General features: G+C 45.4%; 3 protein-coding genes across 3 annotated transcripts in view; all 3 read left to right on the top strand.

The window, feature by feature from the left end:
• Positions 1–4,091: 4,091 nt before the first annotated feature.
• AFAP1L1 (actin filament associated protein 1 like 1) lies at positions 4,092–83,548 on the top strand. Its single transcript, XM_049785178.1, has 19 exons — positions 4,092–4,159; positions 46,799–46,927; positions 47,408–47,491; positions 48,037–48,134; positions 51,197–51,305; positions 54,338–54,436; positions 54,921–55,132; positions 56,473–56,652; positions 58,173–58,265; positions 65,392–65,473; positions 65,648–65,800; positions 67,811–68,022; positions 69,741–69,886; positions 70,498–70,570; positions 71,695–71,803; positions 75,583–75,747; positions 79,304–79,482; positions 80,179–80,307; positions 83,230–83,548. Exons 1-19 carry the CDS (start codon positions 4,144–4,146, stop codon positions 83,251–83,253), a joined length of 2,292 nt encoding a protein of 763 aa, XP_049641135.1. The 5' UTR covers positions 4,092–4,143; the 3' UTR covers positions 83,254–83,548.
• A 4,384-nt stretch (positions 83,549–87,932) lies between these two features.
• On the top strand, positions 87,933–98,238 carry GRPEL2 (GrpE like 2, mitochondrial). Its single transcript, XM_049785225.1, has 4 exons — positions 87,933–88,023; positions 92,069–92,222; positions 94,220–94,301; positions 97,793–98,238. Exons 1-4 carry the CDS (start codon positions 87,944–87,946, stop codon positions 98,155–98,157), a joined length of 681 nt encoding a protein of 226 aa, XP_049641182.1. The 5' UTR covers positions 87,933–87,943; the 3' UTR covers positions 98,158–98,238.
• Positions 98,239–107,470: 9,232 nt separating this feature from the next.
• Positions 107,471–115,077, top strand: part of PCYOX1L (prenylcysteine oxidase 1 like) — an 11,021-nt gene continuing 3,414 nt past the window's right edge. Inside the window, exons 1-3 of the mRNA XM_049785183.1 lie at positions 107,471–107,561; positions 112,809–113,015; positions 114,232–114,406. Coding sequence (XP_049641140.1) covers positions 107,471–107,561; positions 112,809–113,015; positions 114,232–114,406 — 473 coding nt within the window. The remainder of the gene's footprint in view (positions 107,562–112,808; positions 113,016–114,231; positions 114,407–115,077) is intronic.

Genomic DNA, 115,077 nt, shown 5'->3' with positions numbered 1-115,077 from the left:
AAACTACAAAACAAAAAACAAGAAGAAGCTAAACACTGCGTGAGAATCTAGGGAGATAGCAATGAGCGAGACACTGCCGCCTGTATAGTGCTAGAATCTAAAGGACCAGGGATTCGATAAAACAAAAAATAAGTAGGAGGGGCCAGAGTGGTAGCACAGCGGTAGGAAAGTATGCCTTAGCATGTGGCTGGCCCCAGGATAGATGCAGGTTCAATCCCCAGCAACCCATATGTTCCCCGAGCCAGGAGGTGATTTCTGAATGCAGAGCCAGGAGTAACCCCTGAGTGCCTCTGGTTGTGGCAAAAAAAAGACAAAATAATAATTAATAATAATAATAATAATAAAATGTATAAAAAATAAGTATGAAAGCTCAAACTAAAGAGCAAATGGAAAACCTGAGGCTCAGAGTTAGTCAGCTGAAGAAGCTGGGTTGAACCCCATCTTTGGTTCCCCAGTCTCTTCCCAGGACACTAGAGATTGCTGATTTCCTACTCTGAGACATCCAGTCCATGGAGAAGGCTCCCTGAGCACTAAAGATGTGAACCAGGGGGCTGGAGAGATAGCATGGAGGTAAGGTGTTTGCCTTTCATGCAGGAGGTCATCGTTCGAATCCCCGGCGTCCCATATTGGTCCCCGTGCCTGCCAGGAGCAATTTCTGAGCATGGAACCAGGAATAACCCCTGAGCGCTGCCAGGTGTGAACCCCCCCAAAACACACACACACACACACACACACACACACACACACAAACTATAAAAAAAGATGTGAACCAGACTTGAGCTGAGAGCGAAGGGGTGCCCCCACATGTTAGAGGGGTTTAGTAACAGTAAATATGTCAGCAAGCCAGAGATCAGGCAAGAAGCCAGACCAGGCTCCTCTTCCAGCCAAAGAAACTTCCAGTTCCTCATTTCCCTTCCCAGACTGTTTCAGTCCTGCCTGAGAAGCTAAGAAGAAGACGAGGGAGTGTCATTTGTTTTCTCAAGACTGGGAAATGAGAGAGCTGGAAACTTTCTTCCTGGTATTGTTCCTTGTGACCAAATATGCGATCTTCTGTGGAGAGCTGGACCACTCCAAAGGAAAGTATTTAGATAAGCCCCAGGCCGACCAATACCCAAGGCTTGGTATTGAGCAAGTGAAAAGGGAACTTCTGAGGCGGTTTCTAAAATTCCTTTCCAAATGTTTACTCCTGTAAGGAAAAGGAAATGGGGGGAAGCCAGCCATCCCACCTGGTTGCCTCCCCCACCCCACCCCCACCCCCATCCCAGCCCAATGTTTTCCACTGCCCACAAGCCTGGGGGTACACTGAATGCCCCTGACTTTGCTTTCACTCTATTCTTTGCCTGTCCTGATATTTCCCATCAGGATCAACTCCACAATCAGATACCAATTCTGTCTGTCTTGATAAACTCTGTGAGCACTTAATCTGACCTCTGGTACTTTTTGCATAATAGTTTGTAACTACATAGCATTATGCATATTTTTCTCTTCTGTTGAAGATTCGCCCTCTTAACATGAACTTGCACAAGAATAAGTATTCTTAAGAGAGCTAACAAAAAAGTGACTGGAGCTATTTGGTGAGTAAAGAGACCTTGTTTAAGGAAATGTGCAGTTGTCCTTGTCCAAAAGCCACAAATAGTGGCTTTCTTCTCAATCTCACTTGAATTCACAGCAACCAAGCTGTAGTCAATTTAGTCAACAGTGCCATCTAGCGACATTATCTAAACCAGAAGTACCATATTTTACACTGCAGATTTGGGGAGAGGAGGCACACTGGATAGTGCTGATCTGCCTTGATCTGCACTCAGAGATCACTCCTGGCAGGCTCAGGATACCATATAGGGTGCTCAGGATAAATCATGAGTCAGCTGCATGCAAGGCAAGCAATTTGCTTGCTATACTGTCTCTCCAGCCCCATTCCCCCTTATCTATCATTCTTTATATATATTAATATATTATTTTGGGGCCACATCCGGCAGCGCTCAGGGATTACTCCTGGCTCTGCACTCAGAAATCACTCCTGGCAGGCTCAGGGGACCATGTGGGATGCTGGGAATCAAACCCGCATCCATCTTGAGTCAGCCACGTGCAAGGTAAATGGCATGCTACTACTTGCTACCACTACAGCCCCCGTATCTATCATTCTTCATTAACATTAGAACTTGGCAGGCCATGGTCCAGTGAATACATCAGTCTATAGTAGACATATGTACATTTCCCAGAGCTGTTCTGATGTTTCTGTTCCATTTCTCTGCATGTATCTCCAAATCCCTTGAGTTTCTGAAAGTGCTCTTTTAAAACATGCACATGCCTTTATCTATTTCTGCAGTTGCTCATATCTTATACCTTTATATTTTAAATGAAATGTTATGCTTTTAAAAGAATTAGCAGGCGAGTCTAAGAACTTAATCACAGTTGATAGCCTTGTTTCCAAGTGTTCAGGAGGTCCAAGCAATGGATTTTTGGAACTTATAATCCCCTTAGAAATTGTTAGTTGTCCTCTTTAGAGTTTAAACTGACCTTTTCAAATTGGAGTGGGCAGAAACAAAAAAGAACTTGGAAAATAATAAGTCCCCACATGTTCAAGCTATTTCTGGTTTATAAAGTGGGTTTGTATCATCATTTTATTTGTCCTCTCAATAGCCTCTGAGGTCAGTATGAGGTTTCCCAACGCTGAGCAAGCAAGTATGACAGACTCCAAGTTATACACTTAGCAAGAAATGGAGCAAGACTCGCAAAGTTTTTCAAATCAGATCTGATTTTCACTATTCCACATTTTTTCCTGAATGCTCACACTATACAAAGTGCCCTGACAGTCATCCAAGGCAACTTTAATTTCGACCTCTAAAAGCAAGGGACAAATGTGCCCCCTCCTTGTTTGCTTCCATATCTTTAGTCCCATTGTTCCCCAGCCCAGAAGTTCTGAGTGAGGCAGGCGTCTGGAAACATGATTGAGCGTGAACTTCATTGTATCTAGACGGTCTGAAGGGAGGAGACAGTTCTGTGGGGCCCCTATCCGACTGGTGGCCAAATGCAACCCAGGGAACGGGGAGAGGAAGGATGGAGAAAGAGGGAATGGGGGTGGGGGTGAGGGGAGGATAAGATGCCCCCAAAACAGCAGTTTTTGTTAAGCCTTCCGACCCCAACGTGGGAGAGCATGGCTTATCTTGAACTAGTTCCCTCTAGGTGGGTCTTTGGCATGTAAAGAGGATGGGGGAAGGGATAGAAGCCAGCTGTGTTTTGGGTAAAAACAAGTTGTAAACCAACAAACACAGTTCTTTGATGCCTAAGTCTGGGTTCGTCCTATTATTTCCAGAGATCCCAAAATGATTTGAAACATTTCATTTTTATTGGAAATAAACATTGGCATTCTTCCAGCCACCTTCAATGTAAATGGGCCACATTTAAAAGTGGCTGAAGCCGTATCTACCTCCCATAAATTGGGGGGAATAACCACATATTGTGCTTCCATTTTATTTGCCCAAGGTGTCCGTCTTCACCCATGTCTCTCCTTCTTAATTTCATAGTTAACGCATAAAGGAATTCCACCTGTAGACGTTTGTTCCTCGCCTTTAGAGGTCGAAATTAATGTTGCCTTGGACAATTGTAAGGACACTTTGTATAGTGTGGATATGTGTGAGTGCTAGGAAGAAGAAAAAAAAAGTGGAATAGCCCGTCTCCATTTCTCCCTTTCTGGGTGATTTTCTTTGTGAAGATTGTTGTTGATTGTTGCTTTGTTGCTTTGCTTTGCTGCTGCTGCTGCTGCTGCTGCTGCTGCTGCTGCTGCTGCTGCTGCTGCTGCTGCTGCTGCTGCTGCTGCTGCTGCTGCTGCTGTCCACTCCTTTTTCACACCCACCAGCAGAGCACCTGCTCTGCCGTCTGCCTCTGGAAGACAGCTCCCTGGGGATCAGCCCCCTGGCCAGGAAACAGGGTGGCAGCGGCCGCAGGAGTCCGACGCAGCGGGAGCGAAGTAGCTGCTCACGAAAGAACGTGCGGGCGCTGCCCGGGCCCTGCGGGTCTATTCCGGGCGCGGCGCGGAGGGCGGGCGCTGGGCGAGCATCCTGCCGGGGGAGGGCCGAGCCGGGCGCCTGGGCTGCTCCGCCCCGCGGAGCCTCCGGAGCTGGTTCCCTCGCCCTCGCCGGCGCCATGGACCGAGGCCGGGGTAAGCGGGCTCAGGCGGGTGGGCCGGGACGGGAGCGGAGCCTGGCGCGCAGGGTAGAGGGGAGGCGGGCTGGGAAGGGGGAGCTGCCCCAGCTGGGTGCAGGTGCCTGGGGGCGGTGGCCACTCGGCCCCCGGGTGAGTGGCCGGGGGCTACCGCTGGAGTTTGCACCCACCGTGGTGGTCCTGAGGCCCAGGAAGGCCAGGGAACCTTATTCCTGGGCAGGCCAGCGCCTTGCACTCGAGGCCTTCTGGAAGGGTAGGAAGAGGCCACACACACACACACACACACACACACACACACACACACACACACACACACCCCTCTCCACTCCTCCAACATGGGCAAAACTCCTACACACACACACACACACACACACACACACACACCCCTCTCCACTCCTCCAACATGGGCAAAACTCCTACCTACTGTGTGCCAGACGACTGTGCAAACCAGGTCCTTCCACTCACTGCCCTCTAGAATGGTAGGAAGGGGCCAACTGTGTTAAACACACACACACACACACACACACACACACCTCCACTACTTCTTCCTGGGCAAAACTCCTACTGTGTTGTGTGCCAGGCAAGAAGCCCTGGGCCACCGAAGTTTGATTTGGGAAAGGAAAGAATGATCTCACGCATGCTTGTGTGCTACTGTGTGTATGTGTGTGTGCATGTGTGCGCTGTCTGCCCCACTTGGGCTTGACGATTTGTGTGATCTTAGACCAGTCCCTGCTCTTCTCCGGGCCAGCAACCATATTAGACCAGAGGCTGTCGCTGCCCCTTTCTGCGTGGATTCTTAAAGAGGAGATGAAAGTATTGATGAGTGGTTCACAGAATTGGAGGGTAGGGGTGAATATGGGGCTGGGGCGAGGAGTCACAGAGGCAGGTGGAAAAGAGCAACACAAGGGTGTTGTTTGTGTCAAGGCCCAGATTATCCGCTTGAAATTCTGTCTGTCAAGAAGTGGCCTGCATCAACCTGGGGGCAGGCTGGGAATGAAAAACCCAGGATACTACGCCCCCCCCCCCCACCTCTGGGATCCCAAAGGATCAAAGTGTTGATGCACTTGGAAAATTGATGAGAGGTGTGTCAAAATAAGTAGCATTCTTTTTGGTGTTGTTTTGGGGCCACGCCCACAGTGCTGGCTCTGCACTAAGGAATCACTCTTGGTCTCAGGGGACACGGGATGCCGGGGATCAAACCTGGGTTGTCCCTGTGCAAGACAAGTGCCCTACCTACTGCGTTATTGTAATGATTCACATTTTCGTTCTTATTGTTGTTATTCATGGAAAATCCTTCCTTGTCCATAACCTTACAGTCTTTCTCCATCTACTTGCTTTGAAAAGGGGAACGGCATGACCAAGGGTGTGGAAGCTAGGAGAGTCATGGGACAGAGTTTCCTCTCCTATACTCCCTATGTGGATAAAGACAGGTTTGATGAGCTAAGAGAACCAAAGGGAGCTCCTAACTTCAGTTCAAGATGACGGGAAGTTCCCAGAGGCTGGGAACTTTGTGCGGACACCCTGGGCTCAATCACCAACATGGTTTGGGTCGCAGAACACCTCCAGTTGTGTCCCCCCTCATAAAAGCTTCCCCCAACCATCCCAAAACAAGTTTGAATTCCTTTGCACTCTAGAAACTAAGACTATCATATGCTGAAGCAGCCACACCTGTTTACTGAACCCTAGACACTGAGCCAGGAAAAGAAACATGAGAAAATGCATCAAAGTCCCTCAGTCCCTCTTTCCTGCCTCCAACTTCCTTCAGAAGAAGGAAACAGAGAGCACCACCCCACTCACCATAAAGTTTGCCAAAACTTCCCGCTGGTCCCCAGTCCAAAAACCCATGCCTAGTATAACCATAATCATGGGAAACAGACTGCTCTTTGTCCAGTTCAAAAATAACTCATTCTCTTTGCTTAGAAAACTGAATAACCAGTGCCTTGGTGCATGAGTCTGCAGCAAAGGCTGTCAGAATGCAGAATGTTCTAGAATTCTGGTCATCTTTGCTACAGGCTTTTCTAGCCTATGTTTCTATGTCCCTTGTGCCAAGGTGCCATTACATGATTTAGTTGTCTGGCTGGCTATTGGTGTCTAACTGCCCTGCCCACACTGACCTGAAGGTTAGATGCTTGAGTTTGACGTTGCAGTGATGCTCTGGGCTAGTGGTGCTGAGGGGCTACCGGGTGTTTCTCTAGGGGCATGTAGTGCCAGGAGTCAAACCCTAGGCCTCCAACCCTTTGAGTTATTTCCTCAATTCCCAATTATTTCTTCACAATATAGTGAGTTTTTCTATCAATCTTCATGAGAGGAAAAATTGAATTTTGATTTTTTTTTTAAAGACTACAACTAGGGACCAGAGCAATAGCACAGCAGTAGAGCATTTGTCTTGCATGTGGCCGACCCGGGACAGACCCAGGTTCAATCCCAGCATCTTGTATGGTCCCCCGAGACTGCCAGAAAAGATTTCTGATTGAAGAGCCAGGAGTAACCTCTGAGCGCTGCATGGTGTGCCCCTCCCTCAAAAAGAAAAAGAATTCAACTAACTTCTCACATAGGACAGTTGTTTGGGTTTCAGAGGCCTTCTCAAAATTTGTGTAAAGAGGTCAACACTCTAGATCTGCTTAGCTCTTTCTGTTCCTTCCTGAAGGACAAGGGTGAGGCAGGGCCTCCTCCTGTGTGAATACCCCCCTCCTAGGAAATAGGCTTGGCAGTGATTTCCTTGACAAAGCAGGCTGCCATTACAGAATGTCACAGATTGGCTGGTCAAAAGAGCACACACGTTTTCTCACAGTTCAGGATCAAAGTGTCATCCAGGTGCTGCTTCTCTTCTGGGCTAGCAGATGGTCGGTCCACTTCTGGCTTGGCCCCACTTGGCCTCTTCTCTCCCTGGCATCTTTTCCTCTTCTTGTTGTGAACTTCAATCCAATCAGATTCAATTTGATCACAATTAAGTGTGACTTTAATCGATCCCCCTAAATCCCTATTCCTAATTCCATGTGGGGTTAGGAGTTTGGCTTCCGAGTCAGGGGTTGTCCAAGGTAGTCCCTGCAACAGTTTAGGTGACGGACATTAACATGTGTAGTTGGTCCCCAATCAAGAAACAGCTGAACCTGGAACAGAGTCCATGCTGTTCACTCTCTCCAGTGTAGATGGCCAGCCTAACTCTATGGCAGCACCTAGACACCAGCTCTGGACACCTCCACTTGCCTTTGCTGCTGTCTCGGCCTCTTCAACAGCATTTTAGTTACGACCTAAAATCAGAATCCAAACAATAGAGAGTGGAATCTTCCCTGGGATGGAATTTTTCTTCTGGGATCTGTGTCTTCCCTAGAGTAAAGCAGCATTCATGAGCAGCAATAACTGATAGAGAATTCTTATATTCGGATGAAATTTTTTTCAATAAGACTTTCCAGATCATGAATGCCCTACAGAGACAATCTTTGTTTAAAAACTTTATTTATTGATTGATTATATATTGATTCATTGATTGATTGATTGGTTTCTGGAACACAGCAGAGCTCAGGGGTCACCCCTGGCTCTGCACTCAGAAATCGCCCCTAGCAGGCTGGAGGACCATATTGGATGCCGAGAACTGGATCAGTCCCTAATTGGCCACATGCAAAGCAAACACTCTATGGCTGTGTTATCTTTCCGGCCCTACAGAATCTATCTTTACCATAGATAGACACCACATCTGCAGGATAGGTTCTTAACTTTCAATCTTTGGATAAAGATAAAAATGTCTACTAGTAAGGCCATTTTTTAGGGGGCTTATAAATTAAATAAATGAAAAGTACTGCAGAAAGCACCTAGCACATAAGGTCCACTCAAATATAGATTTTGGCCAAATAGCAAAATTTTCTATCAGGTTGAACATAAGATAACAAATTGCTTTATAGAATAATACTTAGTCCTTCCACAAGCTATATTGATTCTAGTGACACTTTGAGTCTCTGCTGCTTTGAATATTAGAACCAGAGAGCGTAATGAACAACTCAGACTCTGGGTCCATCCTGTTCGTGGGCTCCTTCTTGTGGTTGACCTTTAGAATCCCATCTCAAAATCACTGTCAATTAACCTGAGAAGCTTCTACACCTCAAAGGAGATAGTGCCCAGAATACAAGAGCCACCCACTAAGTGGGAGAAACTATTCACCCAATACCCATCAGATAAGGGGCTAATATCCAAAATATACAGGGCACTGACAGAACTTTACAAGAAAAAAAAATCTAACCCCATCAAAAAATGGGGAGAAGAAATGAATAGACACTTTGTAAAAGAAGAAAACAAATGGCCAAAAGGCACATAAAAGATGCTCCACATCACTAATCATCGGGGAGATGCAAATCAAAACAACTATGAGGTACCATCTCACTCCATTGAGATTGGTGCACATCACAAAGAAGGAAAACAAGCAGTGCTAGTGGGAATGTGGAGAGAAAGGAACTCTTTTTCACTGCTGGTGGGAATGCTGTCTAGCATAACCTTTATGGAAAGCGATATGGAGATTCCTCCAAAACCTGGAAATTGAGCTCCCATATAATCCAGCTATACCACTCCTAGGGATATACCCTACGGAACACAAAAATACAATACAAAAATCCCTTCCTCACACCTAAATTCATTACAGCACTATTTACAATAGCCAGACTCTGGAAACAACCAAGATGCCCTTCAACAGATGAATGAAGAAACTGTGGTACATATACACAATGGAATATTTTGCAGCCATCAGGAGAGATGAAGTCATGAAATTTTCCTATACATGGATGTACATGGAATCTATTATGCTGAGTGAAATAAGTCAGAGGGAGAGAGATAGATGCAGAATAGTCTCATTCATCTATGGGTTTTAAGAAAAATGAAAGACATTTTTGCAATAATTCTCAGAGACAAAAGAGAGGAGGGCTGGAAGGTACAGCTCATGACATGAAGCTCACCACAAAGAGTAATGAGTGCTGTTAGAGAAATAACTACATTGAGAACTATCCTAACAATATGAATGAATGAGGGAAGAAGAAAGCCTGTCTTGAGTACAGGCAGGGAGGAGGTGGGGAGGAGGGAGATTTGGGACATTGGTGGTGGTAATGTTGCAATCGTGAAGTTCTTTACATGATTGAAGTCATACAACTACAATTATATTTGTAATCATGGTGTTTAAATAAAGATAAAAAAGTCACTGTCAAACTGACTTCTGAGTGACTGATCAAATACTAATACCTCTCTGGACCAATTTGTTCATTTTCTTCTATTTGTTCATATTTCTTCTATTTATTCTAGTCTGCTTACTTGTTCCTAATGTTGTGTCTTCACCATTTTGTTTTTATGATTTTTTTAGTCGAGTGCCCATATTTTCACTGATTTTAAAACATACCTTCATAATGTTCATTATTTTTTTTAATTTTTTAAATTTTATTTTATTGAAACATTATGATTTACAGTCTTTCAAAGTCGGGTTTTAGACATACAATGAATCAGGCCAGTCCCACCACCAGTATTCACCTTATTCTACCAATGTTCCAAAAGTGTATCCCATTCTACCCTTCTGCCCCCTAGCCTGCCAATATAAAAGCCCATTTTAAGTTCAGATTGTTAAATCTATTGTTGCCTGTGGCTTGGATATTTAGTTCTGTCCTCTTTTTTAACACTATCAATGCACCTGATAGCACTTGGTTCCGGGACCCCATCCTATCATAGTTGTGTTTCTCCTATTCCACTCAGTTTTTTCCCTTCCATGGGAAGGGACTACTGGTGTTCAAGACAACTCCCATTTAGACCATTGTATTTCTTTCTTTTTTTTTTATTTAACCAACTTTATTACATACATGATTGTATTTGAGTTTCAGTCCTGTAAAGAACACCACCCATCACCAGTGCAACATTCCCATCACCAATGTCCCAAATCTCCCTCCTCCCCACCCGACCCCCGCCTGTACTCTAGACAGGCTTTCTATTTCCCTCATACATTCTCATTATTAGGATAGTTCAAAACATAGTTATTTCTCTAACTAAACTCATCCCTGTTTGCGGTGAGCTTCATGAGATGAGCTTTAACTTCCAGCTTTTTTCTCTTTTGTGCCTGAAAATTATTATTGAAAAATGTCTTCATTTTTCTTAAAACCCATAGATGAGTGAGACCATTTTGCGTCTTTCTCTCTCTCTCTGACTTATTTCACTCAGCATAATAGATTCCATGTACATCCATGTATAGGAAAATTTCATGACTTCATCTCTCCTGACAGCTGCATAATATTCCATTGTGTATATGTACCACTGTTCCGTTAGCCATTCATCTGTTGAAGGGTATCTTGGCTGTTTCCATAGTCTTGCTAGAGTAAATAGTGCTGCAATGAATATAGGTGTAAGGAAGGGATTTTATATTGTATTTTTCTGTTCCTAGGGTATATTCCTAGGAGTGGTATAGCTGGATCGTATGGGAGCTCGATTTCCAGTTTTTGGAGGAATCTCCATATTGCTTTCCAAAAAAGTTGAACTAGATGGCATTCCCACCAGCAGTGGATAAGAGTTCCTTTCTCTCCACATCCCCGCCAACACTGCTTGTTCTCATTCTTTGTGATGTGTGCCAATCTCTGAAGTGTGAGGTGGTACCTCATAGTTGTTTTGATTTGTATCTCCCTGATGATTAGTGATGTGGAGCATTTTTTCATGTGTCTTTTGGCCATATGTATTTCTTCTTTGTCAAAGTGTCTGTCCATTTCTTCTCCCCATTTTTTGATGGTATTAAATGTTTTTTTCTTGTAAAGTCTGTCAGTGCCTTGTATATTTTGGAGATTAGCCCCTTATCTGATGGGTATTGGGTGAATAGTTTCTCCCACTCAGTAGGGAGCTCTTGTATCCTGGGCGCTATTTTGTTTGAGGTATGCAGAAGCTTCTAAGTTTAATATATTCCCATCTGTTAATTTCTGCTTTCACTTGCTTGGAGAGTGCAGTTTCCTCCTTGAAGATGCCTTTAGTCTCAATCCTGGAGTGTTTTACCTACGTGTTGTTCTATATATCTTATGGTTTCAGGTCTGATATCGAGGTCTTTCATCCATGTGGATTTAACCTTCGTACATGATGTTAGCTGGGGGTCTAAGTTCAATTTTTTGCAAGTGGCTAGCCAGTTGTGCCAACACCACTTGTTGAAGAGGCTTTCTTTGCTCCATTTAGGATTTCTTGCTCCTTTATCAAAAATTAGGTGATTGTATGTCTGGGGAACATTCTCTGAGTATTCAAGCCTATTCCACTGATCTGAGGGCCTGTCTTCATTCCAATACCATGCTGTTTTGATAACTATTGCTTTGTAGTACAGTTTAAAGTTGGGGAAAGTAATGATTGCTTTAGCTATTCGAGGGTGTTTATTGTTCCAAATGAATTTCAAAAGTGCCTGATTCACTTCTTTGAAGAATGCCATGGGTATCTTTAGAGGGATCACATTAAATCTGTACAATGCTTTGGAGAGTATTGCCATTTTAATGATGTGAATTCTGCCAATACATGAGCAGGGTATGTGCTTCCATTTCCACGTGTCCTCTCTTATTTCTTGCAGCAGAGTTTTATAGTTTTCTTTGTATAGGTCCTTCACATTTTTAGTCAAGTTGATTCCAAGGTATTTGAGTTTGTGTGGCACTATTGTGAATGGGGTTGTTTTCTTTTTTTTTTTTTTTAAGCAGATTTTATTGTTTAGTTTAAATTCTATTTTTTTTTTGTTTTTTTTTTGTTTTTGGGCCACATCTGGCGGTGCTCAGGGGTTACTCCTGGCTGTCTGCTCAGAAATAGCTCCTGGCAGGCACGGGGGACCATATGGGACACCTGGATTCAAACAAACCACCTTTGGTCCTGGATCGGATGTTTGCAAGGCAAACGCCGCTGTGCTATCTCTCCAGGCCCGGGGTTGTTTTCTTAATGTCCATTTCTTCCTTATTACTATTGGTGTATAGAAAGGCCATTGATTTTTGTGTGTTAATTTTGTAGCCTGCCACCTTGCATATGAGTCTATTGTTTCTAGAAGCTTTTCTGTAGAGACTTTAGGGTTTTCTAAGTAGAGTATCATGTCATCTGCAAACAATGAGAGCTTGACTTCTTCCTTTCCTATCCTGGATTCCCTTGATATCTTTTTCTTGCCTAATTGCTATAGCGAGTACTTCCAGTGCTATGTTGAATAGGAGTGGTGAGAGAGGACAGCCTTGTCTTATGCCAGAATTTAGAGGGAAGGCTTTTAGTTTTTCTCCATTGAGGATAATATTTGCCACTGGCTTGTGGTAGATGGCCTTAACTATATTGAGAAAGGTTCCTTCTATTCCCATCTTGCTGAGAGTTTTGATCAAGAATGGGTGTTGGACCTTATCAAATGCTTTCTCTGCATCTATTGATATGATCATGTGATTTTTATTTTTCTTGTTGTTGATGTTGTGTATGATGTTGATAGATTTACGGATGTTAAACCAGCCTTGCATTCCTGGGATGAAACCTACTTGATCGTAGTGGATGATCTTCTTTATATTTATTTATTTATTTATTTATTTTGGTTTTTGGGCCACACCCGGCAGTGCTCAGGGGTTACTCCTGGCTATCTGCTCAGAAATAGCTCCTGGCAGGCATGGGGGACCATATGGGACACCGGGATTCGAACCAACCACCTGAGGTTTTGGATCGGCTGCTTGCAAGGCAAACACCGCTGTGCTAGTGGATGATCTTCTTAATGAGGCATTCAATCCTATTTGCCAGGATTTTGTTGAGGATCTTTGCATCTGTATTCATCAGCAATATTGGTCTGTAATGTTCTTTTTTGGTAGCATCTCTGTCTGGTTTAGGTATCAAGGTGATGTTGGCTTCATAAAAGCTATTTGGAAGTTTTCCTGTTTTTTTGATTTCATGGAAGAGTCTTGCCAGGATTGGTAGTAGTTCCTCTTGAAAGGTTTGAAAGAATTCATTAGTAAATCCATCTGGGCCTGGGCTTTTGTTTTTGGGCAGACATTTGATTACTGTCTTAATTTCCTCAATAGTGATGGGTGTGTTTAGATATGCTACATCCTCTTCATTCAACCGTGGAAGATTATAAGAGTCCAAGAATTTATCCATTTCTTCCAAGTTTTCAATTTTAGTGGCATAGAGTTTCCCAAAGTAGTTTCTGATTACCCTTTGAATCTCTACCATATCAGTAGTGATCTCTCCTTTTTCATTCCTAATACAAGTTATCAAGTTTCTCTCTCTCTCTCTTTCTTTGTTAGTTTTGCCAGTCAGTGGTCTATCAATCTTGTTTATTTTTTCAAAGAACCAACTTCTGCTTTTGTTGATCTTTTGGATTGTTTTTTGGGTTTCCACTTCATTGATTTCTGCTCTCAGCTTTGTTGTTTCCTTCTGCCTCCCTATTTTTGGGTCCTTTTGTTGAGCACTTTCTAATTCTATGAGCTGTGTCATTAAGCTCTTCAGGTATGCCCCTTCTTCTTTCCTGATGTGTGCTTGCAAAGCTATAAATTTTCCTCTCAGTACTGCTTTTGCTGTGTCCCATAGGTTCTGATAGTTTGTGTCTCCATTGTCATTTGTTTTCAGGAAGGTTTTGATTTCCTCTTTGATTTCATCTCGGACCCACTGGTTATTCAGTATTAGGCTGTTTAACTTCCAGGTATTAAAGTTTTTCTTCTGTGTCCTTTTGTAGTTCACATATAATTTCAGGGCTTTGTGGTCAGCAAAGGTAGCCTGCAAAATTTCTATCCTCTTGATATTATGGAAGTATGTTTTATGTGCTAGCATGTAGTCTATTCTGGAGAATGTCCCATGTACATTAGAGAAAAATGTGTATCCAGTCTTCTGGGGGTGGAGTGTCCTGTATATATCTACTAGGCCTCTTTCTTCCATTTCTCTGTTCAGGTCTAGTATATTCTTGTTGGGTTTCATTCTGGTTGACCTATCAAGTGTTGACAATGCTGTGTTGAGGTCTCCCACAATTATTGTGTTGTTATTGATATTATTTTTCAGATGTGTCAACAGTTGTATTAAATATTTTGCTGGCCCCTCATTCGGTGTGTATATGTTTAGGAGAGTGATTTCTTCCTGCTGTACGTATCCCTTGATTAATACAAAATGTCCATCTTTATCCCTTACAACATTCCTAAGTATAAAGTTTGCATCATCTGATATTAGTATGGCCACTCCACTTTTTTATGGGTGTTGTTTGCTTGGATGATTTTCCTCCAGCCTTTTATTTTGAGTCTATGTTTGTTCTGACTATTCAGATGCATTTCTTGTAGGCAGCAGAAGGTTGGATCGAGTTTTTTGATCCCTTTAGCCACTCTGTGTCTCTTAACTGGTGCATTTAGTCCATTGACATTGAGAGAAATAATTGTCCTGGGAGTTAGTGCCATCTTTATATCGAAGTTTGGTTTGTCTGTTGGTCAGTCTTGTCTTAAAGTATGCCGTTCAGTTATTCTTTTAAGAATGGTTTTGAGTCTGTAAAGTTTCTGAGCTGTTGTTTGTCTGTGAAACAATGTATTGTTCCTTCAAACCTGAAAGTGAGTTTTTCTGGGTGCAGTATTCTTGGTGAAGCATTTATTTCATTGATTTTTGTCACTATGTCCCACCACTGCCTTCTGGCCTTGAGTGTTTCCAGTGACAGGTCTGCAGTAAATCTCAAGGATGTCCCCTTGAATGTAATTTCTCTTTTCGATCTTGCTGCTTTTAGAATTCTGTCTCTATCTGTGGGATTCGTCATTGTGACTAGTATGTGTCTTGGGGTGTTTTTTCTGTGGTCTCTTTTAGTTGGTACTCTTCGGGCATGCAGGATTTGATTGCATGTATTCATTAGCTCTGGTAGTTTCTCTTTAATGATGTTCTTTTTTTTTTTTTTTTTTGGTTTTTGGGCCACACCCTGTGACGCTCAGGGGTTACTCCTGGCTATGCGCTCAGAAGTTGCTCCTGGCTTCTTGGGGGACCATATGGGACGCCAGGGGATCGAACCGCAGTCCGCCCTAGGCTAGCGCAGGCAAGGCAGGCACCTTACCTCCAGCGCCACCGCCCGGCCCCTTAATGATGTTCTTGACTGTTGATTCTTCCCGGAGATTTTCTTCCTGGGTCTCTGGGACTCCAATGATTAAGTTGTTTCTGTTGAGCTTATCATAGACTTCTATTTTCATCTGTTCCCATTCTTTGAGTAATTTTTCCATTGTTTGATCATTTGCTTTGAGGCTTTTTTCCAATTTCTTCTGCTGTATGGAATTGTTATTCATCTCATCTTCCAGTATACTAATTCTATCCTCAACTGCTGTTAATCCATGGGAAAGCTCAACCATGTTTTTCTTCAATTCATCTACTGAGTTTTTCAGACCTGTTATTTGACCTGAAATTTCAGTTTGGAGTTTTCTGATTTCTATCTTCATATTCTCTTGATTCTTATTATTGTTCTCTTCTATACTTTGCTCGAGTTCTTTGAACATCTTCCATATTGCTAACTCTAAACTCCTTATCTGAGAGACTGACTAGTTGGTTGGTCATGTTCAAGTCATCAGAGTTGCCATCTTCATTCTCTATGTCTGGCGTTGGCCTGGGTTGTTTCCCCCATTGTCACACTTGTATTGTGGGTTTTTCTACGTGTTGTGGTTGTATTCATTGGCTAAATGATGTGCACGGTCGCGAAGGGAAGCGGCGGGGCCGTGCTCCTCTGGCTCCTCCCTTTCTGGGCGTGTCGAGTCACCTCCAGGGAAGGCTCACGGGAAGGCAGGTCCGCAGATGAGCCACACACAGGATGAAATCAGGCCGAAAATGCAGCACAGCACAGAAGAGAGGCAGATAGGGGTGCTGGCATCTGAGATCCAGCAGAGTTCAGTGGCTCCTCCCTTTCTGGGCGTGTCGACTCACCTCCAGGGAAGGTTCACGGGAAGGCAGGCTGTCTGCAGATGAGCCACACACAGGATGAAATCAGGCCGATAATGTAGCATAGCACAGAAGAGAGGCAGATAGGGGTGCTGGCATCTGAGATCCAGCAGAGTTCAGTCTCATGGTTATATTCTATCTGCTGACTCCCATGAAGGAAGTCTTCTTCAGATCTAGTCCTAGGTGATCTTCTCCCTACTTTACAACTAATTCTTTTTGCAACCTGGAAGTTAATTCTGCGAGTATATTCTTTGGGAGATCATCTTGTCTACTGATCCAAAAAAATCTGAAGCTCTGCTTTTCATTAAATGATTTTTTTTTTTTATTTTTCAAAGTGATCCATGCCTCTGTAACAGCCTTTAGAACCTTAACAGGGAGAACACATCTTCTCTGGCTGTGGCTTCCCTTTGCCAAGTGGCCTTCAGCTGCTGTTTGCATATTGTGGAGGCTAAACCTGTCATTTTCTTCTGTTTCCAGAGATGTAAATCCCATGCGTCTTCTCTGCCATTCAAGTTCATTTTTTATTCCTTCTCTCAGTGATTGCCCTTCTGTAAGAAACACTTCTATCTATTTTTCCCCCAAACATGTTCCCTAAAGTCTTTTTTTGTTATCCTGGAGACTCAATGGAGCTGAGGAGTTCAAAGAATAGAGAAACTATGAACTAGGTCTTGACAACTTTCTGGCTGGATGATTTTGTATGAACCAACATAAATACTCTGAATTTTAGTGTCTTTAGCTGGTATACCATGGGAATAGGTGGTACCTGGAGGCTGGCACTAAGAGACTTTTCTCAATGAAAGGTCATACTTACCAGAAAGGATGAGGAGGGTTTCAGCTCTACATTGCACTGGCTATATGTGGTCACAAAAGACAATGGGACGGGCCCGAAGAGATAGCACAGCGGTGTTTGCCTTGCAAGCAGCCGATCCAGGACCAAAGGTGGTTGGTTCAAATCCCGGTGTCCCATGTGGTTTCCTGTGCCTGCCAAGAGCTATTTCTGAGCAGACAGCCAGGAGTGACCCCTGAGCACTGCCGGGTGTGGCCCAAAAACCAAAAAAAAAAAAAAAAAAAAGACAATGGGAGCACACCTCACTCTTCCCAGCAGAGACTTCTCAGATCCCAGTCCCAGGCATTGCCTCCATCTCGGTGTCCCCTGAGGCCTCTCTGGTGTTCAACCTTTCCACTGGAGTCAGAACACTTTTCTGCCTCATTCTCAGTATCTATTTCAATTCCCAGTTTTCACAGGGGTGAGACCCTGCCAAGTTGCCTCTCAACTGGCCTTTGTCATGAGGCATCTCATTAGTCAACAGAACACTACTCTCTGGTTCAAGAAAACAATCCTGATTTGCAGTTTCTCATTCCCTCTTACCCTTAAAAAGAGCTTGCAGCTGAAAGTGTGAAGTACACACTTTTATATTTTTATAGCAATCCACACCGATGCGCACTCCCACTCACTCGCTCATACATACAACAAACTGTATTCTCCCCCTTTTCTTCTTTTTTTTTTTTGTTTTGGGTCACACCCGGCCGAAGAGATAGCATGGAGGTAAGGCATTTGCCTTTCATGCAGAAGGTCATCGGTTCGAATCCCCCTTCCCTTCTTAGCCAGTCTTAAGCGAGTAGTGTGCATGCGCAGCCTTCAGTGTTACTGCCAGCTGTTCTGCAAACAGCCCCTCTTCTTCGAGTGCCAACAGAACCCATACGTCTATTCTTTCCCTCTTCCAAGTACCATCTCCTGGACTTTTACAGGTCTACTAATCTTTCTATATGTTTTCTCTGTGGCTTCCTTGACTTGTCTAAATGTTTTCTCCTACAGTATTTTTCAACAATGGAAAAAACATGGATTTGGGGATTAAGTAGGTCTAGTATAGTTGACCACCACCACTCTTTAAAAAAAGGCTTTCCTGCCATTTCTCCAGTTTCCAGTCCCACTCATCTCATAGTCATTGGTCTGTTTGTCATAAAACAAGCTACCCAGATAAGGCTTATTCCTCAGTCTGTAACAGTAGATAAAAGATACCCAGAATTGGAAGGCAGAAATGGGGTTACACTTTGTCCAGCTCACTCGCTAGCTTTTTGTTCTTTGACACTTTCTTGCTCCTCTCTCCTGATCTTCCCACCACACTCATTCCCTGGAAAGTAGGTAACACTCAGACACTAAATCCATCGTTGTCCATGGGTAGGTGCCTCTCTCACCTCATCTGCTATCTGGTACATTTCCATTCACAGATGAACCAGCTTCTAAATGACCCAACTGTGAACTCATCCTGTTCACCACCAAATCAGATGATCCTTCCTGTTTCTCTTTTTCTGTGAGCAGCACAACCATGTGAGAAGCTATTGAAGGAAATAGGGTTGTTTTGTGAACTATTAACCCAATTTTAAAGATTTGATTGAAAGGGACACCTGGCGGATCATTTCTCAAACTAGCTCTCCAATAGAAGTAGTTCAAGAAAAAGTCTCCAGAATGCTCTAAAAGATTCTAAACAGCGGCCAGTTTGAGCCTCATCCAGTGTTCCCCAAATTGGACAATCGGGGTGGGATAGGGTGTAGTGGGGATGCATCAACCTCAGTACAATTGGTTGGAGCCTTTTTATTTGGGGGACTCACCTGGTGATGTTCAGGGTTTATACCTGCCTCTGTACTCAGGAATCACTTCTGGCTATCCTCAGGGAACTATATCAAATGCCAGGGATTAACCTGGGTTGGCACATTCAAGGCAAGCATCCTTCCCACTGCACCTACCTGGAGCTTTCAATTTGCTCACTTAGAGAAGACAATTTTCTAGGGGAATGCTGAGTACTTTTTGTTACAGATGAAAAGAGTAGGCCCTTCCTGTCCAGGGATCCAGTGAGCCAGAGATTAAATTTCCCCCGCCAAATTAGGCAGCCCCAAAATGATTCCTATGTGACCAAAGTTAGATGTAGGTTAAGAACACCTCCTTGATATTTAGGTTTCCTTCATAGACTCTGGAGAACAGGATTTTGGGGGGAGGAGGCCACACTTGTGATGCTCAGGGTTTACTCCTGACTATGCACTTAGAAATCTCTCCTGGCTTGGGGGATCAGATGGGATGCCAGGGATCGAACCAAGCTTTGTCCTGGGTTAGCCGCGTGCAAGGCAAGTGCCCTACTGCTGCACTACTGCTCCAGCCCTGGGAGAACAGGATCTTTAGGACATTTTACTTTAACCTATATTGGGGGTGGGGGTATCATACCTATAATGTTTAAGGTTTCTTTTTCTATGCTTAGGGATCACTTGAGCAAAGGGGACTCAAAGGGGATATAGCTGATGCTGGGAAATTGATTCTAGGTCAGTAGTGTACAAGGCAAGCACTCTACCCACTATACTAACTCTCTGACCCCAATATTCTGCTTTTATTTAAATGTACTCTATATCCTAATTTTTAATGGGGCATTTGAACAATATATAATTGAAGATAGAATTTGGAAAAAAGAGGACCATAAACAATTAGCTATTTAAACAATATATATCTTATAAATGTATATAAAGATATAGTTTTATTTTATACACATTTTATCATTTATAATCACAGTTATTATGAAATATGCCATCACATAGTCTATATTACCTTCTATTTATGCTTTACATAAATGTGTGTTTATGTTTATTATTTATGCTTTTATTTAAAATAGAGACAACATATCAAAACATTTTGCTTAAGTCCTTCAGTGCTATCTTGTCCTGAATATGAAAGCCACAATATGGGGCCGGGCGGTGGCGCTAAAGGTAAGGTGCCTGCCGTGCCTGCGCTAACCTTGGACGGACCGCGGTTCGATCCCCCGGTGTCCCATATGGTCCCCCAAGCCAGGAGCAACTTCTGAGCACATAGCCAGGAGTAACCCCTGAGCATTATCGGGTGTGGCCCAAAAAAAAAAAAAAAACCAAAAAAAAAAAAAGAAAGCCACAATATACAAAGGTCCTCAGGCCCGGCTCTGTCTGTCTCCAGCTGCCGTTAGATCCCTATGACTTCTTGCTCTGGACCTTCATATTAACCTCCACGGGTTAATGCCTGCTTTACTCTTGACTCTTGGATACTTCCTCCCACTCCATCCCCTATCTGGATGCCCAACGCAAACTGGACTTCAGCTAACTGGACTCCAGCCGACTGCCTTTCCATTGATCTGGGTACTTGTGGGATTCAATCACAGTCAAGTAATAGGGCAGCCTCCTTCTGACTTCATCCACTGCTCTTCTGTGAGCATTTTGTGTCATGCTTCTCATCTAGGAAGTACTCAAAATGTGTATTAAGATGATGGACAAAAGAAAAACACACACACAATTCAGAGTAAATGCTAGATGCTTCTTTCTCCTGAGAGAGAGTCTCCATATCAATGATTCTCCTTTTAGGAACAGGAACAGAGCTATCATCTTCATACCTGTGGCCTGTCCTTAACACAGTCAAGACCACATGAATCCTGGGCCCGGAGAGAAAGCACAGCAGATTGGGCACTACCTTATATTGACAGAGATTATATTCCCAATATCCCATATGGTCCCTGAGCATACCAGTAATGGTTCTTGAGCCAAGAGTAGTCCCTGAGCACCTCCAGGTATGGCCCCGAAACAAACAAACAAAAAGATCCTAAATTTAGCCAGCTGTTGAGAAAAACTATCTTGGGTGTCTTCTCCTATGTCCTACCATTTTTATTAGGTGCTTTCTAGGTTTGCTCTCACTTTTTCCAGCCTGCCTAAACCCTGGGATGTCTAGCCAGCACCAGCTCTCAACTCCAACAAGGGCTCAGAATCATCCCCTGTGGAAACTGCTGGAGATGAGATGGGCTGGGATAGGTGGTGACGTTGGTGAGCAGGAGTGGTGCGAGAGTGGGAATGTGTCCTTAGGTGAAGCTGCACTCGTGCCTCACTTTTCCATGCCCTTGGCCCTGCTCAGGCACCTTCAGGACTGTGCTTGCACTGCCTCTCTCCATTTTCAATCAATTGGGATGCTAGGGCCTCCTCGGTCTGCTACTCAGTGTAGTGTTATGAAAGCTGAAAGTGTTTTGTTTTAGCCTTAAAAAAATAAAGGGAAGAAAATAACGCCAAAGAGATAATCCACAGGCTAAGGTGGTTGCCTTGCTTGTGTCTGTGGCCACGTCAGTGGTTCACATCCACACCCCACATGATCCACACCATGATGTGCCCCTCCCCCCAAAATGTTCAGCAAAGTATCTGTTATATGGTCTGTAGTAGTTCTGAACACACTCTCTCACCCCCAAAAAATATGTCCGTGGATCACAGAGATGGTGCACTGTGCTTCTTTGAGGTCCTTCCCAGTGCCTGTCTCCACCATGATTCCTCCAACTTATGTTCACACTATGTCCATCACATCATGCTGGAGTGGGACAGATAGACACAGGGTGGAAGACACACACCCCCCCCCCCCCAGAGTCCAACTTGGCACAGCCATGGCTTCTATAAGATGAGGGCAGTATCTCTTAAAGCTTCTTTTACAAGCATTTCACACTCACGAGGTGTCTCCATTTCAGGGGTGCTAAGCATGGCCAAGTGCCTCAGCATTTCCTTGGGAGCCTGGTCATGGGCACACTTGTAATGCCACACTCCTTTCTGGGAGCACTGACTACAGGCAGGGAGGAGAAGGGGTTTTGTAGGAGGGTTCCTCAGAAAGTGACCGAAGAAACGCTTCCTCCATGGCCCTTCCAGCCTTGATTGCCACTTCTGGCTTTTCAACTCTGTGGAAGGGAAAACTGAGACCTGTTCCCTACAGGACAGATAAGGAAACTGAGGTTCAAAAAGAGGGCTTCGTGCTTACTTGTCCTGAAAGAACTGCCTTTGCAAAGGACAAGCCCTGCCATGTTCTCCCTCAGCCAGTCCTCATCAGCTCTTTCAGATGCTTTTGCTACCCTAAGTACCTCCTCTGTATTTAGAGGAGTTCTTGGGTCAGAATCCCTCTTTTTTTCTCCCTGCTTTACATTTGAAATTATCTACCACATAGCAAAATAGCCAAGGAAGCCATCCCCCTGCCATAGCAGTATGTCAGAGTGACCCGCCACTTAATCCTTGTGCAGGCACTAACCTGTCACATCCTACCTCCCTGTGTATCCGATATGCCACAACTCACACTAGTGCTAAGCACCCACTCACAAATGGTGTCTGCAGCTGTGAGTGAAGAGCATCTCTAAACTAGGTAACTTTTGCTCTCTTAACTCAGATAGGATACGCAGATGAATTATAAATATGTATATGGTAGATGTTTTATAATTTATTGTGGGTTACTTGTAGGCTCGTGAGTACCTTCCCCAGGGAAGGGGTGTTGATAGGCCCAACCATGTGGCACAAAGACAATAAAAGAAATTCATTTTTTATTTATTTGCATTTTAGTTATCCTATCATTTATTTTCAGTGCATAAATAAGAATTTGTTCCAGGACTTGAGGGAAAATACAGGAATTAGGGCTCACGCCTTGCATGCAGTCTGGTTTCATCCCTGGTACTGCATCATTCCCTGAGCACTGCCAGGTATAACTCTGGAGGCCCCAAGCACTAATGGGTTTCTTAGGCAATCCCCAGCACTGCAGGTCCAACCAACACTGCATTCTGGGACCCTAGAACTTGACCCTATTAGCCAAGAATAGCCAGGAGTGTCTCCTAAGCACCAGTTGGGAGCCCCCCTTAAGAAAAGAATTACATCTATATGTGTTTAATCTCTATATTTTATATATAGGTATATATAAAATGTTTTTATAGATACAAAAATGCAGGTGTCAAATATATGTTCAATTATTTTCCTTTTACAGACAATAAATGAGGCTTGGAAAGGCCAGTTTATTTGCCTAGCCCTCCCTCCAATCCTGAGTTCTTTATCAAATGCTAGAGTCACCCCCAGGTCAGATATTTAATAAGAACTTACTAGGTCAAGAGATCAGGGCATTGGCAGGAGAGGTGTAGATATCTGAGCAGTTGCAGGAGACACACTCCACAGTGGACGGTACGGCCAGGCAGCTGGTCTGAGCCTGTGTGGCCTCAAGTTTCTCATGATCAAAATTCAAGAACCTGTCATCCTAGAATTCACAAAGAAACAGCCCCAAAGGGGCCAGAGGGGGTTGTCTCCCACCTAAAATTCCATCCTGCAAATCTCCTTTCGGCCCAGTGAGGGTGGAGATATGAAGTCTGTTCCCTGGTACAGCTGTTGGTTGTAGGGGAGGAATGTGGCACCACAATGTTGTCATTCTTCTCCTGATCCAGAGGGGTAAGCTCCAGGGCTTTTAATAGCCTTCTGAGAATCACTGGGGAAACTGATCTCATGACTGAGAGAATTGGGCTGTATCTTTTTAGGCACCTCTTCTCACTGAAGAGTCAGATTGGGCCACTGGTCGCAGCTGAGAGCCATGTGGAGTCGCAAAGCGTGGTCCCTGTCCCACAGGTGCCACTCAAGCTGTCCCTGGGCTCAGGCATCAGCACAGCTCAGCCCATGTCCTGGCACCCGCTTTGATCATGGCACAGCCATGTTCTTCTTCATATATTGTCTGTGGCTGTTTTCTTTTTTTTTTTTTTTTTTTTTTTGGTTTTTGGGCCACACCCGGCGGTGCTCAGAGGTTACTCCTGGCTGTCTGCTCAGAAATAGCTCCTGGCAGGCACGGGGGACCATATGGGACACCGGGATTTGAACCAACCACCTTTGGTCCTGGATCGGTTGCTTGCAAGGCAGACACCACAGTGCTATCTCTCCGAGCCCGTCTGTGGCTGTTTTCTTGGCTCAAGTGCTGCAGGGTTATTGCAGCAGAGGCCAAATGTAGCTTGCAGTGTAGCTGGCCTTCTGTAGAAAAGGCTTGTCTTGCATGTGCCTGACAGGGGTTCCATTCCCCAGCATTGCGCCAGGAAGAAGGCTTGAACACTGAGGGTATATTTGGTATGATTCTGTGGGTGTGTCCTGGCTGTCACAACAGTATTCAAAGGCAATGTTGAAGCACCCCAGAAAGCCATTAACCGTTTGTTTGTTTGTTTGTTTGGGGACCACACCCAGCATTGCTCAAGGGTTACTCCTAGCTTTGAGCTTCAAACTCAGAAATCACTCCTGGTGGACTAGGGACACCATATGGGATTATGGGATGCTGGGGATTGAACCAGGGTCAGCCTCATGCAAGGCAAATGCCCTCCCTGCTGTACTCTCCCTCTGGCTCCCATTAACTAGTTTTATCTTGAACTACTGAAAGTTCTAGAAACCTTTGCAAACATAATCTTAAGCAATAGAATTTAATATTTGCTTAAGCTCTTGGATGAAGTAGGACTGAGTACAGTTCTATTCCTCCCACATTCACAGCTGCCCCTCTGGAAACCTTGAAGACCTACAGCTCCCTCGGAAGAGTGTTTGGAAACCCATTAGCTAGTCAGTTTGCATCTGGGGAAGCTGGGAGCCAATGGCAGACTTTGCCTAAGGTTACATGACCAACTTTCTGTGAACTCTCTGGAAGCCCCTCAGACGTCCTACAGTCTTGCTATTGTCAAGGCATAGAACATTTGCTGACTTTGGGGTCCTCAGGGACCCACACCATGTGTGGGAGGTTGTGGCAGGCCCTGGCTGGCCCTGTAATGGCCCCAGTGCAAAGACTTGGGCAGGACATGATGATGTCAAGACTTATGAGCCTGTTTTGTTTTTTGGGGGGAATGTTGTTTGTTTGTTTATGTTTGGGCCACACCTATTGATGCTCAGGGGTTACTCCTGACTCTGCACTTAGAAATCACTCCTGGCTTGGGGGACAATATGGGATGCCTGGGGATCGAACAGCACTAGTGCTTGCAAAGCAGACACCTTACAGCTTGTGCCACTGCTCCAGCCCCTGTTTTTGTTTTTGTGTCACATCTAATGGTCCTCAGATTTACACATGTCTCTGCTCTCAAGGACCACAACTGGCTTGGTGGATCATATGGACGTGGAGAAGCCACATATAAAGCAAGTGGCCAATCCACTATACTATCTCTCTAGCTTTTTCTTTATGAGATTCTCTTTAGCCTTTATATAGCCTTTACTTAGGGGGCTGTCCGATCCAAAAGAAAAATAAATAAATAAATAAATAAAAATTGACTAGGACCATGTTTTGTTTTATTTGAAAGAATGTTTTTCTTTCTTCTAAAACACACTTTTAGAAAATCAAAACATAGCCAACTATCAGTATGTTGATTTGTTCACTTTTTCATTTCTCTTTTCCCAAAAGTTGTCATTTAGTTGATAAAACATCTTGAAAGTAGTAACCTCTTACAATGGAGAGATTATGGTAATTTATACCAAAACTTTCTTTTGAAGATAGTATCAGATTCATTCATTTATAGAATAAATATTTATTCTTCCTGCCCATTCTTGTTGAAAAGTTTGCTGAGCACAGATCCCACTGATAGGGGCCCAATTCACTGAATTAAGAAGAAAATTGATCTGGGAGTGTGCTGGAAATTCTGGAAGACAGGTCTAGTTTCCTCCCCTTTATTCAGCAGCCAGGCACACACCCTAAATAAATAAAGGAGATCCCAAGTCAAAAGCCGGGGTCCTTGCACCATGTGTCCTAGTAAGGTAGTAAGGCAAAAAAAGTTCAGGTTTGGTCACCAGCATCTGTAATGTGAGGTCCTATCTGGACAGAGTCCATCAGAGAATACATAAGGGGTCAGAAAGTTAGGGACACTTTCAGGCCAGGAGCTTCTAACACAGGGAGCAGGGAGGGAATCGGGAGCACTGTGGCGGGGAACGTACACAAAATGAGTACGCAAGCCCGAGGTCAAGTGGGGTTCCACACCCTTCCTTTGAGCATGACTTTCTCCTGCACTGCCTCCTAGACTGGGTGCGTGCCAGCCCCTGAGAGGCTCTCTGCAGTGATTTGTAGCTAATAATAGAGGTGGCGTGCAGCAGAAGGAGCCAGTACACAGGGCACAGTAGGGATCAGATTGCAGGAGTTTGAACTCGGCTCCTGGCCAGCCACTTAATTCCTTCGGCCAGTATCTTCAACTAAAATTGGAGATAACTGTCTGCCCACAACCAGAGGCAAGGGAACCACTCACTACCTGTGGATCTATACAAGAGCCACACTCAACTCTAGAAATTAAATGTTTAAAAAACTTTAAAAATTCAGTTAAAAATAAATTTTTAAAGGGAAGTCTTCAAGCACAGGTTTATAAACAACCTGGTGTTCATGAATTCCAGAGAACTCCAACCCCCTCAGGCTTCTTTGCTGTGTGTGCACTGAAGGGATAGAATTATAGAGGAACTGGGGGAAGAAGCCTGGGAGCATTTCATCCTGAGGGCCACAAAGGAACAAACCCTAAGGAACCGCAGCCGAGGGTGGACAAGAGGGAGAGCATCCTACATGTGGTGCAAGTGAGAGAATATTGGTGGGGGGAGTTCTTCGATCTATTTTTATAATGTGTTTCATTTGATCACCATGAGGTAAGTCACAAAGTTGTTTGTGATTGAGTTTCAGTCCTACAATGTACAACACCCTCCACCAGTACACACACAGGTCCCACACCAATGTCTTGTTTTCCTCCCGCCCTTGCTCCCTGGCCTCCTCCCTGCCTGTCTCTATGGCAGACATTTTCTTCTCTCTCTCTCTCTCTCTCTCTCTCTCTCTCTCTCTCTCTCTCTCTCTCTCTCTCTCTCTCTCTCTCTTGCTCTCTCTCCCTCTCTCTAGCTCTCTCGCTCTCGCATAAGGTTGTTACTGAGGGGTATCATGCATATCACTTTATCTCTTTTGAGTTCTTGTCCAGTGTGACCTTTCCCAGCTATCATTCTATCATTGTCATACTGATATCCTCTCTGCCCTAACTGTAGAAGATGAATCCTTCATGGATAAGGCTTAAAAAACTAAAAATCCAAAGTGTCCACCTGCAAAGAGTCCACAGTGATCATTTTTAGTCAAATGAAGGAGCAGAGGAGACATTTGGAGGCAAGAAATGATCCCTCAGGGGAAGGCACCAGTGACAGTGCTGGGATGACGGCTTTCTGTGTGCAGGAACCAAATCCAGGTGTTAGGAGGTGTTGATTTAATATAAAATATAAAGTCTAAAGTCATATGGGGTGAGGCCTTTCTTGGCACAGCCTGGCACCTTTTGGCCCTTTTAGCAGAAGGGCCTGATGACAGAGGATAACAATGGAGAAATAATCACTAGCAGTCAAAGTTTCCTCCAAGTCAGCCTGCTTTATTCCAAGGCCCTATCCGCCATATGCTTTTCCTCACATGGCTTCTGTGCTCAGCTTATTCCAAGTAGTTTCTTCTCTGCTGCTCTCCTTCAGCTGTCTGCCACTTTCTCTCTGGAGCTCTGTCTTCCTTTCAGCTGCTCTCCATGCTTCCTTGCTTTTTTTTTTCCTCCCCAAAGCCAGCACCTTTTATTCCTATTCCAAACTGCAGGCCCTTCCCAGGTGTGGGTGGGTTCATATAGGGCAGGGGTCTCAAACTCAATTTACCTGGGGGCCGCAGGAGGCAAAGTCGGGGTGAGGCAGGGCCGCATAAGGGATTTCACTTACCAAATATTCGCAATAAAAAATCGCATTAGTAAGAAAAAAATCGCAAAAAATTGCATTAAACATTTGCATACCCCGAACGGAACTGCTCGGGGTATGCGAACGTTTAATGCGATTTTTTCTTACTAATGCGATTTTTATTGCGATTATTCAGTAAGCGAATAATCGCGAATACTGCGATATTTGAAGGCCAGCCGCGGGCCACAAAATGTTGTATGGAGGGCCTCAAACGGCCACGGCTCCGAGTCTGAGACCCCCGATATAAGGCATTGGGGGAGTGGTTTCTTACAGAAAAGAAGGCTGGTAGGAAAGGAGGGAGGACCATCCTACCTGTTTAGCCTAGCCCTGTGGCAGTGCCTGAATCCCACGATGGCTCACAATAGCAGTAACTGCCAACCCTCATAAACTGGAGGGCTGGCAGATGGCAAAGTGCCCAGGGCCTCTCCTGCATCTCCTCTTCTCCCAGGTGGGTGCTGAAGCTCTCAGATGTGAGGCATACCCATGTGGGGGTCCGGGTGTGTTCTTTCCACTGCACTCCCCACCTTCCTACCTCAGGACTGTCCCACCTGGGCTCAGTCAGTCCTTTGTCTCTGCTGAGCAAATGTCTAGGAAGATCTTCCACAGACAAACTGAATATTAAGATCATGCTCTGCTGGACTGCCATTAAGTATCAGCTGACTGCGCCCAGCACAGCCAGGTTACAAGGCCCTTTCACCTCGCTCCCTCCTGCCCACCCTTCAGGAATGAGAGCCCCGCCTGTGTGCTATAGCACCCCCCATCTGCACCCTGTTACTGTGTACTTATGTGGCAACGGTAGTGGCAGGTATGAAATCAGAAACACTCTCTACTCTCACAGGGGTCACGGTTTAACATTTGAGCGAGTCATCTGTTCTGGTGAACATAACAGGATGTCCTCATCTACCCTGAGAGGCAGGATGGACTTCCTGGAGGAAGTGGCATCTGAGCCATCTCTCAAAAGAGGAGCGGGCACCACCTGGGAACATGGGAAATAGTCTGTTTGGCATGTGTCAGAAACTACATTCCATAGAACACCAAGCTGAATCCATGTGTGATACCTCAGCCCTTGAATATCTGTGATTCCCTTCTGTAGAAGAGGGGACTAGAGATGTCAATACAGTTTCCTAAGGTCACACAGCTTATAGTGGGAAGCTTTTGAAGAGGAACAAGCCTTTGATTGCAGATGGAGTGGGGTCTTAAGAAATGAAGATAGCTAAGAAAAAGTAAAGAATAACTTTGAGGGGCCAGAGAGATGGCATGGAGGTAAGGCGTTTGCCTTTCATGCAGGAGGTCATCGGTTCGAATCCCGGCGCCCCATATGGTCCCCTGTGCCTGCCAGGAGCAATTTCTGAGCCTGGAGCCAGGAATAACCCCTGAGCACTGCCAGGTGTGACCCAAAAACCAAAAAAAAAAAAAAAAAAAAAAAAAAAAAGAATAACTTTGAAACTCTATTGAGAGGCTGAGGGGTGAAAGTGTTTGTCTTGCATGCAGCAGACCCCACTCCAAATCCTAGCACCACAAAGTGTTCCCTGAGCACAGAGCCAGGAGTAACCAACCCATGAGCCCTGCTGGGTTTGGCTCCAAATCCAACCAAAGAAAACACTAAGTGCAGGGGACGAGCGCTACAGGGGGTGGGGTGCACACCTTGCCTATATCTGCCCTGGGTTTGATCCCTTCACCACTTGGCCTCCTGAACAGCTGCCAGGGGAAATCTAGTGGTTCCTAGCACTGCACATTGTCCTCAGTCCCCATATTGAAATGCTAGCAGTTGGCCAAATATCGCCAGCCCTCAGGCCCCTTGAACACCATTTAGGTAGTCCTACCTCAACAACTCTCTCCCCAAAACCCACTTCTCTGAATAGAAAAATGATCAGTATGAACTACCTTCTTGGTACAGTGCAAAGCACCAAGGGTCTTCAAACTACGGTCCATGGGCCACATATTGTATTTATTCCCATTTTGTTTCTTCACTTCTAAATAAGATATATGCAGTGTACATAGAAATTTGTTCATAATTTTTGTTTTTACTATAATCTGGCCCTCCAACAGTCTGAAGGACAGTGAACTGGCCCCCTGTTTAAAAAGTTTGAGGACCCCTGGCAGTGGCTTTCTGGCTCCAGTGAGGATTCTAGGCTGTTTTTTTCCACAAGGGATGATCTGAAGCCTCGCTTTTCAAAGCTTATGAGCAGATGGCACCTCCCTTTTATTCCCAAATAACCAAATTACAAAACCTCCCATTGCAGGGTCTCACCTTCTCCTGGTGCTTCAGGTTTGAGACCTATGTCAGTATAAGGTGGTAGTACTCAACCTCACTTGCATGATGAGAAAATGAAGGCTCAGAGGCAGGAGCCAGTTGGCCCCAGGTCACTCAGCAAGTAACTGTGGATCTGGGGCTCGGGGCCCAGGTTTCTGGCTCCACTACTTGTCTACACTAAACCAAAACACAGTGTACAGTTTGAGGCTAGAGAGATTTGAAGCTAGCAGCAAGTTTCAGCACTTCTCAAAAACTCGGTTTCCTCTGTGTGACTGAAAATGAAGAGCTCTTTTTATTTAGAGGTGCTGCAAAAATTCAGTGAGATGCTGAATGGAGTTAAGATAAGCAATATTTCTATGCTGAGCTACCATAAAGTTTATGCTCATTATCAAATCCCAAGGTCTTTTTATGGTGCCAGGAAACATTCTGCTCAGTTGTGGATGACAAAATCATTCCTCTTTAATTAGAGATCTTGGTATTTGCACAGGTCATAGATGAAGTCTAGGATAGAGTCTTTCTTTATGGTTCTAGAAGTTCTGCTCTGTCACAGTTGTTGTAGTCTTCTGCAATTAGTAATCTTGGTTTTTGTACAGATCTTAGGACGAAGCTTAGGATAGAGTCTTTCCTTATGGTTCCAGAAGTTCTGTTCCGTAGCGATGAGTGATGATTTTTAAGTAGCAAAGGAAAAGTCACAAAACATTACCTATTAATTATACCTTTTATTTTCTCTTTTAGGAAGGAGAGATGGAGGAAGGATTGGAAGGAGGAAGGAAGGAGGGAGTAAGGAAGGGAAGGAAAAGGGGGAAAGGATGAGAGCTCATTATACCTTTTTAATAAAATTTAAAGCAGCTAACTTTTAAATAAAAGTATGTCTCATGGGCATATCCAAGTGAGGGTATATCCTAGAGAAAGCAAGGTGCACCCCATGGCATGCAGGTGGGGACACAATGGTACATGATCATGATTAAGTAGAAGATATCTAGATCCTGGCTTTTAAACTCAAAATAGATGTGGGTACTTCCCTGATTAGCAAAAGTAACTAACTGAACAAATAAGTAAATATGTTGATAGAAATAACAAAGCAAAGATTAGGATTGACCTAACTTTCCCCTGAAATCTGTATAAAGGAAAGAAGGGCAGGAGACTAGCTCAAAGGAGTGAAGCACAGACATTGCCTAAAGGAGGTCCTGAGTCTGATTAGCCAGCATTGCTCAGCCCAGCACCAACTCTGTGGCCTCGGTGTGCCACCAGGGTCTGAGCATTACTGCAACCTCAGCCCTAATGTTGGCTTTTTTGTTTGTTTGGTTAGTTGGTTGGTTTTTGGGCCACACCCGGTGATGCTCAGGGCTCAGGGGTTACTCCTGGCTATGTGCTCAGAAATCGTTCCTGGCTTAGGGGACGTTCCATACGAGACGCTGAGGGATCGAACCACGGTCCGTCCTAGGCCAGCGCCGGCAAGGCAGACTCCTTACCACTCCGTGCCACTGCTCTGGCCCCTCAGCCCTAATGTTTAAGAAAAAAAAAAAGAAAAGAAAGTTATAGGTCATAGAAATAGTATAACATTTGCATTTGCTTTACATGAGACCAACATTGGTTCCATTCCTGGCACCCCAGACAGTCCCCTAACCCTTGCCAGGAGTGATCTCCCTAGTTCAGAGCCAGAAATAAACCCTAAGTACCACTGGGAGTGGCTGCGAAACAAAACAACAACAACAACAAAGTATTAGACATTCTCAGAATGTCAGAAGTGCCAATATTCATTGTCATTCTTGGGCCTCTTGATTTTTATTCGCTTTATCAGCATTATCCATATGCTCTAACCCACAGCTTTCGTTGACTGCCCCAGGGACCTCACACTCAAGTTTCTCAGCAACAGAAAACCCAGCTCCATGCAGATGCCCAGGCTATGAATGCACAGCCATGCAGGCTGGTCATGAGATTCTCCTTGCTGATTCCAAGCAACTTTGCAAGTAGAGGAATAGACGACCCCCTCCATTTTCAGTCACTATATGTCAGAGAGAATTCACTCCAGACTTGAATCTTGGTTCTGCTTAGCTTTTGTGCCTTAGTCACTGTGCCTCGTTTGGTCAGGTGAAAAGCCTCAGAGTGTAAAATAGGACCTACTTCATGGGTCAGTATGAGAAGTAAATGATATCATCTATGCAAAATACTTAACCTAACATCTGGGACATCACTTAAGAGCTCAAAAATATAACATGCTTTTATCACCAGGTTTCCTCCCTGTCTTTGGGGAAGGAGATGGCAGATGGCACAAATTGTTCAAAAAGGAAGCAGCTGCCATCTTGAGGGAGATGGCGATGGGGGGCTTTATGTCACTGTTTCCACTTCCTCCTGGAACCATTTCCTTTGTGAGCTAAACAGGGAGGAATTTGTAGACAAAGAAACAATTCTGGGAGAGCCCAGTCCTACCAGCCAGATGTTATTTTCTCGGAGAGTGCCTTGCCAACCCCTCCTGAGAGACAGAACACCAGGCAGGTTTAGAAAGGGCTCTCCTGAGACATGGTGACAGTTTCCTTGGCAAGGGCTGGAAGGAGGGTTCTCTGGTAGCTGATGCACTGAGCAGACTGTGCTGAAGAAAGATTGTTTAGATATAGGCTTTCTGGAGCCTCTTGCCCTCACCTGTCACCCAGGAATTACCCCATGACCTGTTTCCCTACTAACCTGAAACCTCCCTGACCTCTTAGTTCCCAACTTCCTGAAATAGCAGCAGATAAAGACTTGTGTTCTCTTGCCACCCCTAAAGGTAACCACCAAGTTACTAAACTTCCTTCTATAGAAAAGGAAAAGGAATATGATCCTAGGAACTGAAGGATTACCCCAAGTCTCATTTGAGTGATGGGAAATGTTGGAACACCCCAAGGCAGATCCCCTCATCCCAGATCTCCCTACTCCCCTCTGAGGATTCTGTTTTCTTCCATGGAGTCTGGCTTCTACTATTCTCTTCAGCGAAAAAGATATTCCATTTCCTGCCCTTGCTGTAATTAATATACAGAAAAGCCTTCCAAGGTCACCTGGCCAGCCCTGACCACTCCTGACACCAGGCTATATTTAAACCTGGAAAGCAGTCAACATTCAGGCTGGGTTTGGGGACTGGGATTTCTTTGCTGCTGCTTTTCCATTCTTTTCCAGCCTGCCTCACCATGGTCTTCCCTACGTGCTGTGAGACAACAGGAAGTGTTTGTTTTAGCAACCAACAATGCAATTCCGATTCCTCAGCATCTGAACTCAGGGTTTGACTTCACTAAGACTCAAAAATGCCTGTAAATTCAGAGGGAGGAAGGAAGATGACCCCAGAGCTACAGACAAGCAAATTTGCAACAACTTGGAAGAGGCCTCCTTGGGCAAGGAGAGGAGAGATTTCAATTCTGCAAGTGAAGGGCAGGTGTACAGGCTGGTAACCTCAGTTTATATGATGGAGGCTTCCAGAAGGAGCACTAGTAGTCTTCACTCTATCTTTGCATGCTTCTACTTAGTAATCCCTAGTCTCACATTTAGGAGGCAAGCCCCTCCAGTTTGTAATAAGAAGGAGATTATATGGATAATCTCTGTAAATCTCTTAAAGCAGGCTTGGCACCTAGCCAGAAGGAAGGAGGCAGAAAATGGCCAACACTTACTTAGTACTTCCTGGTTCTAGCACATTCACTGTGTTTGAGTTCATCCCACAGGCATGGATACATTGCTTGGAGCAACAATTTCTATCATCAAGACTAGAAATGGGGAACTTGAACTTTAGTGTTTTGAATTTATGTCAGTAATTATTTCCCAATGTATATGTTAGAAGGATTAAAACCCACCAGCTTCAAAAGGTAGCCCTACTAAGTAATCTGGCAATAAGAGCTCAGGTAACAAGCACCACCAAACAGGGTTTGGACAATTTAGCCTGGTGAGAAAAGAGGCTTCCACTCTCTTTAACCTGGGGCTTTTTGTTATTTGCTTTTTTTTCTTTCATTTTCTTTTCTTTTCAATTAAGCATTTTGGGGCCACACCCAAACACTCCTAGGTTACTTCTGGCTCTACACTCAGAAATCACTCCTGGTGTTGCTGGGGAGACCATATGGGATGCCAGGGATCTAACCCAGGCCTGCCACGAGCAAGGCAAGCATCCTCCCTGTTGTGCTATCACTATGTACCACCCAAGCATTTTTTTAGTAGACTGAACCTCTGTGGTGACAGCTGTTTCTTTATTAACTCTAAGAAAAGAGAGAGATAGCATGGAGGTAGGGCGTTTGCCTTGCATAGAGAAGGACTGTGGTTTGAAGTCCGGCATCCCACGTGGTCCCCCGAGCCTGCCAGGAGTGATTTCTGAGCGGTAGAGCCAGAAGTAACCCCTGAGCGCTGCCAGGTGTGACCAAAAACCAAAAAAAAAAAAAAAAAAAAAAAAGTTTGCAGGGGCCAGAGAGAATACATATTCCACCTGTATGTAAATATATCAAACATTAGCACTATTTCCACCCTCAGGGCATCATCAGTGGAAGATCCTGACATAAATCAAAGAAATATATAAATATAGCATTTCACTATGGCAGTTACCCCAGGGAGACTGATGCCAATAGAAGGGTGTTGGGTAGGAGAAATGCATGTGGTCAAAAGGACAGGCAAGTTTACTTAAGATGCCTTGGAGGATCTGAGAGGGGCTGTGGGCAGAAATCTGACAGGCAGAGGCAGCCTAGAAGGCAAGCGACTCTGCTTTAGAGGCAGAGGAACAAAGTCTGAAAGGAGACAGCTGGACGGCCCACAAGGTGGAACCAAAGCAAAGTCTCTTCTTCCTTTTCCCACTCTCATCTTTATACTGAAAACACATTTTCTAAGTGTCTCACTCTTCTTCAAACAGCTATTCATGTCTCTCCCTCTGTGAAGTCATCACATGCTTTCCAACAAGGCTACATTCTGAGCAACACTGGGTGATCCCATTGCTGTGCAAAACTCAAAAGATAAGAACATACATCAGCATGGCACCGCAGAGTACATATTCTTAGGTAGCCTGGTATAGACAATTGGTACCACTCTGCCACATGCAGTGAGTCAAGCAAAAAGTCATTGAGGAATGCATGACTATAATGAATTAGATCCCTTGAATGTAATAGCTTGTTAAAATACCAAGTCATAGCTATAATCATTGTCAAAACTTTTTAGGAAAAATGCCTTTTTTTTTATCCAGGAGAGGAAACTGTTGAGATGGGACTCGAGTTATTTTGCTGCATAGAAATGAGAAAAGAAAAGGCTGAAGCCATAATACAGTGTGTAGGTTATTTGTCTTGCACACAACTGGCCCAGCTTAGGTCCCTGGCATCCCAGAAGGTTTTCCTGAGCCTGCCAGGAGTGATCCCTGAGCACAGAGCCAGAAATAAGCCTGAGCATTTCTGGGTGTGATAAAGCCACAGTTTGAAAGCACTTGCTTCTCTTTTTTATATACATATTTTTAAATTTTAAACACAAGAAGGGACTTGTTGACTTTGTTCTCAACATCTTGTCAAATTGAGACATTGGGAAAAGAGCAATTATACTTTCAGAATTCTACACATGAAGTTGTAACTTGCACGTTGTTCCAAACATTTTTGTAAATTCTGGGAAGACTGTGGGTGAATCCATGTTGGTTCAATTTGCTACATCACATCTGGTCCTCCAGCACTGCCAACCATGGCTCCTGAGCATTGCTGGATGTGGCCCCAAAACAAACCAACAATTCTGAACAGGCTGAAAATAGCCAGGAATGAGATCATAAGTCAGAGACCCTGCTGGGTCCATCAGGTCGAAGCCAAGGAAGGGTGGTGGTTTTTGTGGTTTGCTGGAGCTCCTTTATCTGCTTTTCTGTCATGGGATTTAAGCTTGTAACACTTGAGAGGTCCATGTCAATTGCCCCTCACTACACTGGTCCCAGGCTGGCTATGATGAAGTCCTTTTAGAAATAAATAAATAAATAAATAAATAAATAAATAAATAAATAAATAAAGCACAGTGACTTACAAAGTTATTCAAGATTTTTTTGATGGAGTTTCAGGCCCCAATATCAACCCCATCACCAGTGTCAACTTCCTTCTCCCATGTTCCCAGTTTCCTTCTTCTGCCTTCTATCCTCCTGTCTCTATAACAGGCATTTTTAAAATAATATATTACTTTACTTAAAAATTATGTGTTACATAATTGATCATAATATGTTTGCTTCCAGGTAAATGGGAGTGAATTATAGAAAGGAAGGAAGGAAGGAAGGAAGGAAGGAAGGAAGGAAGGAAGGAAGGAAGGAAGGAAGGAAGGAAGGAAGGAAGGAAGGAAGGAAGGAAGGAAGAGAAGGCAAGGAAGGAAAAGAAAACAGGGCCAGAGTGATATCACAGTGGCAAGGCATTTGCCTTGCATGCGGACAAACTGGGATGGACCCAGGTTCAATTCCCTGGGATCACATGTGATCCCCCAGGAGTGATTTCTGAGCACAGAGCCAGAAGTAAGCCCTGAGCACCACCAGGCATGGCTCAAACACCAGAGAAAATAAAAAGAAAAGAGAGGAAGGAAGGGGGGAAAGGAAAAAAGGAAGGAAGGAAGGAAGGAAGGAAGGAAGGAAGGAAGGAAGGAAGGAAGGAAGGAAGGAAGGAAGGAAGGAAGGGAAGGAAGGAAGGAAGGAAGGGAGGGAGGGAGGGAGGGAGGGGAGGGAGGGAGGGAGGGGAGGGAGGGAGGGAAGTATACAGCAACACAGCAATAAGAAAATTTGTGAAAATTATTGCATCTTGCAATGAGGTCATTAAGTCATTGTCAGGTTTAGTAAACTCCTATTACTAGATGATCTTTCTGTTAGTTACTTCTTTTGTCTCTGAACATTAGGTGTCTTCACATACATGTTGGCCTCCAAAATGTATATGTTCCTATTGGGATGACAGTATTAAAAGATTTGGAATTGTTATGCAGCCACATATGCAACAGCATGAACCAGGCATTCTGAGAACTGTGACTGATACTGTGGTTTTCATCGGGCATGTTTTCAGCATCCAGGCCTTCTGGAAGTAGGAGGAAGCAAGGGGTAGGTGTCCCCACTCACTCCAAAGTTCTGGTGATATCAGCCTAGATATTGGCATACCTGGAACTTGTTCAAATGAGTGCTAAATCTGGGCCATTGGTGAAATAGTGTTGTGGGAGGTGATTGTGGGTGGTGGGTACAGCTGGCATAGCACCGGGAGCGCAGGGTTCTGTTCCTCCTTCTCCTCCCAAAACTAGCAGCTTTTAGCTGCGTGGCCAGTGTTCCTACAATTTTTCACAGCTTAGCTTCCATCTTGTCAAGAATAAAGAGTCCAGCTAGCTGGATACAGACATAGTGATTGCATTTGGGGGGGGGGGGGCTGGCATGGTTTAGGCTGCTATGACAGGCACTTCCAAAAATGGCTCACTATTATGGTTTTATGCATGACACTTTCAGCTCCATACCCACCCCCAGAGTGACAAAGACCCTCCTCTCGTCTCAATGTCCCCCTCCCTGACTTGTACTACCCTTCCCTCCCCTGTGGTCTTCATCCAACAGATGTGGCCAGTTATCAGTTTGTTATCTTTTGCCTTTTGTTCCTCTTACTATATTATTGTTATATCCCACATATGAACGATAAATGCTTTTTGTTTGAAGGTTCCATTCAAGTCACATGTGGGGCTAGACTGGGGACACAGTTACTGGAGCAGGTGGCGTTCCTTTTGCCCGACTGACTTTTCTTCATCTCATTTTCATTTTAGTTAGGTGGAGAGGGTGGTGCAGAAGGGAGAAGTAGATCGTAGTCTCAGTTGGACATTCATAAAAAAAAATCAGAAGCACTAAGTCACCTGCCATGTCCTAGATATATTTTACAGTAGGTTTCCAGGTGTATTTGGCAAACTTGTTTACATCTCAGAGAAGAGATTTATCTCTTGGCTTCTGAGCTGGTCTGCCCCATTTATTGAAATATTGGAGACTTATGTAATTCAATAACTTCTTTTTCTTCTCATTCTTTCCTCCTCCTCCTCTTCTTCTTTCTTCTCTCCTTTCTTTTTTCTTCTCCTTATTTCTTCTCCCTTTTTCCCCTCTCCTCCCTCTTTCTCTTCCTCCTTCACCTCCTCCACCTGTTTCCTCCTCTTTTCCTCCTTCCTTCTTCACTCTCCTTCTCACCTCTCTCCCTCATCTTCTCCTCTTCCTCCTCTTTTCTTCCTATTCTTTTTCTTCTCCTCCTCCATCCTTCCTCATCCACCCACCCACCCAGGGTCCAACTAGATCAAACAAAATTAATAGCATTTGGTTGTGATTCTGAATAACCCTTACACATGTAAAAACAGTGTCAATGCCCTGTGTGCACTGGGAGGACAAATTAGGAAATGGTGATAGGGTTGCTTCCCAGATAGAGAAGAGAGGGACAGGATTTCTCTGCCAACCTCTGCCCTCTCCAGTTAAAAGACATATGATATGGATGGTGGAGAGAGTCCTGGGGCAGAACACCCTAAGAGAAGAGCTCCACCACCTCCTGCTGCAGAAACTCACCAAGCGAAGTCTTGGGTCCAGAACTGCTAGGGGTCCATTAGGTGGGACTTTGCCACCATATCCTCTTGTTTTTGGATCCCATCCCCTGTACAATAGGGAAGGAAGCTAAACTCTTCTCAGGCTGGAAAAGAAGCAAATTGACACGAAAGAGGAAAAGGCAAAGTTTAACTCAGTGCACATAGAATATATCTAGTCCATACGAAGTTAATGCGACCTGTATGCAATCTGTCACTTGGTAATTCCTTGAGGTTATCTATGAGGACAAGCCATATAGGTGGGAGAACAGCAAAGAACTTGCAGTTTGAAGAAAGGGGAATTTTACAGTATTTCACTGTCTTCATGGAAAACAGGCTGGTTTCCACCACCTGAGCCACCAGTTTCCTGTGTTTAGGGTACAAAAGATTAGGCAAAACATCCCCCTCAGATCTTCTAATTGGTTTGCCCCTTAGGCATTCCTGTGGCAGCAAATCTTAGACTCCAGACTTGCCTACCTAAGGTCACATAAGAATGGAGCCCATGTGTGTGCCAAGTGCTGTCACTATCTTCCCTTTGAGAAGCAGCTCCTCTTACTGCCCCTGTCAGCACATGGTAAATTGGCAGGTCAGAATGGTTAGGAAATGTCTCAGGGGTCCACAGCCAGAAGTGCACAGTTGCAGGAATGCCACACTGCACCTGGTGGTGCTTCTGGTGTCACACTTCGTGTAGACTGTGTGAAATTAGCACTATTCTTTTTTAATTGGACATGTGACCCCCTAATAGGTCCAGTAACCTCCATGGCACTGCTTTGCACATCTGAGGTATGCAAACCTGATCTAACCTGAGAACTTTAGACCAAATCATCTAAACATTGTATTTACCAAAGAATTAAGTGCTCCTAGTCTACTTCTCCAAGTCCCTATCACATGGAGCACGCTGATTTCAAATGCCCACTTATCTGAGCCAGACCAGAGTTGGCAGATCTGTGCCTGAGACAGCAGCCATGCAACAAGAGTGGGATTACAGGCTGAGGGGTCCACCAGCATGGCCAATTATGCCAACATGCATGGGCCAGGTACCCTCATTTTGTGGCTGAGGAAACCAGGCCTCCGATTTTGCAAACAGGCCATTCTTTGTGCAGCTCCGCAGGATTTTGATTTACACAGGACTCACTCCAAAGCCAGATCTGTGTTCCAATAGTTATAATTTTTTTAACTTGATTGATTGATTGATTTCTGGGTCACACCTAGTGACACCCGGGTTACTCCTGGCTCTGCACTCAGAAATTGCCCCTGGTAGGCTGGGGGAAGGTATTGGTGCCAGGAATCAAACCAGGTCCCCTCCCGGGTTGGCTGCATGCAAGTCAAATGCCCTACTGCTGTGCTATCTCTCCGACCCCCACTAGTTAAAATCTTGATGCTCTTCTCCCACCCAGCCCCTCAGTTACCTTGGAAGTCCTTGGTCTGGGATTATTTTGTAAATGAAAGAGGAACCCTCCCTGATCTTGTTTCTTATGCTCATGTACATGCTTCCTGGGGAGAACTATCTTCAACCTCGATAGCCTACTATGGAACCCCCCTGGATTGCATTAAAATGGAGGTATTCTTTTTAACTTGATTGATTGATTGATTGATTGATTGGTTGGTTGTTGGGCCACAGCCAGTGGCACTCAGGAATCACTCCTGGCTCTGCACTCAGAAATCACCCCTGGCAGGCTGGAGGACCATATGGGTGCCAGGAATTGAATAGCTCCCTCCTGGGTCAACTGCCCACAAGGCAAATGCCTTACTGCTGTGCTATCTCTCTGGCCCCAAAATGGAGGTTTTTGACTCTAGTACATTCCGCATTGTTCCAAAGACGCCTGCACTCATCCAGCTTTTTTCTTTTTCTTTCTTTCTTTCTTTCTTTCTTTCTTTCTTTCTTTCTTTCTTTCTTTCTTTTTTCTTTCTCTCTCTTTCTCCCTTTCTTTCTTTCTTTCTCTCTCTCTTCTCTCTCTTTCTTTCTCTCTCTCTCTCTTCTCTCTCTCTCTTTCTTTCTTTCTTTCTTTCCTTTCTTTCTTTCTTTCTTTCTTTCGGTATACCCTTATGGGGAGATCTGAGAACAATTTAAAGAGATCTATTTTTAGGTTTAATTTTTTTTAAATCTTTATTTAAACACCATAATTACAAGCATGATTGTAGTTGGGTTTCAGTCATAAACAGGACACCCCCTTCACCAATGCAACATTCCCACCACCAATGACACCGATCTCCTTCCTCCCCCTCCCCTGCCTGTTTTTGACACAGGCATTCTACTTCTTTCATTCATTAACATTGTCATGCTAGTTGTTAGCATAGTTATTTCCCTACCAGCACTCACCACTCTTTGTGTTGAGCAGCATATTGTGAGCCAGTTTTTCCGGCCCTTAACTCTGTTATCTCTGGGATTATTACAATAATGTCTTTACTTTTTCTTTTTCTTTTTTTCTTTTTAAAGCCAGTCAATTTGAGCAGTGGGGGGGTTATATACTAACTTTTGTGATACTAACATTAATAAGTTCTGATAAACCACTGCCATCGGACCAGCTAATGTCTTTACTTAAAAAAATAGATTAATTATCATTATATTATATATTATAATAATATAATAATTAATTAGTGTCTATCTCTCTCCCTCTGACGTATTTCACTCAGCATAATAGATTCCGTGTACATCCATGTATAGGAAAATTTCATGACTTCATCTCTCCTGACAGCTGCGTAACATTCCATTGTGTATATGTACCACAGTTTCTTTAGCCATTCCTCTGTTGAAGGGCATCTCGGTTGTTTCCAGAGTCTGGCTATTGTAAATAGTGCTGCAATGAATATAGGTGTGAGGAAGGGATTTTTGAAGTGTATTTTTGTGTTTCTAGGGTATATCCCTAGGAGTAGTATAGCTGGACCATATGGGAGCTCAATTTCCAGTTTTTGGAGGAATCTCCATATCGTTTTTTATGAAGGCTGGACTAGACAGCATTCTCATCAGCAGTGAATAAGAGTTCCTTTCTCTCTACATCCCTGCCAGCACTGCTTGTTCTCATTCTTTGTGATGTGTGCCAATCTCTGGGGTGTGAGGTGGTACCTCGTAGTTGTTTTGATTTGCATCTCCCTGATGATTAGTGATGGGGAGCATTTTTTCATTTGTCTTTTGGCCATTTGTCTCTTTTGTCTGTTCATTTCTTCTCCCCATTTTTTTGATGGGATTAGATGTTAGAGCTACCCACTGAATGGGAGAAATTATTCACCCAATACCCATCAGATAAGGGGCTAGTATCAAAAATATATAAGGCACTGACAGAGTTTTACAAGAAAAAAAATCATCCAGCTTTTTCATGTCTGGTGCTAAGGGTGTGAGGGCTTTCTCAGGGCTAAGTGTTGTACATGGTTTGAGCTCCTTGTTTCTTCTCTCTGCGATCTTTCCAATTGGGCCTCTGCAGTTCAAGATATCTTGTGAGGTGGACTTATTAAGTCCAGTAAGTGAAAGGAGCCTAGGTCAGGGCCTCTGAGGTCCTCAGGGAGTTGAGCTCAGCAGCCTCCACTCTGCTTTGAAACAGGACAGACGGCATCAAAGCCTGACTTAGGTGCTTCTTGCCTGGAGCTCTTTTTTTTTTTTTTTTTTTCTGGGCTTCCAATGCCTCTTAACAGGGCACAGTTCTGCCACCTCACGTACAGCTAAAAAGATGAAAAAGATGATTCCCCTGCTTAGTCAGAGAGGGAGGATGAGATGAAGTGGGAGATGGAGAAGAGAGGAGGAAGAGTAGGAGGAAAGCGGAGGGCTGGGGAGGAGGAAGGGAAAGGGCAGGGTGGGAGGGGAGCAGGGATAGCCCTGCTGCCTTTGCCTACTGGCTTCTTCAGGGGACAAAAATGCCCTGTCTTGCAGCCTCTCACTGGCAAGCTTTATCCAGTTCCCACCTTGAACACAGAAGTCTAAGACCCTGAAAAACTTTCTACCCAGGTCTGGGAGGAAAAGCCAGAAGAAGCAGTTAGGCAGAAACTAATTATCCTCCCTTGGACTGTGTCTTAGAGGCGGGAAAGCTTGAGAAGCAGGAATGCTGCCCACTCAGAGATTGTGCTGGCAGCACGGAGAGGAAATCAGTGGGACCTCACACAGAAAAGGAGAGGGGAAGGGCAACGGGGGGGGGGGTGAGGAGGAAGGGGAGAGAGCAGGCAAATTTAAGACATTGAAAGGGTTTCACCCTCTGAGGTCATTCCTGTTCTGTGAGAGGGTGGCTTGGGATGGGGTTTATCGGGGAGGCATGCCAAAGGTCACTGATGGTGACTGCATGCCTGTGTAGGCTACTCTGTTTTCATTTTCTATCTCCACTGTTAATGCAGTCAATACTGACAGATACAACATCCGGGAAATTAAAGCTCCTTGGGACTCTCACTAATATGTGGAAGTGTAAAGGAGCCAGAGAGTTGGGAGCGTCCGACACTGGTGACAGGACAATAATTCCAGCCTGAGCCTCTGAAGATAGAGCATAGGGTTTTCAAGTGGGTGCCGTAGTTCAGGCCACATGCATGCCCCTGTGCCTGGAAACCTTCTTTGTCACATCTACCCAGCCTCCTTGTGAAAAAGTGTGTGTGTATGTGTGTGTGTGTGTGTGTGAGAGAGAGAGAGAGAGAGAGAGAGAGAGAGAGAGAGAGAGAGAGAGAGAGAGAGAGAGAGAGAGAGAATAGAAGGGAATGGGGAAGGGAAACTCCATGGCTTTTCTATTTTTTCTATTACACTTCTCTAGATTTCATTTTCTATTGAACAGAATCCTTCTCTAGATTCTATTATTATTCTATTATTATTATTATTATTCTAGTAGTAGTAGTAGTATTCTACAATTCATCTTCTCTCCTTCTAGTCCATGCATCAACTTGGCACATGTTAGTGTTCAGTAGATACTAGGGAATTTCTGATGTGCTTCCTCTTGTTTTGTTGTTGTTTGTTTGTTTCTTTTGGAGACACACATGTCAGTGCTCAGTGGTTATTCCTAGCTCTGCACTCATAAATTATTTCAGGCAGTTTTCAGAGTACCATATCAGGTACCAGGGATCAAACCCAATTCAGCCCCATGCAAAATAAACTCTCCTTGTTGTACTATCACTCCAGCCCTTAAAGAATCACTAGTTTTTATTTATTTATTGTTTTGGGGGGTAACAGCTGTGATGTTCAATGGTTACTCCTGGCTCTGCAGTCAGGAATTACTCCTGGCAGTGTTAGGGGAACTATATGAGATGATAGAAATCAGACCTGGGTCAGCCATGTACAGTGCAAACACCTTATTTATTGAACTATCACTCCAACCCTGATGTGCTTTGTGCTTTGTGGTGTGTGTGTGTGTGTGTGTGTGTGTGTTTGGATCACACCACAATGCTCAGTAGTTACTCTTGGCTCTCAAAAATTGCTTGTGGCTCCAGAGACCATACAAGATGCTGGGGAATGAACCCATGTCCATCCTTGGTTAGCTGCATGTCCTGATGGGCTTCTTAAAGCTCCCAGAGAGAATTGCAATCCCACTGGAAGAAATTTTTTTCAATAAGTTCAAACTTGGCTGAAAGGATTTTCAATGCTCACCATCACCTTCCCCCACCCTTGCTCAAATTCCAGATCTGGAGCCTATAGGGAAGCCACACATCTGCAGTTGTACAATACAGAGTCTCTGGGAATTCCACACACTTGAGCTATGTCATAACCTCACAGCTCTCTGGGCCTGTATCATCTCCTGGGTCATAAACTCCCCAAGTAACACCTCAGGATGGCAGGACCTATGGGACATTGCCTGGACAGTCCCTCTGTCAGTCCCCACTACTAGGCACCATCATGATGCAGCTGCTATTAGTATCAGCCTGAACTATTGTCTGACAAATTCAAGGTAATCTGGACACCACAGAGATGTGGTAGTCGCAGATTCTCTCAACAAGTGCCACATTGCGCAAGGTGAGTGCTCACACTGGGAGCCCATCTGTTACTGCCTCTCTCACGGACACTGAGAGAGCACTCTCATCTCTCATCCGAGAATAGGGAGCACCTCCATCTCCAGGAAGGCACAGAGAAAGCTCTGAACTGTGCAGGCCAGAAGCTAAGGAAACAGATTCTAGCATTGTCTAGAACCTCACAGACTTCAAAGGATGCTAGCTAGCTCTATGACCCCCATGTGCTCAGATTCCAAAAAGACAATACACAATCCGCGATTATGTGCATTTAATGGAAGATTCCATAAAGACAATAATAATACTGTAGAGAGGGCAAAGCCCCTTCATACCTGGTATAATTAATTCTGACCAAATGTGTTATGTACCTTCCCTTTACACAGGGAGAGACTGAGACACAGGTTAAGTAACTTGCCTACAACCCTACAGGGAATGGTGCCTGACCCTCAACTGTATGATTCTGGAACCATATGCAAATGGTGTGTAGCCCTTCACCCATTTAGACCTACCTGCTGCAAGTCAGGGTGTCACCAGATTCTCAGGAGGGCCCTGGTGAGACACCACCTGAAGTTGGGAGTCATAAGATAGGAGTAGGGATCAGGTTATAGCCTCAGTGGTGAAGAAACTCCCTGGCTTGTAGGAGGCCTTGAATTGGTCCCCAGTACCATAGGCCCACAGACTCACTCCAACACAGCAGGGGATGGCCCTAGTCCCCTGAACAGCAACAACTGACAGAGGGAGGAAGGCAGGGGAGACTGTCAGACAGACAGAGACAAGCTGAATAAGTGGCTCTTATACCAGCTATGTAATTCTAATCTTTCAACCATCTAAGTAGAGGTGTGTTTTAGTTAAGAAGTAGGGGGACCAGGGGGCCCATCCTAAAACTCATTAGAGAAGCCTATGAGATACCATCCAAGGAACCTGGCTCTGCTGACTAATGGCCCTGAAGAAGTTACCTACACCTCCCTAAACCCAGTCTCATTCTCCTTAGAGTGGAGATAACAAAAGGTGGGATGTAAGATTCCAAGAACTCTTGAAAGGAAAGGATTTAGCAGATCTCACACCTTTGTCCCACGAACAGTTTTTGTGTGCCTAGAGGGTTTCATTGCAAAGCGGGGTGATACTAGAGCTCTGGTACAGCTGGCCTTTGACCCAAGAGCAGATCAAGCCCCAAGACAGTGAAGGACAAGGAGATACCGATGACCTCATGTTCTTGGCACTCTGTGCTCTAGGATTTGTGACTCAGTCCCTAGGGACACAACCAGCAGCCCACTCTGCAGATGAGTTTGTTCCAGAGGCAGGATCTGAGGCCTGGTCTGTCACTGTCTTCATCCCAGTTTGAGAAGTGCTGCTGTGGCAAAGATAGAAAGAGAAGGCAGCGGTCCATGGGACTCGGGATGGGAAGGGTTATTTTTTAGTTTGGCTTCCACGAAGGCACCGGAAACAGAAGTTTCCAGAGATTGAAACATAGGAACGGAAGGGCCAGGAAGGTTCCCTTCCTGCCTATGTCCTGGACAGTGGGAGCTCTGGCCTGGGACCTGTATTGAGCTCTTAGTTCCAGTGAGGACGGACCTCAGGGCCTGCGGAGAAGAGGGCAGCAGGGCCAACACAGGCCAAGATCTTCTGCCCTCGCTCCCTGCCTCTGGGCTGCCAGAGAGAACCCAGCTAGCTCAGCTCTGTGCAGTCAGAGATCTGAGTGGATGAGGTGGTAGGGAGTGCACAGGACAGAGGCAAGCAGCTCTGGGACAGCCATAAGGGCCTCTGGGGTTTCCTGGCAATACTGGTCCTGCCCTGCAGCCCTCATATCCCTGAGAAGAGGGCAGGGCCAGCACTGAGGCCCAGAGCCATGACTTGTTTTAATATAAATTAAAGAATCAGGGAAGATGGTGGTTAAAGAGTATGGGGAGATGGTGAGGCCTTTCTCAGCTAGGCCTGGCTCCTGAGCCTCTACAGCCTGGCAGTTCTGAAGGCTGCAGGATGAGGGCAGAGATTCACAATGCAGTCAGATGGAGTTCCAGGAGTCAGCCAGCTTTATTTCACGGTCCTACCCTAACATCTACATTTCCTCAAATGGCTTCTATGCTACTGCTCTACTCCTCTGGCTCTCTCGGCCTCTGTCTCCCTTTCAGCTGCTTCTCCAGGCTTCCTTGCTGACGGACTCCCTTTGCTGATGCTGCTTCTTTGCTGATGCTCAACTGATGCTGAATCTGATGCTGAATCTCTCTGTTGATTCTCGCTTCTGCTTCATTTCTCTCTCTAACTCTTCTTTTATTTGGGGGGGCACACCCGTTTGATGCTCAGGGGTTACTCCTGGTTAAGTGCTCAGAAATTGCCCCTGGCTTGGGGGGACCATATGGGATGCTGGGGGATCGAACCGTGGTCCTTCCTTGGCTAGTGCTTGCAAGGCAGACACCTTACCTTTAGCGCCACCTCGCCGGCCCCTAACTCTCCTTCTGAATCCCTCTCTTCCCCCCCATGCAGACTCCTCTACCCGCCCATTCCAGGTGTGGGCAGTTCTGATCATTCGGGTGGGATAAATAAGAAGTTGGGGAGGAGATACCCACACATGACCATGTCTGTCCTTCCTTCCTTCCTCAGTGCTGGAGCAGCTGCTTCCAGAGCTCACGGGCCTGCTCAGTCTCCTGGACCATGAATACCTCAGCGACACTGCCCTGGAGAAGAAGATGGCTGTGGCCTCCCTCCTGAAGAGCCTGCAGCCCCTCCCAGGTCTTCCCAACACCCTCAGGACCCTCAATATCTCCTCAGGACCCTCCAGCAGGAGGAGCACACTGGAGCCTGGGAGCAAGGCAGTCACTCCTTTTCTGGGACTGGCCAGTGCCCCTCAACCCTTCCCGTCCTCCCCACAGCACACCTAGCACATCCACCTCACACAGCCCACACGCTGCACCATGCTCAAGTGTTCCCACTTCTTCTCCCATCGCAGGCTTCAGTGTTTCTAACCTTTCTGTCATACCCCAGTCAGGCCATGAGCTGCTGTGCAACTCTGGTGAGCTGCTGTAGCCCTCAATGAGGAGCAGCTCAATGATGTGGCTTCCATTGTTCTCAGTGGGGCCCTGCTGCCATTTCACCTGGTAAAGGGTATTCCTACTATAAAGGTCTGAACCAATGGGGCGTCCCACTTTGTCCAGCAAGTGCTGAGGCCTATATGGCCGCCTCTCATTCCCTGCTCTTTCTGCTCCCTCATAGGAAAGGAAGTCTCCTACCTGTATGTGAACACGGCTGATCTCCATTCAGGGCCCAGCTTTGTGGAGTCACTCTTCGAAGAATTTGGTAAGCTGGTACCCCAGCCCTGCACTGTGTGCCTCTCACCCTTCTACAGTACAGGGGGTAAATATGGTGGGCCCAACACTGCCTCAAACACTCAGTCCTTTAGACTCACCGCAAGCCCCTGCCAGGTCTGAGTGGCCTGGAATTATCACAGTCTCCACAGAGACTGAAGAAAGGGAGGGTGGACACATGGGCCCGGCCAGGCCTGCCCACAGCCATGGTCTTTCTGCTGCTCCATTCACAACCAAGACTGCCATGGCCATGAGGGCCAGAGGTCCCAGGAAACTTTTGGCAGTTGTTGCTGGAAGAAAAAAAAAAAAAAAACCTTCCTGAACCCCTGAAAATAGCCAAAGCACTGCATAGTCTCCTCAACTTTTTAGCCTCTTCTCACCATGAGGACAGGCAAAGCAGAGATGATGCAGCCAGTGTGGGGCAAGATGGTCTGAACTGAGGATGGGTCCCTCACCCCTGCCACATGTAGGCAGTGACAGTCCTTGAGCCTGGTCTTTCTGCTCTGCACACCCATCTCAGCTCTTTGCTTTGCACAGACTGTGACCTGAGTGACCTTCGAGACATGGCAGAGGATGAAGGGGAGCCTGAAAAAGGAGTCAGCCCTGAGCCAGCCAAGAGCCCACCCTTGGGAGCAGTGAGTCCCACCGGGTTTCCATGCTTAGCCCTCACCCCTTTCTTCTGGAGGGGCAAGAGATGCTCGAGCCTGAATTCTGGGGGCTGTGATACAGGTCTGCTTATCCTCCAGGTAGTGATTAAGCATCCTAAAAATCACATTCCAGTGCCCCCTCGTGTGCCCCCTGTGCACAGGCTGAGCTTGATGGAGACCCAGTCACCACCTCAGGGTCAGACCCATGCTATTGAGGATAGAGGAAATGACCTCAGCACCAGAAGTGGGGGGTGGACCTCTGTGCTCCCAATTGTAGGGCCTCAGACAAATCACACCTGCCCTAAGCCTGTTTCTCACATACAAAATGACCCCTGGAAGGCTGGGAGGTCCGACCCACAGTATGAAGCTTGCCACAAAGAGTAACGAGTTTGGTTAGAGAAATAACTACACAGACAACTATCATGACAATGGTAGTGAGTAAGAGAACTAGAATGCCTGTCTGAAATGCAGGCAGGGATGGGGGAGAAGGAGATGGGGGACACTAGTGGTGGGAATATTGCACTGGTGAAGGGGGGTGTTCTTTTTTTTTCTTTATTTAAATGTCTTGATTACAAATATGATTGTGATTAGGTTTCAGTCATGTAAAGAACACCCCCCCTTCACCAGTGCAACATTCCCACCACCAATGTCCCAAATCTCCCTCCATCCCACCCCACCCCCACCTGTACTCTAGACAGGCTTTCCAATTCCCTCATTCATTCACATGATTATGGTAGCTCTCAGTGTAGTTATTTCTATAACTGCACTCAGTACTCTTTGTGGTGAGCTTCATATTTCAGCCTTCCTCTCATTGACTCTAAGGATTGTTGCAAAAATGACTTTTATTTTTCTTAAAACCCATAGATGAATGAGACTATTTTGCATCTCTCGCTCTCCCTCTGACTTATTTCACTCAGCATGATAGACTCCATGTACATCCATGTATAGGAAAATTTCATGACTTCATCTCTCCTGACGGTTGCATAATATTCCATTGTGTATATGTACCACAGTTTCTTTAGCCATTCATCGGTTGAAGGGCATCTTGGTTGTTTCCAGAGCCTGGCTATTGTGAATAGTGCTGCAATAAATATAGGTGTGAGGAAGGGGGTTTTTGTATTGTATTCTTGTGTTCCTATGGTATATTCCCTAGGAGTGGAATAGCTGGGTCAAATGGGAGCTCAATTTCCAGTTTTTGGAGGAATCTCCATATCGCTTTCCATAGAGGTTGGACTAGACGGCATTCCCACCAGCAGTGGATAAGAGTTCCTTTCTCTCCACATCCCAGCCAACACTGATTGTTCTCATTCTTTGTGATGTGTACCAATCTCTGTGGTGTAAGATGGTATCTCATCGTTGTTTTGAATTGCATCTCCCTGATGATCAGTGATGAGGAGCATTTTTTCATGTGCCTTTTGGCCATTTGTATTTCTTTTTTATCAAAGTGTCTGTTCATTTCTTCTCCCCATTTTTTTTGATGGGATTAGGTATTTTTTTCTTGTAAAGTTCTGTCAGTGCCCTGTATATTTTGGATATTAGCCCCTTATATGATGGATATTGGGTGAATAGTTTCTCCCACATGGTGGGTGGCTCTTGTATCCTGGGCGCTATTTCTTTTGAGGTACAGAAGCTTCTCAGCTTAATGTATTCCCATTTGTTTATCTTTGCTTCCACTTGTTTGGAGAGTGCAGTTTCCTCCTTGAAGATGCCTTTAGTCTCAATGTCATGGAGTGTTTTACCTACGTGTTGTTCTATATACTTTATGAGGGGTGTTCTTTTTATGACTGAAACCCAGCTACAAAATGTTTGGTCTTAAATAAAAATATTAATTTTTAAGAAATGACCCCTGAGATTCAGCTCTCAGGTTTTTAGCCTCAGTCCCATGGAAGCGGGACAGGATGATCATGGCTTCAAGCCCTGCCCCTTGATTGATAATTTGCCAGTAGCATCACCACCCTTGGTCCCAAGTGTTACCACTTGTCATGTTCCTTATGCGCTCACAGCCATAGTGAGGTGAGCACTCTGCTTATCCCATTTTGCAGATGAGAAAATTGAGGCTTGGGCTGAAGAGATAGCACAACAGTAGGGTGTTTGCCTTGCACACCACCAACACAGGTCGGACCCCAGTTCGATTCCCGGCATCCCATATGGTTCCTGAGTCTGCCAGGGGTGATTTCTGAGCAAAGAGCCAGGAGTAAACCCTGTGCACCGCCGGGTGTGACCCAAAAACAAAAAAATGAAAAAAATTGGGACAGAGCGATAGGGTTTGCCTTGCACAAGGCCGAGTTGAGGCTTGGGGCTGGACAGAGAGCACAGCAGGTGAATACTTGCCTGGCATGCAGATGACCTGAGTTGGATCCCTAGCACCATGTATGTTTCCCAAGACCTAACAGACGTGAAAGAAAAGGAAACTGGTTCAGAGAGTCAGTGAAGTGTCATTGTTTCATAACTTTATAACTCTCGTGTGACAGAGCTTTGCTGGGGCATTGGGCTTCCCAGCTATTAGGCCACCTGCCCCCCTCAGTCCTGTCCCTCAAGCTTCCTTGTCCTATCATTCCTTATGTACAGAAGATGCCATGGCAGGTGAGCACAGAACTCACTTTGGATGGTTCTCTGTGTGCTCAAGAAAAGTGTGACTCTTTATATGGCATGGCAAGCACCAACTCACATGCCAGAGGAGTTATGAGGCTTAAAAATTTAGGTGAGGGGGCCATTGAGACAGTCTAGGTGTATGGGGTAGTACTTGGTTTGCATGCAGCCCACTCTAGCTGGAACCTCAATTTCCCAATGAGCTCTGAAGGACCCTGAAGACCATCTGGGTGACCTGGGGACCTCCCTGCACCACAGGTCTAAGCAGCACCAGTCTTGGGCCCTTGCATTGAACCACCAGCTGGATAGCCAATAATTGCTAGGAATGCCAATACTTATAATAATAATCATTATTATGGTGATAGCTACAGGCCTGATTTCCATGTGTCCAGCCTGCCCTGCCTCCATTTCTACCTCCCCTCCCTTCCTCCGAGGTCACACTCCTGTTCTGTCCTCCACAGGCAATGGACCTGCCCCCACCCCTCCCCAACAGGCCTCCACCTGAGGACTATTATGAGGAGGCTCTTCCACTGGGGCCTGGAAAGGCCCCTGAGTACATCAGCTCTCACAGTAAGTTCTGGTCCCTCAGGGCTGGTGCTGAGATGGGGAGGAAGCCCCTTCTCTGACGTCAAAGCCTGCCCCCCCACCTCCAGTCAAACCTGCCCACCTCTGAAGAGGTTTTGGTTTGGTTTGGTTTGGGTTATTTGGGGGAGGGGGTTGGGCCACATGCAGCAATGCTCAGGGGTTACTCTTGGCTCTGCACTCAGAAATTGCTCCTGGCAGGCTCAAGGGACCATATGGGATGCCAGCAATTGAACCCAGGTCCATCTGGGTCAGCCACATGCAAGGTAAACCCCCTGTCACTGTGTTATTATTCCGGCCCCATGAGGCAGAGTTTGGAACCTCTCCAGCATAGTCTGGGGTGAGAGCCTGGTACATGTGCAGGGCAGAGCACGTACTCACAGGGATGGACTGGCCTCAGTTCTGTTTCCACGTTCACTGTGTGTGCTCATGGACCAAGCAGATTATAAAGTCAAATCTTCACAGTGTAAAGGCCTGTGTCTCCACCCCACCTTCTCACACTATGCAATGACTAAATGTGAACCTTGCAAAAATCTTGGCAACAGTACAAGGCACCATCACCAAGATGAATTCAAAATCAACTGCACCATGAGGCTGAAGCATTTCAGGCTGTGCTGACCTATGTTGCATTTCTCAGGTGAAGGGCACCCAGGAGAGAGTGGGAAGACTTTAAACAGCCCTGGTCTAAATCAGGGTAATGTGTGGACACTGGTGGTGGTGGTAGGATGGGAGTGACACATGAGTGACACACAAGGTCCAAGTCTTAGAACCTTGATTTCTGTTTATCAGCCCATCATTTTAGAACGCCTTTGTGTTTTTTATCCTTACCTTTCCTCCTCCCCTTTTTAATTGTGATAATGGGGAGTCACGGGCATCTATTTGCAAATTAGTTGCACACTTTAATTCGTGGTGCTCACTGGGGAATGGACTCTTGATTGTGATCCCAAAGGACAGTGCCTCCAGAATGACACGTAGCACGGTTCTAGGAATCAGACTTTCCAGGTGGTAGGTGACTTATTTTATCCACTCAAGGACATGGGGGTGAGGGCAAGGCTGAGTTTCAGGTCCAACCTACAGCTAGAGGAGGTTACTCCCCCTCCGAAGTAAATGAATTGCTGTGAATCCCTGGAGCAATGGGGGTCCCAGGACAGGAGGGAAGGGAAGGCTGCAGGGAAGGCCAGGATCTGGCCAGAGCAATGGACAAATTCATCTGGGAACACCCTTCCTTCAAACAGTGTCTGATACTGCAGGAGTCTGAGTACATTACCCAATCCCCCCACCTTTTTTTTCTACTTTCTGCCTGGAAGCCCTCAGTCCACTTTTGAGGTGTTGCTGGTATCTGAGACCTAGGCAGAGCAGGCTGAGAATGTGGTAGGGAGCTGGATGTCCTCATTCAGGTCCTGCTGTGCTCCAGAAAAAGAGGCTACGGCTGGGAGCCCAGAACAGGTTCGGCAGAACCATGCTGGGTGGGAACAAGTTGGGGTAGGTGAAGGAGCCTTTGGGGGCTGCACAGCTGTCCCTGGAGCAGGAGCTCAGCTTTTCGTCAGGCTCCCTCTCTAGCACACTCGATGAGGCCTCGATTTCCTCAGTTGTCAGTCAGGGCAGATGCCAACCACGGTGTGTAAGGAGATGGCAGTGAGGATGGTTGCTGGCCATGTCTAGCACATCTTGTGTGCCAGGCCCTACTCTAAGTGTAGCTCTGTATCTCGTCACTGATCCAAGGAGGGATTGTCCATGTCACTCCAGAACAGCAGAATGTGAAATGCAGTGACATCTTCCTAGGTGACTCTGGAACTAGCAAAGATAGATTTTCACTCAAATCCAATAATCCCAGAGCCCTCAACCAAGTGGAATTCAAAACTGAACATGTTTACCCAAGTTCCCTCAAATTCCATTCCATGGGGTTTGATATCATTTCTCTTTTTATGCATAGTTGGTGAGATCTGGCTATATACATTTCATTTCAACTGATGTTCCTTAGTCTAACCTACAGCTATAAATTGAATCTCTAGGGACACAGTGCAAGAATCTGCATTGTATAAGATCCCCTATTATGCTGGTGCAAAAGAAAAATTTAAGACCCCAGCCCCTGTGTTGTATGGCCTCTGTGGTACAAATGAGCATCGGCACTGTTGTCCGCAGCCTGGTTCACAGTCTGATTGTGTCTGAATCCATCTCTGAGGAGAGGAAAGGGTACTCTTAATCTCTTTGTGTGTGGGAGGAGGGTTTGGGGGATTCGTATCTGGCAGTGCTCATGGGTTACTCCTGGCTTTTTGTGCTCAGAAATCCCTCAGGCAGGCCCGGAGGACCATATGGGATGATGCCAGGAATCGAACCTGGGTCTGTCCTTTGTTGGCTGCATGCAAGGCAAACACCCTACCTGCTATCCCTCCAGCCCTGGTACAGTCATTTATTTCTTATTTATTGGCCTCTTGGTCAGTAGCAGACCGGAAGTCCACTGTGATCCTAGCAGGCTAGCTATGAAGTGCCCTGTATCCCAAACAGCCTCAGCTGGAGCAGGTGTACAGGCCAAGCCTGTGGGACCAAACTCTAGATGTTTGAATAGCACCAAAAGAACATATTTTCCAGATATGCCCTCTGCTTTAGGTGATGTGGCAGAGTTCTTTGGTATTTGATGGTATAAGGATGATATAAGGAAGAATTCAAGTGATTGGGCTGTGCTTCCTGCAGTACTGAGACCATGGCTGTGACTGGGACACATGTGCACCCGTGCGCACGTGCGTGTACACACACACACACACACACACACACACACACACACAGTCTTGAAGGATAACTAGCAGTTCTCTGGCATAAACTAAGAATACAAAAGAATAGATGCACATGGTGCGAAGGTGCCATAGAACCCATAAGGGCGTTTCCTGGGGACGGGAAGCCCTGAAGTCCTGTGGAGTGCTAGAGCAGAGAGGCAGAGAAGGGGAGTGTGTCGGGGTCTTTCCCACTCAGTACCACGCAGCCAATCTGCATTTTGCTGAAGGGCGGCTCTTCCAACCCCACAGATGGCTGCAGCCCAGCTCACTCGGTTATGGATAGTTACTACGAAGATGCGGATAGCAGCTACCCTGCCACCAGGATGAACGGGGAGCTGAAAGCCTCCTGTGAGTAGCGGGTGAGCCTGCCAGTGCTTCTGTGCCTGCAGGTACAGCCCCTCACCCTCAGGGCCCCAGAGGCTCAGGGGTGGCTGGGACTTGTGGAGACCGACCACAGGGGAAGTGCACATTCTCTCTGAGCCTTCCCATTGTGAAAAGGGGTGTGCAGGGCTTTGTAAGAATCCCCGGCCTGTGGATGCAGAGATGGAGTGCCAGTAGTGGGGTCGACAGTGGAGTCACTGATGCTCACCACAGCCTGTGTTGCGGGAGGCGTTGGGACCTAAACCACTTATTGATGAGACCTGAAGACGCCAAGCCACTGACATTCCCCAGTCAGTGGTCAACCATCAGAACCCAGAGCACAGAGCTTGGGCATCTCCAGACCCACAACCCCGTGCCCCTCCCCACACGATGACTGCCACCTCAGGGGCCATGATGGGAGGGACCGCTACCCAGGGATAGCACCCATGATCCTCTCCTGGGGTGCCTGCAGACAATGATTCCGATGCCATGAGCAGCTCCTATGAGTCCTACGATGAGGAGGAGGAGGATGGGAAGGGGCCGCCGCCCCCACACCAGTGGCCCTCAGAAGAGGCCTCCATGCACCTGGTGAGGGACTGCAGGATATGTGCCTTTCTGCTTCGGAAAAAGCGCTTCGGGCAGTGGGCCAAGCAGCTGACCATCATCAGGGATGACCAGCTCCTGGTGAGTGGCACCTGGTGGGGGTGGGTGGCACACCCCTCAGCGGCACAGGCGCTTGCCTCATGGGCATGACTGTTGTGTGTGCGCATGTGTCTGTGAGTGCACTGTATGTATGTTTTGCATGTGGACCTGTGTGTTGTGTGTGCCTGCACATGTGTGTACCTTGTATATGCAAGCACTTGTGTGTATGTGTGCAGGCCACATCTCCTTGGTGTGAAAGTGCACCTGCCTTCCTGTCTCTTCAGGCGTGGCTCACACATGGCGGCTGTAGAAACCGGAGCTCTCCCACTCTAATAAAGATTTTTTAATAATTTGAAGATGTGATATATATAGACTTTACCAAGTTTTTATTCAATAAGAGACAGTTTTTAAAAATTTCTTTAAAGTGGTGGTGTGCCTTGCATGCACTAGCCCAGTATGGACCACAGTTCGATCCCCCGGCATCCCATATTGTCCCCCAAGCCAGGAACGATTTTTTAGTACATAATCAGGAGTAACCCCTGAGCGTCACCGGATGTGGCCCAAAAACAAACAAACAAACAAAATGATGTAAAAATTTCTTTGAAGTAAGGTTTGGTGCCAAAGGCAAGGCTTAAAGGACTAGAATGTACAGTTTGCATATAGGAACCCTGGTTCAATCCCAGCACGGCACAGTCTCCCCTCACACTGAGCTGGGAATAGCCCCTGGGCACTACTGCCAGATGTGACAACAAACCAAAACTTGAATTAATAAACAATAGAGAAAAATCAAATAAGAGAGGCAGTAGAGAGTAGGGACCAATCCCTGATACTGTATGGTCTCCCAAACATGGCTGAGTATGACCCCACTGGTGTGGTCCCAATACCACAGGACTAGAACGGCAAAGCACCCTGGGCCCTGTCTGAACTGCTGACTCTGGGAGGCCAGGAATCATAAGCAGAGGCACCCAGCCTCCAAGCACTACATGGAAGACCAAAAAATAATTTTAATAAAACATAAAATAAATCTTAAACTGGAAAGAAATCTTTAAGGGCTGGAGTATATTCTGTCACGAGAAAAGCCAAGTTCAGTCCCTGGCCGGGGTGTATCTCACAATAAATTATAATAATAAATAAATCTAAGGCCATTTCTCTTGCTAAATGGTGCCTCCTGGGTACCCTGAGAGCCCTTGAGTCCTGAAGGCTGCCCCAAAATACCCATGCTTGTCACCCACTATTCAGGTTTCCCTGGTAGTTAATCTGCCATCCTTGACCTCATGCTCTGCTCGCAACTGATGAAGTGTGTGGGCCACTCCACTTACCCCTTATAACTGGCTCTTTCCCCCTCCTGCCATTCACCATTTTTCTGGCTACTTCCCTTCCAGTGCTACAAAAGTTCCAAGGAACGGCAGCCACACATGCGGCTGGCTCTGGAGAGCTGCAGCGTCGTCTACGTGCCCAAGGATGGCCGCCACAAAAGGCATGAGCTGCGCTTCTCCCAGGGTGCTACTGAGGTCTTGGTGCTGGCGCTACAGAGCCGGGAGCAGGCCGAGGAATGGCTGAAGGTAAGGGTCTGCACCCTGCACCCACTTGACCCCCATTCCACAAGCCCTGGAAGGCTTGTGTACAGTCATGGGGCTGGGCATCTGCAAAAGACCTTGGACTGGAGAACTCTGCTGCCTTGTCATACATCCCCCTGCCACGTTGGTACATCAGGGAAAGGTACATCCACCTATACCATCTCCTGTGTCTGGGAAGCACAGAAAGGACCAAAGGTGGTTGGTTTGAATCCCGGTGTCCCATATGGTCCCCCGTGCCTGCCAGGAGCTATTTCTGAGCAGACAGCCAGGAGTAACCCCTGAGCAACGCTGGGTGTGGCCCAAAAACCAGAAGAAAAAAAAAAAAAAAAAAGAAATACTGGGTACTGAGAGCTTATTAATGTGACCTCATTTACTCCTTATTATTCCCATTTTACAAGTAGGGAAATGATGCACTGGGCACTGACATGACTTGTCAAAAGTCACGTGACATGTTGCATTGAGGACTGGAAAGGAATAAGGATTTCCTTGACAGTACTGACTTGGACATTTTGGTGGCCCACGGATGTCTCAGTCCCGATCTAGACAGCATGTTGGCTGTGTGCCATGCAGCATCTCCACTACCCACACTGTGAGAGGTTCTTGGAAGGATCTAAGGGGCACCACGTGAGCTCTTGGCTGCCTTTCACCCTCCTGCCAGCCTGGGAACCTGTTCCCCTTCCCGTTTCACTATCAGCCCTTCCCTCTACTCTGATCTTCACGCTGGAACAAAAAGCCTCTTTCTCCCTTCCTTCCTGTGATAACCAGCTTGCCCACTGCAATGGTCAGTGCTTCCTGAACTGCCTTTGTCTCAGGAAGGGAAGAAAACCAGAGCACCTGCCTTTGAGGAGTGCCTCCAAGGTTGGGTCAGAAGGAGGGATCCTGGATCCGGCTTTGGCGTCTGGTCCGGTGAGGCCTCAGCCTGCAGCTCACAGAGCAGGAGAGCCACTGGAGCTTCTGGCCTTTCAGCCTCTCTTCCTAGTCTGCCCTAGGCTATGAAATTGGCCGTGGCCCTTGGGCTGGTGTAGGACACACTGACAGATCCTTGTGAAGCTGTCTACTATAGCCATTCTTCCTTCTGCCTGCCCAGTAGTTTCTGAGGAAATCATGGCTTGGTGAGTGATCAGCTGCTGCAGGATACTGTGAGGGTCCAAGATGCTCACAGAAAGGCTCCATCATGCAGGTTGCCATGCTCAGTTTACACCCATCTTCTCAAGAGTCCTCTGACCCCGGGGGAGAAGCCAAGGACAAGTATTGATTGCAGCTGGAGAAGTCCAGGTTGGAGCAGGACCACAACAGCTAAGGAGTGAGGGCACTAGATGTAAACTTTGGGCCTCTCAATTCCCAGCCCTGAATTTTCTATCCTAGGGACAGGCATGGGAGAACGTGTATGCAACACCCAGAAGTGTAGCAAAAGGTTATGATGCTCCCTCTCTTCTGCCCAGTGACCACACTGCACCTTCACTGTGCCCAGCCTCTGCTCACAGCTTTGCGTTCTCTTTACACAGGCCATCCGAGAGGTGAGCAAGCCCATCGGGGGAGCAGAAGGAGTGGATGTGCCCAGATCTCCAGCCACCCAGTGTAAGCTGGACCTGGACAAGGTACATCTGTCTTTTGTGGGAATCCTGGGTGGGGTAAGGGTGCACTCGGCATGGGCTCTGGCCCCAGAACATTCCCAGGCCACACAGGGTGCTGTGGTACAACTTGAGAAATATCTGCAAAATGAATATGTCCTGTGTGCTGGATGGATTTCCTCAGCCCAGTGCTGAGCAAGCAGAGGCAGGCATGGCTAAGATGCTAACTTTGAATGAGCTTTGGGAGAGTCAGTCAGGGAAGGACACTACCCAAGCTGGCCTTGAATTGGCATTCCTCAATGGTTCTCAACCGCTGGCCTGAGTATTGTGGGGGTTGTGCAGTGTGGGCCACAGTCCTCAAGCCAAGGGGAAGGTCTACAATCCATATAGTTGGATCTTACAAATACAGAATATGACTAGTGCCAGCAGTGTTCTAATACCTTACTGTCACTTTATGCCTGCAACAATTCTTCAGTGAAATGTTTCCAGATGAATGTGCCAGCACAGGGACTGACCCTAAGGTCCACCACTAGTGGAAACTTAACTTAGATGGACACCCAGAGGGCCTGGTTGCCTTGGCCCTCACTTTTCCAAATGGTATCCTAAGACCCACTCCATCCTGGGGAGAAAGCAGGGATGCTTTTCTTGCAGAAGGCACAGATTCTTAAACCATTTAGAGTGGTCCTGGAAAGCTACTATGATAGGGACTGGAATTGGCTGGAGAGAATAGGGGTTTTAGAGAAGAAAATCCCAATGTTGAACCATAAAGAACAAGCAAGATTACACAGATGCAAACGTAGACCGAGGGATGGGAGGAGACACAATAGAAGGTGCCACAGGGAAGGAAGGATTGAAAACAGGGCACAGGTGTAGGACAGCATGTGCTTGACTGTGTGTGGGTGATCGTGTATCAGCAGGTGCATCTGAGTGTTTGTGTGTGTGATTATGCACAGGGATGGTTATACATGTGTTTGTGTGTTCAGGCACCTAAATGGTGCAGAGAAAAGAGACAGCTATGAAGTGAAGCTCCCCGGAAGCTGAATGCCACTGGTAGAGGGGTGGGTTGTGTACACAGTATCAATGGGTCTGTTTCAAGGTAATCCTGGATCAGTGATGGTTCTGGATTTCTTCCCACTTGCCTCTTGATGACAAAAATGTTTTCTAATAACTGATGCACACCAGATAGAACCACAACTTTCTGTTTCACAGTGTTTATGGGGTGCCGCTCCATATTTGCTCTACCCCATTTCTGACAGCTGCCATTTTTTCTAGCCTCTGGAAACTGGAGGAAGCACATGACCTCTCTAAACCCACCCCAACCCCAAACCTTGGGACTATCCTAGCCCAGCAGTCCTGGAGGTGCTTATCAGGCAAGATTTGGGGCCTCAGAACTTTGAAATTTCTTCTTTTTTATTTAAGTTATTGGGTCTGTACCATTTCTTTCCCCTCCCCTCACCCCTTCCTTGCTGTTTTTGACATTGTTGCAATAACTGGAGCTGCCCACTTCCATGACTGTGGAAGTCCCTGGATTCTGGCTTGTGATGCTCACACACATGGCTGCAAAGTTTGCTTCAGTTGTTCTCCTTTACTGTGGTGCCTCCAGATATACTCGTTGGGGCCCTCTTACGGAAACTCGAAGATCACAGAAGTGGTACTTACCCAGTCATGACTGTAAGGCTAGCACATGTACTCCTTACAGGAATTATAGTTCCTGGCTGTAATACTCAGATATCTTTTTAGTGGTGTTGCTCCCCACTGTGGTGATGCTTAGGCACACTTGACTGTGGTATGGCCAGAAATTGCCTGTGGCACCAGTGACCGTAGACAGCAGAGCTGCCAGGCGAGGGATTAGAGTTTATGACCATAGGTTCATTATGAAAGCTCTGTAAGTCACTGCACTATTGCTCCAGGCCTATAATGCCCCTCACCAAGTGGGTGGCTGTCTTCTCTTTCCTGTCCTCAGTCTGGCTTCACAGCTTAGCTTGGTAAAATGAGATTAAAAAAATAAAACCCACACAGGGTGATACCTTACAACAGGGGTCTCAAACTCGCAGCCCGCGGGCCATTTGCGGCCCTCCGTACAACATTTTGTGGCCCACGGCCAGCCTTCAAATATCGAAGTATTCGCGATTATTCGCTTACCGAATAATCGCAATAAAAATCGCATTAGTAAGAAAAAAATCGCATTAAACATTTGCGTACCCGAACGGAACTGCTTGGGGTATGCGAATGTTTTTTTTTTGTTTTTTGTTTTTGGGCCACACCCGGTGACGCTCAGGGGTTACTCCTGGCTATGCGCTCAGAAGTCGCTCCTGGCTTGGGGGACCATATGGGACGCCGGAGGATCGAACCGCGGTAGGTCTGTCCAAGGCTAGCGCAGGCAGGCAGACACCTTACCTCTAGCGCCACCGCCCGGCCCGGGGTATGCAAATGTTTAATGCGATTTTTTTCTTACTAATGCGATTTTTATTGTGAATATTCGGTAAGCAAATAGTCGCGAATACTTTGTGCCTAGTGCAGACATCATTTCCGCTGCTCCTGCCCACTGTCCATTGCATTATCGGAGGCCTAAGGGGGAGAAGGGAGAGAAGTTTATTACAGAATTAGATTTTGTCATACCTTCATCATGACTTCATCAAAGCCTGCAGTGAAGAGAAAGATTGATGACGAGCACAGACAATTTCAGGAAAAGTGGGAGACGTAGTATTTCTTTGTTGAGCACAGGGGCATCCCCACATGTCTTATTTGCTCAGAGAAAGTCGCAGTGCACAAGGAATACAACTTGAAACACCATTATTCAACTAAATGTGTAAAATATCAAGGAAAGGAGAGAGCCAAGCGGGTTGCCAGTCTTAAAGCATGTCTAATGAGGCAACAAGATTTCAAGAAAGCAACCAAAGAGAATGTTGCATCAGTCGAAGCTAGCTATATGGTTAGTGAGATGATTGCTAAGGCACGGAAACCATTCACAGAAGGAGAGTTTGTTTAAAAAATGCATATTACAGGCTGTAAGTATTATCTGTCCGGAAAAGAAAGGTCAGTTTAGCAAAATCAGCCTTTCTGTCAACACTGTGGCAGAGCGCATTTCTGACATGTCAAGTGACATCATCAACTGTGTGAAAAAGCCAAATGGTTTTTTTTTTTGGGGGGGGCCACACCCGGCAGTGCTCAGGGGTTACTCCTGGCTGTCTGCTCAGAAATAGCTCCTGGCAGGCACGGGGGACCATATGGGACACCGGGATTCAAACCAACCACCTTTGGTCCTGGATCAGCTGCTTGCAAGGCAAACGCCTCTGTGCTATCTCTCCAGGCCCAAGCCAAATGTTTTGATGCATACTCAGTTGCTCTTGACAAGGGCACAGATATAACAGACACTACACAGCTCACAATTTATGTCCGTGGTGTTGATTGCAATTTTGAATTGACAGAGGAGCTGCTCACAATAATTCCAATGCATGGCCAGACCACCGCTAATGAGATATTTCAGCGTCTGTGTGATGCCATTGAGAATGCAGGTTTGCCATGGAAGAGGTTTGTTGGAATAATAACCGATGGAGTGCCATCGATGACAGGGAGGAAAAATGGACTGTGGCACTTGTTCAAAAAAAAAAACTTGAAGAGGAGGGTGTAGAGAAGGCCATTGCTCTTCACTACATTATCCATCAGCAGGCCCTTTGCAGTAAATGCCTGCCGTGTGACAATGTGATGTCTGTTGTTGTGAAATGCATCAACCAAATCAGATCCAGGGGCTTAAAGCACAGGAGGTTCCATGCTTTTTTAGAGGAAATGGAGTCAGAATATGGAGATGTGCTCTATTTCACCCAGGTACGTTGGCTCAGCAGGGGAAATGTCCTGAAAAGATTTTTTAAGTTGAGAGAAGTGAAAGTCTTCATGGAGAAGGATAGGGATGCTGTTTCTGAGTTGAATGATCACAAATGGCTCATGGGCTTAGCTTTTTTTGTTGACATCACACATAAGCTGAATGTACTAAACAAGATGTTACAAGGCCGGGGGCAGCTTATCAGTGTTGCCTATGACAACGTGAGAGCATTCTCCACAAAACTTGTGTTATGGAAATCCCAGCTCTCTCAGACAAACCTTTGCCATTTCCCAGCATGCAAGGAACTTGTGGATGCAGGCATGCCATTCAGTGGTGAGAAATATGTTGATGCTATTTTTAAGCTAGAGAAGGAATTTGATCACAGATTTGCAGACTTCAAAAAGCACAGAGCCACTTTCCAAATTTTTGTGGACCCCTTTTCCTTTGATGTGCAAGATGCCCCTCCTGTGCTTCAAATGGAGCTCATTGACCTACAGTGCAGCTCTGATCTCAAAGCCAAGTTCAGGGAGATTAGTGGAAAAGCAGACATGAATGGGCAATTTTTGAGAGAATTGCCCCCCAGCTTCCCTGAGCTTTCCCAAATGTTCAAGCGCACCATGTGCCATTTGGGGAGCACATATTTGTGTGAAAAGTTATTCTCCACATTGAACTTCAATAAGTCAAAGTACAAGTCTGGACTTAATGATGATCATCTTCAAGCCATACTGAGGTCTCAACTGCTTCCTCTCTAAAGCCAAATGTGGTTCAAATTTGTGAGAAGAAGCACTGTCAAGTCTCTGGCAGCAAGGAATAGGCAAATGATGCCATGTTCAGAAGAACTGTTCATGATCTTCACTCAATGTTCTATTCATGTTCAGAAGAAATAATTAAAACTGTTAATAATAACGTTTGAGGACTTTTTTTTTTCGTTAAATCCCTTATGTGGCCCTGCCTCACCCCGACTTTGCCTACTGTGGCAAATTGAGTTTGAGACCCCTGCCTTACAACATCATCATGGCTGGGACTTCTTGATGACCACTAAAAGAGTTATAATTCAGATGGACAAAAACAGCCTTTAAGAGAGGACTCATTCCCCCCATTTCCACAATTAATAGCTGGTACTAGAAGCATAACCTCTTCCAATACTCTTCTGAACACTGCTCCATCTCCCGTGGGATAATATGTACTGAATGAAGGGATGACTGAATGGTGTAGTGAGTCCAGTGTTGGCTGGCAATGAATTGTTACCACAGTGTGTGAGTGTATGTGTGTGTTTGCTCTGCTGTCATTTAAGATGGGATCATAATGAACTCCTCTCAAGGGGCTCACCAAGTTGTGATTATTGTCATACTGTCCACGCACATTGTCACCTTGATCCATCCCCCAAGCAAGACTTACTTTTCCCAGAATGACACTGTCTCTTTTCTGTTGTATTTTAGCTAACAAAAATAGTGTTAACATTTATCGTTTTGATGTAGAATGTTTCTGAAGCACACCAGTACAAAAGTGCCAAAGAGCCTTCCCCACTGATGCTATAGTGCAGAGTGTCCTTTTTATGTCCTTTCCAGTCTTCCTCTTCATACCTCCCTCCACTTCCTCCCTTCCTGCTTGGTAATCTAGCTTTTGTAATCCAAGACCCAGGCTATGTCATTGTTGATATTGTCTTTTCTCTTGCTTTGTTTTCCTGTCCAGATTGTTCCTTTACCCTCTGATTTATTTTGCTTGACATGATACCCTTCAATTCCATTAAAGTTGCATGATTTCTTACTTTCTTTATAATGCAATCTTTTTCATTGTGCATAGATACCATTAGACATTTGGATTGTTTGCATATCCTGACTGTTGTATTAAATAATGTAATGAAAAGAGTAGTATGTATATTTTTCAAAAATAATGGTTGTTGGGGGAGGGTGTGTGTGTGTATGTTGGAGAGTGTTGAAGCCAAGAAGTGGAATTTCTAGGTCATATTCTTATTCATATTTTTCTATTCTTATTTTTGAGAAGTTTTTATAGAGTCTGAGACAGACAACGTTCCCACCAACAGTAAATGAAGGTTCTTTTTAACTGCACCTCCACACTGGTTGTTCCCAGTCTTTTGATATATGCCCTTATAGCTGATGTCATTTTGATTTGCATTTCCCGATTATAAGTGATGATGAACATTTTTTTACTGTGCCTATTGGCTCTCTTATCCTCTTTCAGGAAGTGTATTTCATCTCTCTCCCCATTTTTTGTTAGAGTTAGCTGATTTTTTTTTTGCTATTGAACTTTGTGAGTGCTTTACATATGCTGAGTATTAGTTTTTTTAAAAGAATGTATTCCTTTTATTTTTAATTATAAGGACAAAGATGGACAGAAAGAGGACAAGGTAAAGTTACAGTGGAAGGACAATCACCCATAAACAAAATTCTTAGAAGAAATCCCCTTGCTGATACCTTAATTTTGAACTTCCAGCCAAAGAACATTAAAAAAAAAAATAGAACCCACATACAATTACTTTGTCCCTCAAGTCCCCAGATTGTAGTACACTATAACATTTCTTAGCAGTACACAAAGCAATCTAAGGCCATAAAACTTATGTATGAGTATTAGTTCTTAATCTGATGCATGATATACAACTTTTCTTTCTTCTATTAAGTAGGATGTCTCTTTATTTTAGTCTCTGTTTCTTTTGCCATACAAGACCTTTTTAGTTTTATATAGTCCCATTTGTTTATTCCTGCTTTTGTTTTTCTTGCTAACGGAGTTTGAGTCATTGTCAATTCTTCCTATACCCATATCCTGACAAATACTGCCTATGTTTTCCTCAATGTATTTTATAGATTCTGGCTTGTTCTGTAACACTACTTGAATTAACTTGTGTGTGGTGTGAGATATGGATCCAATTTCATGTTTTTGCTGTGGCTACCCAGTTTTTCCAGAATCCTCATGCATCCAGCTTCTTTGAGGATGACATTCTCTAAAGTAGATCTTCACTGAAAGCCTTGACCCCTCTGGTGGTCTGTCCTCCATAGGATCACTAGAAATAACTTTCTGAGTTCATGGCATTACATTGGTATCCCACTCAACACCACCCTCACCACAGTTCCCTGACCACTGCCCAGTGCTGTCCACACTCTTAGGATGTTCACCTCAGTCCATTATAAGCCATTCACTCCTTGTTAAGCAATGTTAAGGAAGACCTTGAAAACCTACCCACCCCAGGTCCTAGCTGTGCTCCCCATGAGAGGAACATGATACTGGCTAGTAAACCATAGACAGATTGGAACCAACAAGGGGGAATCATCTTGTCCACCTTGTAAGCAGGGCTGTGTGTCCCTCCACCCTCCACAGAGGCTGTCCCAAGAGAAGCAGACCTCAGACTCTGACAGCCTGGGAGTGGGCGACAACTGTTCCAGTCTTGGCCGTGAACATGGTAAGAGTCTGTGAGATCAAGTGGAAGAACTTGGAGTTTGGGGGCAGGGAGCCTTACCTCAGGCAAGCAGGACAAGCCCAGAGATCTGGGCCAGTCCTCATGTTTGATAGAGCTGGAGGAAAGGCAGAGATGATGGATCTGGGACAATAGGCCCCTCCTTTCCAATGTGAACAGGGAAAGGGAAGAAGAGCAGCCTGGCAGAGCTGAAGGGTTCCATGAGCAGGGCTGCAGGCCGCAAGATCACCCGCATCATCAGTTTCTCCAAAAAGAAGGCACTGGTTGATGACCTGCAGACATCCTACACCGATGAAGAGGTTCCATGCTGCGGTGGGTATAGGAAGAGGTGGGAGGATCAAGGCCCACACGGGCCTGGCTAGGAGACCCTCAAATCTCAGAGCAGAAGATTTCTAAGCTAGTGAATGACTCCGCTCTCCCAGTAATCCCTGTCACTCCTTCGCTTCTCCCATGAGACCCTGGCACTCAACATAAGGACAGGTCAGCTAAGCCCACTTTTTCTATACTGCTTGGGACCTGAGCTCTGGTTACCCTATGTGTGGACCTCAGATATCTAATGATGAGAGTATCATACTCTCTGCATATATGTTCCAGGTCAGTCTCATAGGGACATTTTCCTTGTAAATGCGCTCTCAGTTAAATATGGTTTGGAAGGGAAACCATGTATTTTTGTTCATATAAATGTGATGCTTCACTAGAATTGAATAATCATTTTGTGGGCATCTATAGTTGTTGTAGAAATATAAAATATAGAGTCCTTGTGGTGAGGCCTTTCTTAGCACGACGCCGGTAGCCAGTTGGCCAGCAGGTCTGAAGGTTGCAAAATAACCACAGAGAGATTCACAAGCAGTCAGATGAAGTTTCAGGAGTCAACCAGCTTTATTTCACTGCCCTAACCTCCATGTGCATTTCTCCATATGGCTTCTAAGCTAAGTTTTCCGTGCAGCCTCTTTAGTGCTGCCCTCCAAGATCCCTTGCTGCCTTTCTCTGCTTTCCCTTCCCCCCAGGCAGCACTTATATTCCAAACCTCAGACCCCTCCCAAGTGTGGATGGGTCTGACCATCCAGGTGGATAAATAGGAAGTTGAAGGAGGGGATACCTACATATAGTAATAGTCTATCTAACCTTAAAATTGGTATCGAAGCACTTGGTCACTAAGACTACGTAACCAATGAATAGGGACATATTGTCTTCAAAATTCCATTTCTACAGTATGAAGTAAAGATCCCAGCCCATTGCCTATCAGTCTGGGCCTTGCTCGATTCTGAATTCTTTTTTTTTTTTTTTTTTTTTTGGTTTTTGGGCCACACCCGGCGTTGCTCAGGGGTTACTCCTGGCTGTCTGCTCAGAAATAGCTCCTGGCAGGCACGGGGACCATATGGGCCACCGGGATTCGAACAAACCACCTTTGGTCCTGGATCGGCTGCTTGCAAGGCAAACACTGCTGTGCTATCTCTCCGGGCCCGATTCTGAATTCTTGATCATGGCTATATGGGTCTGTTCCTCATGCTACCACCAGGGGTCCGCAGCATCCATTAGTTTTCTCTAGAAAATTGCTGACAGTTCTAGGGGAGAAGTTTTGCCTTTCACCCATTCTATACAGGGGTTCCTGCTTTCTGTATCTAGCTAGCTCCGATGTTCTAGAGGCCAAGCCACCAAGTAGAATTGTGGTTGTCAGGCCCAACTTCACAAATAGGAAGTAAGCCCCAAGAGAGACATTGTTCTCTTCTTCCCAACTAGAAGACAAAGACTTTCTAAGAACTTTGTCCTAGGAATAACCCACAAACTGGCCTTGAAGTTGCCTATTTGCCTTTCCTCCGTCTGAGCTGTAGGATCTGTTCTGATCAGCTCCTCTTCCAAGTATTAAATAGCAGAATCTAGCTGAGTTGAATTTAGAAATCTAATTGATTTGATTAAATAATTCATGGATTCAGATCCAGAGAGATTGCACAGTGGTTAGGGCACTTGCTTTGATGGCCAGCCAAAGTTCAAAACCTGACATCTCATATGGCCTCGAGGCTAGCTAGAGTGATTCCTGAGTTTAGAACCAGTAGTAACCTCTGAGCGACACCAGATATGTCCTCCCCTCAAAAAATACATGAAGAAAGCACCATCTTATTGAGCTAGTAGATAACATCCAAAAGCCGTACTATACACCAGACTTTACAATAGAGCCTTTCACATTAGAGGTGCTGGTTCTCTCCACAGCACCACAAAAACAATATTCAAGGGACAAGTCAAGATCCATGAGGATTAGCTGCGAAGGCTTAGTGGCTATAACACCAGTGTCTCCATTTGGACAGCTATTGTCATTTAACACAGGCTATCTGAACGTGCTGGTGAGTCACAGCTGGAAGGAACGCTGGTGCCGCCTCAAGTGCAATACTATGTATTTCCACAAAGACCGCACTGACCTGCATACCCACGTGAATGCCATCGCTCTCCGTGGCTGTGAGGTGGCACCAGGCTTTGGGCCCAGGCACCCATTTGCTTTCAGGATCCTGCGCAATCGGCAGGAGGTCGCCATCCTTGAGGTAAGAAAAGAGAGACTAGGTGACCCCTGTCAGTGGCAATTGAAAGGAGATTGCTGGGTGCTGGGTCCTGCTGGGGTCTTGCTGTGGATGTGACAGAATAGCAACAAAGGCCAGGAAACTAGTGGGCCAAGTGCCAAGCAGAGTTGCCAGTTAAAATACAGGATGCTAACTTACCTATGAATTTCAGACAAACAACAAAAAGACTGTCTTTTACATGAGTATACCTATGCATATTTGGGACATGCTTATACTGAAAAATTACCTGTATGATGCTTATCTGAAGTTTAACAGACCATTCAGATTTTTTTCTTTCTATATATAATAACTTTAAAACCAAGGTTTATCCTCCCTTTACTGAAATCTCAACCCTGATGAACATGTGGCATGATCTAATCCTATAAAATTCTGAAATCCTTTTTTCAAACTTTATGACCATGGCCATCTACCTCAGATAAAACTGCCCTGTTGGAACTAGAGAGATAGTACAGTGGGATAGAACAGCTTACTTGCACTCTGCCACCTCAGGTTTGGTCCCACACATCCCATATGTTCTCCAGAGTCCACCAAGAGTAATTCATGAGCACAGAGTCAGAAATAATCTCTGAGCACCACGTTCTATAGCCAAAAAAAAAAACCAACTCTGCCCTGTTCGGTAGCCACCACTGTCCCCTTCCCCACCCAGTGCTCAGATTGTTAGCACAATTGTCCCCTTAGGCAGGTGAAGTCATCAGGCTCCGAGTAGGCAGTGGTCAATGTCATTATGCACTTTTAGGTTTCCAAAACCCAGTACGAGACAGAGCATATACTAAGGGCCCCTTTAAATGCTTGTTGAACAGTCAAATAAGGTGACTTCATCATGCAGCATGCTCAAGCCCTTCTCCCTCCTCACTGAGGTTATGTAGAATACGTTAGACTTCACTTCGTTACACTAATCCTTTTAGTATGTAACTGAATTTGTAATGTCATCACTGGAAGAATATGTAAATATGTATCTCTAGTGACACAGATGAGTAAACTGAGGCCAGGCAGCCAACCCCTTTGCCCAAGGCTTCGAAGGTCGATGGCCCCTTAGACAAAACCTAGATGTAAAACTCTCAGTTCTTAAACATCAAGAACTCATGTCTTTCTGACTTGCCTTTATTCCCGATAGTTTGAGGTCGGTTTCTCATTTCTCTTAAATTATACATACAGCACTCTCTGGCAAAATATGTGCTTCCTTTATTTAAAAATAGCAACTGCATTTTGCTTTGATAGTGCTGCTCTTTTAATGAGAACTAGCCTAGGTACATGATAAATGAAAAGCTCTCGGAAAATTTCCTATATACTATACCATAAATAATTGGAAATTATAACACATGTCTTAAATGACATGTCTAAACATCTCTAAACATGTTAAACACATGTCTAAATGTGTCTAATAAAAATAAATAAATGTGAATGAAAACTCCTGATATGTTCAAATGTTTTCACATCCAAATGGCCAGGTAGGCTCTGAGGCTAGTGAGCCAGCTGTGTCTTTAAAGAAGTAGCCAGGGATAGCTTCCCAGAGGAGCTAGTGTTAGTGCAGGAAAGGAACGAGGATGTCTGGATGTTTGTTCTAGCTTATTCCTCTCGGATCCTGAACTCTGGACACATAATGCATGCTATGTAAGATGGGTTTTACCAAAGTAGGCACGAATGATGCAAGTATGCTTGTGCCTGTGCTTCCTCTCCCTCAGGCAAGCTGCTCCGAGGACATGGGCCGATGGCTGGGTCTGCTGCTGGTGGAAATGGGCTCCAGAGTCACACCTGAGGCGCTGCACTATGACTACGTAGATGTGGAGACCTTGACCAGTATTGTCAGTGCAGGGCGTAACTCCTTCCTGTAAGTCGCACTTTGCCACACACACCTCAAAGACCAACCTGCCACAGTTTCCTCCCAATGGCTGAGTCCAGAAGGCAGGCTAGGGAAGTCTCTCCCTCCAGTGAAGTCAGTAGGTGAAACCTGAGTAATCCTCAGAAAGGAAACCAGAGATAGCGGGGACAGTGCCACTGAAACAAGGCAGAGTAGGGAACCTTTTTGACTAATGGCCTGGCTCTACTTTTAGGCCACCAGATCTTCATTTTTCACACCTGTGGGCATCCTGTGGGCACAAGGTTTGACATTTGAAAAGTCAGATCTAGTCATTGTTTGATGATGACTAGTACCTTCATTCGGTTATTTACCAGCTTGAATCTTATTTTATTATTAATTATGTAAGAATGGGGATAATGAATTTTCTGATTCTTGGGTTGTTGTAAGAAAATAATGCATCTTTGTCTGTGAAGCCCTTAACACAGCAATGGGCAGATGTGGCCCAACATGCCAGTCATTATTAGCTTCCCACCCCCATCTCAACTCGGCTGTGGCAGAATCAACTGAACTTGGTCAGGAAGAGACTGTGGTTGTGGAATGTCATCACCATGGCTATCAATATCAATCTCCCTTGTTTCTAGATATGCAAGGTCCTGCCAGGATCAGTGGCCTGAACCCCGTGTCTATGATGATGTTCCTATTGAGAAGATTCAGGTACGCTCCCTGGGGCTGCCAGAACATGGCGAAGATCACTTCTTAGCATTCCCTCAACTCTCCATCTTCACTCGCCTCACTAAAATCACTTCTATTCCAGTAGTAGCTAGAAAAGGGCTGGTGACACTCACCAACCAAAGCTCAGCACAGGGGCCCAAGATGTACAGTGGAAAGTTCCCAAGATAGAGAAGCAAGGCCTCTTGTTTGAGCAAGGTCAAACAACTTCTGTCAGTCCTGAGGATGTCTCTGAGAAAGCTGAGTGAGCTGAGTCCCAAGGAGGGTCCATTGACCTTCACTAGACTACACCCTCAGTGTATAAGGAGATGCTGTTCACTGACTCACAGAGCAGGACTATAACAGCAGTGCCTGCTCCCCCACCATCTGACTTCACATGGCATGAGTGTGGCTTCAGAGTTGGGTGAAGAAAGGAAGCCAGGCTGCCAAGAAGGTAGACACATCTGCCAGATATGCCCCTGCTTTGGATCATGGCAGGTGACACTGAGCTCTCATCTAGGACTCCCTTTTCTAGAAAGTTCCCTAGACATCCTTCTGTGTTCATGACCCTTCTCAGACTAAAATGAAAACAGGTCCTTCTCAGTAATATTGAGAAAAATATTGATATAATTCTCAATAAACTTTAGAGTTTATTGAGAGACAGCTTCATAGTTGGGGACATGAACTACAGACACAGAGCAACATCTGAGTTATCTCCACTGTCACAGTTCTAGTCCTCACTCCTGGTTTTGCATGGAGGAGTTGAAGCCTCCTAGAACCTCTACAGGGGCTTGATCAAATCCTTCATGAAAAGATTGCACAGTACTTGGGAGGTCTTAAACAAAGGAGTGGACAAGATTGTTGTTACTTTATGTCATAGAATTGATTTTCTACTCAAGGTCTCCTGAGATTTGATGGAGTTTTGTGTTCTTAAAATTCGTCATGCCCAAATATACACCAGGGTAAAGTTTCTTCTGCTTCCCTTAACATTAGTCAGAGGATCCAGTGATCATTGATTGTGATGGTGCTTCATACATTGTACAGGCAGTAGTTTAGATCAAGAGTAGGCCTAAGAATGCTCCTGTGTTGGAGATCACTTCCTTTGACCTTTTCCCTCCATCTCTGTCCAGGATGAGGAGCCCCGACCAACAGGGGCCCAAGTGAAGCGGCATGCCTCCTCTTGCAGTGAGAAGTCCCATCGTGTGGACCCGCAGGTCAAAGTCAAGCGCCATGCGTCCAGTGAGTTCTGGGGATGGAGAGTTGGGCAGACCTAGGAGTTGAGGGCTCTCTCAAAATCAGATTCCTCAGAGGTCAGGGAGGCAAATAAAGGAGATGAATAAAGGCAAAGAATGAGGCCTGAGAAACGCACTCCACAATAAGAAAAATAACCCACAAGGATTACAAAGGATGGGGCTGCAGCAATAGCACAGCAGTAGGGCGTTTGTTTGCCTTGCACGCAGCTGACCCAGAACAGACCTACGTTCGATCCCTGGAGTCCCATATGGTCCCCCGAACCAGAAACGATTTCTGAGTGCATAGCCCGGAGTAACCCTGAGTGTCACTGGGTGTGGCCCAAAGCAAAAATAATAATTATTATAAAGGACCATGGAGGCAAAAGGACCAGGAATGAGTGGAACCTGCAGACACTTGGACTACACAGATTTAGACTATGGGGTGGCCACAACTCAGCCCAGTCAGTATGTCCAAGCAGTAGTGTCATCCAAAAAGGAGAGCACAAATCTACATAAGAAGTAATAGTTGCTCTTCCTTTTTTTTTTTTTTTTCTATTTCTTTTTTTATTTGACCTTTCTTTATTTTGGGGACCACACCCAGTGGTGTTCAGGACTTACTCCTGGTTCTTTACTTACTCTGGCAGGCTCGGGGGATCATATCTGATACCAGGGATCAAACGTGAGCCAGCCACATGCCAGGCAAACTCCCTACCCACTATACTATCTCTCTTCAGCCATGACCTGTTATTTATTTTTAATCAGCAATTAAATTTTCTAAATGTTACCAGTAAGTAAAAAAAAACAATTATACACACACACACACACACACACACACACACACATCTGGGGATTAGAATTGACAGTTGATAATCTGCATATAATGGTGACTCCCCTTGGGAATTAGTTTCAGGACTCCCAACCAATCTCTACACTGATAATGATCCACCCTGTAGTCCTTTATAGGATATCTCCTTATCCACAGGTCAACATCTGTGGTAGTTTGATCCACAAATGTGGAATTTGTGAATAAGAAGGACAGCTATACATGTTAAAGCAAAAAAAGTGCATGGAATAATGCAGTTAAACCTGGGTTTTCTGGGGCCAGAGCGGTGGCACAAGTGGTAAGTGTCTGCCTTGCCCATGCTAGCCTAGGACGAACCACGTTTTGATCCTCCAGCGCCCGATATGGTACCCCAAGCCAGGAGCCATTTCTGAGTGCATAGCCAGGAGTAACCCCTGAGCATCACCTGTTGTGGTCCAAAAACAAAAAAACAAAAACCTGGGTTTTCTGAGGGGCAGCTGTATGTATATTTATTTAATTTTCTATTTGTACTGATCCATAGGCTACTAATCTATCATTTCTGATTGGGGCTATAAGTGGAGAACTGAACTCCTCCAAAAACCATTTACGCAGATGACATGAAAGACAGGGCTCACCTGCATCCCAGTCTGAGCTCTGTCTACCACCCCACAGAGGCTGAGTGGATTAGCTGATTGACATACCTAATAATGACTAAGTGGGCAAATCAACTTTAGGGTAAATTCTGTGGTTTTATTGGTTGGTGTTTGGTTTCGTCTTTCTTTTTTTTTTTTTTTTTGGTTTTTATTTTTGGGGCACACCTGGCGGTGCTCAGCGCTTACTTCTGGTTCTGCATTCAGGGGGTCATTCCTAGCAGTGCTCGGGGTCAGCTGCGTGCAAGGCAAATACCCTACTCAGTGTGTATTTCTCTGGCCCAAAACATCATTTTTAATGGAAAACTAAACTTCAATAAGGACGGAAGATTAAAGAAAGCACAAAGTGTTGGGACTGCATAAAGGCTGGAGGAGACATGCTTTGCATGAAAGAGCCCTGGGTTCAGTCCCCAGCACTATGCTCCCTCAGACATCAGCAAAACAACCCCTGAGTGCTGTACTGAAAGTAGCCAAGTACAAACAGGTATACCCGCCCTCCAAGAAAAGAAAAGAGGGCCAGAGAGATAGCACAGCAGTAGGGCATTTGCCTGGTATGTAGCCAACCTGGGAGGAACCTGGGTTCAATTCTGGGCCAAAAACACTGTAGTCACAATTGCTCTCACCAGATCATTCATAAAGCAGAGTTTCCATGCTGGAACCACAACTCCAGGTGCTGTTCAAGGGTACCTGAGACCAAACCTGGGTGGGCTGCCTTTTCTACTGTAATATCTCAGGTGATCTTAAGGGGGAAACCTTCCATTGTTTCTAATGAAAAAAAAAAAAAAAACCCAATAGCAACAACTAAAAGTTCCAAGCAGCCCAACTTAAAAACGAACTGAGGGGAGCCAGAGAGATAGCATGGAGATAAGGCATTTGCCTTGCATGCAGAAGGACGATGGTTCAAATCCCGGCAGCCCATGTGGTCTCCCGAGCCTGCCAGAAGCCATTTCTGAGCATAGTGCCAGGAGTAACCCCTGAGCACTGTCAGGTGTGACCCCCCAAAAAAAATCGAACTGAGGATTTGAATGTTTTTCTCTAGAAAAAGCATACAAATAGGTGACGGATACATGTAAAGATTTCATCACCTCTAATAATTATTAGAGATATGCAAATCAAAACCACATTGAGATTCAACTTTACACCTGTAAGAATGGTAATATCCAAAAGTCAAGAAATAAGTGTTGAAGAGGATATGGAGAAAGAGAACCCATGCATTGCTGAATCATGCAATCAAATGGAAGCAGAATGAATGTTCCTCAAAAAATTAAAAATAGAAATTCAAAGATGAGAAAAATAGTACATGTGGCCAAACCTGGTTCAAACAGCACTATAGTGTCCCTAAGCATCACTAGGTGTGGCCCAAAACAATAAATAAATAGATAGATAAAATGAGAAATTCCATGTAATCCAGTTTTCCCACATGGTATTCAGACCCCCACTTATTGCATCATTATTTATAATAACCAAGGTGTACACAACAGAAGTACCCCTAACAGATGACTAAATACAAAGTGATAATACAGGGGCTGGAGCGATAGTATAGTGGTAAGTTGCCTTGCATGCAACTGCCCTGGGTTCAATCCCTGGCATCCCATATGGTACGCTGAGCCTACCAGAAGTAATTTCTGAGCATATAGCAAGGAGTAATCCCTGAGTGCCACCAGGTGTGACCCCAAAACAACAAAAAATGGTAATACATTTACATTGAAGTACTAGTCAGCTATACAAAAACATAAAATTCTGCCATTTATCAAAATATAGATTGAAAAAAAGTTAAAAAATATAGATTGAAGTAGAAGATATTTATGCTTATTGAAATAAGTTAGATGGAGAAAGACAAAGATCACATAGTATCATTTGTATATGATACCCAATGGGAAAACAAAAATGAACTAAATAAAACAGAAATAAACTTTTAGACTATAATACCAAATTAGTGTAGCCCAGGAAATGACTCAAGAAAAGAAGTTCACCATTTGCACGTGAGAGCCCCACCTCAGACTCTGGCATCACATAAAAGAGAGAAAATTACTGAAAGCTGAGTGGAGAGACAGAAAACCATCACCATTCCCCTTTGCCTCCTGTCACAGTCAGCAAGGATAAAGAAAACACAAACCATGATCATCCATGTTGCAAAGTCTCATTTCTAAATGCTATTCACTCTCCCCACAACCCCAACCCCAGCTTGCACCTTGTTTCTGTCCAGGACTCAATAAATAGTCCTACTTCATAGGTGGAGAAATGGAAGCCAAGAGAGACAATGCCCCACCTACTTGTCCCAGAGGTCAGAAGTGAGAGCCTTTTTTTTTTTTTTTTTGCCTCCCACCTCTGCAGGTGCCAATCAGTACAAATATGGAAAGAACCGAGCTGAGGAGGATGCCCGGAGGTACCTGGTAGAAAAAGAGAAGTTGGAGAAAGAGAAAGAGACCATCCGGACGGAGCTGATGGCACTGCGGCTGGAGAAGAGGGAAGTTAAAGAAGCGATTCGGAACAATCCAGGTACCTGTGTCGGTGTGGTCACAACCACTCAGTCCTGACACCTCCCTGATACTGTTAAGCTGAAATGGCTGCATAGGTCACCAGGTTTCTACATCATCTCCACCAGCCCTCCTATCTAATGAAGGCCATCGATTTGATAACTGTTTTTTCATTAGTTGAGAAAGATGTGTAAACTTAATGCAGTGAAATCTGATATGATTTTGGGAATGGGAAACATGAAAAACAGTATTCCTTAGAATCAAGTTGGTAAGAGACATCATTTTGGATACCACAGGAACTCACTGATTCACAGATAGGTGCAGAGTGCACAAATCTGTGAGACACTTGGCCTGGATTCTAGAAATATGGGTTGGAACACTTGACCCTGAAATGTATGGCCATGATCTCTTTGGGTCTCCCTGTCTAACGTCTTCTGAACCATTTCCTGCAGTATTTCTTTCAGATTATTCCTGTGACTAGTTTGGTGCACAATCTACTGATGTTCTTCACATCCTTGAGGGAAATAAAGAGATTCTGTCTTTAGAGAATAGGTACATTGCAGGTCATATAGCCCATGAATATATTACAGAGCCTATAAACATTTTTTTCATTTATTTTTAATTACCTTGAGACACAGTTACAAACTTGTTCATGATTGGTTTTCAATTATACAATATCCAACACCCATCCCTTCACCAGTGCACATTTCCCACCACCAATGACCAGTGAGTGTCCCTAGTTTGCTTTCCATCCTCCCCACTGACATGTCTCTCTGTCTCTCTCTCTCCTTTTCCTTTCCTCCCTTTTTTCTTTTAATATGCAATATGGATACTGAAGGGGTATCATGCATATCACTTTATCTCTTTTCAGTTACCCAGTTTTATCCAGAGTGATCATTTCCAACTAACATTATTATAGTGGTCCCTTCTCTGCCCTAACTGCACCCTCCCATTGTTTGTGGCAAGCTGCCTACCATGGGCCTATCCTCTTCATCCTCATATCTATTGTCTTTGGGTATTATTATCATATTATTTTTATATCCCACAAATGATCATGGTCTTTCTACATCTCTCTGTTCATTTCTCTCAGCATAATATTCTCCATATCCAACTGTATATAAGAAAATTTTATGATTTCATTTCCCCTAACAGCTGTGTAGTATTCCATTATACTACAGTGTATTTATCCACTCATCTGTTCTTGAACAATTGCGTCCAGATTTTGGCTATTCTGAATAGTGTTGCAATAACATTAGCAGTGTTGAGGGCTTTTCTGTATTGTGATTTTGGGTCCCTAGGATATATTCTTTTTTTTATTATTATTTTTTATTTTGTATATATTTTATTTGAACACCTTGATTACATACATGATCGTGTTTGGGTTTCAGTCATGTAAAGAACACCACCCATCACCAGTGCAACATTCCCATCACCAATGTCCCAAATCTCCCTCCTCCCCACCCAATCCCCACCTGTACTCTAGACAGGCTTTCTACTTCCCTCATACATTCTCATTATTAGGATAGTTCACAATGTAGTTATTTCTCTAACTAAAGTCATCCCTGCTTGTGGTGAGCTTCATGAGGTCTAGGGTATATTCTCAGAAGAGGTATTACTGGATCACATGGGAGCTCTAGTTTTTCTTTTCATTTTTTAATTATAATAATTTTTTTAATTTTTTTAGTTTTTTGACAAATGTCCATATTGTTTTCCAAAAAGGTTGGACTAGTGTACATTCCCATCCATAGTCAATGAGTTTCTCTTTCTCCCACATCCATGCCAACATTGGTTGTTCTTGTTATTCTGATGTGCCATTCCATCCATAGGGGTACCTAGAAATCTATTAGCCTCAGATCAGAATTCTTGTTCAAGGAATCAACTTGAAGGGTCGAAAAAATAAAACAGTGGGAAGACACTTGACTTGTATTCGGGTATTGTATCGACTTGTATTGACCCAATTTTAATTCCTAGTGCCCCCTATGATTCCCTGAGCCTGCCAAAAGGGATCACTGACCACAGAGCCAGTAGTAAGCCCTGAGCACCACTGGGTGTGACAACAACAACAACAAAAAAAAAAAAAAAACAATAAAGAAATCAACTTGCTGTGACATGTAGAATCAGAATCAAAAGGGCTGGAGAGATAGCATAGTGGTGGGGCATATGCCTTGCATACAGCTGACCTGGTTTGATTCTTGGCATACTATATGGTCTCCCAAGCCTTCCAGAGGTGATTTCTGAGCACAGAGCCAGGAGTGGCCCCTGAGTGCTACCAGGTGTGGTCCAAAAACCGGTCAATCAATCAATAAATAAAGTTAAAAAAAAACAAAAAACAGAACCAAAGAACCTTAAACACAGAAAGGCAGTTTGGTTTTAACAGAAAGAAAACTTTTCTATCAGTTAGAACCATGGTTTGGAATAGGCTGACTGTCCTTATGTTGGTCAACTTTCCTATAGCACATCACTCTGTAAAATCACTATTTATAATGATTAGTATTGTCTCTACCTCCACTCTTTTTCACAAACACATACGGGTATGCTTAGCTCCATAAGAACTAGTATCTTTGCCTGTTTTATTCCCTGCTATAGTCTAAAAAGACTCTGCACAGTGCCTGGTATATAGAAGGCACTCACTAAATATTCACTAAATGAATACATAAAAAGAATTTTTGTTTGTTTAGTTTTACGGTGACTCTCAGGGGTTATTCCTGGCTATGCGCTCAGAAATCGCTCCTGGCTTGGGGGACATATGGGATGCTGGGGGATCAAACTGCAACAGTGGTCTATCCTAGGCTGGTGCCCAAGGCAGACGCCTTATGGCTTGTACCACCACTCTGGCCCCCATAAAAAGAAATTTATGCTATTGGCTTGACTGGCTGACGTGCATGCTTTGCATGCAGGAAGCCTGATTCAATCCCTGCACCTTCTCTTCCTCCAAACACTGAGCATGGTGTAACCCCAATCACCATCAAGTGTAGCTAAAAAGAAAATACAGAAAAATAAAAAGAATTTGCCATTATTGACTTACCATTCCCCTCCAGTGCTGCCCCACTCAAAGCAAAGAATCATTTTTAAACTTAGGAAGGCTCAACACAGCTCTTTGAGCACAGTAAGTGCAAAGCCTGTGTTATTACTCAGTTTTTGTTTTTTTGAAGGAGGGGAGTTTTTTGCTTGCTTGTTTTTGGACCATACCCAATGCTGCTCAGGGGTTACTCCTGGCTCTGTGCTCAGAAATCGCTCCTGGCAGGCTCAGAGGACCAGATGGGATACCAGGAATCAGAACCACGTACATCCTGGGTCGGCTGCAGGCAAGGCAAATGCCCTACCACTATGCTGTAGCTCCGGCCCCTGTTATTACTCAATTACAAGACATATTAAAGTCAAATTGGCTTTGAAATGAAAGGAGAAAACCATTACGAGGCAAACTGAGTGATCAAGTCTCACCAGCCTGCAGTCCTCCTAGATCCCTGATGCTCCAGCTATTCTATATTATTTAAATATATGTATGTATTTATATATATTTGTAAATATATATTTTATATAATAAATGCTCAGCTGTTTCGCCCTGATTTTGAATATAGGCACAAAACTGAAGGTTCTGGAGGAAACAGTGGCCAACCTAGAAGCTCAATGTAGGGCAAAGGAGGAACGCCGAATTGACCTGGAGCTGAAGCTGGTGGCCGTCAAGGACCGCTTGAAGCAGTCCCTGGCAGGGGGCCCAGCCCTGGGGCTCTCCGTGGGCAGCAAGAACAAGAATGGGGTGAGTCCATTCCCTTCTGCTCTTTCTGCCCCTCACATTTTTTTAACCTTCCAGTCATGATCCTCTTTTTTTGTTTGTTTGGGGGGGGGGGCACTCGGAAGGGGGTGGTACAGCATCAAAGATAATTGACAGGTCCTTGTTCAGAGAGAAGGCCACATCCACTAAAGCAACAGAAACATATCAGATACTACCTTTTTATTTTTTCCCAAAAAATTAAGAACTGAAGTTTTGATTTTATGAATAAGTAAATTTCACAAATACATGCTGACTTCATTCCTGGAATAGGATCACCATTGATAATTCCACTTATGATGGCATAACTTACAAGCAAAATGGAAAAAAACTTACAAGCACTGCAGCACACAGAGGAGAGGCTAAGAATGAGACTGCCAAGGTTAAATGCAGGCTCTCTCACTCACCATTCATGTCACTATAAGTATGGGGTAACCTTCCCATTTTCCTTGACTAAAAATAAAAATAATTAATAAAAGTACATCTTCCATAGGCTGGGAAGAACTGGATAAATTAGTCCATGCAGTACCTGGAGGGGTCCATAATTTTATCCAAAGTCCTTTGTTGCCTTCTAGGATCATCTAGGATCAACACTACCTTATATTTGTATTCTTTGGAGAGGAGGTTGGTTGCAGATTGATAGCATTAGACCTCACTCATGTAACCATTTGTTATCATTAGCAGGAAACGTCAACTAAATCTCAGAACAACACTGCAGAGCAACCACTCCCTGTCAACTGTGTTTCTGAGTTACGGAAAAGGAGTCCATCCATCGTAGGCTCCAACCAAGGAAGGGTGCTACAAAAGGCTAAGGTACAGTGAGAGCTTAACTAATTAGAATTCAGGTATCTGGCCTAAGCAATAGAACAAGTAAGGTGTTTGTTTGCCTTGCATGTGGCAGACCTGGGTTTAATCCCTGGCATCACATACGGTCCCCCAGAACCACCAGGACTGAAACACTGGAACACAAAGCTAGGAATAACCCCTGAGCACTACCAGGTGTGACCCAAAACAAAATAATGATCATGATAAAAAAATAATAATTCAGATATCTGCTGTCCACTTTGATGTTGAGCCTCATCAACAGCCAACAAACAAGCTAGCAAAAATATCAGAAAATTGCTCTCTCTGCAGTAAAACTCATGAACTCCACTCAGTAAAGATCCTGAAATCTCATTTAAGAGCCTCCTCACTTTTAATACATCACTCTAATAATGTCTGTGTCTACAGTGTTTTGAGATGGCAAAGGTCCTTTCATATGTAAGGTAACTGAATATGAGGGAGCAAAAGGACTTGCTCATGACCAAGAAGGGCTGAATAAAACTTTTTCTTTTCCGAATCTATGCCTCACTTTATGATTCTGGCTTCCAGCCCTGTCTCTGAACACTTGGGACCAGCTGTGTCAGAACATTTGGACTTTGGAAAGCAACATATACTTTTGGACATGTAGCTATTAATAATACAGTGCTTTATACGGTATCTTTTTAAAAAAGGATCTCAAAAGGTACCCTGTGAGCAACCATGTTACAAATTTACCACACTGGAACAGAAGAGATAATACAAGGGTTAAGATGCTTGGCTTACACACGTCTGATCATGGTTCAGTCCCTGGCGCCACAGATGGTCCCCTGAGTATCGCCAAGAGTGATCTCTGAGCAGCACTGGGTATTGCCCCAAATTGAAAGTAATAACAATAATTCTACCACAAGATATATGAATATTGGAGGATGGAGAGAGTACAGAAGGACTTGTCCGCGCGCGCACACACACACACGCACACACACACACACACACACACACACAGCTGACCAGGTTTGGTCCTTGGTACCATTTTTGGTCCCCTGACTACCACCAAGAATAATCCCTGGGCCCGGAGAGATAGCACAGCGCCGTTTGCCTTGCAAGCAGCCAATCCAGGACCTAAGGTGGTTGGTTCAAATCCCGGTGTCCCATATGGTCCCCCGTGCCTGCCAGGAGCTATTTCTGAGCAGACAGCCAGGAGTAACCACTGAGCATCGCCAGGTGTGGCCCAAAAACAAAAACAAAAACAAAAACAAAAAAAAGAATAATCCCTGAGTAAGCTTAGACACAACCAAGAATAGCCCCCACAAAAAAATAAAACAGATGAATATTTGTACCGTATGTCAACATTATAATAAACTTTTTTTTAAGCTCAGGTTTTGCAACCAAATGAGTTTGCACAAAAGCATTGGAGAATATTTTTCTTTCAAGAACTTTCTGGGTTTTAGAAAAGCAGAACTCTGAAAAACAAACACATCTTAGGAAAAGGATTAGAGAAGTAGTTGACCAGAACTCCATACTAACCAGAGAAGTATGTGAGGCCTTTTGGACCTCTTGCCTTTTAGATCATTCAGTTCTGCTATTGTAGCAGAGTAGCTACATTAACCTAACATATAGGTTAATGATGAGCATTATTGAGCTCTAAAAAAATTATATATGGACACCGAGGTTCACATTTTATAAATTTTCACCAAAAATATTATTTTAGTTTTTCTCCAGATATTGATATTATCTGTAGAGAATAATCTTTTCTAATAGATCATATTAAAAAATGTAGTGATCGGGCCGGAGAGATAGCATGGAGGTAAAGTGTTTGCCTTGCATACAGAAGGACGGTGGTTTAAATACCAGCATCCCATATGGTCCCCTGAGCTTGCCAGGAGCGATTTCTTTTTTTGTTTTTGTTTTTTTGGGCCACACCCGTTTGATGCTCAAGGGTTACTCCTGGCTAGGACGCCAGGGGATCTAACCGTGGTCCTTCCTTGGCTAGCACTTGCAAGGCAGACACCTTACCTCTAGCGCCACCTCGCCGGCCCCGCCAGAAGCGATTTCTGAGCGTAGAGCCAGGAGTAACTCCTGAGCACTGCCAGGTGTGACCCAAAAACCAAAATAAAATAAAATGTAGTGAACTTTGAATTGTGACTTTTCTTCACTTTGTTTCTTGTAGGCCACTGGAAAAACTTTACATTTTATTATAACAATGTAAAAGTTGGCAATTTTTTGAGTGAAAAAATTTTTTAAAGATTTTTAAGACTAGATTGTTAAAGAACTCTGGCTATCTTGTTGAAAACAGGCAAGGGAACAAGAAAAGCTGGGTGGAGTTAATATGAAAGTAATTGGTTTTGGTTACAGCAATGTGAGAGCAGGTTGCACACAGTTGCAATCCCTTCCCAAGGGTGTGTGATACTGGAATTTCACATTACCCTTCCCCACAATAAGGTGATATGAAATAGCCCATGAGTTAGATGCAATGGCCTGGTCCTATTTCCTCCGCCTTCTACACCTGCTTCCTTATCTGAGATAAGCAAATTTTGTGATATTTGCATCTGCTTCAAGATGAGGCCCAACTTCAGACAATGACTGAATGACAAGACAGATGACTTCCCCAAGTCCACAGAAAGTAGGCCTAAGGTCTAAAGCTCTCTAATCTAGTCAGTGGTCATCTTTGTATCATGAAGTGTAGTATAATAGAATATTTCTTTTAACTACATGCAGAAGTGTCCAGAAGTTATTTCTGGTTCTACACTCAGGAAGCAATCCTGGCAGTGCTTAGTGAACCATAGGAGGGGATCAAACCCAAGTTGGCCACATGAAAGGCAAATGCATTACCCATTGTCCTACCTTTCCAACCCCTATAATAGAATTTTTTGTCCTGAAATTCACATTTGAATGAATAGCCTATATACTGATTTGTTTTGTCTTTCTGTACTTAAGGAATGGGAAATGAAGAAGACCTAGAAAGAAGATGAGGATTTCACACAAAGAAATATCAGCTTGACCATCCAAGGCAGAAATGCGTTTTTTTCATAAAGAAACACCAAAGGACCTTACTTCTTGGGGCACACAAGAGCAGCCTTTATTGTCTGCATTATTGTGGGGTAGGGGGGGAAGAAGAGAGAACTGAAGGGAATTCTTATGATTTAACAGTGGGTAGGAGTAGGGTGAAGGGAGATGAAATTTGCACAATTGTAAAGATTTTGTTAAATGCCTTTGCCTTCCATTCTCAAGAAATGAAAGTATATGTGATAAATCATTCTATCCTGGTCTCAGAATCTTATTCTCAGTCCCCAGGGAAAAAGCAAGGCAATACTAAAGTATTGGAAGTGCAGTGCACGGGAGGATCAAATCTCCATTCGTCCTGGGTCAGCCGTGTGCAAGGCAAATACCCTACTGCTGTGCCATTGCTGGGGCCCCAAAGTTTGCTGTTTTCAACTGTGTCTCTAAGAAAGTCACTTTGACCTCTTCAAAAGAAGGAAAGTGATGCTTTTCCTTGTCTGTGAAAACCCGGCTTACAATGATTTATGACAACTTCTCAAACTGTTGTGAGACTCCAGTGAAATAAACTGGGAAGCAATCTGCAGTGTTCAAAAAATGGGAAATGTTCAGTCAATAGTGGTTCCTATTATTAGCCCTATTTTTCTTTTCTTTTTTTTTTTTTTTTTTTTTTTTTTTTTTGCTATTTTGGGGTTTTGCTTGTTTGTTCCTTTGTTTATTTGTTGAAGCCACACTGGCATGCTCAGGAGTGACTCTTAACTCTGAACTTGGGAATTACTCCTAGTAGTTCTCTGGGGGCTATATAAGATGCTATGGGCCAGCTGTATGCAAGGCAAAAACATCCTACCTGCAGTAGTCATTCTCTGGTCCTATTTAGCTTTAAAAATAATTCAAAATCCTACTTTCCTTCCACTAAAGAAATGGTCTTTACATGATAAAGCCACCAAAAGCTAAAAGGCAACCAATTAATAATTTGTGGCTTTCATCAAAAGTCTATATGTTTTCAGTGAAAGAACTCTTGTGATCTTAATTGTCAGTCTTTTAAAATATAGATCTTGGAAAGATTCCAAACACCCCAACGATGATGCCCTCATTGTGTGTCAGCTTTATTTTCATGCCGTAACTTTGGAATTAAATGTCTTTTCTCACTTATAGATCCTGAACTCCTATAGAATGGAATATTAAGTAATTAATAATTAACTGAGCATTCTCCATACACCAGGAACTGTGTTAGTCTGGGAAGGTTTCAGACACGCAACCCACATTTAGTAGAGTCCTAGCCCAAGTTAATGATCTGCTTTTACCTTCTTAGTAATTTTTTAACAAGGATTCTACCTTTTTTCTTGTCCCTTTAAATTATTAACCAAGTACTAATTCTTTTGTCTTTCTGATGATATTCCTTTCATATTTACTAAAACCATGCGACATAGATTCTGTTATCTGTTATCTGTTTTCACAATCACAGAATAGGGAGTCCAGAGAGCTTAGGTAACTTGGTGAAGTTCACAAAAAAAATAGTAAAGTGAAAATAGTGTTTGAATATGGGAAATCTAACCTCTTAGTTCCAAGGCTCTGTTTCAACCATGTCTCCCCACTTCCTTGCACTAGCATTCCATCATTCTGGCATTTAATGAGTATGGGAATTAATACAGCTCTTAATAAATATGGATGCAGCACCTTTGGTGTAAGTTGGAGAGCTAAAAGAAGGGCAAACAAGGGCCAGGGATGTGACTCAAATAACTTTCAGGTGCCAAATTCAATCCCCACCACCACATAGTCCCTTAGAATTAACTTTAAAAAAATACAAACAGGGCTGCACGCGGCAGACCTGGACAGACCCGGATTCGATCCCCGCCATTCTGTATGGTCCCCTGAGCCTGCCAGGTGAGATTTCTGAGTGCAGAGCCAAGAGTAACACCTAGCACCACCGCTGTGGCCCAAAAACCAAAAACAAACAAAAATATAAAGGTATATATGCCAGGTTTTGCTTGTTTAAAAATGCCTTTTTTGTGTGGTTTTTATCTTTTTTCCCCACCCCCCTTTGTGGTTGTATCAAACTAACACTCAGGTCTAAAGTGATCTTAGAGTTCTATGACTTTCAATATTGTCAAATGTTTGAAGACTCAAGATTCTAATGTCAGTGGTTCAGTGGGAGGCCCTGAGCAGATTCATCAATCTCTTTGACCACCGTCTTTCTCTTATGTAAAAGGGGTCACAATTACTCCTTAAAGCATGTTTCTTTTCTAAGGCTAAAGGGAAATTTAAGCTGTTGGTTACCATACATTTGCACTGGGGCCTTAGATAGAATATTAAGATGCGAAAGTTACGTTTTCATGGAATTCAAAAATAGAAAATCTGGTTCAAAAATCTGTAGTACAGGGGCCAAAGCAATAGCGCAGCCATAGGGCGTTTGCCTATCATGTGGCTGACCCAGGACCAACCTAAGTTCTATCTCCGGCATCCCATAAAGTACCCCAAGCCAGGAGCGATTTCTGAGCGCATAGCCAGGAGTAACCCCTGGGTGTCACCCGGTCTGGCCCAAAAACAAACAAACAAAATCTATAGTGCAAATAAGTCAGTTTCAGACTTTCAAATAAGAGGTTTCAGAATGATGAAGGCGCAGATCTTATCCTTTTAATAAAGGCAGGCTGGAGAGCCCACAACCAGTTTACTCCCTGGTACCATATCATTTCCCCAATCTACCATTGAGCTAGGAATAAGCAATGAGTACAACGGTGTGGACCAAAACAAAATCAAAAGAAATCAACAAGTTCTTGGTTGAAGGAACTATCCAGCATCTCCAAGTAACTTCAATCCCTGCTACCTCAATCCTGTTGCAATCTGAGTGTTAGGGTTCGATTTGACAAGCCAAACGGTGCTGAGTAGGAGACCACCTCTGATAAAGCAAGATGTAAAAGAGAGTTTAATCTGTTAACCTAAATGTGAATCTCATCCAGCTAAGGGAATCTTGGCAAGGACCCCACGTCAAATCTCAAGCAGTTTTTTGTTTGTTTGTTTGTTTTTTTGTTTTGTTTTTTTGGTTTTTGGGTCACACCCGGCAGTGCTCAGGGGTTATTCCTGGCTCCAGGCTCAGAAATTGCTCCTGGCAGGCACGGGGGACCATATGGGGCACCGGGATTCGAACCGATGACCTCCTGCATGAAAGGCAAACGCCTTACCTCCATGCTATCTCTCCGGCCCCGCAAGCAGTTTATATAGAAATCACAAGCAGTCACAGTCCAATCATTTAATTGTATAATGTCTTAATCACTGATTTTTCTGGCTCAACTTTAGTTGTCTAGGGATACTCTATTCAAACCCTGGCTGTCAAGGGTTACTCTGATTCAAACTTTGGTTGTTAAGGGAGCCTTTTTCAGATAAAACATTCCAAGCTCACTCAACCCCTGGAGGGGGTTTTATTTCTGAGTTAACTCTTTCTCTGCCTTCAGCTGGGAGTGGAAAAGTACACCTTATAGTCCAGAGTTCCTTATCATGGACTTGGGGGGGGGGAGGGGGGAATCTTGGTTCTTACATGAGTTAGACTCAAAATTTACTGAACCAAAGTATTTAGTAACTTAAATGTAGGTAAAAGAAAAAATCTGACTTAATGATGGAACCTGAGCAGTGGCGCAGCGGTAGGCTGTTTGCACGCGCGGCTGACCTAGGACGGACCTGGGTTTGATCCCCTGGCGTCCCATATGGTCTTCCGAGCCAGGAGCGATTTCTGAGCGCATAGCCAGGAGCAACCGAGCGTCACCGGGTGTGGCCCAAAAAACGGGGGTGGGGGGGGAATCTGGCTTAATGAGATCACTTTAGTGGGGGGGCAGGTGGTGCTCAAGTATTTCTCCCAATGAGGACCATATGGGATGCCAGGGTATCAAACCCGAGATGGCCACGCGCACGGTCAACGTCCTACCGGCCATACTATTGCTCCGGTCCCTGATTGTTCGCTTTGCTTTGCTTTGGTTTTGGGGTCACACCCGGCAGCGCTCAGGGGGACCATATGGGATACCATATGGGATTCGAACCGCCGTCCTTCTGCATGCAAGGAAAGTGAACTCTCCGGCTGCTGGAGTTCACTTTTTAATAAGGGAAAGGCAATGACGGCAGAGGGGGAGCTCATGGCTTAGGCTTGGACGGCTCTACAGGCCAGCTCGGGTACTGCGGGCGGCGGTGGGCTCCTGTGGGACTCGGCAGGGGCTGCAGTTTGCTTGGCTTCTCTTTTCCTTTTTCCCACCCGCTCTGAGCAAGGCGGAGATGGGACGCGGACCCTGATGATGCAGGGTCATGCAAAAGCCGAAGTGGCTCTCGGTGAGGAGCCGTGCGTCCTCCTCCCAGGCCCGAGGCTGCACACGACCAGCCGCGGAGCAAGCCTGAGAGCCGCAGAAGCGGTTCGTGGACTAACTGGGAGCAGAGAGGGGCTCTCGGCGGAGCCCCGCTGCCCGTGCACCTGCCAGGGCCGATAGACAGCTCCTCCCTTCGCGAGCCCATCTCCGTCCCGGGCTCCGGAAGAGAACGCCCCGCCCCGCCCCGCCCCGCCCCGCCCTGGGCGCGCCTGCGCCTGCGCCTGCGCCTGCGCGCGCGTCCTGGCCGTAAGTGCGCCTGCGCCTGCGCCTGCGCGCGCGCCCCGCCTCCGTCGCCCCGGCTCGGGAACATGGCTGCGCGGGCCCTGGGGGCGGCCCGGCGGCGGGTGCAGCGCCTCCTGAGCTCCGGGAGCATCCCGTCCAGCTGCAGGTAAGTAAGTCGGAGCGCTGTGAGGTTTGGGCGTGTGAGGACGGTGGGAACGGTCTCCGCGAGCGAGCTAGCGAGCCCCCCGGGCCCAAGAACGCGTCGGACGTGGTGCCCGGCCTCGTGCGTCGCTGCTGGTCCCAGTGGCTGCTTTCACCCGAGCACTGCTGCTGCACTTCTCTCTCTCCGTAATGCAACGACGGATCGTTGGGGGCTTTCTTCTTTAAACTTGCCCCGTTTCATTAGAGAGCAAGTTGCACGAAAAACTCCTCGAGCTGGCAGATTCTCGCAAATCCTGCAGGGCTCCCGCTCCAGCCCGACCTTCCTGGACATCTCAGGACGACTCCTCGTCGATTCTTGACTTCTTCAGATAGAACCAAAGAGCTGAGGAAGGAGGGAATTAAGGAGGGAACTGAATGGAAGTCCAGTCCCTTGAGCGTGGAACAGACAGTTCTGCTTAAAACTTGGTTAGCTTTTCATCCCTAAAAAGGCACTCCCACTTGGCGCCAAAGTTAGGGGTGAGATTGCACTTAATTTGGGCCGGAGAGAGAGGGAGGGAATTAAAGCTCTGGTCTCACATGCAGAGAGAGACCTGATTCTATCCTCAGCTCCACTGGGAGAGACCCCTTAGGACCGAACCTGGAGTAGCCTGCAGAATACAGCCTCAAACTACCAATAAAAGATTCATTTCCTTCCACTCTGTCTGAAATGGTAGGACTTGAAAGGATGGGCCACACCCTCTTGGACAGCTTGAGCTGTTAGCCCTGAGAAAATGGTCACCAATTTGAGTTGTCTAAGTGGAGCTGGTTTGGGGTTTAGGGCAGGATTTGAATGTGAATTGTCCAGGGTGGTTGATGACCGTATTTTCGGAACCAAATATTTAGGCCTATATGTATGTAGTCTGACATCAACTCATAAAATTGAATTTTAGACTTCACCTAAAAAATCTGGGAGATAAAAAGTCAGTTTGGGGGGCCAGAGCAATAACACAGCCGTAGGGTGTTTGCCTTCCATGCTACCAACTCTGAACGGACCTGGGTTCGATCCCTGGCATCCCATATGGTCTCCTGAGCCTGCCAGGAGCAATTTCTGAATACAGAGCCAGGAGTAACCCCTGAGAGTTTTGACTACAATACACAAAGTCATTTTGACTACAATACACACTAGTCTTAGACCTTCTTCCCTTTTCCAAACTCCTTTACCCCCTTTAATTTTTTTTTGGTTTTGGTTTTTAGGCCACACCTGGTAATACTTGGGTTACTCCAGTATGCACTCAGAAATCGCTCCTGGCTTGGGGGACCATATGGGACGCTGGGGATCAAACCCAGGTCCGTCCTGGTTGAGCTGTGTGCAAGGCAAACACCCTACTGCTGCACTATCTCTGGCCCCTTTAAACTTTTTAGTTTGTTTGTTTTTTGGGGGTGTCACACCTGGCTCTGCACTTAGAAATTGCTCCTGGCAGGCATGAGTGACCATATGGAATTCCGGATTCGAACCACCATCTGTCCTGAATCAGCTGCATATAAGGCAAATGCTCTACTGCTGCACTATCAGTCTAGCCCCTTTTAAACTTAAGTACCCTTTTAATTTTTTTTAGGCCATATTTGGCAGTACTTAGAACTTATTCTTGGTTGTGTTTAGGGGACCTTATGTAGTCCTTTTTTTGGTTAGGGCCACCGTGCTCTGATAGTACAGTGAATAGGGTGCTTGCCTTGCACATAGCTGGTCAGCATTTGGTACTCCACACCCGATAGGGTCCTTAGCACCACCAATAATGATCATTAAATACAGAGCCAGGAGTAAGCCCTCAGCACAACTGGGTGTGACCTGGGGCTGGAGAGAGAGCATGGAGGCAGGATGTTTGCCTTGCATGCAGAAGGTTGGTGTTTCTAATCCCGGCACCCATATGGTCCCCCGAGTCTGCCAAGAGCGATTTCTGCACTTAGAACTAGGGAGTAACCCCTGAGCGCTGCCAGGTGTGACCCAAAACCCAAAAAAACAAACAACTGGGTGTGACCCAACAACAACAACAAAATAATAAATAAACCTTTTCTCAGATGTCAACTCAGCGGCTACTCTTAAGTATGTTATTGTGGGTGCCCTGCCTGCAGGGACACCAATTAAGACGTGGTTATTCTTTCTTAGAGAGGGATCGCGCATACCCAAAGACAAAAACAGACATGGAGACAGACAAGAGTGGGAAAAGAATTTCAGATCCAAATCCAATTCCGTTTATTGAAACTCAAGGCCCAGCTTTATACTTTATATGTGCACAGTTCCGTTCATAAATATGTCAGTAAGAGGTAGATATATTGAACAGGACAAATAACAGGACCCATTGACAGGTGAGATGGAATGTGCAGATAATGAGATTTGTCTCCTTCAGGCCGACCTATCTCCAGCAGGTGGAATGTACAGATAAGGGGACTTTATAGACTAGACTTAGTTTCCAAAGTCCTGTGCCGTCTTTGTTTCTGAAGTAGCCTTAGATCTTAAATGTTTACATTTAATTCTCAAGTCTGCCTGCTTTTATTATAGCTCTGTGTTTGTTGCCCTTAAATTTTTTTTTATTTTATTTTATTTTTTTTTTGGTTTTTGGGCCACACCCGGCGGTGCCCAGGGGTTACTCCTGGCTGTCTGCTCAGAAATAGCTCCTGGCAGGCACGGGGCACCATATGGGACACCGGGATTCGAACCAACCACCTTTGGTCCTGGATCGGCTGCTTGCAAGGCAAACGCCACTGTGCTATATCTCCAGGCCCTGCCCTTAAATCTTAAATGTTTAATATTCAGTTCCAAGGCTGCCTGCTTTTAGCAAAGTTCTGTGCCTGTCACGAGGCCCTGCATTTCAGCTAAGTTTTCTGCTTGTTCTAAGGGCTCTTGGCATGTTACTTACATTGAGTACACTGTTTTAAGGAACTTTTAGGCCAAAGAGATTGTACAGGGGTCAAGGCTCTTACATTGTATATGCTCACCCCATTTCAGTTCCTGGCACTGTATATTGTCCTTGACCAGAGCCTGGAGTAAATCTTGAGTACTGTCAAATGTGACCCCAAAAAATATTTTTTTAAAGAATTTTTATTTGCACAAATTGACGTTAATCATTTTATTTCAAATAAAATTATATGGCTACAGAAGTTATAAAGAAAACTTTCTTAAACTGCTAAAATCCAAGATATCCCCTACTTTAAATTTCTTGTGTAAACTTAAACTAACCATTTTAGTTGTATAGAAGTCTAGTTACTGGTATTAATGATTTATTTCATTCACTGCTTTATAGTTCACATATCCTAATAAAGTGGCTGGGTTTTACATAGGTGTGCTCCATCTCAGAATTTTTGTTAGCAAGTATTCTTGTCCCTTTTTGCCTTAAAGATTCTAGGCCTAACCACTGTTTGATAAGGTCCCTTTACTTACCTTAGTCTTCCCCATCTGTAAAGTGAAATATTGAACCAGACTTTATGATTTCACCTTTTGAAATTATACTCCTGGTTATTTCCTTGCTGATTGTGGGTATCAGAATTTTTTTTGGGGGGGGGGGAGCAATAGCACAGCAGTAGGGTATTTGCCTTGCACACGGCTGACCCAGGACTGACCTGGGTTCAATCCCCAGCGTTCCATATGATCCCCAAGCCAGGAGCAATTTCTGAGTGCATAGTCAGGAGTAACCCCTGAGCATAACCAGGTATGGCCAAAAACCAAAAAAGAAAGAACCTATTTTTCTCCTGCTGTTACCTGAGTCATCCCTCTTCTGACTTTCTGCTGCTTAGTGCTGAGAATATCCTGGTCTCAGACTATTGAGTATCTATGTGGCCTTGAGCAGGCCATACACCTCTGAGCTTTTTTCTCATCTGAAAATAGGGGTGATAATATTATCCACACTCTGTTGCGAGATGAAAAAATTATTGAGATAAATATGCTATTGCTTAGAAAGGACTTTATAAGTGACTGAAAGCCCTTTGTTAGTCTCTGAAACTTTGCAGTCTCTGAACTTGGCTGTAGTGTTGGCAATTTCTGATGACATTTATGTGCCATTTCCCTCCCACTTTAGAGGACGGCTGCATCCTTTCAGCACTGCCACCCAGAGAACCGCTGGTGAGGACTGCAGTTCTGAAGACCCTCCTGATGGGCTTGGTCCCTCTCTAGCTGATCAAGCCTTAAAACTAAAAGCGGTTAAGCTGGAGAAGGAAGTGCAGGATTTAATGGTGAGTCGTTTTTTCTTTTTCTTTTTCTTTTTTTGCTTTTTGGACCACACCCAGTGACACTCAGGGGTTACTTCTGGCTATGTGCTCAGAAACCTCTCCTGGCTTGGGAGACCATGTGGGACACCGGGGGACTGAACCCCGGTTCGTCCTAGGTTAGCCGCGTGCAAGGCAAATGCCCTACCGCTTGTGCCACCGCTTCGACCCCCTTTTTCTTATTTTGTTACTGGTTCTCTGTCACACTCTGTGATCAGGTATTGCCCCTGGCTCTCTACTCAGTGGAAACTCCTGATAATGCTCAGGGAACTAGCTGGTGTTGGGCAATCCAATTCTGGTCAGTAGCATGTCAGGAAAGCATTTTACCTACTGCTCTCCTCCAGCCTGAATAGTAAGTAAATATATTATTTGTTCTTCATATCCTCTCTGGGTTAAGTGTCCAAGAAGTTTTACATCAGTTATTTCAGTTAAGTTGTCTCTGCTGGCTCTTTGCCCTTCACTTTTCTACTCACTTATTTATATAAAAATCACTAACCTCTGTGGCCGGAGCAATAGCACAGCTGTAGGGCATTTGCCTTGTACGCAGCCAACCCAGAATGGACCCAGGTTCAATCCAGGGCATATCATATGGTCCCCTGAGACTATCAGGAGTGATTTCTGAGCACAGAGCCAGGAGTGATTCCTGAGCGCTGCCCGTGTGGCCAAACAAAAACCAAAAAAAAAGGTCACTGACTACATTCATCTTTTTCTGCTACTGTGTATTGTGCTTGGATATTCCATAATTTTGGTGCCTTCATAGTCTGTGCCTGTCAGTGTCTGACAGGTAGCATATGCTCTATAAATAATTGTTAAGTAATTTTTTTACACATTATATTCTTTGGACCAGACTACCATCCCTGTATTGGGTTGATAGACAAACTTTGATACAAATACCAAGAACAACCCAAGTGGGGCAGGAGTGATAGCACAAAAGTAGGGCATTTGCCTTGAACGCGGCTGACCCTTGGTGGACCCTGGTTCAATTCCCAGCATCCCGTATGGTCCCCCAAGCCTGCCAGGAAAGATTTCTGAATGCAGAGCCAGGAATTACCCCTGAGCATTGCCGGATGTGGCCCCTCCCCCAAAAAAGAACAACTCAAGAAATAGTAGCTTAGAGCACTTGCCTAGCAAGCACAGGATGAGTTCAGTTCCCACAGTTGACAATATACTGAAGTGATCAGGACAATCCTGCTGTTGTGATCCTTGGTGAGAAAGGTTAGAAAAGGTTGGAAAGATATCACAACTGGTAGAATGCTTGTCTTGCACACAGCTGACCTGGGTTTGATTCCAGGCATCCTATATGGTCCCCTAAGCACTCCCAGGAATGACTGAATGTAGAACCTGGGTAACCCCTGAGCACTGCAAGGGCTCTGGGTTGCCCACACACTCACTCATTCTCTCATAAAATTCTCATTCTCTCTCTGTCTCTGTCTGTCTGTCTGTCTGTCTGTCTCTCTCTCTCTCTCTCTCTCCCCCCCCCCCCACGCAAAGAAGTCAGAAAAAGATAAAGACTTAACTATCTTCAAGTGGTACCTTTTAACTTACTTCAGACTTGCTAACTCAGTGGCAGCTGTATTAAGGCTGCTCTTAGAAATAGGTTCCTGCTTTGGGGATGTTGAATAAATGATCTAAAATAAATTTGGAGGGAATAGGGTTGGCTCTCAAGCAGTGTTTAGGAGGCCCTGGAGCGACTCTCCAGACATCAAGGTTCAAACAAAAAAAAGACATCAAAGTTCAGAGGCTCATTGCTCATGTCACCAAGGCAACAATGTTGGGACCAATAGGGCTACAGTCCAGGGGACGTAAGCAGCACTGGGATGGAGCACAGTGTCCTGCATTGCTTCCCAGTCCTCTGAGCTATCTCCCTAGCTCCCAAAACTTATTTTCTCAATGAGTACCTGTCACAGGATGAAATCTATAAAATGAGCAAAAAACATTCTTAACATTTTGACTCTGCTTTTCAGAGGAAATACCAAAGAGCTGTAGCTGATGGTGAAAACATAAGAAGGCGAACCCAGAGATGTGTGGAGGATGCCAAGATATTTGGTGAGAGATTTACTTGCACTTTTTAGGCTGCCTTTTTGATTTAAGGTCATTGCTAGCTGTTCTGCACATTAAATATGTGGCCCTGCCCTACATACCTATCACTAGTCCCTTAGGCTTTCTGTGCTGCTGGGCTATGAATGCGTTCAGGTGAACCATTGGCTGAAATATTGCTTGCCTTTCTTTTCACAGAGCCTTTTTTTTTTTTTTAAGTATGTACAGTTAGTATTTTACAGTAAGCATTTGCTTATATAAGCAATTCTTTGTTTTTGTTTTTTTGGGTCACATCCAGTGGTGCTCAGGAGTTACTCCTGGCTCTGCACTCAGAAGCCGCTCCTGGCCGGCTTGGGGGACCATATGGGATGCCGAGATTCAAACCAGGGTCCATCCTGTGTTGGCTGCATACAAGGCAAATGCCTTACTGCTGTGCTATCACTCTGGCCCATATAAGGAATTCTTTAAGCCATTGGTGAACAAATGAGTCAATTTACATTTATTCTTTCCTCATTGATAACATTAAATGACCTTTTTAGTCTATTCAAAAGACTTTCAGGAATTTTTTTCCAAAGGTCTTTATGAAGATGTTGACTACCAGGAACTATAGGTAAAAGGAAATCTGTGCTTATTTGGTGTGCTCACAGTTTCAAGCATCATAGTTTCATATACATGGAATGAAAATGCTTGAGGGGCCCTAATGCCTTTGTTTATGGGTAAATTGAAAAAGTTAATTGGTGACAGACCTAAACCTGAGTTTCTGGCTAAAATATTCTTTGTTCTCTATCATACCACTTCTATCGAATTTCCAAATAATTTTGCACCATCTTTTGCTATTCATTCAGTGCTATGGACACCATATCCGGCCCATTTCAGGGCTTGGAGTTACCAGTTAAGTATTGCCCCCCAAAAGTTTATTCCTAATACTTTAGTTAGTCCTTGATTTCCAATTGACAAGCGTATCTCAGCAAATTGCTGCCTACCCATGAGTCATAGACATAACCCATGAATCTACTTCTAAATTCCATTACTAAAATTTCATGACAATTTTTTGTTTTGTTTTGACCATACCCAGCTATGCTTAGGACTTAACTCCTGGTTCTATGCCCAGGAATCATTCCTGGTGGTGCTCAGAAGATCATATAGGATGCCAGAGATCGAACCTAGATTGATCATGTACAAGGCATGCTACCTGTCTGTCCACTATATCTTTTCATCCCCTCTTGACAATTTTTTTTATACAAATATGAGACCTGTGGTTTTGTTTGTTTAGTTTTGGGCCACACTCAGCAGTGTGGCTCTGCGATCAGAAATCACTCCTGACAGGCTCTGGGAACTATATGGAATGCTGAGGATCAAACCCAGCTCAGTCCCAGGTCAGCAGCATGAAAAGCAAATGCCCTACCACTGTGCTATCTCTCTGGCTCCAAGAGACCTGTGATTTTTGTCTCTTTACCCCGAAAACCTGAGATAGTCACTATTGGCTTACAGGCAAGGCACAGGGCTTACAGGGAAGGAAAAAAAAAAATGTTGGACTTAAAATTTTGTACTTTATTTCTAGTTTTCAGGCAAACATTGACATATAAGTAATTTTAGCTCATTTACTCCTAGCAGCAGGCAACATAGAAAATTTCTTTTTTGGGATAATTTTGTCTCAGTGTTCACATTCTCAAACAGATTACAAAGATCTTTTTCCCCCTAAGGAGCAGCATGGGCAATAATCTTATTGAAATAAATAAGACCTAGAGATAACGCAAATGATTAAAATACATGTTACTCTTAGCATTGCCAAAAGCTGGGCATAGGACCCAAAATAGGACTCAAACCCCCAAAAAAGGCATTAAAACCAGAAACTGTTTGTCTGGAGAGATAGCACAATGGTAGGGTGTTTGCCTTGCACACAGCCGACCCAGGACAGATCTGGTTTTGATCCCTGGCATCTCATTGATCCTTTGAGCCTACCAAGAGCAATTTCTTTTGGTGGTTTTTGGGTCACACCCGGCAGTGCTCAGGGATTATTCCTGGCTCCAGGCTCAGAAATTGTTCCTGGCAGGCACGGGGGACCATATGGGACGCCGGGATTCGAACCGATGACCTCCTGCATGAAAGGCCCAAGAGCAATTTCTGAGCACAGGGCCAGGAGTAAACCCTGAGCACTACCAGAAGCAGAGAACCTATTCTTCTGTTTACCCAAATTCATACAATACTGAGTAGGTGCCAGGCACTTTGCTCGTTGGCTTGTGTTGAGTTAGTTCAGGGTATGTAGCTATGACAGTAATGACAGTCTTTGATTCACCTGAGAATGCCTTTGATGGTCATGCTCTTTTTCAAACATTCTTTATTCTTAGGTGGAATTCTGCCTGACTGACAAACTTTCGAGCCTTTCACTAATCCCTTCTGTCCTCCCTCCCGTACCCTGTGATCTCTAACAACCATTAACATTGATGGCTGCCATTCCTAATGGGAGTGGCATAGTTACTTTATTGAACTTGGATCACACCCAGGGGTTCTCTGGAACTGCTTCCTGGTTTCACTCTTTGCTTTCTTGCCTCCTCTCATGTCTTAGACCATGCATTCTGCCAAGACTGTTACACTTCCCTTACCTGTTCCACATCTCCCTTTTGACCCATCTCTTATTCCTTCCTTGAAAATACATTGTGCAAGTTGTTATTATTAGAGTTAATTGGTTTAAGGAGCTATCGCTCAGTCATTACTTTCTTAGCCTTCCAGGTATTAAATCTAGAAAACCTACTGACTCACATTCTTTTCACTTCTGACTGAATACATTTAAGATGACTTCCGTCTCAGTGCAGGGCTTAGCTTATCATAGATGTTTATAAGGATGACATTCCTTCATGTTTCTATAGTAAAAGTAAACATTGGAGCCAGCACGATAACACAGCAGGTAGGGAGCTTGCCTTTCATGTAGCCCACCCATGTTTGATCCCTGGCATCCCAGAATGATCTTCCAAAGCCCACTAGGCATGATTCCTGAACAAAGAGCCAGGAGTAAGCCCTGAGCACCTCTGGATGTGGCCCCAAAAGAAAAAAGTGGACACAGCATTAGGAGATTTCATAACTTTGTTATGAAAGTTCATACAAGTTCATAACTTGTATTTTGCAACAGTGCATGTGACTAAAAGGTCAGCTCTCCGGGGCTGGAGCGATGTAGTTAAGCAGTTATGGCACTTGACTTTCATACCTTTCATGCAATATGGGTTCAATCCCTGGCATCCCATATGGTTCCCTGAGCACATCCAGGAGTAATTCCTTTGTGCTGAGCCAGGAATAACTCATGTATACCACTGTGTGACCCAGAGCAAAAAAAAAAAGTCAGCTTTTTGTCCTTTTCTAGGTAACAAAATTTGTATTTCTACACAGCATGGGGTATATAGAACTTCATGGCAGACAATTGGAAACTGACTTCTAGCTTCCCCAAACTTCACCCCCAAGAGCAGGATGATTTTCACATGGTCACTGAAAATATCTGGTTTCTGTAGGAATTCAGAGTTTCTGTAAGGACTTAGTGGAAGTGGCAGACATCTTGGAGAAGACTGCAGAGTGCATTTCTGAAGACACAGAGCCTGGGGACCAAAAGCTCACTCTGGAGAAGATCTTCCAAGGGTTGTCACTTCTGGAAGCAAAGCTGAAAAGCGTATTTGCCAAGCATGGCCTAGAGAAGATGGCACCTATTGGCGACAAATATGACCCTCATGAGCATGAACTCATCTCTCACGTGCCTGCTGGTGTTGGGGTACAGCCTGGCACAGTGGCCTTAGTCAGACAAGACGGCTACAAGCTTCATGGCCGCACCATTAGACTTGCCCAGGTAGAAGTGGCAGTAGAGGCTCAGAAGAGACTCTGATTTGGCCATCAAGAACTGCGAGCTTTTCCAGAGTACAGTCACCTCTGTTCCCTTTATTTATTAAACTAGGTTTGTATTGTACATGAGGTACTTCATGTGGCCTGTTTTGGATTTAGTCATATTGGCTTGATTTCTAAGATAACCTCTTAATTTTCGAGGACCTGTTTGGTCTCATCAGATGTCTTGCCATTGGGCATTTGAACAGTGACAGTTTTATGTATTGCCTTTGTCAAAATGTGCCTGAGACATTCGTTTTAAGTTGGTACTCTGCTGAGTTCCCAAAACTTTTTTTGGGGGGGGATTGGATTTTGGGCCACACTCAACAGTGCTCAGGGGTTACTCCTGGCTCTGTGCTCAGAAATCGCTCCTGGCAGGCACGGGGGACCATATGGGATGCCGGGATTCGAACCACCATTGGTGCTGGGTCCGCTGTTTGCAAGGCAAAACGCCCTTATGCTGGCCCTCCCAAAAAATCTCCGGCCCTCCCAAAAAATTTTTAAGAAGTAGAAATGAGTATGAGCATCTATATTTTGACCTAATGATTGCTTTCTAATAATCCATATAAGAATTAAATAGGAGCTTATATCTGTTAAAAAAAAAAGAGGGTAGGGTATTTGGATGATAAAGCTGATGGATTTAGATTATTGTTGACATGTATACAGATTTTCAAGGCTTTTTGTTTGTTTTTGGGTCACAGCTGGTAGGCTCAGGGGTTACTCTTGGCTCTACGCTCAGAAATTGCTCCTGGCAGGCTTGGGGGACCATATGGGGATGCTGGGATTTGAACTACCGTCCTTCTGCATGCAAGGCAAACATCCTGCCTCTGTGCTATCTCTCCGGCCCCCAAGACTTTTTATTTAATTGGGGGGGGGGTGTGGTTGGACCACACTCGGCAGCACTTGAGTGACTCCTGGCTCTGTGCTCAGAGTTGCTCTCATCAGGCTCGGGGGACCATATGAGATGCCAGGGATTGAACCTAGGCCTGTCCTGGATCGCCTTGTGCAAGGCAAACACCCTGACACTGCTATCACTTCCCGTTTTATTTTTAATGTTTTATTAAAAAATAAATATTTTTATTTATGGAGTATGGTTTGGGTTCCACACCTAGCAGTGCTCAGGGATCACTCCTTGTGGTACCTGGGGAACCATATGGGGTACCTGAAACACAGCTATGTGCAAGGCAGCAACAACCCCTGTGCTCTCTGTCCAGCCCCGTTCCTTTTTTTCTTTTCCTGTACTCCCTACCAGTCCAGTTCCCATTAGGTCCAGGCTAAATTTGAAGGCAGGGGACAGTGGAAATTTGAGATATCTAAGTTCCTCTACAGCAAAGATGACTTTATGCTCTCTTTGTTGAAGTATCTTTGTTGTTGTTGTGGTTTATTTTTTGGTTTTTGGGGGGCCACGCCCAGTGATGCTCATCAGGGGTTACTCCTGGCTATGCGCCCAGAAATTGCTCCTGGCATGGGAGACCATATGCCGGGGATCGAACCCAAATCTGTCCTGGGCAGCCGCGTTCAAGGCAAATCCCCTACCATTGTGCTTTTACTCCAGCCCCTGAGCTATCTTCAATTCATTGTCAACTTCCTATGGTGTATCATTTCTCATGAATGATAGTTGGACCAATAGTTAATGACCCAACTTAGTTTAGGTATTTACCTGTACCTGCCATTTTGTCTAACTTACCCTGTTGGATTGTGTATGGAGAACAAAGATGTCAGGATCCCACAGTTCCTCACGTCATTCGGTTCTGCTGACTTTTCCTTTTTTTGGTACTCATAAACTACTACCTCTGTTACATTGACAAACTAGTAGTTTTTATTGCTTATGTGTATGAACATCTCAGTCCCCTTTTTATATTTTTAGAGTTACTAAGCTTGCAGTTGTTTTTGTTGTTGTTGCTAGTGAATGAATAGGTAGATAAAAAGTAATCAGATATCAGAAATGAGGTTGATCCTATATGTTGTAATGGTAGAGGAGACCTTGGTAATAGTCAGTTTTCTGAAGCATGGATATAGGTTTTTTAGAATTGGACTTGACTTTTAGTTGACTAAAAATAGTCAACTAAAATTCACTGAGAACTTGAATTATATATTAACTTCAGTCATTTAAAATTCAACAGTCTTCATATGAACATGCATGTATGTTGCTAGTAGGGGGATGGAGCTATAGCACAGCAGGTAAGATGCTTGCATGTGGCTGACCCAGGTTTGATCCATGACATCCCATATGGTCCCCCAGGCCTGCCAGGAGTAACACCTGAGCCCCACCGGGTCTGGCCCAAAAACAAACAAAAAATGTTCCTAGTAGATAAGTACATGTTCTTTTTTTTTTTTTTCTTTTTTGGTTTTTTGGCAACACTCAACGGTGCTCCGGGGTTACTTCTGGCTCTGTGCTCAGAAATCGCTCCTGGGAGGGTCCAGGGACCATATGGAATGTTGGGAATTGAATCCGGGTCTGTCCTGTGTCAACCTCATGCAAAGCAAATACCCTACCACTGTGCTGTCACTCCGGCCCCACAAGTACATGTTTAGATATCCAAGTTGCCTGGTTTAGGCTTTTAGTTACCTATGAAATAAATCCTTTTTTTTTTTCCTTTGGTGTTTGGGCCACACCCAGTGACACTCAGGGGTCACTTCTGGCTATGTGCTCAGAAGTCGCTCCTGGCTTAGGGACCATATGGGACGATGGGGGGATCAAACCTCGGTCCATCCTAGGTTAGTGAGTGTAAGGCAAACACCTACCGCTTGTGCCACTGCTCCAGCCCCCAAATCTATTTTTATTGGCACTCTCCAAAGCATGTACAGCAAAGTGATGGACTCTTTTTAATATCATAAGACATGTAGATATCTGCTAATGGCCCCAACCCTCTCTGCCACAATTAAACATGACCATGTTTTGAGACTGCAAGCAGCCTACTTAACTGTCAGTAAGATTTTAAAATCAGACCCTTTTGATATTCAATTAAGCACTTAATGTAAATGTATGCAGACAATAGTAATGTGTCCCTTTTTTCCTTCATTCCTTTGATATTAACAGAAGACACCAAGAAAATGGAGTCATTTACATTTACCCATGTGTTCTTTCTTGGTTTATCATTATCAGTCCATTAGAAAAACCATCTTTTAAAAGTGAAATATTCTTATTACTTGAGTTTTCTAATAGTCGTGTGAGTGTGTACTTGAGTTTTCTAATATTTGTGTGTGTGTGTGTGTAAGAAGTCCACATCTTTTGATAGGAAGAACATGAAAATTATGCCAGTGTTATTATTCATCTTGGTAGTTAAGTAAAGACATTGGCTTACAGATGATATGTAAGAGATCTTTTGTTCACATTGAGAGGGAATATTGGTGTTTTCATCCTTGGGTTCTTTAAATCTCACATAGATTTTTCTTGTCATAGAGGAATCAGTTTAATACTGATTTAATACTGTGAGTTTATTTGGTGCTCTTCCAAGACAAAAAGTCTTGATAATTGTATAGTAAAGTGTAAAAAAGGATGAAATACAAATGTTCATAAACAGAAAATAAAACTCATTGAAAAATTGGGATTCCTGTTGTTATTGTGTTTCCACTTTGTTGACTGATAACCCACCCTATTGTGGAGGACACAAAGGGAGGACACCATGGGTACCTTGATAGGTCTTAGCCATCCAACCAGTGGAATGCAGTATTGATCATTAATAGCATTAACCTTTTTTTATCTTGGGAGGCAGCAGTCTGTACACTGGCAATAGAAGCCATTGGTATAGGCAACACAGATGGCCTCTGTTGCCGGATTCGCTTCAAACCCCTGTGACTTACCGTATTTTCCGGCGTATAAAACGACTTTTGAAACAAAAAAGTCGACTGAAAATTAGGGGTCGTCTTATATGCAGAGTATATCCCGAAAAATGTTTCAATATGCCGCTAAACAAAACAAACAAACAAACAAAAAAATCAGGCCGCAGAGTTTCCAAATCTCTTTTTTGGGGGCTCCCAAACAGTACTCAGGAGATCTGGGGGCCACTTCTGGCAAAACCCAGCTAACCGTGTTGGTGGTTCAGTGCTAGGGTCCGAGGATGGGGTGTTGTTTGGTTCATGTAGTGGGGGAAATTAACTGACACCACCAGGGAATTGCCAGAAAAGGTGCCTATGATAAGGGACCAATCACTGCAAGGCTGCTCGGACCGCCTCTCTGACTCAGCCAATCCAAGCAGGCTTTTGATGCATGCAAATTAGACAATGTTCTGTATCAAATCTACACTGTCAAAAGCCTGCTCAGATCGGCCAGAGTCAGAGAGGAAATCTATGACAGTATAACCTTTGAACCTGCCTGTGATTGGCTCACTGTGGTACATACAGTTGCAGCACAGGAACGTTCTGATACAGCGAATATAGGTCTAAACCTATGTTTTAACTGCAAAATTGGGGGTCATTTTATACGCTGGAAAATACGGTACTCAGATTTTTTTTTTTTTTTTTTTTGGTTTTTGGGTCACACCCAGTATCCCAGTTCTCTGCTCAGAAATCGCTCCTGGCAGGCTCGGGGGACCATATGGGATGCCGGGATTCGAACCACCATCCTTCTGCACGCAAGGTAAACACCCTACCTCCATGCTATCTCTCCGGCCCCTTACTCCAATCCAAGTTTCTGTTACTGCTTACCTCTGGCGCTGCCTTCTTTTCCTTTTCTGTTTTTCTCTTTGTGTGTGTGTCAGGTCGGGGGAGTAGACACCTGTATTTGATTCTTAGATCATTCCCTGCTTTCCCTTTTCCTTCTCACACCCTTTTTGAGTTGAAAAAACCCACCCAGCTCCATAAGGGACCACCTAGGTTTAATTAACATAAATACCTTTAACTTTATCAACCCTTCCACTCCTCTGTAACTGACTAATTTAAAAGTGGCAGCAAAAGTAGCTCAGCTCAGCTACTGCTGGCTCAGCTTGAGCCAAGAGACTGCAACCACCTTGGCCTTATGCACCTTCTCCCATGACTCCATCTGTATTTTGTATGACATCCTTGTAGCCACTATCCTTTCCAGGGTCGGCATGAGCACAACAAATACTGTGAACTGCAGGCTGCAGGCAGCAGCCCCTGGGAAAACAGCCCCCACAGTGCACTCAGGGCTTACTCCTGGCAGACCTGGGGGACCATATGGGATGCTGGGGATCAAACCTGAGTAAGCCACATGCAGGGCAAATGTCCTACCTGCTGTACTATTGCTCCAACCCCTGCCTTAATTTTCTGTATTTGCTTTTTAGTTCTGATTGTCTTGCTTTAATTATGTCAACTGCTAGCCTCTTGACCATCCTCTTACCTTCACCTGTCCTTCCCAGCCTCTAACACTTGGGCCTTCTCTTTGCCTCTCCTATTGTGCATTGCGTTTTTCCAGTTCATCTGTGTACTCTATCACACATTCCTTCCCATTTTTCCGGTGCTTGTATCCACTCTTATTCCTGTCCATTTGCACATTGTCCACTTTCTCGAGTGCACTGTGGAATTCGTTGTTGGTTTGATTGTCACATCCCACTCAGGAGGGGCACACACCAGAAGGTGTAGTGCTCTCCTGAAAAGGAATTATTTGCCAAAAAGGCCCGCTTAGAGCAGTCAAAATCACTTGACCCTTTGCGTGGATTGTTTGGCCATAATTCTAATATGTGGCTGTAACTATCTCTTTATTTTTAACCAATATTAAAATCAAGCCTTAGTAAATTCTTTCTAACAAAGGAGGACAGTACAAATCCCGCCAAAAGTCTCCCATTAACCAGCTCTTGTGATTTTTGCTACTTTGGCGCCAAGATCAGGTTTTTCCAAACACTTAGCTCATGAGTGAAGTAATTTTCAGTTTTCCCCTGCTTACTCAAAACAAAGTAATTTTCAGTTTTCCCCCAAAACTCCAAAACAGTTCTCTCTCTTCCCACTTCCCTGAAAATTACCTGTTTCCCCCTGCTTACCCAAAACAAAACTTCTTTTCAACTTCAGTATCGGTTCTTTAATGTGCAAATTTTATCCATGGACTTTCATTCTGTTTCCCATTTTCTTTGATGTCAAGAATTTGCATCCTGCATTCCAAACCTCAAACCTTAAAAGCAGCCAGCTCAAAAAATAAATTTGTCTTCGTCTTTCTAGACGCAAGTCCCCATGCATTCTGTGTGGTCTCATTCATTTCTACAAAATTGTTCCGTCTTTTCGCCATTCCGTGTACCCACTCTCTCCCTGTGAAGGATTCCCGAACTACACGAAGAATCTGTTTGCAGGCGCTGAAGTCTGCAACAGAATTGGCTCACAGCATTTGATTTGCTTTGGGGGCCATTCAGTAGTGCTTGACTATCTCACCTCTCTACACAGGGATCACTCTTGGTGATTGCTCAGCGAACCATGCATACTGTGGATCAAATCCAGGCCTGCTTGCAAAGCATTTGACCAGTTGAGCCATCTCTAGAGCCCCATTAAAACATGACATTAAATCTTGGATCTGAAATTTGACCAGCAGAATAGTGGAAATGAGTATATATCACCAAGCTCTGCCAAAGTTCAGTGTATGAATATCTTTATTCTTTTAGCCAGGGATAATTGGTTGGAGCTGGGTAGAGTGCTTTCCTTATCTGTGGCTGACACTGGTTCAATTCCTGGCACTACATGTTCCCTAAGCATCATTAGGTGCAGTCCAAAAACCCAAAATAAAGCTTAGGGGTTCTTTGTTAAGTATCAATAGATAATATACAGTCATTCGATCTCTCTCCTAGTCTGTAGTGGTTTTGTACCTCAGTCAGCAGAATATGCCTCCTTTCTATTCATCTTGAAACTCTTGAATTTGTCCTGTGATGTATTAAGATTGAAAAATTATTACAAACAGTTTTGCATGTTATCTACCAAAGAGCTTAAAATTAGAGTCAAGAAATTGAATTTTGAAGTTATAATTTACCCTACTCAAGGAACAAGGCATAGCTCAGCAGAAAGCGTTCCTTGCTAATATGAGGAGCTGGTGAGTTTGCACCCCACGTGCAAACTCCTCCTGGAATCCCTGCTTGCTACCGGCTATCATCACAGAGACAAAGAGAAGGGGGAAATTAAGTAATGTACATTTTTAAAAACCTCAAGTCACCACATAAGAAAACTTGGCACAAATTGACCAATGAATACAGACTTTTTGTAACAAAAAAATTCCAGAGTCATAGTATATCTCGGCAGTAGAACACGTCTTTAAAAGTTCCTGTTGCTTAGTTATAACCACGATTCACACTTACTGGAATGTTTACATTTGGAGGGGCAGATGAGGCATGCCTCTCAAATACTGATCAGGAAAGCTGGAGGATTCTCAGCCCAGGCCTGAAGATTTGGCGCTGCTTAAGTCTTTCTGAGCATGGGATTGAACCAAGTGGCTGCAAGTAAGGTATGAGACTCCACCCCTTCCTGTCTTTTCTAGTAAGCTTGAGCACAGAGGTCACACTTATTTTCGATGTTGGTAAGCAGAATTAGCCACCTGCATAATTTCACACTGTGTGATGCTGCAGATTTACCTTTTGGCCTCATCTGATAACAGATGCTCTGGGTTTTTTTTGTTTGTTTTGTTTTGGGGGGGGGGGGTTGGTTTTTGGGTCACACCAGGCAGCGCTCAGGAGTTACTCCTGGCTCTACTATGCTCAGAAATCGCTCCCGGCAGGCTCGGGGGACCATATGGGATGCCGGGATTCAAACCACCGTCCCTCTGCATGCAAGGCAAACGCCCTGCCTCCATGTTATCTCTTCGGCCCCCTGAAAGGGATTTGTTTTAAGGAACTGGGGAGGGAAGGCCACACTGATAGTATTGAATATTTAATGCCTACAACAACTGTATTATAAACAACTTGCTGAATCATAGTGTGATAATTTTAAAAAATGTTTTTAAGGGAGGAACTGGAGAGCAGCTCACCGGTAAATCACACATTGCACACGTGTGAGGCTCTGGAGTCAACCCCTAGCACTCCAACGTTTGAAAGACGAAAAGAAAAATGTCCCTTCTGAACATGCATACACTTCTGTGCCAGAAGGTCACCATGAAGTTCACCCATTGGTAATTTCAGAGCAGCAGAAACTACTTCAAAACTCCCTCACACGCACACCAGATCATGCCGTCCCTTCTGCTCAAAGAGCTGTCTATCCCAGAAATAAAATGTCTCTTTTGTGACCATGCACAAGGATGATGAGATCCAGGTGGCTCTAGAACTCTAAAGGTCGGCGGATCAGAAAGGTCGTCCAGGTGTCCAGAAAGAAATACGTCCTCTATGGACCGACTGGGTGCGGTGGGGGAAGAGTCCGGTGGGTGTCCTCTGAAAGTGAACAATGGTCAGAAAAATATTCCTGAATCAAAGCCAAATCACACAACTCGGTAGAGAAAGGTAAACAATCTATTTGAGAAAAATGCAAGAACGAACACAGGTCTGAGCAGGAGTCGCTTAATGAGATCTTGAGTTTGGCGCCTGAACCTCTTCAAGATGCCTCAAACATCGTAGCTCTAGTTTGTGGCTGATACGTGGTTCCAAAAACTGATTTGTTCGGGGGCTGGAGCGATGCGTTCGATCCCCAGCTTCCTAATGGTTCCCCCCAAACCCCCAGCCTGTCGGGAGCGATTTCTGAGCGCAGAGCCGGCAGAAACCCCTGAGTGCCACCGCGTGTGCCCCCCCCCCCCAGAAAAACAAAGAAAAGATAGATTGATTTATTCATCTGTGAGTTTTTTGGGTGTTGTTTTCGTTTGGTTGATTTTGAGGGCACAAGAGGGGACGCTCCGGCAGGCTCAGGGACCAGCTGGGCCGCCGTGTGGGTCTCACGGGTGCGTCCCAGAGGCACCGCACGCGCGGCAGACGCCCTACGGCTGTGCCACTGCTCCGGCCCCGGCTCTGAATCTCTGTTTGGGGCCACCCGGTGACGCTCAGAAGTCGCTCGCGGCGAGCTCGGGGGCCCGTGGACGGCGCCGGGGACGGACGGTCCGCCCTGGGTCTGCCGCCGCGCCGCCCAGCCGGCCCCGCCGTCAAACCTCGGCTGACCCCAACACCGCGGCCCGTGCCATCAGGACCCAGCTGCCGCGGCTGAGCGAGCCGGCCAATGAGCCTCGTTTCCGGGGGAAGGCGGCCAATGACGGGTCAAGCCCGCTCCTAGGGAGGGCGGGACGACGAGAAGTCGGACCAATGAGAGGCCTGGGAGGCGGGGCCCGTGAGAGTCTGGACCAATGGGGGCGGGAGAGGGCGGGGCGACGCCGGCCGGGCCAACGACGCGACGGGCGGGAGGCGGAAGGGCCCCTGGCTCGCGAGCGCCCGACCCGGCTGGCGCGCGGCCGGTGTGCCTCCCGCTCTCCCGCCATGGCCCGCCGCGCCCCCCGGCTGCTCGTCCTGCTGCCCGCGCTGCTCGCCGCGGCCGCCGCGAGCGGAGACGCCCGGCCCAACAGAATCGGTGCGCGGAGGGCGCGGGGGCGGCGGGCGGGCGGGCGGGGTCCGGGGAGGGAGGGAGGCTGCGACCGGCCTCGGAGCGCGCCCCAGGCCCGGGCCCGACACCTGGAGGCCCGGCGAGGCCGCCTGGTCGTGGGCGCGGCGCTGCCCCCTCGGCAGAGCAGCAGGACGCAGCATCCCGGCAGCAGGAAGGCCGCTGCGCTTTGCATTCTGATTTCGATGCTCAGGCTTTGTGACATCCCTCCCGGCGCTGCTTAGCGGGCCACGTGGAATCCCAGGGACCCACCTCGGGCCCAACGCAGGCAGGGCAGACAGGGCCCTACCCGCTGCTCTGTGGCTGCTCAAGCCCCACGCGCCGCTTATTTTGGCCAAATGGCACTTGAGGAGCCGCTGCTAGCTAGAGAGACCCTTTGGCAGCGGCCATTCTGAGTGGGAGGTTTCCAGCAGCGATTATGCTCCTTGTTTCCTTGGTGGTGGTGGTTGTCTTAATAGTTCATACGCCAAAAGTTGAGAAACTTCTCAGCGATGATCCGCATACCTACCACCTGATACAAGCTGCTACCACAGTTCCTTTGGTCCATCTTACGTTTGAATGTGGTCAAAATAGATTTCAGTCATTACTAGGTTGTGCATGCCATTCGTTAGAGTTCCATATTCATTTACCCCTTTACTTCTCCCTTTAACGATTATTTTCTTGGCGGTAGGGGCTTGAGTGATAAGTCAGTCCATATGTACCACATAGGGTCCCTGGAGCCCGGCCAGTGCCAAGCCAGGAGTATGCCCCGAATCTTGGCTGTTGTGGCCCCAAAAACAATTTATTTTTTTCCTTTTAACTCTGTGTGACTCGGGTATTCAAGTCCCTCATACATAAAATTCCCATTGAGGAAATCAGAGATAATAGAGGGGTTAAGGTGCAGCAGACCCTTGTACAGCAGACCCTGCTTCAAAGCCGGGCACTGCATATGTATGGTCACCTGACTATTCAGCTTCACCAGGGGTCTGAGTAATCACGGAGCATAGAACCAGGAGTCAGTCCTGAACACCACTAGGTGTGACCCTTCCCCCAAAAAATACTATCAGCCGGTGCTGAGAGTCAAGTGCCCACTCCTGGAGGCTTCTGTCTGTGTACCACAGTTGGCAAGGGCCCTTTGGGAGCACCATCAAATTATTGGAGCCAGTACAGTGTTTGAGGGTACAAAGCCACAACTTTTTTAGGGGGTGGGGGTAGGGACACCCAGTGGCACTCAGGCATTACTCCTAACTCTGTTCAGAAATCACTCTTGGCAGGCTCAGGGATCCATGTGAGATGCCAAGGATCAAAACCAGGTTGGCTGCGTGCAAATCAAATACCATTCCTGCTGTGTTATTGCTTCAGTCCTGTCACAGCATTTTTTTAATAGTCCACAATCCTTTTTGGTTACACCTGGCAGCACCCAGGTATTGTTCCTGGCTTTGCGCTCAAATGCCACTCCTGGCAGGCTCAGGGGACCATATGGGATGCCAGAATTCAAACCAGGGTCTGTCCTGTGTTGGCCACATGCAAGGCAAACGCCTTACAGTTGTACTATCGTCCCCCTGCCCCCTGTCCTTTTTTAGTTGATTTTTTTGTCTGTTTGGGGCCCATATCCAGCATTGTTCAGGTGTTACACTTTATTCAGGAATCACTCCTGGTGGGCCTGGGTGTCTATATGGGATCCTGGGGATCGAACATGGGTTGGCCATGGCAAGGCAAAAGCCCTACCTGCTGTAATATCGCTCCAGCCCCCACAATACTTTTTTAATAAAGGATTTAAATGCCAGAGTTCAGTTTGGGGTTGGGGTTTTTAAAGGAAGGAATCCTGAATTCTTGGCTAGGGAGAGTAGCCAGAAAAGGCTAATAAAAAAGGTAGGCTTTGATCTAGACTTTGATGATTGAGGGACAGTTTGACAGGCAGGGCACCTGACCAGCTAGAACTGAAGGACAGCTTGTGCTTACCTGCCTGCCCATCTCACCCCAGGGCTCTACCAGTTGGTAGTGCTAGGCTAGTCTTTTTGTTTTTTTTGTTTGGGGGCCACACCCAGCAGTACTCCTAACTGTGCTCAGAAATCGCTCCTTAGCAGGCTTAGGGGACCATATGGGATGCCAGGAATTGAACTGAGCTCTGTCCCAGGTTGGCCAGGTGCAAGACAAACGCCCTACTACTGTAATATTGCTCCAGCCCCTCCTCTAGTCTTAAGTTTGCAAGCTTTCAAAGGCTTCTGTGCAAGTTCAAATCTGATAACCCTGGTCACTGATCTTTTAAACCCCCATATTAGGTGGTGACCTGATACCCCCTTAATGCTATTTTCTGCTGGGGAACTTTCTACTTCTTGCCAAAGATGATTGTCCTCCAAGGACCAGATCAGAGGATTGTTTCTCCATACCCACAGACAAAATTCACTGCTTTCTAGTTCAACCCTATAATCACACTTGGCCCCAAAGGTCCCAGGTCATGACACTTTGTGCTTGAGTGTCTTCTCTACTCTACCTGGGTCCAAGGAAACAGAACTCCTGTTCAATTCCTCTTGTTCCCCACCATATCTAATCACGGACCAAGAAGTATCTTTTTTTTTTTTTTTTTTTTTTTTGGTTTTTGGGCCACACCCGGCAGTGCTCAGGGGTTACTTCTGGCTATCTGCTCAGAAATAGCTCCTGGCAGGCGCGGGGGACCATATGGGACACCGGGATTCGAACCAACCACCTTTGGTCCTGGATTGGCTGCTTGCAAGGCCAACGCCGCTGTGCTATCTCTCCGGGCCCAAGAAGTATCTTTTGTATGTTGAGTGATGAGTGCTTTCCTCTAGCCCAGTGCTTCTCAATTATTTTCTTTCATGCCCCCCTAGGAAGAAGAAAACATTTTTGCACCCTCCCACGCGACTATAAATAGTATCTTTATTTAAAAAAAAAAAACTTTAACCTGCAAAACAAAAATCTATAAAATAATTTGAGCTGCTTTTTTAATCAGAGGTGATGTCTGGATTAATGGCTCCAATGAGCACACATTTTGCAATGCATAGCTTTTCCAAGCGGGGTTTGAAGCAGGACACAGCGACTCAGCTCCAGAGACATACAGAGACATAAATACCGGGCTTAGCTTGTTATGACAGTGTTTGCCGAGGTCAAAGGCACCCCCCCCTTTATGGAGCCTCGAGCCCCCCTGTGCCCCACTATTTGAGAATCACTGCTCTAGCCCTGGGAGAGCATCCATGCCTGGATCTGTCAGTGCCTCCAGAAAATGGGTAATTGGGGGCTTTGTCACAAAAGGAGAAGGGGGGTCGGCGAGGTGGCACTAGAGTTGTCTCTGCCTTGCAAGCGCTAGCCAAGGAAGGACTGCAGTTCGATCCCCCAGCGTCCCATATGGTCCCCCAAGCCAGGGGCAATTTCTGATTGCTTAGCCAGGAGTAACCCCTGAGCATCAAACGGGTGTGGCCTCAAAAGCCAAAACAAACAAAAGGAGAAGGAATACATTGGAAGTAGTTTGTTAGTGAATTTTGCCCAGTCTTTGAGGACAAAGGGAGCTATTTTCATGCCTTAAACTCAGCCCAGAAGGGGAGCAAGTTTCTCTCTGGACTGAGGGAATGTGGGAGGAGGTGGATGGGACAAAGTGCAGCTGGGTCAGGTCAGGAAAGCCTCAAGGAGGCTGACAAGGAGCCATAGGCAAAAGCATGAAAGCAAACAACCTTCCTCCCTGTAACCTGGGAGGATTAGGACACAGGGCCAACAACACCCTGATTGATAAGCCTGGGTGTCTGGACTCAGTGTAGGTCCTGTAAGGTCTAGCTAATCCAGATTTTTTATTTTGATTGGGGAGAGGTGGGCTATCTCGAGTAGCTGGTGGGAGAACCTAGGTCCTCGATGGCAAACCTCTGGTACCCGTGCCAGTGGTGGCACGCAGGAAGGTCCACAATTAAGATACTTGGCTCAGTGGGAGGGGAGTGTGCCGGTGTCTGCTTTGCACTCACCTGGCAACAGGGCTGGACTGGCCATTGGGAGGATGTTGTGCAGCAGTTTGGGCACTCGGGCTCAAAAAGGTCAGCCATCACTGACCTAGGTGGTCCACCAGCCTTTGTGCGAGTCATGATCTGTACAGTAGTTTCTACCCTGAAAAAGTTTTTTTCTGTGTCCTCTTATGAGATTCTGACCACATATGAACCTAGACAGATCAGGCGACCTCAGCAAGGTCCAATTTCTTAACCAGGGTCCAGAGTAGAAAGGAACAGCCTGTACAGGGAGGGAGCATTTGCCTCAGGTGCATTCCATCCTTGGCAGACACAGATGGGTAAATAACTGACGTGCTAGATTGACCCGGATATGGGGGAATGATTCCTCTTAGGGGCCAGAGTGTAAATATTGGAGACTTTGCAGCCAGACAGTCTGTTGCAGCTACTCTGTTCTGCTAAGCTTGACTAAAGTAAAGAAATGGTTTGCCTAATAAAGCTTGGTTTGCAAAAATAGGTATCTCTGAGGATTTAGTCTAGACTCCTGGCTAAGAAGTGGTTTCTAACAGTCATATACTTCACGGTAGCAATTAGGGACCAGGTTTCCTTCTATTCATGATGAAACAAATGTAGAGGCAACATAGAGCTGGGGTAGTAGGGACCAGGGATATAGCCCAGGAGTTGAGGTAGGTGCAAAGAACCCTGGTTTGCTCTCTAGCACTAGTGGCTACCCTCACAGCCAGGTGGAGTCGCAGTGGCCCCTAGCTCTGTTGGGGTGAATTTAGTTGTCACCCTGAGCACTGCAATGGCCATGCATTGAACTGTCTAGGCAGGTCAAGCATCTCCAGGAGATGCTCCCAAAAAGGGAAGAGGCATGTTCTATCAAACTGAACATTTTAAATAATCAGTCTGGAGGCTATAACCGTGGCACAGCAGTATGGCGTTTGCCTTAGCATGCCTAGGACAGACCATGATTCGATCCCCCGGTGTCCTATATGGTCCCCCAAGCCAGGAGCAATTTCTGAGCTCATAGCCAGGAGTAACCCCTGAATGTCACCGGGTGTGATCCAAAAAAAAAAAGAATCTGTCCGAATGTTTATATTCCTTCCTTTCTGCTGCTAGCTTTGGCATTAGCTTTATGAAAAACATCATGGTGGGTGGCACTCGGAGCTACTGCACACTCCTGGAGGTATCCTTAGTGGAGTCAGCATTGCAGGGTCCATCGGGATGCCAGCTTTCTCACTGTGTCCTCTGTCTCTCTCCTTGCCTGTTTTCCATTTCCAACCTCCTGTAGCTGTGGTTGGGGCCGGGATCGGGGGTTCTGCTGTGGCCCATTTCCTCCAGCAGCATTTTGGCCCCCGGGTCCAGATCGACGTGTACGAAAAGGGGGTGGTGGGCGGCCGCCTGGCCACCATCTCCGTCAACAAGCAGCACTACGAGAGCGGGGCAGCCTCCTTCCACTCTCTGAGCCTGCACATGCAGAACTTCGTCAAGCAACTGGGTGAGTGCTGCGGGGACAAGTCCACTGTCCCAGGGTGGACTGAGCCAGCAGGCCCTTTCTAGGTCACCCCAGGATCAAAAAGCCAGAAGGTCACGGAGCCCCATCTCCCTCATTTTACAGACGGAGCAGCTGATACCTGAGAGGGAAAGGAACTTGCCTGAGGTTACACAGTGAGTTAGCAGCAGAGTCGGGCTTAGAATGCATCTTGGACTCCCAGACCAGTTCCTCTTTGTAGCCGTGGTCCTGGTGGCAAGCCCTTGCCCCTGGGGAGGTGCCTAGGAGGCATTATCTGGGGTCAGCCTCCTAGATGATGTGCACTAGTCTCCTAGAGAAACAGAAGCAGCATATACTTCAGTAAACAAACCAGGGTGGGATGGTAGTAGGGAGCTGGGGTTCAGTTACCCCTGCTCACTCCTCAGAAGTGGTCCTGCTGCAGTCCTGCATGTTTCCAAGTCCCCCCCCCCCCCACAGGCTTCTTGTGAAAGTGCAATAGCAAGTGTGTGTGAATAGCAAAACTGAGCACGTCTGCCTGTCCCCCACAGGTAGCAGAGAGAAATCCTTTCTTTCTCATGGGTTTCTCATTGTTGGCAGTTAGAAAGTTTTGTGTGCCTGAGGGAGCACAGACTCTTAAGACCCAGATGTGGCAGATTGCAGATAGATATGCAGTGTGAGGCAGAGGCCGAGGCCCTGTGTTGGCATCTCTAGATGTCTGGATACTGAAGCGAGAAAGAGCCTTTCTGCTCTGAAGCTCCGTGGCTTCTGGCAGCATGAGAGGGAAAGCAGCCCAGAATAGTGTCTCCCTGCAGGTCCTTGAATCCCGAGCTGTTGGCTCCACGCTTTTAACCAGTTTTGTCCTCTGACCTGCACCTATCTTGGCTGCAAGAAGATGACTTGAGATGCACGAGTCCTGGCATTGGGTGTGTGTGGAGGGGGGGGGTGGAAATGGCTGTGCTCTTTCTGAGTCTGGGTGTCCAGGAGCCAGTAAGAGATGGAGGAGGACTGAATTTCCCTCAAGGTGCCTGGAGTTGAACCCTACTGGAAAAAAAACAGGATAGCACAAGATACTTATTTTGTCTGAGGGGCAAGGCCAGACTTCCCCTTTATCACAGTGTGTGAGGGGTGTTCCTTGACGGAGCCATCTATTGACCTCCCTATGGAGGGCTAGATCTCCAAGGGGCTCTTTGGAGGAACCTGAAGCCCCCCTTTGTCTCCTCAGGGCTGAGGCACCGCCGTGAGGTGGTTGGCAGGACCGCCATCTTTGGTGGGGAGCACTTTGTGCTGGAAGAGACCGACTGGTACCTGATGAACCTCTTCCGCCTCTGGTGGCACTATGGCATCAGCTTCCTGAGGCTGCAGATGTGGGTGGAGGAAGTCATGGAGAAGTTCATGAGGTAGGGCTGGCAGCCAGCACAGGGTTTGGGCAGGGAAGTGACAGAAAGGGATAGGGATTGGCCAGGTGTCCAGATCTGCATCCCCAGTGAAGGAGCTTCTATTGTGGTGGAGGCTATCTTAGCTGTTACACCAGCATTCCATTTTCCTCACCAAACCACTCCGTAACAGCAAAACTGAAAACTCAGTCACCTGCCAGACCCTCCCTAAAGTAGTGACACAGCAGGTGTGACAGAAGACGGAGCCATGGGAATGGGCATGCTCTGAAGAACAGTCCTTTTAAACAGGACTTGGCTGGAGCCTGTGTGTGATTGGCTAGATCTCCCAGGCTTTGCCATTGAATTGAAATTCCAGAGTTATATGTGAAAGTTCCCCCATTTTAGAGTGTGCAACCTTGAAGCCAAGTGAAGCACAGGTAGGCCACAGGCAGCCCATTCCTCATGTCTTCATTTCCACAGTCCTAGCCTATCCCTCTGTCCTATATGACAAGGACCATGGCTCCCTCACTGGCACCAGGATGCCCCTGAGGGGAGAGTGTCTCCTTCCTGCCTGTGCAGAGGTCTCTGCCTTCCTAGACACTGTCAGGGCCTCCTGCCACTTTCCTCCTCCCTAGTGAGGATTTTAATGACCTTCCTCCTGGATATTCTTCATGTGTCCCGGAATTTGCATTCTT

This window comes from Suncus etruscus, chromosome 12 (assembly GCF_024139225.1).
Source record: "Suncus etruscus isolate mSunEtr1 chromosome 12, mSunEtr1.pri.cur, whole genome shotgun sequence".
In the NCBI taxonomy this organism is placed as follows: domain Eukaryota; kingdom Metazoa; phylum Chordata; class Mammalia; order Eulipotyphla; family Soricidae; genus Suncus; species Suncus etruscus.
This window is presented reverse-complemented; position numbering and strand designations above follow the sequence as displayed.

Excerpts from the sequence above, each read along its gene's own strand:
- GRPEL2 (XM_049785225.1), top strand. The coding sequence starts at position 87,944 with ATGGCTGCGCGGGCCCTGGGGGCGGCCCGGCGGCGGGTGCAGCGCCTC. Across the intron at positions 88,024-92,068 it reads AGCATCCCGTCCAGCTGCAG|AGGACGGCTGCATCCTTTCA; the intron begins GTAAGTAAGTCG and ends CTCCCACTTTAG. Across the intron at positions 94,302-97,792 it reads GGAGGATGCCAAGATATTTG|GAATTCAGAGTTTCTGTAAG; the intron begins GTGAGAGATTTA and ends TGGTTTCTGTAG.
- AFAP1L1 (XM_049785178.1), top strand. Across the intron at positions 68,023-69,740 it reads AGGAGGTCGCCATCCTTGAG|GCAAGCTGCTCCGAGGACAT; the intron begins GTAAGAAAAGAG and ends CCTCTCCCTCAG. Across the intron at positions 69,887-70,497 it reads GCAGGGCGTAACTCCTTCCT|ATATGCAAGGTCCTGCCAGG; the intron begins GTAAGTCGCACT and ends CCTTGTTTCTAG.